Here is a 144,179-nt window from a genome sequence, read left to right on the forward strand (position 1 = left end):
AACACAAACGACTTCTTCAGCCAATGAAAATAACGGTATCTGTGAGCTGGAACATGAAATTGACAGCGAGGTGAAATAGTCCCACAAGCTGCTCATGTGTAACTTTCAATTTCCAAAACCCTCCACCCTATTCGCTGTTGGTCCAATGGAAGCGCCGATTCCTGGTCAGTTGTCATCAGGGAAACTAGCAATAAACTGAATATTTGGCTTTTTTTTCATTCCCGATCTCTTCACCAGAGAAAACTTTCTCCGTCTTGTTAAACTTGAACTCAAGTGACTTCTTCACTAATGAGAAGCACCATTGCTGTTAGCTGGAACATGAAGTCGATACTTTCCTACTTTAAGACAGTGCTTAAAGTCTCCCCTTTGACCGAGCTTTTAGTCATCTGACTGAATATGTGGCTCGGTGTCACACTTTGTTATATAATGCTCCTGGGGAGCGCCTTGTGACGTTTCATTTGGTTAAAGGCGCTTTATAAATATAAGTTGTTGTTGTAGGATATACATAGAAAGGGCCAATCTCTTATTATATCTTTCATGCTGATATTTTTCTTTGTTTTATCCATTCTCGGGATGTGGGCATCGCTGGCTAGGCCAGCATTTATTGCCCATCCCTAGTTGTCCTTGAGAAGGTGGTGGTGAACTGCCTTCTTAAACTGCTGCAGTCCGTGTAGTGTAGGTACACCCACAGTGCTGTTAGAAAAGGAGTTCCAGGATTTTGACCCAGCGACAGTGAAGGAACGGCAATATATTTGCAAGTCAGGATGGTAAGTGACTTGGCAGAGAACTTCCAGGTGGTGTCGTTCCCATCTAGCTGCTGCTCCTGTCCTTATGGATGGTTACGGTCGTGGGTTTGGAAGGTGCTGCCTAAGGAGCCTTGGTGAATTCCTGCAATGCATCTACAACGCTGCTACGGTGCGTCGGTGGAGGAGGGAGTGATTGTTTGTGGATGCGGTGCCAATCAATTGGGCTGCTTTGTCCTGGATGGTCTCAAGCTCCTTGAGTGTTGTGGGTGCTGCACTCAGCAAGGCAAGTGGAGAGTATTCCATCACACATCTGACTTATGCCTTGTAGATGGCTTTGCGAGAGTTAGGAGATGAGTTACACATCGCATGATTCCTAGCCTCTGACCTGTTCTTGTAGCTATAGTATTTATATGGCTAGTCCAGTTCAGTTTCTGGTCAATGGTAACAACGAGGATATTGACACTGGGGGATTCAGTGATGGTAATGCCTTGAACATCAAGGGGTGATGAATGAATTCTCTCTTGATGGAGATGGTCATTGCATGATACTTGTGTGGCACGAATGTTATCTGCCTCTCGTCATCCCAAGCCTGGATACTATCCAGGCCTTGCTGCATTTGGACATAGACTGCTTCAGTAACTGAGTAGTCGCGAATGGTGCTAAACATTGTGCAATCATCAGCGAACATCCCCACTTCTGACCTTATGATGGGCGGAAAGTCATTGATGGAGTAGCTGAAGATGGTTGGGCTGAGGACACTACCCTGAGGAACTCCTGCAGTGATGTCCTGGAGCTGAGATGACTGACCTCGAACAAGCACAACCATCTTCCTTTGTGCTCGGCATGACACCAACTAGTGGAGAGTATTCCCCCCAGATTCCCATTGACTCCAGTTTTGCTAGGGCTCGTTGATGCCACACTCGGCCAAATGTTGCATTGATGTGAAGGGCAGTCACTCTCACCTCACCTCTGGAGTTCAGCTCTTTTGTCCATGTTTGAACTAAGGCTATAATGAGATCAGGAGCTGAGTGGCCCTGGCGGAACCCAAACCGGGCATCAGTGAGCAGGTTATGGCTAAGTAAGTGCTGTTTGATAGCACTGTCACTGACCCCTTCCATTACTTTACTGATGGCAGAGAGTAGACTGATGGGGCGGCAATTGGCTGAGTTAGGTTTGTCTTGCTTTTTGTGTACAGGACATACCTGGGCAATTTTCCACATAGCCAGATAGATGCCAGTGTTATAGCTGTACTGGAAGAGCATGGCTAAGGGCGTGGTAAGTTCTGGAGAACAAGTTTTCAGTACTATTGCCAGAATATTGTCAGGGTCCATAGCCTTTGAAGTACCCAGTGCCTTCAGTCGCTTCTTTATATCACGTGGGGTGAATCGAATTGGCTGAAGACTGGCATCTGTGATGCTGGGGACCTCTGGGGGATGCCGATGGACCACCCACTCGGCACTTCTGGCTGAAGATTGTAGCAAATGCCTTATCTTTTCCACTGATGTACTAGGCTCCCCCATCATTGAGTTTGGGGATATTTGTGGAACCTCCATTTCCAGTGAGTCACTTAATTGTCCACCACCATTCTCGACTGATTGTCACAGGACTTCAGAGCTTAGATCCGATTCATTGGTTGTGGGATCACTTAGCCCTGTCCATCATTTGCTGCTTATGCTGTTTGGCATGCAAGTAGCCCTTTGTTGTATCTTCACCAGGTTGACACCTCATGTTTAGGTATGCCTGGTGCTGCTCCTGACATGGCCTCCTGCACTCTTCACTGAACCAGGGTTGATTCCCTGGCTTGCTGGCGATGGTACAGTGAGGGATATGCAGGGCCATAAGGTTACAGATTATGTTCAAGTCCAATGGCCCACAGTGTCTCCTGGATTCCGAGTCTAGATCTATTCGAAATCTATCCCATTTAGCATGGTGGTAGTGCCACACAACACGATGGAGGATATTGTTAATGTGAAGACGGGGACTTCGTCTCCGCAATGACTGTGCAGCAGTCACCCCTGTCAATACTGTTATGGACAGATGCATCTGAGGCAGGCAGGTTGGTGAGGATGAGGTCAAGTATGTTTTTCGCTCACCACTTGCTATAGACCCAGTCTAGCAGCTATGTTATTTAGGACTAAGCCAGCTCGGCCAGTAGTGGCACAACTGAGCCATGCTTGGCGATGGACATTGAAGTCTCCCACCCAGAATACATTGTGCGCCCTTGCCACCTTCAAATGCTGTTCAACATGGAGGAGCACTGATTCATCAGCTGAGGGAAGATGATACGTGCTAATCAACACGAGGCTTTCCTTGCCCACATTTGACCTGTTTCATGGAGACTTCATGGGGTCAGAATCAATATTGAGGACTCCTAGGGCAATTCCCTCCCGACTGTGCTGCCACCTCGGCTGGGCCTGTCCTCGGTGGGACAGGATATACCCAGAGATGGTGGTGTCTGAGGCATTATCTGTAAGGTACGCTTCCATATGTCAGGCTGTTTGCTTGACTAGTCTGTTAGGCAGATGTTGGTAAGGAGTACTTTGCAGGGTCGACAGGGCTGAGATTGCCATTGTCGCTTCCAGTGCCTTCGTCAAATACTGGGTAGTCAGTTCATTCCTTTTATGTATCTTTGTTACAATTGAGTGGTCATTTCAGGGGGTATTTTAAGAGTCAACCACAGTGCTGTGGGCCTGGAGTCACGTGTGGCCAGACGAGGTAAGATTTCCTTCCCTAAAGGGCATTAGTGAACCAGACAGGTATTTACAGCAATCCACACTCGTTTCACTAATTACAGTGGAAATATCACAGTCGAGAACAAACACAGAGGCAGAGTGTGGGAATGAAAGAGGCAGAGAAGGGCTGTTTGGGATTCGAACCCGGAGTGTTACCCTGGCTCCCTTGACTATTAGTCCAGCGACAATATAATTTTATTAGCTTTCCTAATTACTCGCTATGTTTGCATGCTAACCATTACATCTCAGAGCCCGGCAATCTTTCACCATTTAGATAATATGCTTTTTCATTCTTCCTGCCAAAATGGACAATTTCACATTTGCCCACATTATATTCCATCTACCAGATCTTTATCCATTCATTTAATCTATCTATGTCCCTTTTCAGGTCCTTATGTCAACTCCACAAATTACTTTTCCAACTATCTTTCTGTCGTCAGCATATTTACCAACCATTCCTTGGGCCATTCATCCAACTCATTTATACACATTGTAAAAAGCCGAGGCCCCAGCACCGATCCCTTTGACATACCACTGATCCTGCCAACAAGACAGTGAGCCATTTTTCTTAATCTCTGCTTCCTGTTAGCTAGCCAATCTTCTATCCATTCCAATCTATTACCCCCTCCACTATGAACTTTTACTTTCCGCAAAAAACACTTGATGTGTCACTTTATCAAATGCCTTCTGGAAACCTAAGTACAGCACATCCACCAGTTCTCCATTATCCATAATATATGCTAGTTCAAAGAACTCTAACAAATTGGTCAAAGACGATTTTCCTTTAACAAAACCATGTTGACTCTGCCTGATTACCTTGAATTTTTTAATGTGTCCTGCCATAACGTCACTAAAAATAGCATCGAACCTTTTCCTTCTGACAGATGTTAAACTGACTGCCCTGCAGTTTCCTGTTTCCTGTCTCTCTCACTTTTTGAGCCAACGTATTACATTTGTTGTTTTCCAATCTTATGGAATCTTGCCCAAATATATTGAATTTGGAAAATTAAAACGAATACATCAAATATCTTACTTGGCACTTCTTTTAAGATGCTACGATAAAGCCCATCAGGACCCGAGGGTTTGTGAACCCGCACCTCCAACAATTTACTCGGTAGCACTTCCCTGGCGATTGTAATTTTCTTGAGTTTCCCTCGCTTCAATTTTCTGAGTTACAGATAAACCTCGGATGTTACTTTTCTCCTCTGAACTGCGTAGGCACCTGGATGGAATGTTAAACGGTGACGTCATGCAGCAGCACTTTGGGTCTTTGTTTTGAAGAAATGGAATTCGGCTGTTCTCATTAGGAATGCTGGAGACAGACTGATCAACAATGTCATCATCAAATGGCACAGCGCAGTAAGAGATCCTCCCACTCATCCTTTCCATGCCTAAGCTTTTTACAAAGAGCCTCCTCATTCATCCGATTTTCCTTCCATCTCTGCATAATCCCGATTTCCCCCTCTCAACTCATTCTCCAATTTCACTTGGAAAATACTGATTTAATAAAAATGATATTGAAAGATGAGAAGGAGCTTCTACAGTGCCCAGTCTGCTAAATTCTGAAGCGTTACCAAAGTTTCCTTCACCCAATGACACTAAGAATTGCACTTAGGATTATTACATAGTTTTTGAACAAAAAAAGTACTTAAACTGTTGATTTGGATTTAATTTTTTTAACAAAATTTATTCCGATCAAGCATCTCCTCATTTTCTTAGTCGACATATATATTCCTATTACTCGTGATGTACAACCTGTTTCAGAGGCTCTTATAGAAAAGAGGGAAAGGTTTGCTACAGCTATACAAAGCCCTGGTTAGGTCACAACTGGAGGACTGTGTATAGTTCTGGGAATGGCACCTTATAAAGGATCAATATTTGCATTGAAAGTTTCAGAGGAGCCGCATTGATTAAGTTGGTGGGTTTTGGAAATAGCAAGTTGTACATCTGCAACTATTACATTGAGGAGACCAAACGCAGACTGGGTGACCACTTTGCAGAACACCTTCAGTCTGTCCACAAGCATGACCCAGGCCTTCCTGTCGGTTACCATTTCAACACCCCATCCTGCTTTCATGCCCACATGTCTGTCCTTGGCCTGCTACAATGTTCCAGTGAAGCTCAACACAAACTGGAGGAACAGCACCTCATCTTCCGCTTAGACACTTTGCAGCCTTCTGGACTTAACATTGAGTTGAACAACTTCAGACCATGAACTCTCTCCTCCATTTTCACACTTTTTAAAATCCCTTTATAAAAATGTATTTTATTTACTTATTTTTTATTCATTTATTCGTTATTTCATACCCCTTTTTATCCCCTTTTTAATCATTTTTTCCCAACTACTTCCCTCTCACTCCATCCAACCCCAACTCCAAAAGCACCATCTGTTACTTGTTCCATGTTGTTCTTTCACAGAGTGCTGACCCTTGTTCTGCTATTCACACATTCTGCTTTCGTTCTTTTATGCAACTATCAGCACCTTCTTCAGCCCTCACCACTGCCATTAACACTCCCTTTTTCTTGTGTCCATGATACGTTTGTCAGTCTCTCCTTAGCTCCCACCTCTCGCTGACCTTCTACCCAGCTTCACCTGCTCTACCCTCCCCTCCCCGTCCCCACCCTGCCCCACTTGAACAGTATAAACCCCATCACTTTTTACTTCTCTTCAGCTCTGAAGAGGGGTCACATGGAATCGAAAAGTTAACACTGTTTCCCTCTCCACAGATGCTGTCAGACCAGCTGAGTTTTCCCAGCATTTTCTGTTTTTATAATATATAAGAGGTGCTTGGCTAACAAGACGGCAGACGGAGAAAAATGTAGCAAAGACTGAAGTAACTCACTTGGTCGTAAAAGTAATTTTTAAAAAGCAACAAAGCAGGACATGTTTGAAAAGGTGAGAACGTGTGCAGTGATTTACAAAAAGATTTGGCTGTGCTTGTACAAGGAAGACAGGAAGTTGTATCAGTTCCTGCAGCAAAATTGATTAGCGTGTTCTTCCAACTGAAAGTTTGGTGGTTCAAAACCACTCGGGGACGAAACTTCCGATGTTTTTTTTTCCCCATCAACACTCATTGTCATACGGATCCGGGTTGTCAATGGCGGCAGGAAAGTTTTCCACAAATGTTGCCAGTTCTAATGTGAGTTTCCAACCAGAGAATCTTCCCCGTGTAAAGGAAATGTGATAACTACTAGGCTACGAAAGCAACATGCAGCTCCTTGCAGAATATCAAACTGTGCTATCTTATTGCACTGCAGGACCTTGTTTTGTGGAAGTATAATTCGGCGGAAAACCTTAGCCATGCGGCAGAGAAATTGATCTAACATTAGAATCATCAGGTGACAGAGCACATCAGCAGCTCATTCAACACCTCACACATGTGCGAACAAACTTACAGCAAATCCGCCCCCATCTTTCCCTCTAACTTCCGAGCGATGCATTGTTCAGAAGATCATTCAAAACCTGGAGAAGTATAAATGTCACTTTGTTTTGAGATGATGCTTCCAGTTACTATTCAACATCAAACGGGAATGATGCAACCTTTCCCTACATTTAATACTGTTAATGCTTCAAGCGGGGAATCTTTCTGTGTGTGAGAGACCGTGATCCCTATTACCCTACACAAACCCTGCAATGTAGCGGGGAAACTTTCCGTGTGTGAGAGACCGTGATCCCTATTACCCTACACAAACCCTGCAATGGAAAGAGCCCAATTTCACACACAGAAGGCAAAGAGTCAGGATCTTTTAGGTTGGAAAGACCTAACTAGCGGAGTGCCACAAGGACCAATCCGAGGGCTTCAATTATTTACTATCTATATTAATAACTTGGAGGAGGGGCAGAGTGTAATGTAACCAAATTTTCTGACGATACAAAAATAGGTAGGAGTGCATTTTGTGATGAGGACATAAGGAATCTGCAAGGGGGTATAGATTGGTTGAGTGAGTGGGCAAAAAACTTGGCAGATGGAGTTTAATGTAGGAAAGTGTGAGGTGATGCACTTTGGACGGAAGAATCAAAAGGCAGTCTATTATTTAAATGGAGAGAGACTCCAAAAACGTGCAGCACAGATGGATCTGGGCGTTCTTGTGCATTAAGCACAATAGGTTAGCATGCAGGTGCAGCAAGTAATTAAGAAGGTAAATGGAATGTTGGCCTGTTTTGCTCGTGGTTGGAGTTTAAAAATCTGGAAGTCTTGTTACAGCTGTGCAGGGTGTTGGTGAGGCCGCATCTGGAATGCTGTGTGTAATTTTGGCCCCTGTATTTAAGAAAGGATATACTGGCATTGGAGGCAGTTCAAAATAGATTCAACAGGCTACTTTTTGGGATGAAGAACAGCAAAACAGGTTAAGTCTTTATTCATTAGAGTTTAGAAGAATGAGGGGTGATCTTATTGAAACCTACAAGATTCTGAGGGGGCTTGACAGGTTCATGTAGAGAAGGCATTTCCACTCGATCTAGGGAACATAGTTACAGAATAAGGGGACACTCATTTAAAACTGAGATGCGAAGGAATTCCTTCTCTCAGAGGGTAGTAAATGTCTGGAATTCTCAACCCCAGAGAGTTGTGGAGGCTAGATCACTGAAAGTATTTAAAGAGGAGGTAGATAGATTTTTGAAATATCGGGGAGTTGGGGGCTATGAGGAGCTGGCACAAAAGAGGAGTTGAGGCCTGGGCAGATCATCCATCATCTTATTGAATGGCAGTGCAGGCTTGAGGGGCCGAATGGTCGACTCCTGCTCCTTTATCTCATGTTATTTTGTTCATTTGAAACATGTCTCTGGTGAAAGGCGTCGGAAATAAAAATAAAAGGCACAGGTGGCATCGATAAACCAGGTTGTAAAAATTCAGTGTAGTTTCCCTGGTGGTCTAGTGGTCAGGATTCGGCGCTTTCACCGCCGCGGCCCGGGTTCGATTCCCGGTCAGGGAATGATAATTTGCTGACCTCGTGCAAACTGTGGAAATGAAATTGGATAATTTCCTGAGAGAAATGCAGATCACATTTGCCGAAATCAGTGTAAGCTCGAGTTTTGCATCAGAGTTGGAAATGTCATCCGGTCACAACCGGAAAGGAACAAACACAGAGGTGAAGATAGGGAATGAGAGAAGGGCAGTGATCGGCTGCAAAGCGCTGACAATAGAGAGGATGGTGTAAGGGAAAATATAGCGGTAATAGGGAAGATTTTACTGTTTACATCGACACAAATATCTCCCAGATTTGGCCCCAAATCTCGTGTCAAGTGAGAAGAAAACTCCTCGCTTAATCTTCCACTTCTTAGCTGCACCTCCTTCCAAACATTGCAAACTCCTCCTGCATTTTCCATCCTGATATTTTTCTCTGTAACATTTTAATATGAAGCTGCACAACTAATGTGAATAAAGTTTGTGATGGTAAAAATGTGCTCACCCCCTCGGGAACTGAACGACATTGACACACATTGATGAACACATACAGACATATACACCGAGAGTGGCAGAGGACAAGGGTTAGTCTCTAAGGAGAGACAAACACCCAGAAAGCAAACATATCACCAATCTGGCTCCGTTTTTGTTCCTCTACGACTACAAGTTTTGTGAATGTTTTCGTGAATGAACGGAAATAGGAAAATCCCCTTGGATGCTTTGGTACTTGGATGGATTTGATTGAATCTAACCGATAACTAACCCTGTAGACACAGAGTTAAAACGAGGTATAATGAGCAGCGGGGAAACCCCAATGGATTTGAACTCCATCTCCTTCACCACTCGGCCACGACAACTGACCCTATGGACAGGTTCATGTTGTTGGTATCTCAGATGGCTACAGCAGAGAGGCGGGCTTTCGGCCATCTTCTCCGTGCTGGCTGTCTGGTAGAACAACTCAACTACTTCCACTTCTGTGCATTCTCACAAAGGCAATTGATATTTGTATTGCCTCTCCTCCTTCTCCCTGTTAAAATAAAACCCAATGCACGCCCGCATTCACTTTGAGCTGGCACTTTGTCGTCAGAGGAGAGCATTTATAGCACCTATAACTTTGGCAGCGGTTTCACAAATAATAGAATCTGAATCCAGCGCCTGAGGCCATTCGGCGAGGCTCCCTCTCTCAACCTGCTGTTTTCCGTCGCCTGAATGGTGTTTCCACTGAAACAGAACATTAAAAACATCGAAAAAGGAACAGGAATTGTCCGAAGCCCCCTCGAGCCTCCGCTACCACTTAATAAGTTCATGTCAGATCCCCAAACTCAGCACCAATTTTCCATCCGATCCCGATAGCCCTTCATTCACTTAAAGTCCAAACATTTATCAATCTCAGCCTTCAATATTCTCATCGACTGAGGATCCACAGAGCTCCAGGCTACAGAATTCCAAAGGTTCACAAGCCTTTGAGTGAAGAAATATCTCCTCACCTCAGTCCTAAATGGCTGACACATTATCCAGAGAATGTGAGCTCAGTTCTAGATGCTCCAGACAGGGGAAAACAGCCTCTCAGCATGTTCACTGTCACTCAGGAAACAATCCAGTGAATCTTGGTTGTGCACAGACAGCGAGTGAATGGAGGGAACAAAGAGCACAAAAGTGAACAGAGATAGAGACACAGACAGAGACTGAGAGAGCAAAAGAGGGCGAGACAGGTATACAGGGAAAAAGAGGGACAGGTAGAGACAGAGAGTGGATTAGACACTGAAAGGAACAGATACACTTCACCATTCCACATGATTGTTAACTTAGATTGACAGACAGAAAGAGAGAAATAAAGACTTACATTTAAACAGAGCCTTTCACCAACTCAGGACAACGGGAGGCCCTTTAGAGCTAATGAAATCTTTTTGAAATGTAGTCACTGTTGTAATCTAAAAGCAGAGAGAGTTTGATAAAATTGCTGATGTAGTAGATGAAAATATTCGATCTTAAGAAATCCATCTCTATGTCGAATCTTTCTTTCTATCTCCCTAAGAATTTCATGGTTTGTTTGATGCAGATTCAGCAGATGTAAATCTGCAGCTGAGTGAATAAATTTCAACTCGAATCCCTGACGAAACAGGGACAAAGCATCCCATTTCTATCAGGTCATCTCTCAGCCTTCTCTTTTCTAGAGAAAAGAGTTTCAGGCTGTTCAGCCTTTCCTGGTGATTATATCCTATCTGTTCCTGGAACATTTGTGAATCAACTTTTATTTTCCTGTTCCTTCCGACACCCGACAGCAGTAGAAACAGTTCCTAATGTCCGAGTGATTTCAGTTTGGACTATTTGTATTTAAAAGTTCATTCTCTCGATGTGTCCATTGCCTTAGCCATTCAACTATAAGGACTCTGTGTCTGTCTGTTTAAATGTTGCTCAGTGACAATTTCGATCATCCTCCACTTTGTACCAAACCGACCCCCAGAAGCTGAAAAGTCTTCATTCAAAAAAATGAAAGAAAACTCCTCTTGTATATTTTAAAACTGCTCTTTTTATTCTCTGTACCACCTTAATATGAAGCCATACAGCTAACGTGAATAATGTTTGGATGGTGAAATGGGGAACTGAACCGCATTGGCACACACACAGGAACACACACAGGCATATACACCGAGAGTGACAGAGGACAAGGATTTGTCTCTAAGGAGAGGCAAACATCTAGAAAGCAAGCCTGACACCAACCTGGCTCTGTTTTTGTTCCATTTCTAGCTGTAACTTTTGTGAACGCTTGGAGACGAATGGAAATTAGAGAACTTTGGGGTCTTTGGATGTTTTTTCTTCAACTTAATCGACATTTAATTGTGCAGGCACACTCTAAAATTCAGGAATGATAAGAAGAGTAGTTGTCAGGATTCCAGCCCACCTGTGGAGACCCCATTAGATTCAAAACCTGTCGCCTTAACAACTCAGTCGTGAATCCAAGCCCCAGATTTGCATGAATGTAGTTTGTATAAAATCATAGACGGCTACATCAGACGGTCATTCAGCATATTGTTCACATGCCGACTCTCTGGAAGAGCAACTCTCCGACTGCAATTCCACACCCCGCCTTTTTCAGACAGCAACTCATATTTATATTGTCTCTCCTCATTCTCCCGATTAAAGTAAAACACCGCACACTCCGCTGGGTTTAATGTGAGTTGCGATCTGTTGGTTCAAATGGGACAGCTGCAGATCCTAAAAGGAAGGTAACTTGAACGTTTGGCGACGGTGGGATTCGAACCTACGTTTCTGTAGAAACTGGAGCCCTAATCCAGCGCCTTAGATCACTAAATCACGCTATCACGTGACAAAGTGCTAGTCATAATTTCCTTCACTGGTATTGCAACGAAATGAACAGACGCAAAGGAGAAGGGGGAAGTCATTGGGAAACTTGAACCAGCTCCGCCAGTTAATCAGATCATCCTGCACTTTGTAACAAACAGAAATCATCTCCACTGCTAACTTGTTTTTTCAATGTTTCATTATTTCGATGTTTCAAATGATGTTTCTTTTTTCCTTTGTGACTCTGCGTGTTTACTCAATGAAATGTTGGTAATAGGTAATGAGATTGTATATATTGACTGAGAAAAATGAGGAGATGTTTGGTCAGGGTAAATATTTTTTGATAATTTGATTTGACATCAACGATTTCAAAAAATTTGAAAACTTGTCAAAGGTTTCAGAATCCAACTCTTCATGTCATTGGGTTACGAAAACTTTCTTAACTTTCATACATTGTGCATGGACACAGCAGAAGGCCCTGCGCCTCTTCCAATATTGTTTTTTCTTAACGCAGAGTTTTCAAAAGGGAATTGGGCAATGACTTGAAAGGGAGAAAAAGATCAGGGTTATGGAAAGAGACAAATAAATTGAGATGAACAAGAAAGCCCGTTGAACAAAACTGACATTGATTGATTGTCCGAAAGACCTCTTGTAGAGCTGTGCCATTTGATGATGACATTGTTGATCAGTCTGTCTCCAGCATTCCTAATGAGAACAGCCGAATTCCATTTTTTCAAAACAAAGACCCAAAGTGCTGCTGCAGGACGTCACCGCTTAACATTTTAGTGAAGCCCATTGAGCCTTTGTGCTGTTTCCTGTTTCCGTGGTGCAGTGATTTTCATGCTTGCCTAACACATGAAACGTTCTCCGGTTTAAAACTGGGCAGAGCCATAATCAGAATTTGTGGGTTCACGTTGAAGCCACGTGACCTGGTCAGTGTTTATCCTTCAACCAAGAACACATGGTCCGCTCATTGTGACGTGCCTGGTTTTGACTGTTTCCTGAGCGGTGATTGGCTGCCGTGTTCCCTGCATTACAACAATGACTGCACTTCAATTAAAGCAAAACTGCGGAAATCTGGAAAGGAAAACAGGAAATACAGGAAAAACTCAGCAGGCCTGACAGCATCTTCTGAGAGAGAAACCTGCTAAGTTTTTCCAACATTGTCTGTTTTTATTTCAAAAATTACTTAATTGGCTGGAAAGTGGTTTGAGACATCCACTGGTCTGGAATAGCGCTATTAAAATGCAAGTCTGTCCTTCTTTAATTATCTTAAATCCTAGTCCTCTGGTTACTGACCCCCGTCAGTGGAAACAGTTTCTCCCCATCTGCTCTATCAAACCGCACGTCCCCGTTGCCCCCACCCCCATCATTTTGAGCAGCTCCGAGAAATCTCCGTTTAACCTTCTTTGCTCCACAGAGGACAATCACGGTCTCCATAAAATATCCACAAAACAGAATTTCCTCATCCCTGGACATGATGCAAGGCGGAGGATTGAAGCTGCAGTCGCCGCTTTCTGCTGGCAGCGGGTGATTGGAGAGTGCGGGGCCGGAATATTGCTGCTTTGCTGCTTTTCCTTGTCTCACTCACTGTGGAGCGGAGGAAAAAAGAACAATTGATGGGTTTGTTTGAATCTAATAACTTCATAAATTTTGGAATATATTGTCAGTTGGCAGGTGGGAAAATGGAGAAGGAACCAAAATAGAAATCTCAGCCTCCAGCTTTGTGAATCTTCAGATATTCTTTGGGAACCGGAATCAGAGGAGAATGAAGAGTGAATTGTCCCACTGACCAGAGACAGTCAAAGCACCTTTCCCTTCTTTAAGACGTTGGAACATTGACTCTGTTGTTATCAGTGAAATTAACTGATCTGAGACATTGAAATGATTCTCATTAATGCACATCAGGAAGTCAAACCTAACATCGGCTTCAGGACAATCAGAATACTTGGTAACAGACAAGACAGCGAAAGACTCGAAGGGAGACGGCACCGGTTGTAGGAGAGCTGGTTCCCGGTGACATGGGTGTGTCTGCAGTGGGTGGGATCAGACTGTTTCCATGTATCCACAATGAATGTTCCGCCCTTTATTTTGGAAGAGTAAAACTGATAGAGAACAATTGTCATTCCTGTAGCAGCAATCTGAAACTTTAACTCGATGACACCATTGTTAGAGGTGGCATCGGTCTCTGTGGTTCAATTGGTTAGCGCGTTCTGCTGTTAACCGAAAAGTTGGTGGTTTGAGACCACCCAGGGACGAAATTTCCCTTTTTTTTCAGCATTAATTGTCACTCAGTTCCCTGTTGTCATTGGCTACTTGAGCTGAATGTCAAGACCCCGGAAATGTTGCCGGCTCCAATGTTATCCAGTGAGCTCCCAGCTAAGCGGCTTTTTTTCGAATATTCATTTCAAATATAATGAGAAAACATTTAGACCTACCATGCACTGATATCCAACACACTGGAAATTTATGAAGTTATTGGATTCAAACAAACCCATCAATTGTTCTTTCTTCCTCAGCTCCACAGTGAGTGAGACAGGGAAAAGCAGAAAAGCAGCAATATTCCGGCCCCGCACTCTCCAATCACCCGCTGCCAGCAGAAAGCGGCGACTGCAGCTTCAATCAGCGGGTTACTGCCCATCCCTGGGACACAAGATACTCCAACCCGGACCAAACCTCCCAATACACCGAGCACAGGCTCAGGAAAACGCAGGTAGATTATATCCCGGTCACAAAACCTCGGAACAGCATTTACAGAATTCCCGAGTGAGTGAGTCACAAATAAAAGTCACCCAAACTTTCTAAATCGTTTCACTGTCAAATTCCTTCATTTTATTGAAAAGCTGACTGTTGTGAATCTGAAAATGAGCACCATGGGATTTGTGTTACTGAGTGACTTGTTTTCCACTGATTGTCCTTCAGGTTTGCAATTCAATTTGTGTTAGATATTGAAGCGGATCTGATTTCAAAATGAGGTCGCAAAGCGGCTAAATATTGAATCCAGGAACAAATCCTGAGGAAAATGGATCACAATGTTTGGAAGGAGGTGCATCTGAGAAGCGGAAGCTGTGAATTATGTTATTGATGATTGAGTGGAAAGCATTGGGGCCTTGGTCAATCATTGTGTCCGGGTGGTGAAAGCGATGCTGTTAAAATCCACTGGGGCTTCCCCAGGAAAGTTCCAATCTTACCGACTGTGCTTCTTATTATTGCTGATTTCAACCAGGTGTCCACAGAACTCTCGGATCAATGGAAGAAAAAACATCCAAAAATTCTCCTGATTTTTGGACTCTAAGGGAATGAAGGGCGATCGGGATCGGGTGGGAAATTGGTGTTGAGGTTGGGGATCCGCCATGATCTCATAAAATGACGGAGGAGGCTTGTGGGGCCTTATGACGTATTGTTGCTGCTTTGATTCTGTTCTATGTGAGTAGCAATGCTAGGCAAGGCGATGGGCAGCAATAATGAAGTTTGGTTTAAAATACCACTTCCACTGCTGCTAAAATTGCCCGATTGGTCGAAAAAGTGGCAGCTCACAGTTAAAGCAGGTGTGTGCGGTCTTTCACTTTAACAGAAATACTGAGAGACAATAAAATATAAATGGCTGTGGAGAAAAGGCGGGGTTGTTGAATTAGCTGTGAAACTTGTGCAGGACAGATATTCGCCTCCACCTCTTTCTGCCCGTCCAGGTCAATTAGCTGCTTGATGCACACGCAGTCAGATGGTGCGCACGTAAAACAGAACGTGATCGGTTTACAGATAGCAGCGGACAGAGACACCAGGATCTTCCTGATTCGCCCAAGTACTGATTACAGGAATGTGCACAGTGCCGATTATCCACAATCACACTTCCCTTCCAGTCTTGTCTACGTTGTTCAGCTTTGAAAATGCTCATATTTTCACATTGGATTTCAATGTGAAGAAAGCAGAGCTGTCATAAGCTTATATAGTTCAGCAGATGTACTGCAAGAAGTTACATAACAGGCAGATGATAACAGTGCTCTTTGGACGCGGTGAGCTCCAGGAAAGGATTGGCACCATTAATGTGTCGTTCAATTAGTCTCGTGACAAATCTCGTGCTGGAAATGACAAGAAGACTCACTGAATTTGCTCCGTGCTTTGGTTTCAAATGAGCCGAATACAGGGTAAGAAAGTACATCTCGCTCGAGTGGGTTATAAAATGGAAGAATGACCCGTGCTGTTAGGAACATAAAATGATAGAAAGTTGCAGCACAGAAAGAGGCCATTCGGCCGGGCGTGCTGCTGTCAAAAAGCAGTAGTGATTGGATGATCCATCAGGAGTGATATTTATGTCAGTGCAAACAGTAGGCAGCAAAATTTGCCCTTCTCCCACCCATATTTTTCCTGGCGCCACCATCTCTGTGGTCAGTGCTTTGCACCCAGCCCTTCTCTTCTCCTTCTTTCACTCCGCTTCTGTCTTTGTTCTAGACTTGTCCAAATATGACATTTCCAACTCTGCGGTGAAACTTCAACTATCACCCCACTGGTTCTGGTGGAGCTGTTAAATCGTTTCCATCAATAAGGAATTAATACTCATTTTAACAAGATAAAAAAATCTACATTCCCTGATTGGGAATCGAACCCAGGCTAATGCTGATAAAGTGCCGAATCCTGACCACTAGACCATCGGGGAAGCTATCATCTCAATTTCTCTGTTCCTTTCACCCACTCTAACCTGTCTCTCTCTGAACTTGCTGCACTCCGTTCTCTCAGGTTCAACCCAGACATTGTCATCAAACCTGCTGACAAGGGTGGTGCTATTATTGTCTGGCGCACTGATCTCTACCTCGCAGAGGCTGAGGGTCAACTCGCAGACACTCCTGCTACCTGCCCTTGGACCATGACCCCACCACTGAACGTCAAGCCATTGTTTCCAGGACTGTTACTGACCTCATCTCCTCTGGAGATCTTCCTTCCACAGCTTCCAACCTCATACACTCCCAACGTCGGATGGCCCGCTTATACCTCCTGCCCAAAATCCACAAACCGGACTGTCCCGGCAGACCAATCGTGTCAGCCTGTTCCTGCCCCACGGAACTCATTTCTTGCTATCTTGACTCCATTCTCACTCCCCTTGTCCAGTCCCTTCCCACCTTCATCCGTGATTCCTCTGACACTCTACATCATATCATCAATTTCCAGTTCCCTGGCCCCAACCGCCGCCTCTTCACCAATCACGTCAATCCCTCTACACCTCCACCCCCCACCGGGATGCTCTGAGGGCTCTTCGCTTCTTCCTCGAACAGAGGCCCGAAAAATGCCCATCCACCACTATCTCCTCCGTCTGGCTGAACCTGTTCTCACACTGAACAATTTCTCCTTAAACTCCTCTCACTTCCTCCAAATAAAAGGTGTGGCTATGGGTACCCGCATGGGCCCCATCTATGCCTGTCTCTTTATGGGGTATGTGGAACATTCCTTCTTCCAGTCCTACTCCGGCCCCCTCCCACAACTCTTTCTCCAGTACATCGATGATTGCTTCGGCGCTGCTTCATGCTCTCGCCTGGACCTGGAAACATTTATTAATTTTGCTTCCAATTTCCAACCCTCCATCATTTTCACATGGTTCATCCCTGACACTTCCCTTCCCTTCCTTGACCTCTCTGTCTCAATTTCTGGTGATAGACTGTCCACCAATATTCATTACAAGCCTACCGACTCCCAGAGCTACCTTGACTACAGCTCCTCACACCCGGCTTACTGTAAGGACTCCATCCCATTCTCTCAGTTCCTTTGCCTCCGTCGCATCTGTTCTGATGATGCCACTTTCAAAAACAGTTCCTCTGACATGTCTTCATTCTTCCTCAATCGAGGTTTTCCACCCACAGTGGTTGACAGGGCCCTCAACCGTGTCCGGCCCATCTCCCGCGCATCCGCCCTCATGCCTTCTCCTCCTGCCCAGAAACATGATAGGGTCCCCCTTGTCCTCACTTATCACCCCACCAGCCTCCGCATTCAAAGGATCACCCTCCACCATTTCCACCAACTCCAGAATGATGCCACCACCAAACACATCTTCCCTTCACCACCCCCCACACCCCCGGCGGCATTCTGCAGGGATCGTTCCCTCCACTCCTCCATCACCCCCTACACCTCAACCCCCACCTTTGGCATCTTCCCATGCAACCGCAAAAGGTGCAAAACCTGCCATTTTACTTCCCCCCTCCTCACCGTCCAAGGGCCAAAATACTCCTTTCAAGTGGAGCAGCATTTCACTTGCACTTCCCTCAATTTAGTCTACTGCATTTGATGCTCCCAATGCGGTTTCCGCTACATTGGAGAGACCAAACGCAGACTGGGTGACCGCTTTGTGGAACACCTTCGGTCTGTCTGCGAGCATGACCCAGACCTCCCTGTCGCTTACTATTTCAACACACCACCCTGCTCTCATGTCCACATGTCCGTCCTTGGCCTGCTGCACTGTTCCAGTAAAGCTCAACGCAAACTGGAGGAACAGCACCTCATCTTCCGACTCGGCACTTTACAGCCTTCCGGACTGAATATTGAGTTCAAAAACTTTAGATCATGAACTCTCTCCTCCATTCCCACCCCCTTTCCGATCCCCCTTTTTTTCCAACAATGTATATATATTTTTTCTTTTCCCACCTATTTCCATTATTTGTAAATGTATTTCCATCCATTGTTTTATCTCTACCTTTTAGCCTATTTCGATCCCTTCCCCCCACCCCACCCCACTAGGGCTATCTCTACCTTGCTCGTCCTGATTTCTACCCTTAATGTCACCTATTAGCACATTTCTTAGCTAATATCACCACCGTCAACATCTCTTTGTCCTTTTGTCTACGACATCTATTCTTTGCCTCCGCCTATCACTGCCCCTCTCTCCAGCTCAACCTGCCCCACCCTCCACTACCAGCTTATATTTCACCGCATTTCTCCATTTACTTAGTTCTGAAGAAGAGTCACACGGACTCGAAACGTCAGCTGTGCTCCTCTCCGCAGATGCTGTCAGGCCTGCTGGGTTTTTCCAGGTATTTTTGTTTTTGTTTCAGATTTCCAGCATCCGCAGTATTTTGCTTTTATCTGAGAGAGAGAAATCAATACATTTCAGTGAGTGAGACGCTGTCTCAGATAGAGATATGACAGACATTAAGTGATTGTGGTGACAAACGTGCCCGTCTTAGCAAAGAAATGTTTGGTATGACATGAATTTCTAAACAAGAGCACACAACAGAATATACTATCAATGAATATTTACGTTATTTGACGATCTGTAGTTACAGTTTGAATAAGAGAAAATAAAATAAAATGAAACATTCTGGTGAATATACATCTTTTATCTTTGTGGAATGACGCAGCATGATTCCTTTTCACACCGACACACAGAACAGGTGATGTCTCATATGTAATACTGTTGGCTGTAATGAAACTGAATATTAGGAGCTGCGCAGAACAAACAGTCAAAACCTGTAGTTTTAGGCCAAAGTCAGAGGCCCATTTCTAACTCAACGTTCACCTTATAGAGACATAGAATAGTGTAGTAACAACAGAGACAGAGCCTGGTGTGGTAAGTACTGAGACAGGGCCTAGCGCAATTTAAGCAGAGGCATTACTAAAGAGGCCATCTAATGTTACTTAAGCAAAGACGTGACCTAGTGCACGAATAACAGGGGCAGGGACGAGTGCTATAGTAACATAGACAAGGTCTACTGCTGTAATAGCGGAGATGGGTCTAGTGCAATAGTTACCGATACAGGGCCTGGATCAACATCAAGTGAAATAGGGCAGTTATTACAGGCACAGGGCACAGAGTAATTGCTTCCCAGAGAGAGTCTAAGGCTGTAATATCGGAGAGTCCCACCAGTGTATGAGAGATAGACATGATCTCGTGGAGTAAAAACAGGGAAAGGGAGAGTGGAATAGAAGCAGAGACAGAGGTACAAAGACAAAGTCTCTGCAAAGACAGGATCCATTTTAATTAAAAAGACAGACCAGCTCGAGTGTGATACAGGCAGATACAGAGTCTAGTGTAAATTGTTCTGAAATACGATCTAGAGGAATATAAGTGCAGACATGATTGAGTGTGTTAGAAGCAGCGCCGCGACCTAGTGAAACATAAGTGAGACAGTGCCGAGTGCAGTAATAATTGAGACAGGCTCTTGTGTAATACGAACAAACCTGGTGTAGCAATAACACTGTCTGGATCCAGTTTAATAAAACTGATACACGGTCTAGTGCAGCTTCACATAATTCAGGGCTCTTTTTAATATCAACTGACGCAGTGTCTGGTGAATTAAATACCGGCAAAGGTACGAGATCAATAAAAACAGAAACATACACTAGTACAACAATAAGAGAGTAATGGTTTAGGACAATAACAACAGAAACAGGGAATTGTGTGATATGAATGGAGGCATGTATTGGTGCAGCATCACCTGAGACAGGGTCCAGTTTGATAGACACGTAGCAGGTTCTACTGGAGTAATAGCTGAGACAGAGTCTTGTGAAATGCAAATAAAAACATGTTCTAGTTTTCTATAACCAGAGACAAGCTCTAGTGCAGTGCCAACTGGGGCATGGCTTATTGTAACTTTGGTCGAGACCTGCTTCAGTGCAGTCATGACTGAGATAGTGCCAACTGTATTATGGCCCTAGTCCAGTACATTAACAACTGAGATTGAACCAATTACAGAAAGAACTGAGAGATGACCTTCTCAAATATGATCAGAGACATGTCCTCGTGTAATAGAAACAGAAACGGCCCCTAAGTTAATATGAACAAATGCAGTAATAATTGAGGCAGCGCCTGCTTCATGTGATGTGAGGTGTCAGCTGTGGCTCAGTTCATAGCACCCTCGCCTTTGAATCAGAGGGTTGTGGGTTCATGTCCCACTCCTGGAAATCAAGAACTGTGCTTGTACTCGAAAGAGTTGCAATCTGTGACTGTTGGTAACTCGAAAGAGTTTCATGTGATGTGAGCAATCACGGTTTCACTGCCATCCACTAGTCAAACTTTGCTACTGCAGATGTTGTGAAAATGTCGATTTCTGTTTCTGAGATCAATGGTTAAAATCAGAAATAATGGAAAACGTAGACAGCAGGATTTGAATCTGCGTGGGGTAACCCTAATGGATTTCAAGTGCATCGCCCTAACCATTCGGCCACGACTACAGATCTTGGCAGTAAGCCTGTATTATTTATATGAATTCATAGAATGGTTACAGCAGACAAAGAGGGCCTTCTGCCCGCCCTGCCTCTGTCACAGCCTAGCCGGGCATGCACGCGCGTTATTTCCTATGTGAAAATTCAGGGAGGTCAATGTTGTTTCAGCTTGTTCTGAATTTCAGACTGTGGAAGGTAATCGACCTACAAAATCCACAAGGTGATAATGCATTCCTCTCAATCATCATTCACATCTTCCACTTCTTTGCTGCATCTCTTTCCAAACATTGCAAACTCCACTTGCACCGTTCATCCTGATATTTTTCTCTTTGACATTTTAATATGAAGTGGCACAAACAATGTTAATCAAGGTTGTGTTGGTGAATATGTGTCCATCCCCTTGGGGAACTGAACCGCATTGACACACACAGAGGAACACACACCGACACAAAGAACGAGAGTGACAGAGGCCGAAGGAGAGACAAACACCCAGAAAGCAAGGATGTCACCAACTTGGCTAATTATTGTTCCATTTCAGACTGCAAATGTAGTGAATATTTGCAGATGAACTGAAGTCAGAAACACGGGGGTCTTTGGGTGGTATTCTTTTTCATTTGACCGATAATTTATTCTGCAGACAGTTTGTGTCAATCAGGAATGAGAAGAAGGGGAGTTGGAAGGATTGGAACCACGTGTAAAAACGCCTCAACCACTCGGCCAGGACAACTGGGTAAAGGCTGCATGTTGATTGTTTAAAAAAATAGAATGAATACAGGGAGTTCCAGTGAAAGAAGGTCTTCCAGTCCGTGCCATTGCCCCACCTTTTCCCAGTATCCCTGGGATTTACACTGTCTCTCCTCATTCTTCCAACTGAAATACAACACTGCACAGCTCAGCTGCTCCTTCACCGCACAGAGAATCTTTTGGAAGCGTCTCAAATAACAAAGCACCAGAAAGTTTGACAGCGGTGGGAGTAAAGCCCAAATCACCAGAGAGATCGGAACCTGAACCAGCGGCTGAGCCCACTCGGCCTCACTACCACATTCAGATTAGACACAAACATTGTCTTCACCAACATTGACACTGAATTACAATATAAAAAATAATGTTCAGGAATTAGCCATTCGGCCCCTCGAGCATTCTCAGTTACTTAATAAGATCATCTGAAAACTTCAATCATCCTCCGCTTTGTAACATCCAGAAGTTTAGTTGCTGAACAGTCTCCACTCAAAATAAAGAGAGAAATGTCCTGTTAACTGCTTTTTTTTTTTTTGCTGATATGAAGCCGGAAAACTAACATGGATAATGATTGGGTGGTGAAAATGACAAACTGAACCATATTGACACACACAGAAAATCACAAATATGCACCTTGTTAAGATTTGAAATTGTTAATATTTTCACACTGTCTTTCAATGTGCAGAAAGTGGAGCTGTGATCAGCTTATAGCTCAGAAGATGTACAGCAAGAATGTACATAACAGGCTGATGCTCACGGTGCCTGTTTGGACTCGGTGAGCTGCATCTAACGATTGACACCATTTAAATATCGTTCAATGAGTCCGGTTCCAAATTCTGTGCTAGAAATGATAAGGAAACTCGCTAGATTTGCCTATTGTCTTGAATTCGAAGCATCACGTGGAAGATAAGAAAGTTCATCTTAACCGTGGTGTTAGGAAACATAAAATGACAGAAAGTTACAGCAACGAAAGAGGCCATTCGGCCCTGTATGCTGCTTCCAAAGAGCAGTGTGATTGGTTGATCTGAATATTCAAAGATTTTCGTCATTTAGGAAGAATGGGCAAAAAGGAAAACGAGGCGGGGTCGCGCTGTTAATAAGGAACGAGATCGGTACATTAGTGAGAGGGGATCTCAGATTGAAGGATCAAGATGTGGAATTAGTTTGGGTGGAGCTAAGAAACAACAAGAGGCAGCAAATATTGGTGGGAGTTGTTTATAGGCCACCAAACTGTAGTGGTAATGTTGGGCATGGGATAAATCAGGAAATTAGAGCTGCATGTGACATGGGTGTAATACAGGAATAATATTCTGCCTCGCACCACCAGCTCTATAGTCAGTGCTTTGTAACCTACCACAGTCCTTCTCTTTTATTTTCACTCCCTCACTCCGACTCTGGGTTTATTCCCGAGTTTTGCCCTTGTGGCATTTCCAGCTCTGATGTGAAACTTACACTCTTACTCCATCATTTCTAGCAGAGCATTACAGTGTTATTTACAACCAGCAAATCAATCACATTGATTTGATCAGCTCGCCCAGGGGGAATAAGTTTCAAATCCCTAACCAGGAATCCAACGCAGGCTGTAGTGATAAAATTACCGCATTCTAACCACTAACCCAGCAGTTTGACACATTCAGGCTGCTTGTGGCATTTTCCCTTTCCAGATCCCTTTTTCCAGGGACAAGTTTCTTTGACCAAATGGTCTATGTCGTTTGAACACAAGTAACGTCTTCAGCCAGTGAGAAGAACCATTGCTGTGAGCTGGAACATGAAATCGATACTTTCCTCCTTTAAGACAGTTCTTAAAGCCTCCCCCTTTGACAGAGCTTTTAGTCATCTGACCGAATATGAGGCTTGATGTCACACTTTGTTATACAATGCTCCTGGGGAACGCCTTGTGACGTTTCATGAGGTAAAAGGAGCTTTATAAATATAAGTTGTTGTTGTACTCCATACATAGAAAAAGACAGACTCCTGTTGTCTCTTTCATCCTGATATTTTTCACTGTAACATTGTAATGTGAAGTTGCACCACGAATGTGAATACAGTTTGTGCTCGGAAAAATGCGTTCACCTCCTCTGGGAACTAAACCACATTGACCCACACACAAGAACAAACAGAGATATACACCGAGAGTGACAGGGGCTTAAGGAGAGGCAAATGCCAGGATGAAATCATGTCACCAAATTGGCTCTTTTTTTCCCCATTTCCGACTGGAGATTTGCAGAAGGCTGACAATGAATGGACATAAGAGATCACGGATGTGTTTGGATCTCTTTTCCTCGATTCAAACGATAATTAGTTCTGTCTGCGTGCAGTTAAAGTCAGAAATAACAGGAAACGTAGTCGGCAGGATTCGAACCTGCGCGGGGTAACCCCAATGGATTTCTAATCCATCGCCTTAACCACTCGGCCACGACTACAGAGATTGCTCCTATACCATTATTAGTTGTATGAAATCATAAAGGTTACAGCAGAGAAAGCGGTCTTTATGCCCGTCTTGTCATGGCCATTACCTGGCCTTTTTCCCGGAACCCTGAAATTTATCCTGTCTCTCCTCATTCTTCCCACCAAATTGGGAATGAAAGAGTGAGAATGATCACATAAGCTTAGAAAGCTCACAGCAACCGTTGTTTTCATTGGCTGACAAAGTCGTTTATCTTGAACCTAAACAGGCAGTTTTGTGGTGAAAGAGATCTGAACTGAAAAACAATAGGCAAAAGCAGCGTAGATAAGCCAAATCGAAAATTATTGGTGCAGCTTCCCTGGTGGTCTCATGGTTAGGATGCGGTGCTCTTAGCGCTGCGTCCAGCATTTGATTCCCGGTCAGGGAATGTCAATTTGTTGGAACGAGTGTTGGTTATTCATTGATTGGAAACGTTTAAAACTCCACCAGAATCAGGGGAGTGTGGTTTTAAGTTTTGCCTCAGAGCTGGAAAACATCACACTTAGTTCAAGTGAGGTAAGGGAATGAAGGAAGAGGAGAGGAGAAGGGCTGGGTGCAAAGCACTGACTGTAGAAATGTTGGTGTGAGGCAAAATATGGGTGGGAGAAGTACGAAATTTGCTGCCTACTGTTTGCACTGACACAAATATCATTCCTGAAGGATCAACCAATCACTACTGCGCTTTGAAACCAGCACGCCCGGCCTAATGGCCTCTTTCTGTGCCGTAACTTTTGTAATTTTATATTTCCCAACAGCACGGGTCATTCTGCCATTTTATAACCCACTCGAGCGAGATGCGCTTTCTTACCTTGTATTTGGCTCTTTTGAAACCTAAACAAGGAACAAATTCAGTGAGTTTTCTTGTCATTTCCAGCACGAGATTTGTCACGAGACTAATTGAGCGACATATTAATGGTGCCAATCCTTCACTGGAGCTCACCGCATCCAAAGAGTACTGTTATCATCAGCCTGTCATGTATCTTCTTGTAGTACATCTGCTGAACAATATAAAGCTTATCACAGCTCTGCTTTCTACACTTTGAAACCCAGTGTGAAAATCAATTACAAAGCTGAACAACTGGGAGGAGAGTGACTGTGGATAATCGGCACGAGGCACATTCCTGTAATCAGTATCTGGGAGAACCAGGAAGATGAGATCCAGGTGTCTCTTTACCAACGAGTTTTACCCATTCCCACGAACTGGCTGTGTCTGCATCAAGCAGCTAATTGACCTGGGAGCTGGACGGGTAGAGGAAGCTGGAGGCCAAACAGGGACAGAAGCAGAATGAGATGCGACATGAAAGTGTTTTGAATTAGATGTGTGTCAGTTGTTTTCAGTGATGAATGACAGACTTGTAAGTTTCACAGGAGCCGCAGAAATTAGTTGGTGTTTTTTTTTTATTTCAAGCAGCAAGATTTTAAAAGTAAAAAGATAAAAAACTGAAACTTTCTATATATAGCCAACAACAACAGCGCCTTTTACCGAATGAAACGTCATAAGACGTTCCCCAGGAGCATTATATATCAAAGTGTGACACTGAGACACATATTCGGTCAGATGTCTAAAAGCTCGGTCAAAGGGGGAGGCTTTAAGAACTGTCTTAAAGGAGGGAAGTACCGATTTCATGTTCCAGCCATCAGCAATGGTTCTTCTCATTGGGGAAAAGTCACTTGTGTTCAACCCAAACAGACCAATTAGTCGGAGAAAGTTGTCTCTGGTGAAGGAGATCGGGAATGAAAAAGAAAATGTCATAAATTGCCTCCATAATCCAAATGTCAAGCCTTGTTGGTAGTTTCCCTGATGTCCAGTGACTGGGAATCGGCGCTTCCATTGGACCAACAGCGAATAGGGTGGAGGGTTTTGGAAATTGAAAGTTATACATGAGCAGCTTGTGGGGCTATTTCACCTCACTGTTAATTTCATGTTCCAGCTCACAGCAACCGTTGTTTTCATTGGCTGAAGAAGTCGTTTATCTTGAACCTAAACAGGCAGTTTTGTGGTGAAGGAGATCTGAACTGAAAAACAATAGGCAAATGCAGCGCAGATAAGCCAAATCAAAAAGTGTTGTAGCAGCTTCCCTAGTGGTCTCATGGTCAGGATTCGGCGCTCTCATCGCCGCGGCCCGGGTTCAATACGCGGTCAGGGAACGTCGAGTTATTGAATTTGTTGGAATGAGTGTTGATTTTTCATTGATTGGAAACGTTTAAAAGCTCCACCAGGGTCAGAGAAGTGAGATTTTAAGTTTCGCCTCAGAGCTGGAAAACATCACACTTGGTTCAAGAGGAGTGAGGGAATGAAGGAAGAGGAAAAGTTGCAAAGCACTGATTATAGAAATGTTGGTGTGAGGCAAAATATGGGTGGGAGAAGAACGAATTTTGCTGCCTACTGTTTGCACCGGCACAAATATCACTCCTGATGGATCAAACAATCACTCCTGCTCTTTGAAACCAGCACACCCGGCCGAATGGCCTCTTTCTGTGCTGTAACTTTCTATAATTTTATAGCAACAACACGGGTCATTCTGCCATTTTATAACCCACTCGAGTGAGATGTACTTTCTTACCTTGTATTCGGCTCTTTTGAAACCAAAACACGGAACAAATTCAGCGAATTTTCTTGTCATTTCCAGCATGAGATTTGTCACGAGACTAATTGAGCGACATATTCATGGTGCCAATCCTTCACTGGAGCTCACCACGTCCAAAGAGCACTGTTATCATCGGCCTGTCATGTATCTTCTTGCAGTACATCTGCTGAACAATATAAGCTTATCACAGCTCTGCTTTCTTCACATTGAAACCCAGTGTGAAAATCAATTGAAAAGCTGAACAACTGGCAGGGGAGTGACTGTGGATAATCGGCACTGTGCACATTCCTGTAATCAGTATCTGGGAGAACCAGGAAGATGAGATCCCGGTGTCTCTTTACTCACGAGTTTTACCCATTCCCACGAATTCACTGTGTCTGCATGAAGCAGCTAATTGACCTGGGAGCTGGACGGGCAGAGGGAGCTGGGGGCGAGACAGAAGCAGAAAGAGATGCGACATAAAAGTACTATGAATTTGACGTGTGTCAGTTGCCTTCAGTGATGAATGTCTGCCATGTAAGTTTCACAGGAGCAGCAGTGATCAGTTGGTGTTTTATTTAAGCAGCAAGATTTCAAATCAAAAAAATATAAGCAAATTACTGTGAATGATAGAAATCTGAAACAAAAGCAGCATGTGCTAGAAAAACTGAACAGCTGGAGCAAGGGTCAACGTTTCCAGACTGTACGACTTTTATTCAGATTTTCAAAGTAATACAGCACCAGCATGGGGCTCGATCCCATGACCCAGAGATTAACATTCTCATGCTCTGCCGACAAAGCTAGCTAGGAGCGTGAAAAACTTTTGTATCCCAATATACATGGTTACACCTGCTGCTTTCTACCTGATACCTCAGCTTGACCAGAATTTGAAAGTGTGAAACGTAATCGGCCTACAAATGCCCCAAAGTTGCAATGCATTCCCCTCAATCATCAATAACATCATTCACATCTTCCACTTCTTAGCTGCACCTCCTTCCAAATACTGTGATCGATTTTCCTCGGGATTTTCTCCTGGATTTAATATTTAGCTGCTTTGTGTTCTCATTTTGAAATCAGAATCGCTTCAATATCCAACAAAATTTGAGTTGCAAACCTAGCGGGCAAACAATGGAAAACAAGTCACTCGGTAACACAAATCCCATGGTGCTCATTTTCAGATTCACAACAGTCAGCTTTTCAATAAAATGAAGGAATTTTACAGTGAAAAGTTTAGAAAGTTGGTGTGACTTTTACTTGTGACTCACTCACTCGGGAATTCTGTAAATGCTACTCAGAGGTTTAGTGACCGGGATATAATCTACCTGTGTTTTCCTGAGCCTGTGCTCGGTGTATTGGGAGGTTTGGTCCGGGTTGGAGTATCTTGTGTCCCAGGGATGGGCAGTAACCCACTGATTGAAGCTGCAGTCGCCGCTTTCTGCTGGCAGCGGGTGATTGGAGAGTGCCGGGACGGAATATTGCTGCTTTGCTGATTTTCCCTGTCTCACTCACTGTGGAGTTGAGGAAGAGAGAATAATTGAGGGGTTCGTGTGATTCCAATAATTTCATGAATTTCTGATGGGTTAGATGAAGGTACATAGTGGGTCCAAATCTTTTCTCATTTTGTTTGACAGAAAAAGTAATTTTAAAAAGAAGCTGTTTTTGTGGGAGCTCACTGGACAACAAAAGACGTGCCACCGTTTGGGGATATCTTGCAGCCCAAGTACCCAATGACAACCTGGAGAAGTGTTACAATGATTGGTGCTGAGGCGAAAAAACAGTAACAGTCTTCACCCGCTGGGTGGTCTTGAATCACCAACCTTTCAGTTAACAGGCAAACACGCTGACCAATTGCGCCACAGACACTTACACAAACCTAACTGACAAGGTATCCAAACCAGAGTGTCAGTGAGTCTAATCTTCAGACTGCCGCTACCCATATAGCTATCGCGCTCTATCAGTTTTACTCTTCCAAAATAAAGGGTGGGACATTCATTCCAGATACATGGAAACAGTCTGATCCCACCCACTGCAGACACATCCATGTCACTGGGAACCAGCTCTCTTACAACCAGTGCCATCTCCCTTCGAGCCTTTCATTGTCTTGTCTGATACCAAGTATTCTGATTGTCCCGAAGCCGATATTAGGTTTGAATTCCTGATGTGCAGTATCGAGAATCCTTTCAATGTCTCAAATCAGTTAATTTCACTGATAAAATTAGAGTCACTGTTCCAGCGTCTTAAAGAAGGGAAAGGTGCCTTGACTGTCTCTGGTCAGTCGGGCAGTTCACCCTTCATTTGCATTGGATTCCATTCCTCAAAGGGGATTTTCATTTCCTTCTAGAGTTCCCTTACTGCATCTGGCAGCATCTTTGGATTGAGAGGCATTATGAACATTTCAGATGCAGTGCAGTTCTGATGAAAGGTTACAGACCTGAAATAAAAACCATGTCTCTCTCTCCACAGTCACTACCAGATCTTCTGAGAATTCCAGCATTTTCTGTTTTTATTTCAGATAACCAGCATCTGCAGTATTTTGATTTACTTTACCTGATCAGTGAAACATATAAGGTCCTCAGGGTATTTGACAGGGCGGATTTGGAGAGGATGTTACCTCTTATGAGATAATCTAGTACTCGGAATCGCTGTTTAAAAACAAGGGGTCACCCATTTAAAATGGAGATGAGGCGATTTTTTTTCTCTCAGAGGGTCGTGAAACTTTGGAACTCTGTTCCTGAAAAGGCTGTGGAAGCAAAGTCTTTGAATATTTTTAAGGCAGAGATCGATATATCCTTGGGAAGCAAGGGGGTGATAGGTTATCAGTGATAGGTGGGATACAGATTTCAGGTGACTATCAGGTCAGCCATGATCGGATTAAATGGCGGAGTAGACTTGAGGGGCCGAATGGCCTACTCCTGTTCCTTTTTCTAATGTAGTGCTAAGAATGTGGAACCCATTACCAGTTGATTTTGAGATCCATGTCTGAGCTGAAAATGTGTAGGTAAACTCACACTGTAAACAGATTGTTCACCAGTTAAAATTGGAAAGGGATTCACTCTCATCCCATTCACTGACACAGTAACACAGTCTAGCTGGTGGGAGTCCATTCCAATACTTCATGTGTGCAAAGTGCTTTATTCAGTTTGCCCACACGTTAACACTCCAACTTTAAAAGTTCAAAAGATTTGATCCACAATCAGAGCAGAGATGCTGTCAAGACACAGTTTAAATGTTTCATGTATCGGCGGAAATGTTACTAGCTCACCCCATCTGCTGAGACTAAACTGAGCTCAGATCTAACTGTCGGGTTTTGTTCTGCATCCAGGCGAGAATTGCGGTGGACGCCGGAGCAATTTGGCTGCTGTATCATTGATTCAACAATTTTATGTCTTGCCCCTATGGCACCAATCATATTCTGATTACAGGACAGAGGTTTCTATTCTACAACGTGATCTTTCAATGGCGGATCGGCCACCCAGCATTCGCTGCGGGGCAGAATGTGCCCTATCTTCACAACAGCAGCGCCATACGCATGCGCAGTGCTGTGTAGCGGGGCATGCGCATTGCGGACGGATCCATGAGCATGCGCAGTGCTGGTCTGTGACTGAATCTGCTCAGAGCGATTGAGAGAATATCGAGTGGAGCAAACTAACAGAGTTAGTGGGTGTGTGAGGAGGAATGGAGCCAGTGGAGTGGGTAGGGAGGCTTCATAAAGACACAGTGGAGACCGCAGACCCGAAATAACAAGGTACCGGTCTTGTGTTTGCAGAGAACGGGCCGAGAAATTCTGGATTTCTCCCTTCGCCAGGACCGGGGTAACGGCCGCCATCTTTATAGGTGGCAATATGCAGCAGGGCGCATGCGCGGTCATCCTGGTCCAAGTAGCAGGAGAAGAGAATGTTGTGCATTTCTATCCTGGAATGACAGGGATGGATTTTGGAAACTCCTTTTACAGGGGGTTAGAAGGGGAGGATTTACACACAGCAAACTCAAACCAAGAGAAATGTTTGTACTTTCTGAATTTCAATCCTGGATTGACCGTGATGGATTTTTTGAATTCCATTTACAGGATGTTAGAAGAGGAGGAACTCAGGGGATACTTGAGGGAGATGAGAAAATGAAACCAAACATCATGACAAAATCTGAAAGTCTCTTGATTCACCAGGACCTGAATAGCACCAGCCTTTGAATGTAAGCATTGAGGTCATTTTCAGTTATTGGGTAAAAAATCTCTTCCGCACATTGTGGATCTTACCTAAAATCTTAAATCTCTGTCCCTTAATCCTTTCAAATCAGCTAATGGGAACAGCTTTTATTTAACTACCTTTCATAATCCTGTACACCTCTATCAAATCTCCCCTCAAGCTCCTTTACTCTGAGGGGAACAACCCCAGTTTCTCGAATTTAATCTTACAATTAAAATCCCTCATCCCTCGACCCATTCTGGTAAATCTCCTCTGCCCCCTCTCAAGGACCCTCACATCCTCCATAATGTGTGGTGATGACTGGTTTGCACAGACCCAGATGTTCTGTGTCTGTGATATCATCACACATCGACAGTTACACTGTGACATCATCACACATCGACAATTACACGGTGACATCATCCCGCTCCCGGGATATTTCCTCAACTGGAAGACTTTTCTCTGACTCCAATGCTTCTGATATCTTTTCAGCTGCAGGCTCCAGAAGGAGAGTTTAAATTTGAAAATGGTGAATTTGTTTCAGAGGTGAGTATTTTTCACCATCCATCTACAATTTAGTGCTTTTAGTGCTGTGCTCTGTTTTCCGTGAGAGGTTCCATGTCTCTGGAGCTGATGTGGCTCCTTTACTGAGGATCTGAATCCATGTCCATCCATTGCTCTGTTTCAGCTCTGCCCTCCCTGATCACCTTTCTGCCATTGTCTAACTTTCTCTGTCTCTAATGATGAGTGTACTTTAACTATGTTTAGTATTTTACTGTTCCTTCTGCCAACTGTGTCTCAATGAGGTTTCCACTGCTGCCCATCCCCTGATCATGTGCTGCTGTCTTCCCAGCTTTATCTTCCTACAGTATCTTTCATGGTCAGGAATTGTTTTTCCTGCACTATAGTCTATTTCTATTCCACTTCTGAGCTTATATTAATCATCAAATTCTGCAGCATTTTTACTCCCTGTAATTCATTCTGCACACCTTGAAATATTAATTCTGCTTCTCTCTCCACAGATACCAGCAAACATTGTGATCCTCAGTTGCCTGTGAAGAAGATGATGTTTGACCTTCTTGAACCGCTGCAGTCTGTGTGGTGAAGGTGCTCCCACAATGCTGTTAGGTAAGGAGTCACAGGTTATTCACCCAGTGATGATGAAGGACCAGTGATATATGTCCAGAATCAACAACAACAATTTCTATTTATATCGCACTTTTAATGTAAGACAATGTTCCAAGGTATTTCACAGAAATGTTACAAAGCAAGGTTTGACACTGAGCCACATGAGCAGATATTAGGGCAGGTGATCAAGCGTTTGGTCAAAGAAGTGGGTTTTATGGAGTGTCTTAAAGGAGGAAAATGAGGTAGAGAACGGGAGAGGTTTAGGGAGTGAATTCCAGAGCTTGGAGCCTTGGAAAGTGACAGAATGGGCACGAATGTGGAACAGTAGAAATCAGGAACGCTCAGTAGGCCAAATTAGAGGAGCGCAGATATCTCTGAGGGTTGTGATGCTGGAGGAGATTCCAGCAACAGGGAGCAGCCATACAGGAATTGGAAAATAAGGGGTGGAGTCGGGCGATGTTACTGAGGTGGAAATAGGCGGTCTTGGTGATGATGTGGATAGGTGGTTGGAAGCTCATCTTAGGGTGAAATATTTCACCATGGTTGTGAACAGTCTGGTTCAGTCTCAGACAGTTGTCAGGGAGAGGGATGGAGTCGGTGTCTAGGGAATGGCATTTGTAGCCAGGACTGAAGACAATGGCTTCAATCTTCCCAATATTTAAATGGAGGAAATTTCTGTTCATCTAGTACTGGATGTCAGACAAGTCAGGTGTGTGACTTGGAGGGGAACTTGGAGGTGATGGTGTTCACATACACCTGCTACCCTGGTCCTTCTCGGGGGTAGAGGTTGAAGGTTTGGGAGATTCTGTAGAAGTTCTGGTCTATTTGTAGGTCTCTGAAAAGCCCTCTCCTCACCCCCTGCCTCTCCCACTCCCCTCTCTGACTTTCTCTCTCCTTTACTCCTTCTGTCACATAGAATTCTCCAGCCCAGCGGGTTGTGGATGCTCCATTATTGAATATATTTCAGGCTGAGATGGAGATATTTTTGGTCTCTCAGGGAGTCGAGGGATATAGGGAATGGGCGGGAAAGTGGAGTTGAAGCCCAAGATCAACCACGGCAGAGCAGGCTCGATGGGTCATATGATCTCCTGCTGCCTCTAACGCTTGTTTTATTATTGACACCAGAGTCTTGTGTCGGCCCAGACCGGGTGGCAGGTTCCCTTCCCTGAAGGACATTAATGAACCAGTTGGGTTTTATGACAATCCAGCAGTTTTCATGGTCACTTTTTCCTCGTGCCGGCCCCACAAATTCCCAGATTCATTCAGCTCAATTTCACAACCTGCCTTTGTGTTTTTGTGGGTTCTCTCTCACTCCCCTTTTTCTGTTTTAAATCAATTCCACAGGGAATTAGAAGGGGAGGATTTTCAGTCGGGAAACTCAAACCAAACATCACATCAGGATCTGACAGAGTCGCCGAATTTATTGTAACCTGAATATCATTGGATTATGAACATGGAAGGAAAAAGCACCATTCACATTGGGGAGAAACCGTACACGTGTTCTGTGCATGGACGAGGCTTCAGCCGATCATGCGACCTGTCAAAACATAAATGCAGGGACAACAGGGAGAAACCATGGAAATGCGGGGACTGTGGTAAGGGATTCAATTACCCGTCTGAACTGGAAACTCATCAGCACAGTCACACCGGAGAGAGACCATTCACCTGCTCCATGTGTGGGAAAGGATTCACTTGTTCATCCCATCTGCTGACACACCAGCGAGTTCACACTGGGGAGAAAACATTTACCTGCTCCGTGTGTGGGAAGGGATTCACTCAGCCATTCAACTTGCTGAAACATGAGCGACTTCACACTGTGGAGAGACCGTTCACCTGCTCCACATGTGGGAAAGGATTCGCTCAGACATCTGACCTGCTGGCACACCAGCGAGTTCACACTGGGGAGAGACCATTCACCTGCTCAGTGTGTGGGAAGGGATTCACTCAGTCAGCTAACCTGCTGAAACACTAGCGAATTCACACTGGGGAGAGACCGTTCAAATGCTCAGACTGCGGGAAGTGCTATAAAAGCTCCGGGGAAATGATGTCCCATCAAAATGTTCACAGTGACGAGAAACCATTCAGGTGCTCTCAATGCGGGACTGGGTTCAGGTGGTCATCTCAACTCACAGTACACCAGCGAGTTCACAGCGGAGAGAGACCGTTCACCTACTCCGCGTGTGGGAAGGGATTTACTCAGTTACCCAACCTGTTGACACACCAGCGAGTTCGCACTGGAGAGAGACCGTTCTCCTGCTCCGAGTGTGAGAAGGGATTTACTCAGTTATCCCACCTGCTGAGACACCAGCGAATTCACAAGTGACAACAGTGAATGGATTTTGCTGTTAATCACATCCTGGACTGAACCATGTTGATTGGGGTCTGTTTCTACTCATGTTAATAAACTCCAACCCAGTTTTTGCTGTTAATATTCTGAATAAAGTCAAATAAATGAGCTCTGTGTTAAACATACAAATTAGTTCCTTTTGAAGTGCTCTCCCTCTCCCCTGTCTCATCCATCCTCACCTCCAACAACAAGTGTGTGGAGCTCATGGAGCTTCTTTGTCACTAAGATTGAGACAATCCGATCAGCTGCCTCTGCTGCTTCCCTCCCTTCCACTAGCCCACCGGAACAAACTGTCTCTCAAGATCCCCCTTGTCTGAACCCTGAACCCAGATCTTTCTTTAGTTTCGCTCCCATTTCCTCTCATGCCACCTTCATGCTCATCTTGTCCATGAGACCCACCTCATGCTCCATTGAGCCTATTCCCACTAAACTGCTGGTCACCCAACTTCCCCATGTTCGCTGAGATTGTCAATGGTTCTCTTCAGTTACTGTCCCTCTCTCCTTCAAATGTGACATCATCAAGCGCTCGTCAATAAACAAACCTTTGGCCTTGTCCTTGCAAACTGCTGTCCCATCTCCAACCTTCCTTTCCTCTCCAAACTCCTCAAACATGTTCACACCTCCCAAATCCGTGCCCATCTTTCCCAGAACTCCTTGTCTGAATCCCTCCAATCAGGTTTCTGCCTTGCCACTGTACTGAAACAGCTCTGATCAAAGCCAATAGTGATATCCTATGTGACTGAGACAAAGGTAAACAATCCATTCTCGATGTGTCTGCAGCCTTTGACAAGATTGACCACACCATTCTGCTCCAACACCTCTCCACTGTTGTCCAGCTGGGTGGGGCTGCTCTCTCCTGGTTCCATTCTTCTCTATCTAACCATCGTCAGTGAATCACTTGTAATGACTTCCCTTCCCACTCCCACAGTTGCTCTGGTGTCCCCAAAGGATCCAACCTTGGCCTCTTATTTCTCATCAACATTCTCCCCACAGCGACATCACCTGAAAACAGTGTCAGTTATCACATGTACACTGACAGTGCCCAGCTCTACCTCACCACCACCTCTCTCCACTTCTCCACTTTTATTAAATTATCATACTGTTTGTCTGTTATTTAATGGTGGATGTGCAGAAATTTCCTCCAATTCAATATTGGGAAGACCGAAGCCATTGTTTTCATTCCTGAACTACCAACTCCATTCCTCTCCCTGGCAACTGTCTGAGACTAAACCAGATTTTTTGCACAAGTGATGTCAGGTTTGACCCCGACGTATGTTCTGACTCGGGTGTATGTGTCTTGGTGAGTTTCCAGTCAAATTATGATGTGAATCTTCCCCACAGGCAGATAGACAAACATTTCTCCTTCCATAATCAAAGGCTGGTCATTTATGAATTCAGTGATTTTATAAGATCTTGTTGAGATTTTTGGTTTGAGTTTCCCATCTGAAAATCCTCTCCCTCTAATCCCCTGTAAACACAGTTTACAAAAGTCATCACTGTCAGTACAGGATAGAAATTCAGACAATTCTAGTTTCTATGGAATATTCTTTCTCCTTTCATTCCCCCAAATCTATAAATCCCTGTCCCACACACTCCTTCCCCTCTCTGCTCATTGTTCCAGATTCAGTGTTTGGCCTCCTACTAATTCTTTTCTACTCTCCAGATTCTCTCGTTTCCTGTCCTTAAAGTGGTGACTCAGGCTGTGGGTCAATCCCACTCCTTCACTCTAATTCTACCAAATAATTCAACTCAAAATAACAAATCATCTTTAATGATTTGGTTCGTTATTTGGATGTTTGGAAAGAATCACCTTTTTTCCCAACTGTGGAGAACAGAAAGTCCAGTGATTAATTCAGAGCTTCCTTCTCCCCAGGTCTGTTCCAACAAGCTGTGTCTATCCGAGTTACATTAATACAGTCTCACTTACTCATTAAGGGATCAGATCTCACTGAACTATGACACAAGCTGTGTCTATACGAGTTACATTGATACAGACTCACTCACTCAGTGAGTGATCAGGTCTCACTGAACTATGACACAAGATCTGTCTATCCGAGTTACATTCATACAGACTCAATAAGTGATCAGGTCTGACTGAATTACAATAACAAATGCAACAACTTATATTTATATCGAGCTTCTAATTGTCCCAAGAAGTTTCACAGGAGCATAAGGACATATTAGGCCAGATGACCAACTGCTTGGTCAAAGAGGTCGGTTATAAGGAGTGTCTGAAAGGGGAAAGGTGAATTAGAAAGGTGGAGAGGTTTAGGGTGGAAATTCCACAGCTTAGGGTCCAGGCAGCTGAAGGCCCGGCCACCAATGGTGGAGTGATTAAAATCGAGGATGAAGGACATCCGGTAAAGGTGCTCCATGTATGTGGGCCCCGTAGCCCAGGCTCAAAGCCCAAATCTGAACTTTGGGACATAGTTTGACCATCCTGGGTCTCAGAGAAAAACAATTCCCCAAATAAACATCTTGTAGGATTTTTGTTTATTGATACCATAAAAAGTTTGGACCAGTTGAGTCCTCCTGTGTACTCGATGGGGATTGACATTAACATAATTCAAATTCTCTGTATTTCAGTGTCAGAACAATATGTTATAGCAAAGATAAAAAAATATATAAATACTGAACAGAACAAACCTGGGGAAATACACAGCAGGTCAATCACCATTGGAAAGTGATAAGTTAGTGGTCATTGTTTCAGGTGGGACTCCTTCAGAATGAACACTTCCCACCACCAGCACCAACCCCCCTCCCCCATCCCACTCCCTGTGAACTGAACATTCCTTCAGCCACTCATCCACCCATTGCACATCCACCCAATGCTCCCAGCCTGGATTGACATTCAGCATGAACCCAGTGAGAGGGTGAGCTGGCCCACGGGATGTCAAAACGGACGAAAGTTGGAAATAGTTCCAATCAATGCGTTTTAAGTTTCATTGTTAAATACAGGAAACTTAATATTTTGTTAGACCCCCATGTGCACACCCTTTGTGGATTACAATTTCTCACCCAGTCCTTTCCTATGGTTTCAACTTAGTGCATCCTGTGTGGGTTCAGCAGAGGTAGAGACAGGCTGCTCGGGAGATGGGGGCAGAGTGTCGGGAGATGGGGCAGAGTGTCGGGAGATGGGGGCAGAGTGTCGGGAGATGGGGGCAGAGTGTCGGGAGATGGGGCAGAGTGTCGGGAGATGGGGGCAGAGTGTCGGGAGATGGGGGCAGCGTGTCAGGAGATGGGGGCCGAGGGTTGGGAGGTGGGGGCAGAGTGTCGGGAGATGGGGCAGAGTGTCGGGAGATGGGGGCAGAGTGTCAAGAGATGGGGGCAGCATGTCGGACGATGGGGGCAGAGTGTCGGGAGATGAGGGCAGAGTGTCGGGAGATGGGGGCAGAGTGTGGGGAGATGGGGGCAGAGTGTCGGGAGATGGGGGCAGAGTGTCGGGAGATGGGGGCAGAGTGTCGGGAGATGGGGGCAGAGTGTCGGGAGATGGGGGCAGAGTGTCGGGAGATGGAGGCAGTGTGTCGGGAGATGGGGGCAGAGTGTCGGGAGATGGGGGCAGAGTGTCGGGAGATGGGGGCAGAGTGTGGGGAGATGGGGGCAGAGTGTCGGGAGATGGGGCAGAGTGTCGGGAGATGGGGGCAGTGTGTCGGGAGATGGGGGCAGAGTGTCGGGAGATGGGGGCAGAGTGTCGGGAGATGGGGGCAGAGTGTCGGGAGATGGGGGCAGAGTGTCGGGAGATGGGGGCAGAGTGTCGGGAGATGGGGGCAGAGTGTCGGGAGATGGGGCAGAGTGTCAGGAGATGGGGGCAGTGTGTCGGGAGATGGGGGCAGAGTGTCGGGAGACGGGGGCAGCGTGTCGGGAGATGGGGCAGAGTGTCGGAAGATGGCGAAGAGTGTCGGGAGATGGGGCAGAGTGTCGGGAGATGGGGCAGAGTGTCGGAAGATGGGGCAGAGTGTCGGGAGATGGGGGCAGAGTGTCGGGAGATGGGGGCAGAGTGTCGGGAGATGGGGGCAGAGTGTCGGGAGATGGGGCAGAGTGTCGGGAGATGGGGCAGAGTGTCGGGAGATGGGGGCAGCATGTCGGAAGATGGGGGCAGAGTGTCAGGAGATGGGGGCAGCATGTCGGGAGATGGGGGCAGAGTGTCAAGAGATGGGGGCTGCATGTTGGACGATGGGGGCAGAGTGTCGGGAGATGGGGGCAGAGTGTCGGGAGATGGGGGCAGAGTTGCGGGAGATGGGGGCAGAGTGTCGGGAGATGGGGCAGAGTGTTGGGGGATGGGGCAGAGTGTCGGGAGATGTGGGCAGAGTGTCGGGAGATGGGGGCAGAGTGTCGGGAGATGGGGGCAGAGTGTCGGGAGATGAGGGCAGAATGTCGAGAGATGGGGGCAGAGTGTCAAGAGATGGGGGCAGCATGTCGGACGATGGGGGCAGAGTGTCGGGAGATGGGGGCAGAGTGTCGGGAGATGGGGCAGAGTGTTGGGGGATGGGGCAGAGTGTCCGGAGATGTGGGCAGAGTGTCGGGAGATGTGGGCAGAGTGTCGGGAGATGGGGCAGAGTGTCGGGAGATGGGGGCAGAGTGTCGGGAGATGTGGGAAAAGTGTCGGGAGATGGGGGCAGAGTGTCGGGAGATGGGGGCAGAGTGTCGGGAGATGGGGGCAGAGTGTCTGGAGATGGGGGCAGAGTGTCGGGAGATGGGGGCAGAGTGTCGGGAGATGGGGCAGAGTGTCGGGAGATGGGGCAGAGTGTCGGGAGATGGGGGCAGAGTGTCGGGAGATGGGGGCAGAGTGTCGGGAGATGGGGGCAGAGTGTCGGGAGATGGGGGCAGAGTGTCGGGAGATGGAGGCAGTGTGTCGGGAGATGGGGGCAGAGTGTCGGGAGATGGGGGCAGAGTGTCGGGAGATGGGGGCAGAGTGTGGGGAGATGGGGGCAGAGTGTCGGGAGATGGGGCAGAGTGTCGGGAGATGGGGGCAGTGTGTCGGGAGATGGGGGCAGAGTGTCGGGAGATGGGGGCAGAGTGTCGGGAGATGGGGGCAGAGTGTCGGGAGATGGGGGCAGTGTGTCGGGAGATGGGGGCAGCAAGTCGGGAGATGGGGGCAGAGTGTCAAGAGATGGGGGCAGCATGTCGGACGATGGGGGCAGAGTGTCAGGAGATGGGGGCAGCAAGTCGGGAGATGGGGGCAGAGTGTCAAGAGATGGGGGCAGCATGTCGGACGATGGGGGCAGAGTGTCGGGAGATGGGGGCAGAGTGTCGGGAGATGGGGCAGAGTGTTGGGGGATGGGGCAGAGTGTCGGGAGATGTGGGCAGAGTGTCGGGAGATGGGGCAGAGTGTCGGGAGATGGGGGCAGAGTGTTGGGAGATGGGGCAGAGTGTCGGGAGATGGGGCAGAGTGTCGGGAGATGGGGCAGAGTGTCAGGAGATGGGGGCAGTGTGTCGGGAGATGGGGCAGAGTGTCACGAGATGGGGCAGAGTGTCGCGAGATGGGACATATGCTTTTTTACTTTTATATTTTTTTTATACTTCTAAAATGTTACAAGAGTTTCTGACTCAACCACCCAAATCATTTACACCCTTTCAGGCAGTGAGTTCTGGACTCCCACCACCCTCTGGGTGAAAAAACAATTGTCCTGAACTCCCCTCTTAGCCTTCTACCTCTTACCTTAAATCTATGCCCCCCGGTTATTGACCCCTCTACTAATGGAAAAAGTGCCTTCCTAACCATCCAACTATGCCCCTCATAATCGTATATGCCACTATCAGGTCACCTTCGCTGCTCTAGGGAAAACAACCCCAGCCTATCCAATATTTCCTCATAGTTCAGACCCTCCAGCCCGGGCAGTATCCTGGTAAATCTCCTCTGCACCCTCTCCAGTGCTATCACATTCTTCCTATAAAGTAGTGACCAGAACTCGGCCGGTCGACAGCAGTGTTTTCCGAGGAGGGACGGTCTGCAATGCAGAAGTTTGTGAGGCTCTTTTTTAGGGTGTCCTTGTATCGGTTGTACTGACCACCTTGATGTTGTTTGCCCTCAGACAGATCCCCATGGAAGATCAGCTTGGGATTTCTGTGATTGTCCATGTGGGAAACATGGTCTGGCCATTGGAGCTGAATTTTCTGAAGGGTGGTCTCCAAGCTGTTGAACCCAGCGTGATGGAGAACCTCGTTATTTGTGATTTTTGTCCTGCCATCTAATTCTCAGGATGGACCTCGGGTGTCTTTGCTGGAAGTGTTCCAGAGCTTTAATGTGGCTCCAAGAGCAGACCCAGGATTCTGCTCCATACAGCAGGGTGCTCAGGACAATGGCCTGGTAAAGTTTGATTTTAGTTTTCAGTTTAATGCCATGCTGCTTCCAGACAGATAATACCATGGATTTAGACTAGATTGCACAGGAGTTCACGGGATATACAGCAGAGAACCAGGCCATTCAGCCCAATCAGTCCATGCTGGTGTTTACGCTCCACTCGAGCCTCCTCCCACTTTTTCTCAGCTAAATCTACCAATGTAATCATCTATTCCCTTTTTCTCATAGAGCTATCCATTTCCCCCTGAAATGCACCTATTTTATTCACTTCCTGAGGCAAATTCTATGCAATTCACCCCTGTCCCGAGAGGGTGGATCTTTGTCCCGGTGGGCTAGTGGGAGGGAGGGAAGCAGCAGAGGCAGCTGATCGGATTGTCTCAATCTTAGTGACAAAGAAGCTCCATGAGCTCCTCACACTTGTTGTTGGAGGTGAGGATGGAGGAGACAGGGGAGAGGCAGAGTCCTTCAAAAGGAACTAACTCGTGTTAAAGGTACTAAAAAGACTCAATACATTGTATTTAACACACAGCACTTCAAAAATACAAATGGCCCCCTATAACTGGGCTGGGGTTTATGAAGATCAACAGAAACTGACCCCAATGAACATAGTTTAGTCCTGGATATAATTATCAGCAAATCCCAATCACTGTAGTTACTTGTGAACGCGTTGGTGCCTCAGCAGGTTGGATGATCGAGTGAATCCCTTCCCACACTCCGTACAGGTGAACGGTCTCTCCCCAGTGTGAATTCTCTGGTGTACCGTAAGGTCAGATGACCATCTGAACCCAGTCTCACAGTGAGAGCACCTGAACGGTCTCTCGTCAGTGTGAACACGTTGATGGGACATCAGGTTCCCGAAACTTTTAAAGCACTTCCCGCAGTCTGGACATTTAAAAGTTTTCTCTCCAGTGTGAACCCGCTGGTGTTTCAGCAGGATGGATGGATCAATGAATCCCTTACCACACTCGGAGCAGCTGAATGGTCTCTCCCCAGTTTGTATTCGCTGGTGTCTCTGCAGGCTGGATAACTGAGTGAATCTCTTCCCACACTCTGAGCAGGTGAAGGGTATTTCCCCAGTGTGAGTTTGTTGGTGTCTCAGCAGGTTAGATACACTGATGAATCCCTTCCCACACTCAGAGCAGTTGAAAGGCCTCTCCCCAGTGTGAATTCGCTGATGTATCAGGAGGTGGTGTAACTGAGTGAAGCACTTCCCACACTCGGAGCAGGTGAACGGTCTCTCCCCATGGTGAATTCGTTGATGTGTCAGGAGGTGGTGTAACTGAGTGAATCCCTTCTCACACTCGGAGCAGGTGAACGGTCTCTCCCCGTTGTGAACTCGCTGCTGTCTCAGCAGGGTGGATAACTGAGTAAATCCCTTCCCGCACTCGGAGCAGGTGAACGGTCTCTCCCCAGTGTGACTGCGTCGATGAGTTTCCAGGTCACGCTCCCACTATCAAAGGTAAACTAACCATTGCCTTGGGTGGTAACTGCTCCAAATTAGAACATAACAAACAGGAGCAGGGATTGACCATTTTGCACCTCGAGCACCTCATCGTGTCAGAGAATCAGAGCTAAGGGGAGGCCATTCAGCCCGGGTCATAGGAACAAAGGACTCAGGGGCAGGAGTAGGCCATTCAGCTCCTTGACCCTGCTTCACCATTCATTGAGGTCATGGCTGATCTGGTTGTGGCCTCAACTCCACTTTCCTGTCTGCCCCCCATAACCTTCGACCCTCTTGTCTATAAAAAATCTGTCTAATTCAGCCTTTTGTAAATTCAATGACCAAACCTCTGATGAAAATAAGTCCACAGGCTAATGACCTGAGGAAAAAAAATCTCCTTAACTCCATCGGAAAAGGGAGATCTCTTACTCTTCTGGAAACTAACTAACCTGCATTTCCCCGCGTTTTCCCCGGAGACCTGCATTTTCTGTCCAATTCTCCTTTGAAATCCGTGATTGAATCTGCCTCCCCCACACTCTCAGGTAGTGCATTCCAGATCCTAACCACTCGCTGTGTAACAGAGAAACCCCTTTAGAATTATTGGCTTCGGGACAATCATAATACTTGGTAACAGAAAAACACCGAGAGGCTCGAAGGGAGACGGCAACAGTTGTAGGGGAGCTGGTTCCTGGGGACATGGATGTGTCTGCAGTGGGTGGGATCAGACTGTTTCCATGTATTCACAATGAATGTCCCACCCTTTATTTGGGAAGAGTAAAACTGATAGGGAATAATTGTCATTGCTTTTCAGCAATCTGAAGCTTTCACTCGCTGAGCCATTGGTTTAGGATACCTTACAGAGCGCAGGTACTTTTATTAAGTCTCTGTGGCGCAATTGGTCAGCGCGTTCGGCTGTTAACTAAAAGGTTGGTGGTTCGAGACCACCCAGGGACGAAACTGCCACTGTTTTCTCCCCATCATCACTCATTAACGCTCTGCTTTGTTCTGGGGCCCTGAAACCACAAAAAAATCCCCCACCCTCACGTTGAAAACTCGACTGTCGCCCATTGAGTTCCCACACCAAGCTCTGTTTATGAATATTCATTTCAGATATAACAAAGAATATGAACGATCATGTACCCCCATCTAAATCAATAGAGATCTATGAGGCTATTGGTTGAAACAAACACATCAATTAATTGCCTCTTCCTTAGCTCCACGGTGAGTGAGACAGGAAAAAGTAACACTATTCCAGCCCCACACTCTCCAATCACCCGCTGCCAGTGGAAACATCTTATTTTGCTGAATGTTATCTTCAGAAATGGTGAAGAGCGAATCTAATGTGGCTGCAAGATCCAACATTCAGTTCACATTCAACAACAAACAGGAATGGGAGCGATACAACTTCTCCACACAACTGGGAGATAATGTTTTTCCCTTGCATTGAGATAACCACTGCACTACAGAAACAATGGGCAGAACCACAGGGACTGACTTAGAATATCAAACCGTGCAGTCTTACTGCGCTTCCAAACCCTGTTTTGTGGAAGTACAATTCAGCTGAAAAACATAACCATGCGGCAGAAAAAATGACCTGACATTAGAATCATAAAATGACAGAGCACATCAGCAGGTCATTCAACACTTCACACATGTGTGAACTATCTCACTGCAATTCGTCTCATTTATTGTCTCTTTCTCATAAACGTGCCTTTTGGAGAAATTTATTCAAAGCCTGGGGAAGTGCCAATGTCACATGGCTGTGAGATAATGTATTTGGCTATTATTTGCCAACAAGCGGGAATTGTGCAGCTTCTCATAATTAGATGATCCAGTTTTGATAATATTTTCGCCAGTTTTCGAGCTGGCGACCTTGCACATGTGAAGCGAATGTGATAATCACTATTTGTTTCTTTATTCATTTATGGGATGTGGGCATTGCTGGCTAGGTCACTACACCACAGAAACAATTTGTGAGAAAAAGTCAAAGGGACTTGTATTGAATTTCAAACTGTGTAGGCCTGCTGCACTGCAAAATCCTGTTTTACAGGAATAGAACTGGGATGGGACATTTTGGAATGCTGCAGAGAAATTGATCTAATTGTAAACTGACACAGCTCATCAGGTGGCCATTCGACCCATCGGGTGTGTGCTTTCTTCAAAGAGCTATCCACTTAGTTCCAATATCATTCTCTTCCTTCTTAAAGCTGCAGGTTTTTTTTCCATTTCAAATAAGTACCCAATCCTCTTTTGAAAACTCTGAGTTAAGAAAACTAATGCTGAAGGAGGTGCAGGAGCTTCTGCAGTGTCCATGCTCAGTGTGTGAAAATTAACAAAGCTTCCCTGACTCAATGACACGGAGAGTTGGACTGGGGATTCATGTGTTGTCTTCGAAATAAAAATAAATATTTATTTGTGCAATTGACATCACATTGAATATTTGAAAGAAGTTCATTCTGACCAAGCATCTCCTCATTTTTCTCAGTCGATATATACAATCTAACTCCCCGTGCTAGACAACCTGTGACAGAGGCTGTTATAGAAAAGAGGGAAAGTTTTGCTGCAGCTATACAAAGCCCTGGTTAGATCACACCTGGAGGACTGTGTATCGTTCTGGGAACGGCACCTTTTAAAGGATCAATATTGGTCTTGGAAACAGGGCAGTGCTGATCCAGCAGAATGTCAGTTCTGGAATGTAAGTGGACATTCTCCCCTCCGTAAATTGAGGTCACCCAAAACTGCTGCCCGTGTCTACACTCACAGAAAGTCCCATTCCCCTATCACCCCTCTGCTCACTGATTGACATTGGCTCCAGGTCAGATAATGTATCTACTTCAAAATTTCTTATCCTTGTGTTCAATTCCCTCCTTCCTCTCGTCCCTCCCTATCTCTGTGATCTCCTCGAACCCCACAGCCTCTGAGATGCCTGTGCTCCTTTTATTCTGGCCTCTTGTACATTCCCAATCAGAATCGCTCCATCATTGGTGACCGTGGTTTCATTTAACGAGGCTCTGGAATTCCCTCTCTAAACCTCTCCGCCTCTACCTCACCTTCCTCCTTTAAGACTCTTCTTAAAACCTACCTCTTTGACCAAGCTTTTGGCCTTCTTGCCTAACATTTCCTTATGTGTGTCAGTGTTAGGCTCTGTTAGATAATGACCCTGTGAACCATCTTTGGAGGTTTCATTGAAGGTGCTATCTAAATATAAGCTGTTGTTGTAATGGGGCACACAGAGAACGAGAAAAGTTCCTCTTGTACCTTTCACCCTGATAGTTTTTGATCTGAAGTTGCACAACTAATGTGAATAAAGTTTGTTCTGTTAAAAATGTGTCCATTCCCTTGGGTACTGAACCACATTGACACACATAGACCAACGGAAAGAAGAAACCATGGGAGTGTTTGTCTGTTTTTGATGCCATTTATCCAATAATTAATTCCACGGGCATCTTATCAAAATCAGGAATGATGAGAACTGGAGCCGGTAGGATTTGTACCTCTGTGAGGAGACCCCACAGGATTCCAGCCCCATCCCCTTATCCACTCCACCGTGAACACAGGACCGATAATGACGTCACTGCTGTTTGTGTGAAGTCACAGACGGATGCATCAGACGGTCATTCACTTGCTGACCCTCTGGAAGAGCAACTCAGCATCTATAATTCCACATCCCGCCTTTCCCCATATTTCTTTCATCTCCTCGTTCTTCCTGTCAGAATACAACAACGCACACTCAATTTAAGGTGATATCTGCTTGTTCATCTGGGGCCGCTAAATAGTTGGCAGCGATGGGATTCGAATCCACACCCCCATTGAGACTAGAGCCTTAATCCAGCGCTTTAGACCACTCGGCCACGGTACCGCATCACTGAAGTTTGTTAATCATTTCCTTAACTGGTGTTGAAATAGAACAAAAGCAACAGAGCAGGAATTGACATTCGGAATCTGGAGCCAACTCCGTCAGTTAATCAGATCATGCTGCACTTTGTAACAAATAGAAATCATCTCCACTCAAAAGCACAATGAGCTGCAGTGAAGGGCTGGCACTATTTAAACCGTCATTCAACTGTTCTGGTTCCAAATCTCCTGCTGCAAATGACAATAAAACTTCTCACTGAATTCATTCCGGGTCTTGACTTCAGAAGGACAGGACACAAGGTAATAAAGTACATGTCGATAGATGGGTTATAATATGGTAGAATAACCGGGAAAGAGCATCCGTGGCATTGGGGAACATAAAGTTATATAAAGTTACAGGAAAGAAAGAGGCCATTCGGCCTGGCGTGTTGCTGTCAAAGAGCAGTTGTGATTGGTTGATCAGGAGTGGTCAATTACTCTTCCATTTCCAATTGCGAATTTAGTGAATGTTTGCTGATAACATAAATAAGAAACACGGGGGTATTTGGATAGTTTTTATTCCAACTAACCGATAATTAATTCTGCAGACCGTCAGTTAAAATCAGTTGGCAACAACTGCTTAGTGAAATTGATATGTTGTTTGTATAAAATAATAGAATGGATACAGGGAGTAACAGAGAAAAAAGACTTTCAGTCTGTGCCATTAACCCAACTTAGACTGACTCTCCCCATTCTCCAAACCAAAATGCAACACAGATCAGCCGTTCCTTGGCCGCACAGAGGATTTTTTAGAAGCGTCTCAAAAACAAACCACCGGAAAGTTTAACAACCGCGGGAGTAGAGCCCAAATCACAGGAACCTCGACCAGCACCTCAGTCCATTCGGCCACTCAACCACAGTCAGAGCAGAAACAACCATCACCTTGACAGGCATTGGCACTGAATTAGAATATACAAACCTATGATCAGCAATAGGCCATTCGGCCCCTCGAACATTCTCAGCTACTTAATAAGATCATGTGAAATCTTCAATCATCCTCCGCTTTGTAACATGCAGCATTTAGTAGCTGAACATTCTCCACTCAAAAATAAACAGAAAGAAATATCCTCTTGCATCTTTGAAAACAGCTCTGTTATTTTTCCATCTGGACCATTTTAATATGAAGCCGCAGAACTAAGGTGAATAATGTTTCGATGGTAAAAATGAGGTGATGAAACACATTGACACACACAGAGGAACACACACAGACATATACACAGAGAGTGACAGAGGACAAGGGTTTGTCTCTATGGAGAGACAAACACCCAGAAAGCAAGCATCACACCAACCTGGCTCCGTTTTTGTTCCATTTCCAACTGCAAATTTCGTGAATGAACAGAAATTGGAAAACTCCCGAGCGTTTGGATCAATTTGATTCAATGTAACCGATAATTAACTCTGTAGACACAGAGATAAAACCAGGAATAATGAGAAGTGGGAAACCCCAATGGATTTGGGCTCCATCGCCTTAACCACTCGGCCATGATCACTGGCCCTATGCACAGGATGATGTTGTTAGTATAAAATCATAGATGCCTACAGCAGAGAAGGAGTACATTGGGCCCATCTTGTCCGTGCCGGCTCTGTGGGAGGGCAACTTAACGAATTCCATTATCCCACCTTTTTCCTCACAGCAATTTATATTGATTCTGTCAATCTGAGCTGGCACTTGTTCGACCTGCTATTCAAGCTGCTCATGTACAACTTTCAATTTCCAAAACCCACCAACCTCATCACTGCATCTCCTGTGAAACTGACAAGGGGACACACGGCAGAAATTCATCACTGATGAGAGAAGATCCAGTTGAGGTATATAAGATGCTATAGGGGATAGACAAAGTAGACGTGGAGTGGATGTTTCTCCTTTTGGGGCATTCTAGAACGAGAGGCCATAGTTTTAGGCAAAGGGATGGTAGATTTAAATCAGAGATGAGGAGGAATTACTTTTCTCAAAGGGTCGTGAATCTGTGGAATTCACTACCTCAGAGTGCAATAGATGCCGGGACGCTGAATAAATTTGAGGAGGTAGACAGATTTTTAATTAGCAACAGGTTGAAAGGTTATTGGGAGAGGGCGGGAAATTGGAGTTGAGGCCGAAATGAGATCAGGCATGATCGTATTTAATGGCGGGGCAGGCTCGAGGGGCTGAATTGCCTACTCCTGCTCCTAGTTCTTATTTTCGTATGTAAGGTACATAACAGGCTGATGATAACAGTGTCTGTTTAAACAGTGAGAGACAGTGAAGGACTGGCACCGATAAAAGTGTCCTTCAACTAGCCTGGTTCCAAAATCTCATTCGAGAAATGACAAGAAAGCACACTGAATTTACTCTATGTCTTGACTTCAAATGAACAGGATACAAGGTAAGAAAATATATATCGCTGGATTGGATTATAAAATGGCAGAATGAGCGTGGAAAAAACAACCATGCTGTTGGGAAATATAAATTTATAGGAAGTTGCACTTCTCGGTTTGGCATGCTGCTTTGAAATAGCGGCTGTGATTGTTTGATCAGGAGTGATATTTCTGCCGGTTTGAACATCAAGCAGAAAAACTTATCCTTTTACCACCCACATTTAGCCTCGCAGCATCATCCCGTTAGTCAGTTTATTCCTTGTGCCTTGAATCTTATCGCTGTCCATCAGTAACAGAAACGGAATGAGGAAAACTGCAATTATTGTGGCAACAATCTGAATCTTCAACTTGTTGATACCAGCTTTAGGGTATCTTGCAACTCACCTTGGCACATGTTCCTGTGGCGTAATTAGTTACTACGTGTAACAATTGTATGAGAGGTCGGTAGATCGAGAACAGCCAAATATTTCTCTTTTTACACCCTTGGTTATTGGCTGCCACAAAGTTCCAGGCTTTTTTATGCGTTCTTTCACTACCAGAAAATATTCCCTAAAATTTACCAATGCTGCTGTTATCCATTAACTCTTCAGCTAACAAATATCTTGTTTTTTTTCTCAAATGGGATATGAAGAAAATGTGGTTGTGATGATACAAACCCACGTTCAAATTCAGAAATGAGGAAGTACAGTTTTGTACATCGACCGAAGAATCTAAGGTTGTTCTTCTTAAAGCTGAGAAGGAAAAACAGGCATTGTGATTGCGCTGATTAAAATCATGAAAGGTTCAAACAGAGAAATTAAAGAGAAACTGCTTCAAATGGATGAAGGGTCAATAACCAGATGGCACCGATTTAAGATGAGTATCAGAAGGACCAGAGGCAATAAGGTGTTTTATTTAAAACTGAAATTGATTTATTGGAAATCACTGCCTAATAGGATGATGCAAACAGAATGAATTTCAGCCTTGAAAAGGGAAGACGAGAAGGAGGAAAATATGCAGCATTGTGTGGAAAGGGTGCGGATGTGGGACTGGTTGCACTGCCCTTGCAGACACAGTGGGTCAAGCAGCCTTCTGTGTGGGGAAAGGGTGCAGATGTGGGACTGGTTGCACAGCTCTTGCAGACACAGTGGGTCAAACCGCCTTCTGTGTGGGGAAAGGGTGGGGAAGTGGGACTGGTTGCACTGCCCTTGTAGGCACAGTGGGTCAATCCATCTCCTCCTTTGCTGTACTTTCCTGTGACTCCGCAATTTGACTCAGTTCTGAAAAATGGATCAAACCATTTCAGAAAGTTAGAGTCAATTCACTATTAAGCTCTCGGCATAAAATTCATCTCACTTTCATCTTTCATTCACTTTCAGCTGCCAAGGCTCCAAGTGACAGAATTCACTCCCTCAAACTCTCCACCTCTGTCCACTCTCTCTCCACTGCTTTAAGATGCTCCTTAAAACTTACCCTTTTTACCACGTTCCTGTCCACCCATCCTAATATCTCCTTCTGGGTGGGTCACGATCAAACTTTGGGAATGCTCCTGTGAAGTGCTTTGCGGTGTTTTATTGGATTAAATGTCAATCAGTGAAAATTGTTGTTGTTCAGCTCCACACGGTGGGATTGGAGCTGAGTGGACAGAAAGGATCCAGCTCAGTCAGTGGCATTCTGCCTCGTGTGTGGAAGTACAGCCAGGAAGAGATACTTGAACATTTGGGCTCTATTCCTGAGCTGGATGAGTTGTTTTCTCCATGGAGGCTATGAAATGTATTAGCAGAGTCAATGATTGAAGCAGAGACCAGGGCAACATAGAAGAACATGTTAAAGAAGTGATAGGATGACAAGGGGAGAAGGAGTCTGGCGGAAGAGCGGGTCTGTGAGATTAGGACTAATTCTGTTGGGGAATCTAAACATCGACTTGTTGGAGGTTACAGTCTGTTTCTGTTTGGTAATATTTCTGAAACTTTTGGATGTCAAAAACGCATCAATGGATAAATGGCAGCATGAAATATTGGGTACAGTAGATGAAGCTTCACTAATAAATTAACCTCCCACTATTGTGAGAACCCATTTATCATTCACATGGATTGGGACAGGCATTGGTAAACTGAGATGTCATGGGAATGTGTTAATCATTAATATCACCCATGGTGATTCCAGGTTAAATTACCACCAGGAAATCAGTTACTTAGCGCATTTTTTCTTATTCTTATTTTATTTATTTTGCTTATCTTATTTATTGTTATTTATCAGTCACATGTAGGCCAGATCAGGTGAGGATGGCAAATTTCCTTCCCTAAAGGACATGAATAATCAGATGTGTTTTTACGAAAACTAATGATAGTCTCATTGCTTGTGATTGCAGATTTATTAATTGAATTTAAATTCCACCAGCTGCCGTGATGGGATTTGAATCTGTGTCCTCAGAGCATGAGCCACCCTCTGGATTACTCGTACGGATGTCCCGGCTTTAGAAAGACAGCTCATCCTGAAAACACCCCCAACTTTGCATTCAAAATAAGAAATCGAACACTAGAAGGTTAGTGCACCAATCATTATAAAACAGACCATCATTTACCTTTACAAATATGCATAAAGTATTGGAGCCAGTGTCCATAAATTACACATCAAACGTCACACAACAAATGTCACAATGTGTTACTCAAACAAAATCTTAAAAAAAACAATTCCAGCTACTGACCTGGAGCCTGATATTTACAAACAGTTACAACTATCATCTTAGTTGGATTTCTCCATTTAGAGCAGTGATATTAAACTCAGAAGCCATCTTAACAGTTAAATGTTACAAATGTGCCGCAGCCTTCAGAGGACACGTGCGCAATAATTAAGATTATCCAGTTAAGATGGGATGGAAGTCACTTCCATTTAATAAAATGTCTTCCTTTGGATTGTATGAAGTCTGCTTAGCACAAAAAAATCACCTGATTCTGAAAGGGGGTGAATATAAAGTTCGAGGTTGCTGATTTAAATTTGATTGCTTTCTTTGCTCGACTGGAGTCTTCAAAATATGGGTTGGAAAACACAGGTGGAGCAGCACACACAGGTTAAGAAATCAATTAAATAGATGCGTATTATATCAGCACATGAATAAATATCATGTTTCAGTACCTTTGAAGTAACATTTTGCTTTCATTTCTCCTCTTAATATATTTGAGCCAAGTTTAATTATTGGCTCTGAAAGGTTCTATCCTAATTACAACACTGGGTGTACCTACACCACAAGGACTGCAGCCTTTCAAGAAGGCAGCTCACTACCACCTTCTCAAGGCCAAGTAGGGATTGGCAATAAATGCTGTCTCACATTCTGTGCATGGATACACAAAACAGAAAAAATACTAATCACAAATTGAAAACAAGCCTGGGATCAATTGAAATACAGATCTGTAAAAATAATAATTGCAGAAGATGAATCTTGAAATTTAAAAGTGAAAAAACAAAGCTGGAAGCACTCAGCAGCATCAGCAGCTGAGGCTGCATGATTCATCAGAACTGTTCTGTCCAGTTCCCAACAATGTATCAACATGAAGCAGAAAACTCTCTTCTCCCTGCTCCCACTGCCCCTCACTGAGTCTGAACTGGGTACAATGTATCAACATGAAGCAGAAAACTCTCTTCTCCCTGCTCCCACTGACCCTCACTGAGTCTGAACTGGGTACAATGTATCAACATGAAGTGAAAACTCTCTTCTCTCTGCTCCCATTCCTCCTCACTGAGTCTGAACTGGGTACAATGTGTCAACATGAAGCAGGAAACTCTCTCCTCGCTGCTTCCACTGCCCCTCACTGAGTCTGAACTGGGTACAATGCGTCAACATGAATTAGAAAACTCTCTTCTCTCTGCTCCCACTGCCCCTCACTGAGTCTGAACTGGGTACAATGTGTCAACATGAATTAGAAAACTCTCTTCTCTCTGCTCCCACTGCCCCTCACTGAGTCTGAACTGGGTACAATGCACAAGGAGCCATTACTGTGTCCAAAGTTTCCTAAAATTATTATTTATAAATAACGTTCAAAGTAGTGTTACTATTAGTTATGTTAGAGTGGGTTAACACAACCGTTTAAACTACCCTCTGGGAAGCTTGGACACGTGCTCCCTGCAGACGGCATCATTTCACTTCACAAGGTATTAGAGGGAGGATTAGCATACTCCCATCCCATCAGCCTTTCCTTCTCATTTCAACATTCCAGCAGAAAAATAATGTTTCAATCTGCTAATATAATTGTAGAAAATAAGTTATAACTGATAAACTCAATCCCAGGCGAGAGTGTGCAATGCACTGAAATCAATTCATTTTGCTCACCACAAGTGTGAACAGTTTGCGTTTGCTAGACCACCGCTTGTCTGGGGAAACTCCATTAGCTTTGTGCAGTGGCATTATTGTAATCAATGAGGTTCAACATTGGTTTGGTCTGCCCGAAACTTGTTGGTCTTCCAGCACAAAGAGTTGTCCCCGACCGATTGTTGCGGACTGGCACAATCCAAAGTCCAGGACTACGTGCTGAGGGACGCACTAAAGCTTGGGGCAGCTGCCGCAAAGGCGCAATGGGGAAGGGTCGCTGTCTAAGACCTTTCTACCACAGCGCACCGAGAGACTGGGAACTGTTTAGAGCCCCTCGGGCTGTACAGATCAAAATGAAAGGCTGTAAATGATTGTAATATTGTTTGTACTGATGCACCTGGTGATACATTTTGTAAAAGTTTAACCTGGATTGTACCCTTGTAATGTTGTTTTTGAAATGGTTTTGAATGTGATTGAAGATTTTTTATGAATAAAGTGTCAACTGAGGTGTCACTTTAATAGTTGACACAGCAGCAGTCACATCTGATGGAGAAAACTCTGCAAAGGGATTTTCTCAGTTTGGCCACCTGTTAACAATCCAGCTTTAAAAGTTCAAAGGATTTAATTCGCAACAGTCACGTTCTGAATGACAAAGCAGAGTTTAAATGCTCGGCGTATGGAAGGAAAAATCACTTCTTCACCCGGACTGCTGAGAATCCAGTGAATTCACCTTGGACTGTTGGGGTTTGTTCCGTTGTTAATTACACCCAGGACAGAAATATGGAACTTTGTACTATGGCCCGTGTACTTTGACTGTTCTATTAATCCAATTAATAATTTTAAATTTTCTCTCCAAGCGTCCGATCATCATCGCAGCATGAAACATAATTTTACATGCAAGAATATCGCTCTCGAATGGCGGACCATTCACCCAGCATTCAGAGCGGGACAGAAGGTGTTCTACCCAGAACGCCAAGGCCTTGCGCATGCGCACAGCGAAGCGTAATTGGCACCCGCGCATTGCAGTCTCCTATCTGAGCATGCGCAATGCTGTCCCGTGACCGGAGCCGGCGACGTGATGAGAAAATGGCGACTGCAGCAGAATAACAGAGTTAGTAGGTGGGCGGGAGGAATGGAGCTAGTGGAGTAGGCAGGGATGTTTCATAAACACTTGGTACAGGCCGCAGAGCCTTAATATAAAACTACCGGTCCCGCATTTGCGCTGAACAGACCGGAAATGTCTGGGTCTCTCCCTCTGCTCGGCCCGGGGGCAGCGGCTGTGCAGCAGGGCGCATGCGCGGTCATCCTGGTCCAGGTAGCAGGAGGAGAGAATATTGTGCATCCTGGACTGACAGGGATGGATTTTGGAAACTCCTGTTACAGTTAGAAGGGGAGGATTTACACAAAGCAAACGCAAACAAAGAGAAATATTTGTCTCTTCGCAATTTATATCCTAGACTGACAGTGACAGAGTTTTTTAATAATCTCCTTTTTACAGGATGTTCAATGGGAAGGATTTGTAGACGGGAAACTCAAACCAAACATCACATCAAGAGCTGACAGAGTCACTTGATTCATCAGGACCTGAATATTATCGACCTCTGAGTGTAAGCACTGAGTTCCGGATCACTCAATCACTCACTGTGTAAAGTTTTTTCCTCACATCCCCCTTATAGATCTTGCCTCAAATCTTAAGTCTGTATCCGTAAACCGTTTATGATCAACTAATGTGAACATCTTCATGTTTCTTATCTCAACCTATCATAAACTTATACATCTCCATCAAATCTCCCCTCAATCCACTTTACTCCAAGGAGAACAACCCCAGTTTCTCCAAACTAACCTTACAACTAAAATCCCTCATCCCTTACCCACTCTGGTAAATCTCCTCTGCACTTTCTCAAGGACCCTCACATCTTTCACAATGTGTGGTGATCACTGGTTTGCACAGACCCGGATGTTCTGTGTTCGTGTCTATGACATCATCACACATCGACAATTATTCTGTGACATCATCACACACCGACAATTACACGGTGACATCACCCCGCTCCCCGGGTATTTCCTCAACTGGGAGATTTTTCTCTGACTCCAGTGCTTCTGATATCTTTCCAGCTGCGGGATCCAGCAGGAGATTTTAAATTTAAAAACTGTAATTATTTCAGAGTTGAGTATTTTTGACTATTCATCAACAGTTTAGGGCTTTTAGTGCTGTTCTCTGTTATCTATGAGAGATTTCATGGCTCTGGGGCTGGCGTGACTCCTTTACTATGGATCTGAATCCATGTCCATCTATTGCTCTGTTTCATCCTCTGCCCTCCCTGATCACCTCTCTGCCATTGTCTAACTTTCTCTGTCCCTAATAATGGATGTATTTTAACTATGTTTAGGATTTTAATGTTCCTTCTGCCAAATGTGTCTAAATGAGGTTTCCACTGCTGCCCATCCCCTGACCATGTGCTGCTGGCTCCCCAGCTTTATCTTCCCACAGTATCTTTCAGGAGTTGTTTATCCTGCGCTATAGTCCATCTCTCTTCCACTTTAGTGCCTATGTTGACCATCAGATTCTGCCCACCCTAAAATGGTAATGAATTAATTCTGTTGTGTAATGGAACGTACCAAGGTGTTTCACAGGAGTGTTAGAAAGCAACATTTGACACTGAGCCACCTGAAGAGATATCAGGGCAGATGCACAAAAATTCACTGAAAGAGGTAGGTTTTATGGATTATCTTAAAGGAGGAAAGTGAGGTAGAGAGGTTTAGGGGGGAAATTCCAGAGCTTGTGGCCTTGGCAGCTGCTGGGGGAGACAAAAAGGGTGGAGCAGTTAAAATCAGGAACTCTGAGCAGGTCGGAATTAGAGAAGTGCAGTTATCTCGGAGGGCTGTGAGGCTGGAGGATATTACAGAGGTAGGGAGGGAGAGACCATGGAGGGATTTGAAAACTAGGATGTGAAATTTAAAATTGAGGTGCTCCTTAACCCAGAGGCTTTGTAAGTCGGTTAATACAGGGGTGATGGGTGAACAAGGCTTGGTGTGAGTAAGCAGAGTTTTGGATTACAGGGAGGCTGAATGTGGGAGGCCGGCCGGAAGTGTGTTCGGATAGTTAAGTCTAGACGGAACAAAGGAATGGATGACAGGTTGAGCAATTACATACAGGGATATATGGAGAGTGTGGGAAAGGACTTTGATCAGATTGAATGTTGGAGCAGACTCAACGGTCTGAATGGCCTATTCCTGCTCCTATGTCCCTATGAATATCTGATTCAGCCTCAGACAATTGTCAGGGAGAGGGATGGAGCCAGTGGTCAGGGAGTGGAGTTTGTAGTGGGGACTGAAGACAATGGCTTCAGTCTTCCCAATATTGAAATGGAGGAAATTTCTGTTCATCCAGACAAGTCAGGACAGTGTGTGACTTGGAGGGGGTCTTGGAGGTGATGGTGTTCGCAAACACCTGCTACCCTGGTCCTTTCGGTGGTGGAGGTTGAGGTTTCTGGAGACTTTGTCAAAGTTCTTGTTGTGTTGTAGGTATTCCTTCACCCGCTGCCTCTCCCACCTCTCTCTCCCTCTCCTCCCTTGTGGGCCAGAGTCTTGTGTAGGCCCAGACTGGGTGGCAGGTTCCCTTCCCTGAAGGACATTAGTGAACCAGTTGGGTTTTTATGACAATCCAGCAGTTTTCATGGTCACTTTTTCCTAGTGCCGGCCCCACAAATTCCCAGACTCATTCAGCTCAATTTCACAACCTGCCTTTGTGTTTTTGTGGGTTCTCTCTCACTCCCTTTTTTCTGTTTTAAATCAGTTTCACAGGTTTTTGGAAGAGGAGGATTTGCAGTCGGGAAACTGAAACTTAACATCACATCAGCATTTGACGGTGTCGCCCAATTTACCGTAACATGAATATCATCGGATTTTGAACATGGAAGGAAAAGGCACCGCTCAGAGTGGGGAGAAACTGTGGAAATGTGGGGATTGTGGAATGGGATTCAGATTCCCGTCTGAGCTGGAAACTCATCGCCGCAGTCACACTGGGGAGAGGCCGTTCACCTGCTCCGAGTGTGGGAAAGGATTCAGTCAGTCATCCAGCCTGAAGACGCACCAGCGAGTTCACACTGATAAGAGGTCTTTTAAATGCTCAGACTGTGGGAAGTGCTGTAAAAGTTCTGAGGAACTAACGTGCCATCAACGTGTTCACAGTTATGAGAGACCGTTCAGGTGCTCTCACTGTGGGACTGGGTTCAGACGTTCATCTCATCTCACTGTACAACAGCGAATTCACACTGGGGAGAGACCGTTCACCTGCTCCCAGTGTGGGAAAGGCTTCATTACCTCATCCAATCTACTGATACACCAGCGAGTTCACACTGGGGAGAGGCCTTTTCAATGTCCAGAGTGTGGAAAATGCTATAAAAGTTCCAGGGAACTGATGTCCCATCAACATGTTCACACTGACGAGAGACCGTTCAGGTGCTCTCACTGTGGGGCTGGGTTCAGGCGATCATCTCAACGCACTAAACACCAGCGAATTCACACTGGGGAGAGACCGTTCATCTGCTCTGAGTGTGGGAAGGGATTCACCACCTCATTCAACCTGCTGAGACACCAGCGAGTTCACACTGACAAGCAACCCTTTAAATGCCCAGACTGCGGGAAATGCTATAAAAGTTCCAGGGAGCTGATGTCCCATCAACACGTTCACACTGATGAGAGACCGTTCAGGTGCTCTCAGTGCGGGACTGGGTTCAGGCGATCATCTCAACTCACTGTATACCAGCGAGTTCACACTGGGGAGAGACCTTACACCTGCTCCGAGTGTGGGAAGGGATTCACTCAGTCATCCTGCCTGCTGACACACCAGCAAGTTCACACTGGGGAGAGACCGTTCACCTGCTCTGAGTGTGGGAAGGGATTCACTCGCTTATACCATTTACAGAGACCCCAGCAAGTTCACAAGTAACTGCAGTGATTGGATGTTGTTGTGAAATCACATCCAGGACTGAACCATGTTCATTGGGGTCTCTTTCTGCTGATGTTACTAAACTCCAGGTCAGTTATAGGCAGTAATATCCTGGATAAAAGTCCAATAAATCAGCTTTGTGTTAAACTCACCCTGTGTCAAGTGTTTTCAATCTCTCAAACACAAGTTAGTTCCTTTTGAAGGGCTCTTCCTCACCCCGTCTCCTTCATTCTCACCTCCAACAACAAGTGTGAGGAGCTCATGGGGCAGAAAATTACGCTTGGTAGGCGAGCGTCCCGACGTCATCGCGCAGTCCCGCAATATTTCACCAACAATTAAGAAGCCTGTAAGGCCACTAAGAAGTTAATTAAATTCAAATTTACGCTGCCCATTGAACCTAATGGTTGGCGGGCGGGCGAAAAGGCCAAGCGGCCTTTACCTTTTTCAGGAAACCTCATCCACGGGCGGGACGAGGTCGCCTGAAGCAAATCAAATTTTACACTTGAATTAAAAACATGAAACAAAAATGGAAAATGCTGGAAAAATTTAGCAGGTCTGATAGCATTTCTGGAGAGACAAACAGAGTTTTGCTTTTTTGCAAAAGTATTTTGCAGTATTTTGCTTTTATCTTATTTAATTCACTGCCACTTCTCTTCCAGGAATGCATGTCTTGAAGAAGTACGGCCCTGCAGTATTTTGCTTTTACCTTATTAATTAAAAACATCTCCCTGATCATGTGACAGAGTGACATGAGGGGACATGTTTCATAACCTGTATGAAATCTTTAATTTCTTTTTCAAATCAATCCATCTCTCGGAGACAGCTCTCTGCCTCAGGGAGATTATATCGCTCACTCTCGCGTGCATGCACAAAGGTCACACTCACCCAGCTCGCACTCCTCCCCCCGCCCGCACAGGCAGCGCTGAGCACTGCTGCTCACGTTTCACACAGCACAGGCCTTAATTGGCCCCCAGTATGAAATTGCCTTCCGGGCCTGATTGCAGGCAGCGGGCGGCTTCCTGACTGCCCCACTCGCCCCCGCCGAGCCTGCACGCCAAGGGCAAAATTCTGCCCATGGAGCTTCTTTGTCACTAAGATTGAGAAAATCCAATCAGCTGCCTCTGCTGCTTCCCTCCCTTCCACTAGCCCACTGGGACAAACTGTCTGAACCCTGAACCCACATTTTCTCCAGTTTCTCTCCCATCTCCCCTCATGTTCTCTCACTGCTCATCTTGTCCACGAGACTCACTTTCTGCTATACTGACCCCACTCTCACTGATCTACTGATCACCCAACTTCTCCATGTTAGCTGATATTATTCACAGTTTTGTCTCACTCTCTTCTGGTACTGTCCCTCTCACCTTTTAATCCACCATCCTGACCCATCCTAAAAACAGGATCTGTCTTTGGTCCCTCCTATTTCTCATCTACATGCTGCCACTCGGTGACATCATCCAAAAGCACCGTGTTACTTTCCACATTTACACTGACAACGCCCAGCTCTACCTCACCACCATCCCTCGCCATTCCTCCACTGTCCCTAAATGATCAAATTGCTTATCCCACATCCAGTACTGGATGAGCAGAAATTTCCTCCAATTAAAAATTGAAGACAAAAGCCATTGTCTTCAATCACTACTACAAATTCCATCCCATAACTACTGAGACCATCCCGATGAGTTATCATAAGGGTACGTTGTCCTATGTTTATCAACCCAGGAACCTTTCTTCCTAAACAAGGAAGAGAGAGAGAGAACTATTTCTGTAATGTTTATTAAATTTCTGAAGATTTTATAAGGTTAATTAGACAGTTATTTCTCACAGATCTCCCCACCTAGAGAAGGGAATATCCTTTCTGACTTCTCACAACTGATTTCTGACTAACCTCACTATTTCTAAGCTACGAGCTTGTTTTCCTAATTTCTTGATGACAAACTGTAGATAACATACTAAAGCTACTAGAATGATCAGAATCAGCAACACAAACACTTGAGCTGGCACCAAGAATAAATGTCAAAACTTCCACTAAAATGTGATAACTATCGACTTAGATTCATCCTCCCCATCTGCTGATCATCCCACACAATTCTAAATTATTGACATGTTGTAATTACATCTGGTTCAAACAAAAGTTTATGCACAGACTTTAAAGATTCTTCAGCTCTCTGTTAACCTGCATCCTCTTTGTGGATATTTTCCATATCCAGATTCTATTTCCTTCTTCAAATTAATTTGACTCACTTTGACATGTTCAATGTGTTTAATTCTTTCCTGAATGTTTGAGAGACAATTTTTATCTGGAATAGGTCTTACTGTATTGATAATTTAAAACGTTGTTTCATTCTACTGGCCACAATAATCACTCATACCCTGTTTTTTCTTCTTCATTCATGGGATATGGGCTTTGCTGGCTGGGCCAGGATTTATTGCCCACCGCTAGTTCCACTTGAGAAGGTGGTGATGAGCTGCCTTCTTGAACCACTGCAGTCCATGTGGTGTAGCTACACCCACAATGCTGTTAGGAAGGGACTTCTAGGATTTTGAACCAACGACAGTGAAGGAATGGCAATATATTTCCCTTTCAGGATGATGAGTGACTTGGAGGGGAATTTCCAGGTGGTTCTGTTCAAATCTATCTGCTGCCCTTATCCTTCTAGATGGTAGTGATCATGGGTTTGGATGGTGCTGTCGAAGGAGCCTTGGTGAATTCCTGCAGTGGTCATCATCAATGCCCATCTACTCTCATCCATCTTCCACCACTTGGCCCGTAGCCCTGTAAGCTGTGGTGTTTCAAGTGTTCATCTAAATACTTCTTAACTGTTGTGAGGGTTCCTGCCTCTACCACTCCCTCAGGCACTGAGTTCCACATTTCACCTGGGCCTGGGGATTTATCCACTTTTAATGCCGCCATTAGCGACTGAGTCTCAGTTAATCATTGTCTGAATCTGGGGAAGGGAGGGGCAGATTCTGTTAGCAAATGGATTGAAAAATAAAAAAGACCAAGTTCCAGCTCATACCATTCGCACCTTATGATAACATAGTTATGGATAATCTTGAGGATGGATAGAGTTGTATTAGAAGCATTTCAGGGAAGGTTCACTCAGTTGATTTCTGGGATGAAAGCGTTGTCTTTCTTTTAAAATTCATTCACGGGATGTAGGCTTCACCGGTAGGTTCCAGATAGCCCCCACCCTCTGGGTGAAAAGAAAATCCTCAAATCCCCTCTAAACCTTCTGCCCCTTACCTTTAATCTATGCCCCCCTGAGTATTGACCCCTCCACTAAAGATAAAAATGTCTTCCTATCCGCCCTATCTATGCCCCTCATAATTTTGTACACCTCTACCAGGTACACCCTCAGCCTTCTCTGCTCCAAGGAAAACAACCCCAGCCTATCTAATCTCTCTTCATAGCTGAAACTCTCCAGCACAGGCAACATCCTGAGTGAATCTCCTCTGCACCCTCTCCAGTGCAATCACATCCTTCCTATAGTGCGGCAAACAGCACTGCACAGAGTACATCAAATGTGGCCTAACTAATGCTTTATACTGCTCCATCATAACGTCCCTGCTCTTGCATTCAATGCCTAGACTAATATGTCAACAATGTTTGACACAAAGCTGATTGATTTAACCTTTATCCAGGATATTAAACTCCAGCCCAGTGACAGGGATTATTAACATCAGCAGAAACAAACCTCAACTGTCGGAAAGAGCATGGTTCAGTCCTGGATGTGATTTGCAGCTACAATAACAGCAGAATCCAACCCCGGGAGTCACTTGTGAATACATTGGTCTGTCTGCAGGGTGGATGAATGACTGAATCCCTTCCCACACACGGAGCAGGTGAATGGCCTTTCTCCAGGGTGAACTCGCTGGTGTGTCAGCCGGAGGGATGGGTAAATGAATCCCTTCCCACACATGGAGCAAGTGAAAGGCCTCTCTCCAGTGTGAACTCGCTGGTGTGTCAGCAGACCCATTTTGCTTTTATAGCTTTTCACACAGTCGGCACGTTTAAAAGGTTTCTTTTCAGAGTGAACACGTTGATGTGATGTGAACCGGGTTAGTTGAGTGAATCTCTTCCCACACTTGGAGCAGTTGAATGGTTTCTGCCCAGTGTGAACTTGCTGGTGTGTCAGCAGAATCTTTCTGCTTTTAAAGCACTTTTCACAGTCAAAACATTTAAAAGGCCTCTTGTCAGAGTGTAAAAGTTGATGTGAAGTGAGGGTACTTATCTGAGTGAATCCCTTCCCACAGTTAGAGCAGGTTAATGGCCTCTCCCCAGTGTGAACTCGCTGGTGTATCAGCAGATTCCTTTTGCTTTTAAAGCTCTTCTCATAGCCACAACATTCAAAAGGTTTCATGTCTGAGCGAACAGGTTGATGTGAAGTGAGGTGGGTTAGTAGAGTGAACCCCTTCCCACACTCGGAGCAGATGAAAGGCCTCTCCCCAGTGAGTGCGCGCTGATGAGTTTCCAGCACAGATGGGGATCTGAATCCTAACCCACAGTCCCCACATTTCCACGGTCTCTCCAAGGTGTCTGTGTCCTCGTGTCTCTCCATGTTGAACGATCAGTTGAATCCTTGTCCACACACACAACACTTGCACAGTTTCTCCCCGCTGTGAATCGTGAGATGTTTTTTTCAGATGGTGTAACAGGTTAAAGCTCTTTCCACAGTCAGTTCACTGGAGCACTCTCACTTGGGCGTGTCTGTGTCTCGGTGCTTTCCCAGTCACACTGACGTTTGAAATCTTTTCACGCAGACAGAAAACACAAATATTTCTCCTTCGACAGTCAAAGATCAATGATATTCAGGTCCAACGTCGGGAATTATAGACCAGTCAGCCTGACGTCAGTCATGCGGAAAATTCTAGAGTCCATTATAAAAGATTTAATAGCTGAGCACTTGGAAAAATAAAGTGGCAGAATGGGACAGAGTCAGCGTGGATTTATGAAAGGGAAATCATGCTTGACAAATCTACTGGAATATTTCGAGGATGAAACTACTGGAGTTGATGAGGGGGAACCAGTGGATGTGGTTTATTTGGAATTTCAGAAGGCTTTCGAAAAACTGCCACATAAGAGATCAGCGTGTAAAATTAGAGCACATAGGATTGGAGGTAGTGTATTGAGAGGTATAGAAAACTGGTTGGCAGACAGGAAACAAAGAGTAGGAATAAATGGATCTTTTTCCAAATGGCAGGCAGGCAGTGACTAGTGGGGTAGCGCAGGGATAGGTACTGGGACCCCAGTTTTTCACAATATATATCAATGATTTAGATGAGGGAATTAAATTTAATATCTCCAAATTTGCAGATGACACAAAGCTAGGTGGGAGGGTGAGCAGTGAGGAGGATGCAGAGATGCTTCAGTGTGATTTGGACAATCTGAGTGAGTAGGCAAATGCATGGCAGATGCAGTATAATTTGGATAAATGTGAGGTTATCCACTTTGGTAGCAAAAACAAGAAGGAATATTATTATCTGAATGGCTATAAATTGAGAGAGGGAAATGTGCAACGAGACGTGGGTGATCTCGTACACCTGTTGCTGAAGGTAAGCATGCAGGTGCAGCAGGCGGTAAAGAAGGCAAATGGTATGTTGGCCTTCATAGCGACAGCATTCAAGCACAGGAGCAGGGATGTCTTGCTGCAATTATACGGGGCCTTGGTGAGACCACACCTGGAATATTGTGTGCAGTTTTAGTCTCCTTATCCTAGGTAGGATGTTCTTGCTATAGAGAGAGTGCAGCGAAGGTTTACCAGACTGATTCCTGGGATGGCAGGATTGACATATGAGGAGAGATGGAGTTACTTGGGATTAAATTCGCTGGAGTGCAGGAGAATGAGGCGGGATCTCATAGAAATCTATAAAATTCTCACAGGACCAGGCAGGGGAGATGCAGGAAGGATGTTCCCGATGGTGGGGGAGTCCAGAACCAGGGGTCACAGTCTGAGGATATGGGGTAGATCATTTAGGACTGAGATGAGGAGAAGTTTCTTCACCCAGAGAGTGGTGAGCCTGTGGAATTCGCTATCACAGGAAGTAGTTGAGGCCAAAACCTTGAATGTTTTCAAGAAGGAGTTACAAATAGCTCTTGGAGCGAAAGGGAACAAAGGATATGGGGAGAAAGCGGGAGCAGGTTATTGAGTTGGATGATCAGCCATGATCATAATGAATGGTGGAGCAGGCTCGAAGGGCCGAATGGCCTGCTCCTGCTCCTATTTTCTATGTTTCCTGCTGAATCGAGTGACACTGTCAGATCTTGATGTGATGTTTGGTTTGAGTTTCCGATCTGCAAATTATCTCCCTCTTGTACCCTGTAAAAGCAGTTTACAAAAATATTCACTGTATGTACAGGATAGAAATTCAAAGCAGAAAATTCGAGTTTCTTTGGTACATTATTCACCCAAACATGTGGTTCAATCAAACTGAAAGAACCTCAAATCAGCAACAAAGTCCCAACAAAAGCAAAGGGAACCTTCCTAACTAAATCAGGATGTTGTTTCCAGTGTCTATGAGACACACTGTACCCTGAGGTGCCCACCGGTTGTGGGAGGTATCAAGCGTACCAGTGCACACCACATGTTCCCTCACCAGGGACCCGCGGGCACGGACAAGACCATGGAAGAGAGGTCGGCAGCCAGTGTGACCAGACCCATCCTGGATCTAGAAATCCCTGTGTTAAACAGGCCCATGAACAGTTACAGGAGAAGATTCTCTGATTTAACAAACCCACCACCCCGCCCCCTGCCCTTTACACTGGGGAGCCAGAGATTAGGATTGTGGGGCTGAAGTATCGCCAGAGGTTGAGGATCAGCACCTCTTACCCTGAATATGTAAATGCCCCATGGACTCACTCACTGTTACATCCACAAGAAGGCCGCGCATGCGCCCTGCTCCCTGCTGAAACAGGATGGCGGCCGTTACCCTGGGTCTGGGTCTTGGGGAAAATAAATATATAAAAACTCAATAAAATTAGCGATCAAATTATAGAGAAACCTAAATGTAACAGAGCATCCATTATCCACCAGAAAGATGGGGAGCGGGAATTGTCCATCTCAGTATCGTCAATAGATACTTAATGAGGGGACATTATTCTCTGTGTCTTTCCCGGACCTGGAGATGGAAAAGGGGCAAATGAATGAATTTTAAACACCTCGTCCACTTGGCACAGAAACTGTCTGAAACTCAGAATAGAAACCACATGGAACGAAATACTGACAAATACTCAACTGTTGGCTACAAATAAATAAAAATATATATTGGGGGAGACGGTGCCACAATGGGAATGTTACTGGACTAATAATCCAGAAAACCAGCTTGATGCTCTGGGGACAGGGGTTCAAATCCCACCACAGCAGCTGGTGGAATTTAAAATCAATTATTAAATCTAGAATTGAAAGCGAGTCTCAATAAGGGCGACAATTCAGCCATTGTCGATTGTCATAAAAACCCACCTGGTTCACTAATGCCCTTTCGAGAAGGAAATCTGCCGTCCTTACCTGGTCTTACATGTGACTCCAGATCCACATTGAAATGTGGTTACTCTTAATAATCCTCTGAAATGGTGTGGCAAGCACTTGCTTCAAGGGCAACAAATGCTGGCCCACATTCCATGAAAGAAAGTTTTTAACATCACCGCCACTGAATGGCTACAATTTCGGAAGGAAGTGAAGACAGAGGGTCCAGAAAAGATGTAAGAGAACGGTTCCCCTTCCAAGGATAACAAACCAACTTCACCTCGCCTAATTGAAGTTCCAATCTCTCGTGAATCTTTCCTCCACACTCTCACATTCTTCCTAAAGCTCAGAATTGGACACATTACTGCAGTTGGGTCCAAAGCAGTGTTTTATTCGGGTTTATTCTAACTTGGTTGATTTTGTACTTTATTCCCGTATTCATAAAGCCCAGGATTCCACATGCTTTATTCACTGCTTTCTCAGCCTGCCCCGCCATCTTCAATGATTTGTGCACATAAAGCCCCAGATTACGCTGCTCCTGCACCCTTTTACACTTGTATCCTTTATTTTATATTGCCTCTCCTTGTTCTTCCTACCGAAATGAATCACTTCACACCTCTCTGAATGAAATTTTATCTGCCACCTGTCTGCCCATTCCACCATCGTGTCTATGTCCTCCTGAGGTTTATCACCATCCTCCCCACTGTAAACACAACTTGAAAAATTGGTGTCGTTTGCAAATTTTGAAATGCAGCCCTGCACACACAAGTCTAGATCATTAATATATATCAAGAAATCAGTAGTCTGACTACCGACCCCTTGTGATCCCACTTTATACTTTTCCTCAATTTGAAAAAGCAGCCGTTCACCATGCATGTTGTTGCCTGTCACACAGCCAGTGCTGCCTCTGCCCCATGGATTTTAACTCTGCTGACAAACCTGTTACTTGGCACTGTATCAAATGCCATTTAGCAGTTCATGTGCACATCAACCGTGTTACCCTCATCAACATTCTCTGTTTCCTTATCAAAAACTCAAGAAATTTAGTTCAACACGATTGTCCTGAACAAATTGTACAAGTGACCTAATTTTGACCTGAATTGCCGCTTCTAAATGCTTTCCCACACAAGAGGTTAAACTGACTGGTCTGTCAATGCTGGGCTGACCCTTCCATTTAAGATTACTAAGGATTTAATATTAGTGCCAGGAAGTGTGGGGAAATCGTGAAGAGTTGTGAAATTGTAACATCTAAAGACTGATAATTGATAAATAGCTCAATAAATAATCAGTTTTCAAGACATAAAGTACAGATAAATTAATTTATGAATAACTGAATTGAATTATTAATAATGTCAGGTAGAATGCTTGGAATGGAGAAACGAAAATTACTGCAATGCTTAAAACATGAAATGAAAAGATTAAAAACTGGAAACACTCAGCAGGTCTGGAAGAATCTGTAGAGAGAGAAACAGAATTAACGTTTCAGGTCTGTGAGCCATTGGACGGTGGAAGAGGAACAGAAGGAAAGGTCTGTGAAAGGCTGCAGGGGGAGAGAGATTAACTGACAAAAGGCTTCATAATGCAAGGTCAAAGGGAATGGTAATGGGACTATTAAAAACACAAAAGCTGTTTCTAGATTAGGTGTGAATGACACGATGACAACAGTCTGAATGCAATGTGAAGAAAATGAGAGAAATAAGAAAGGAAAACTAGGACTTAAAGAAATAAGGAACAAATGAGGGCAGAGATAATTATTTGGTTAAACAGGGATCCAGGGACAAAAGCAGAAGGTGGGATTCACTTTGAATGGAGCAGCGGGATAGAGACAAGTCAGCGAATCAAAGAATGGTTGCAGCAAAAGAAGGAGGCCGTTCAGCCAGTCGTGTCTGTATTAGGCCCCTGAAGGGACAATTTACCTAATGCCACGTCCCTGCCTTTGCCCCATAGCACTGCAATTAAACAAGATTGAACAATTCTTAAACAAAACTTGTATGAAACAAGATGTTTACGCGAAGGGACAGCAGAAAAAAAAGAAAAGCAACTTGCTTACAGAGTGTATCGGGGGTGGGGAGCAGCATAATGTACCTGTGCAGGTCAGTGAGGATCCCCAAGGTCCATCAGCTGTCTGCATGCAGTGTTTAGTGGGCCCTGGGGGAGGGGAGGATGGAACCATTTGGGACACAGCACAGGGCAGGAGGTCACCCCTCCCCCACTGTCCTGGTAACACGAAGGACTCACCTTGGACTGTCCCACACCTGGGCCGGGCGGGGTCAAGATGCAGGAAGCTGCAAGCTGGTGGGTTGAGCTGTGAACTGGGCGGAGTTGGGGGTTTGAGTGACAGGTCTGGGGCTATATCAGAGCAGGCACAGTCACTGTTCCCCCTTTCCTCGTGGAAGTTTCACTGGAGTCGTGTTGGTGGTCGCTGTCTAAGACCTTTCTACCACAGCGCACCGAGAGACTGGGAACTGTTTAGAGCCCCTCGGGCTGTACAGATCAAAATGAAAGGCTGTAAATGATTGTAATATTGTTTGTACGGATGCACCTGGTGATACATTTTGTAAAAGTTTAACCTGGATTGTACCCTTGTAATGTTGTTTTTGAAATGGTTTGGAATGTGATTGAAGATATTTTATGAATAAAGTATATTTTTACAAAAAAAAAGAGTGTTTCTAAACTCTGTCTCACTATCCCGGGAATGGAGGTGGATTGGAGGTTGCAGTGAGTGTTGGATTATATTGTTTCTCCTCATTCTTCCCGCTTCTCCCACTCCCAGTTCCAGGCTGCAGGTCCCGGTGATTCTGGATGCGGGACAGTTGTTAGTCCCGGCCCTGGTGTGGGTGCGCAAGCGCAGATGCGCGGCTTATTGTTCTGTAATAATGGCGGGTGATCGTCCTCCTGTATTTTGCTGCAGTTCTTCACCTCCTTGACTCTCCCGGCGCCATAGTTGCCACCTGCCGATTGCGGTAACCGACCTTCTGTCAGGAAATTAACAACTTTTAGATAGACCGGTTTCTGGGGCGCATTGCATTGTGGGAACATTGCCCGCCATTAGTCGGCGGCCATCGCCGAGAGTTATCGTGCAGTCTGAAGGCAGGTCAGCGACCTGAGCCCCTACTTCTGTTTCTTAATCTGTTCATGCTGCCTGACCTGCTGGATATTTAAAATATTTTATGTCTTAACTTCAGTTCCAGTCTGGCAGAGCTTTGCTTTCATTTTATTGTTTCATGTAGCCGAGTCTGGAAACACAGGCAGACCAATTAGGAGCCGGTTTGAATTAGGGTGCGTGTTGAATGGGGGTCTTTTTTGTTGCATCAATTTTGAGCTGGAGTGGAATTGGAGGAGAAGCTGCTGGGGTTAACCCCGAGCACTTTGCAACCCAGTCTGGCCCAGCAATTTCCAGTGTTTAAGGCTGTTAAAGGAGGTAGATCCTGTGGGAGAACAGAGTGACAAACGTCCGTTCAATTTAAGAGTGTTGCTTTAGTAACAAGTATTTCTACAGTGCCTTTTTTTCCGAGATTTTTTGTTAATTCGTTTCTTGGTATTTGGTGTCACTAACAAGACCAGCAGGTATTGTCAATCCCCAGTTGTCTGTTGGTCAGGTGTTGGTGGGCCTTCTTCCTGAATCGCTGCAGTCACTGTGGTGAAGGTGTTCCAACAATGCTGTTTGGTAAGGAGTTACAGGATTTTCACTCAGCGATGATAAATGTCCAAATCAACAACAACAATTGCATTTATGTAGCACACTGATTAGAATAGAACGTTCCAAAGTATTTCACGGGAATATTATACCGGAATATTTAACACTGAAGCACATGAGGAGATATTGGGGCACATGATCAACAGCTTGGTCAAAGAGGTAAGTTTTAATGAGAGAACACATCTTTTACCAGTTTCTCTCCCATCTCCTCTCATGCCTTCTGTGTGCACCAACTGCTCCATCGACCCTCTTCCCACTAAACTACTGACCATCCAACTTCCCCATGTTTGCCATCATTGTCAATGGTTCTTTCTTTTCAGATACTGTTCCGGTCTCCTTTAAACCTTCCATCATTATAACATCCTTAAATAAAAACAAGCCCTTCACTCTTCCATCTTTGCATGCTGCCGCCACATCTCCAGCCTCTCTTTCCTTTCAAAAATCCTTAAACATTTTGTAATCTCCCAAAACTGTGTCCATTTTTCCGAGAACTCCCTGTTTGAATCCCTCTGCCCTGCCTCAGTTCGAAAACAGTTCTTATCAAAGCCACAAGTGAGATCCTATGTGGCTGCGACACAGGTAAACTTTCTCTTCTGGTCCTTCCCGACGTGTCTCACCTTCTTGGAGAGGAGACAGCCAGACCTGTGAGGAACACCTCCGATCGGGCAGCGGGCTGAGTTTGAAAATAAACCCAAGGGCGACATCACAGGAAAACTTGGTTGGTGAGAAGTTGCTGTCAGGGATTGTGTTTAAATAGCTTAAAACTAGAAAAAAAAACATAACATTTATAAAGAAGTAGCTGCCTGTATTTCAGTAAGGAACACCAACAATAGGGCAGTAACATTAAATCAAGTCAAAGTGAAATAGAGTCATAAAGTAAACCAAAGTAAGGTAAAGTTAGGAGAAGTGTCGCAAAGTGAAGTTACTGTTAATTTATTCTACTAGTCCTCCTTAATTTAAGTGTAAAATTAGAAGGAAGTAAAATGGGTAACAGGAAGTAGTAGTGAGGCTACAAGGCAGGAGAAACAAAGCAGAGCATTGAGTCTGCTTCGAATGCAGAATTATGTTAAAAAGGGAAAATTAAAGGCACTCTCTCTGACTGCGCACAGCATTCGCAATCGATGATCAAAAGGCACAAATAGTAAGATATTATGGGGTAAGATATTATTGCCATTATGGAAACATGGCTGCATGGTGACAAAAACTGGGAACTGAATATTCATGGATACTGGAAGTTTAGTAAAGGCAGACAAGGAGGTGGAGTTGTGCTGATAATAAGGGATGAGATCAGTGCATTAGTAAAGGAGATCTCAGTTTGGAAGAACAATGTGGAATCTGTTTGGGTGGAGCTAAGCATTAGCAAAAGGCAGCAGACATTTGTTGGAGTTATTCGTAGCCTGCCAGATAGTAATGGTAATAGTAATGTATTAATCAGGAGATGATAGAAGCATATAGCATAGGGTATACATTGATCATGGATGACTTCAATCTACATGTACACTGGATAAACCAATTGAGCACTGATGCAGTGGAAGATGAATTTCTGGAGTATGTTGGGGATGGTTTTCTAGAGCAGTATGTTGAGGAGCCGACTCGAGGACAGGCTATTTTAGATCTAGCATTATGTAATGAAAAAGGACTAATTAATAATCTTGTTGTAAAAGAACCTTGAGGGGCGAGTGAACACAATATTATAGTGTTTTATACTATGTTTGAAAATGAGGTAGTTCACTCTGAAGCAAGGGTGTTAAAGTTGAATAAAGGAAATTATGAAGGCGTGTGGGAGAAATTGGCTGAGATAGAATGTGAAAATACATTAAAATGTACAGAGGCAATGGATAGTCTTCAAAGAATTATTAAATAGCTTACAGCAGATACACCTTCCTTCAAGGTGCAGAACCCCCAAAAAGTCAGTCAACCGTGGCTGACAAAGGAAGTTAAGGATGGTATAAGATTTAAAGATAAGGCTCATAAAGTTGCCAGAAGTGGGAGTAAACCTAAGGATTGGGAGGCTTTTAAGATACAACAAAAGAAGACCAGGAAACTGGTAAAGAGAGGGAGAATAGCATATGAATGCAATCTAGAGAAAAGATAAAAACAGACTCTAAGAGCTGTTTTAGGCAAATGAGGGTCCATTCATGCAGAGTCGGGGAATAGAGAAAGGGCAGAGAAGCTAAATGATAATTCTGAGTCTGCCTTCACCGGGGAAGATACAAGAAATCTCCCAGGTTTAGAGATCCAAGGGAGTAGGGAGAATAAGGAGTTGAAGGTAATTAATATCAGTAAGAATTGGATTGAAAGTTGATAAGTCACCGGGACCTGACATATTAATTAGCAAAATAAACCCACATGGGATAGGAGCCAATACAATGGCATGGATTAAGGATTGGTGAACAGGCAGAAAACAGAGAGTAGGAATAAACGGGTAATTCTCGTGTTGGTAGGCTGTGATTAGTGGGTTTCCACAAGGATCAGTAAATGGGTCCCAGTTCATCACAATATATATTAATGATATGGATGTGGGGACCAAATGTAATCCTTCCAAGTTCGCAAATGATACAAAGCGAGGTGGGAATGTGTTGTGAGGTAGATGTAAAGCAGCTATGGGAGGATTTGACTTAGTGAGTGGGCAAGAACATGGCAGATGGAACATATTGTGGAAAAATGGCAGAAGGAACTGACGTTCAGAGTATTTCCTAAATGATAAGAAATGAGAAAATGTGGATGTACAAAGGGACCTGGGTGTCCTTGTCCATAAGTCGCTGAAGGCTAACATGCAGATGCAGCAAGCTATTCGGAAGGCTCGTGGAATGTTAGCTTTTGCCACAAGAGGATTTGAGTACAGGAGTGAAGACTTGCTTTAATTGTTTAGAATCTTGTTTAGACCACACCTGGAGTAGTGTGTGCAGTTTTGGTCACCTTGCCTCAGAAGGATATTATTGCCATAGAGGGAGTTCAGCGAAAGTTCACAGGCCTGTTCCGGGGATGGTGGGACTGTCTTATGAAGAGAGATTGGGCAAATTCACCCCCCTTAATCAGTACATATTTCACCACATCTCTACCTCCTTTTAGATCGGAAGAAGTGTTTTACGGAATCGAAACATTATCTCCATCTCTGTCTCCACAGATGCTTTCAGACCTGCTGTGTTTTTCCGGCATTTTTTGTTTTCGTTCCCCTGTTCGTATGCCTGTGGTGGATCCCCCTCTCCCAGGCCTGGGCTTCCATGTGATGTTCTGAATGATGACAGGATTAACCTTCTCCCTAACCTGTCCTAACCCTTCTGCCCGTTCATTTATTGAAACCAGGGATTCTACTTGTTCTAATGGTGATTTTCCCTGCCTGGCTAGTCATTTCTTGAAGTGAGCCCTTGAATTATTTGTATGTTGTTTTATCATGTTCCCACGTTTCAGTAACAAATGTTGAAATGTCTGCTCCACACCCACAGGGATTCATCTGTTTAAAGTCACAAACAGAAAGGTCCAGTTTTCTCCTGGAATTTGAGACAAATCAGCTTTCAGAATGATGCAGAGTTTCAGCCAATGAGGGAGAACCGAAATCAGCCCCGCCCCTCATTCAGTCTGATTGGCTGGAGGAGCAGCTGCTCCCATTCGGTCATCCAGCCCCGCCCCCTCCTCCGTCACTGCTGGAAAATCTCAGCAGATCTGACATCATCTGTGGAATGAAAATAAACAATTAATGTTTCGAGTCCGTATGATTCACTGTTTTGTTCTCTCTCCACAGATGCTGTTAGACCTACTGAGTTTTTCCAGCATTTTCTGCTTTTGTTTCAGAATTCCACCATCCACAATTTGCTTTTACTTTAAAGTTGTGAAGTCACCTGAGCCAAATGAGATGCACCCAAGGATCCTGGGAGAACTGGATTAACAGAAATTTCCTCCATTTAAATATTGAGAAGACTAAAGCCATTGTCTTCAGTCCCCGCTACAAACTCCACTCCATAATCACTGGCTCCATCCCTCCATCTTGCTGGGAGTTGGAGCGGAGCGGACCTGTGGGAGGTAGTGGGGAGCTGAGGAGCCCCTATAAATACAGATCGGGGATTTGAATGAGGAGCGTCTATAAATACAGCCGGGGGATTTGAGAGAGGAGTGTCTATAAAAACAGACGGGGGATTTGAGTAAGGAACGTCTATAAATACAGACGGGGGATTTGAGTGAAGAACGTTTATAAATACAGACGGGGTATTTGAGTGAGGAACGTCTATAAATACAGACGGGGGATTTGAGTGAGGAACGCCTATAAATACAGATGGGGGATTTGAGTGAGGAACGCCTATAAATACAGACGGGGTATTTGAGTGAGGAGCGTCTATAAATACAGACCGGGGATTTGAGTGAGGAATGTGTATAAATACAGACGGGATATTTGAGTGAGGAACGCCTATAAATACAGACTGGGGATTTGAGTGAGGAGCGTCTATAAACACAGACGGGTATTTGAGTGAGGAATGGGCTGTTTCACTGTTGCAGCTGCTGTGAGGCAGCAGGAGTGGGGGGGGAAGTGGCAACTGTGATGTCACAGGAAGCTGGTAAGTTGAGTGGTTGGTAAGTGTTCAGTCTAAGGGACAATATGTGAGAAACCAGCTTAGGACAGGCGAATTCAGGTAGATCTATAAATAAAAATAACTTTACAATAATAAACCAAAATTTGAACACTTTAAAATTCAAATAAAACAACAAATATTTTAAACAAGCAATAGAGTTACTTAAATAAACATCTAATACACATCCCTTGTAGTTAAGAAGCATATCATCTTTAGTTGTCAGGGGTACTAGCATTCAGTAAATACAGTAAATTGTAGCATACATCGGAAGAAAGTAATTAAAGTAAATTAACTAAATAACATAAGTTAGAATGGTAGGACAGGGGTTATGTTGCAGCTGTGAGATGTGGGAGCTTTTGGACATCAAGGCGATCCATGACAAACACGTCTGCAGGAAGTGTCAGCAGCTTGAGGAATTCCGGATCAGGATTATTGATCTGGAAACCGAAATGCAGACACTGTACAACATAAGGGATGGGGAGGAACACCTGGATAATTTGTTCCAGAAGACAGTCACACCTCTTAGAAGAAGGTCATCTGTTTGATCAGCAGTGAGGGACAGGAGGATGTGACTGTCAGTGAGGCAGGTAATGGGACTGAGCAGGCAGGAGCGGAGGAGCCTCAGACTTTGCAAGTGTCAAACAGGTTTGAGGTGCTCACAACCTGTGTGGATGAAAGCGAAATGTGCAAGGTGGATGAGCTGGCTGGCCATGACACTGTGGTACAGGAAGCCATTCACGCAGGGGGAACAAAAAGGAATGTAGTGGTAGTAAGGGATAGTATAGTGAGGGCATTGACACTGTTCTCTGCAGCAAAGAGTGAGAGTCCAGACGGCTATGTTGCCTGCCCGGTGCCAGGGTTCAGGACATCTGCTCAGGGCTGGAGAGGGACTTGCAATGGGAGGGGGAAAATCCAGTTGTCCTGGTCCATGTACGTACCAATGACATAGGTAGAACTAGGAAAGAGGTTCTGTAAAGTCAGTATAAGGAGCTAGGTACCAAATTATGTAGGAGAAACTCAAAGGTAATAATCTCTGGATTATTACCTGAGCCATATGCAAATTGGCATCGGGCAAATAAGATTAGCGAGACCAATGCGTGGCTCAAAGATTGGTGTGGGAGAAGTGGGTTCCGGTTTGTGGGGCACTGGTATCAGTGCTGGGGGCAGTGGGGGCCGTACCGTTGGGACGGTTTACACCTGAACCATGCTGGGATGAGTGTCCTCACAAATTGCATAGCTAGGGAAGTAGAGAGGGCTTTAAACTAAACAAGAGCGGTGAGGGATCAAGCTTAGGTAGAGGTAGCAATTCAAGGTGTAGAGTCAAGAAAGGAGAGCAAAATAATAATATGAGAAACAAGGTCAGAGAATGGCAGGAAAGGACTGAGAGAAAAAAACCTGAGAATAAATCAACAGTCAAGACTAGATGTTACAACGGTAACAAAAAGACAAGACTGAAGGCTCTCTATCTGAATGCACATAGCATTCAAAACAAAGTAAATGAATTGATGACTCACACAGAAGTAAATAAATATGATCTGTTAGTAATTATGGAAACGTGGCTGCAGGACAACTAAGATTGGGTCCTTAATATTGAGGGGTACATGACATTCAAGGAGAATAGGAAGCTAGGTAAAGGTGGAGGTGTAGCATTGTTAATCAAAGAGAGCATTGGTGCAATAGTTAGAGATGACCTTGGATCAGGAGATCAGGATGGAGAATCAGTTTGGATGGAGATGAGGAATAGTAGGGGAAAAATAGCCTTTAGTCGGAGTGGTTGATGGGCCCCTAACAGCAGCCATAGTGTAGGACAAAGTATTCAAGAGAAAATATTGTGTGCTTGTAATAAAGGGACGGCAATAATCATGGGTGATTTTAATCTACACATTAACTGGAAAAATCAAATTGGCAGTAATGGCCTGCATGAAGAGTTCTTAGAATACTTTTAAGATAGTTTATTAGAGCAGCATGTTCAGGAGCCAATCAGAGAGCAGGTTATATTTGACTTGGTATTGTGTAATGTAACAGGATTAATTAATGACCTCAGAGTAAGGGCACTGCTAGGTAGCAGTGAGCACAATATGGTTGAATTTTACATCCAGTTTGAAAGGGAGAAGAGTGGGTCAAAGACTAGTATCTTAAACTTAAATAAGGGCAACTATGTGGGGATGAAAGCTGAGCTAGCTGAAGTGAACTGGGAAACTAGGCTAGAGGATAGATGAATAGAGAAGCAGTGGCAGACATTTAAGGGGATATTTCAAAGTATTCAGAATGAGTACATCCCGACCATAAAGAAAAATTATAAGGGGAGGACCCACCATCTGTGGTTAACTAAAGAAGTTAAAGAAAGCATCAGCTTAAGGAAAAAGCATACACAGAGATCCACAAAGATGAGCAGCAGGACAGATGATTGGACAGAATATAAAGAACAGTCGAAAATGGCTAAAAGGTTAATTAAGAGAAAGAAATTGGAGTGTGAGAGGAAGTTTGCTAGAAATGTAAAAATGGATAGCAAGTGTTTCTACCGGTGCTTAAAAATGAAAAGAGTGAGCAAAGTGAGTGTTGGTCCTCTAGAGGGTGACAGTGGGGAGTTAATAGTAGATAAGGAAATGGTGGAAGAAATGAATAATATTTTGCTTCTGTGTTCAATATAGAGAATACAAAAAACATTCCAGTAATAGCTGCAAATCAGAAGGTGACAGGAGAAAGGAACTTGGTGAAATTGAAATCACCGGGGAAATGATACTGAGCAAATTGATGGAGCTGCAGGCTGGCAAGTCTCTGGGACCCAATGAACTACATCATGGGGTCTTAAAAGAGGCGGCTAATGAGGTAGCTGGTAATTGAGGTAATTGACTGGTGTTACTTTTCCAAAATTCGCTAGATTCTGGAAAGGTTCCATCAGATTGGAAAGTAGCAAATATATCCCCTCTGTTCAAGAAGGGAGGGAGGCAGAAAACAGGAAACTATAGGCCAGTTAGCTTGACATCTGTCGTGGGGAAGTTATCAGAATCAATCGTTAAGAAGGTCACTGGACACTTAGAAAAGCTCAAGGAAATCGGGAAGAGACAGCATGGTTTTATGAAAGGAAAATCATGTTTAACCAATTTATTGGAGTTTTTTTGAAGGAGTAACATGCACAATGGATAAAGGGGAGCCTGTAGACGTGCTGTACTTGGATTTCCAGAAGGCATTTGAGAAGGTGCCACATCAAAGATTATTACGAAAAATAAAAGCGCATGGTGTAGGGGGTAACTTATTAGCATGGATAGGAGATTGGCTGGCTAGCAGAAAGCAGAGAGTATGTGTAAATGGGTCTTTTTCTGATTGGCAGGATGTGACAAATGGAGTCCCACAGGGATCTGTGTTGGGGCCTCAACTTTTTATGATTTATATCAATGACTTAGATGAGGGGAGTGAAGACGTGGTCGCTAAATTGGCAGATGGCACAAAGATAGGTAGAAAAGTATGTTGTGAAGAGGACATGAGGAGGTTGCAGATGGATATAGATAGGTTGAACGAGTGGCCAAAGATCTGGCAAATGGAGTGAAATGTGGGAAAATGTGAAGTTGGTCACTTTGGCAGGAAGAACAAAAAAGCAGAGTATTGCTTAAATGGAGAATGGCTGCTTAATTCTGAGGTGCAGAGGGACCTAGGTGTTCTAGTAAATAAGTCACAAAAAGTTTGTATGCAGGTACAGCAAGTAATTAATAAGGCTAATGGAATGCTATCCTTTGTTACGAGAGGGGTTGAACATAAAAGTAAGGATGTTATACTTCAGTTATACAGGACCGCACCTTGAATACTGTGTACAGTTTTGGTCTCCTTATTTAAGGAAGGATATAAATGCATTGGAGGCAGTTCAAAGTATGTTCACTAGATTGATACCTGGAATGAGCTTATGAGGAAAGGTTGGACAGACTGGGCTTGATTCCACTGGAGTTTAGAAGAGTGAGGGGTGATTTGATTGAAGTATACAAGATCCTGAATGGCCTTGACAAGGTGGACATGGAAAGGATGTTTCCTCGTGTGGGTGAGTCCAGAACTAGGGGGCACCATTTCAAAATTAGGGGTTCACCCTTTTAGGACAGAGACGAGGAGAATTTTTTTCTCTCAGAGGGATGTGCGGCTTTGGAATTCGCTGCCTCAGAAGGCGGTGGAGGCGCGATCATTGAATATTTTTAAGACACAGGTAGATAGATTCTTGTTCGGCAAGGGGATCAAAGGTTATCGAGGTTAGATGGGAATGTGGAAATTCAGACACAAGAAGATCAGCCATGATCTTATTGAATGGCACAGCAAGCTTTAGAGCCAAATGGTCCGCTTCCGTTCCTATTCCATATGTTCTTATGGTCTCTCTCCAGTGTGAATTCGCTGGTGTGTTTGCAGGTGGGATGACTGAGTGAAACCCTTCCCACACTCGGAGCAGGTGAATGGCCTTTCCCCATTGTGAAACCGCTGGTGTATCAGCAGTTGGGATGACTAAGTGAAACCCTTCCCATACTCGGAGCAGGTGAACGGCCTCTCTCCAGTCTGTAGCTCCTGGTGTCTCAGCAGGCTGGATAACTGAGTGAATCCCTTCCCACACTCAGAGCAGGTGAACGGCCTCTCCCCACTGTGAACCGGCTGGTGTCTCAGCAGGTCAGATGACTGAGTGAATCCTTTCCAACACTTAGAGCAGACGAACGGTCTCTCCCCATTGTGAATTCGCTGATGCGCTCGCAGATTGGTTGAGTAAGTGAATCCCTTCCCACACTCAGAGCAGGTGAATGGCTTCTTCCCACTGTGAACTCGCTGGTATCTCAGCAGCTCAGATGACTGAGTGAATCCCTTCCCACATTCAGAGCAAGTGAATGGTCTCCTCAGTGTGAATTCGCTGGTGTGTTCGCAGGTTGGCTGACAGAGTGAATCCCTTCCCACACTCGGAGCAGGTGAACGGCCTCTCCCCAGTGTGACTGCGTCGATGGATTTCCAGCAGGGATGGGTAATTGAATCCTTTCCCTCAGTCCTCACATTTCCACGGTTTCTCCATGGTGCGGGTGTCCATGTGTCTCTTCAGGTTTGATGATCAATTGAATCCTTGTCCAAACAGGGAACACGTGTACAGTTTCTCCCCCACTGTGAATGGTGTGATGCTATTTCAGGCTGTGTAACTGGTTAAAGCTCTTTCCACAGTCAGTTCACTGGAACACTCTCATTCGGGTGTGTGTGTGTCTCGGTGCTTTTCCAGTCACACTGATGTTTGAAATCTTTTCCCACAGACAGAATAGACAAACATTTCTCCTTCCACATTCAAAGACGATAATATTCAGGTCCTGATGAATCGAGTGACTTTGTCAGATCTTGATGTGATGTTTGGTTTGAGTTCCCCCTCTGTAAATCCTCCCCTCCGATACCCTGTAAAAGGAGTTTACAAAAGTCATCACTGTAAGAACAGGATAGAAATTCAGAGCAGACAATTCTCATTTCTATGGAACATTATTTCCTGTCTTCTTCTCCCAAAGCTGCAAATCCCTGTCCCACACACTCTCCCTCCTCCCTGTGCTGAAGCCAAACAGAGTTTTGGATAATTCTTCCTGTATCTTTTTTACAAATTTGTCCAACTGAAGATAACAAAATGTTTGATCATTCACTCCAGTACTCGTGACAAAACATTAATCTGAAACACCCTGACCGACCAGACAGAATAGCAGATCTTAACCTTGTGTCCAAACCTTAGTGTGTGGAGATTTAATGAGTGACTGTTAAGGTGGTTTCTCCAAACCTCCAAGGGTTTCCTTCCTTCCTTCTCTCCCTCTCTAACTAAGTTAAACCATGGGATCAGTCTCATGGCCCATTCTGGTTACTGCTTCTCTTCCTGATGACTAATTAACTCCAGTTAAATACCGAGAAGACTGAAGACACTGTTTTAAATCCCTGCTTCAATCTCCATTTCCCAGGTACAAACTCCATCTCTCTCGCTGGGAACAGTCTGAGATTAAACCAGTCTTTTCACAACCACGCTGATACATTTGATCTCGAGATGAGCTTCTGACCTCATATCTGTGCCATCACTAGGATGGCCAGTTTCCACTCGACCTCACCGTGTCTCTATGCTTCTGCTGCTGAAACACTCACCCCTGCCGTTGTTACCTCCAGAACTGAACGACTATCCCAACACACTCCTGGCTGGTCTCCCACATTCTACGCTCCGTAAACATGAAGCCATCCAAAGATCTGCTGTCCATGTCTTCACTCGTAGCAAGTCCTGTTTCACTATCACCCCTCTGCTTCCTGACCTGCCTTGGCTCCCAGTCAAGCAACAACTTGATTTTAAAATTCTCATCCTTGTTTTCACATCCCTCCATGGCCATGCCCCTCCCTTTCTATGTAATCTCCTCCATGCCCACAACCCTCTGAGATATCTGCACTGCTCGAATTCTGGCCTTGTACATTCCCTATTTTAATCGCTCCAGCATTAATGACCACGCCTGAAGTTCCAGCGTTCACAAACTCTGAAATTCTCTCCCTAAACAGTGCAGTAGATGCCGGGATGCTGAATAAATTTGAGGAGATAGCCAGATTTTTAATTAGTAATGGGTTGAAAGGTTATGGGGAGAGGGCGGGAAATTGGATTTGAGGCCGAAATGAGATCAGCCATGATCGTATTGAATGGTGGGGCAGCCTCGAGGGGCTGAATTGCCTATTTCTGCTCCTAGTTCTTATGTACACCTCTCCCTCTGTCTGCCACATTTCCCCGCCTTTAAGTCACTTGAGTATTGCTTAAAAAAAAGACATTCTGTCAAAACTTTTATCTTGTACTCATCAGGACAGACGCAAGGACACTGAATTTCAAAGATTATCAGTCGGGCTCAAAATGTGGTTCACTTTTGCTTGTTAGAAGCTACATCTATTCATACACAGGGACCTGTCCACTGCAGGCAGAAGGTGCATGTCCAGGGATGGGGCCGTTTGTTGAATTAAACAAAAGCATGGAGGATGATAGCTCTTTGGTGCATTCTCCATGCTAATGCCTTGACCAATCAGAGCTGACTTGCCAAACCAAGTCAACACCCTTTCCTTGTGCAGCATAAATTGCTGTTCGCTGAGAAATTTGGTTTTTTTGCATCTGTCCAGAGGAGTGCAACATGAAATATCAGCAATATGTCTCCCTTTTTCAGCAATACTTAAATTCTGTACTGCTGAGTGACTGTGGGTTTATAATTCTATTGCTGCTGATCTAAAACTCCTGGTGAACACACATTTTATTAATGTTTCCCTCGGGCTGTTGTTCATTGTCCCCGTGAGGTTGGCAGCCGCGCATGCGCCAGTGCCGTCTTTGCCCCTATAAAGATGGCGGCCGCGCATGCGCCCGCCCCGACATTACCCTATAAAGATGGCGGCCGTTAATTCGGGCCTACCTCTCGCAGCGCCGAGCAAACCCGAGACCGGTGGTTTCTTATTGAGGGTTTGGGGCCGGTACCGTAAGTTTATGAAGTTTCCAAACTCACCCGCCGGCCCTATCTCTGTTCACAGGTTTATTTTCGGCCCTGGATCCTAACTCGGTATTTGTCAAACCCGGATTTTAAATCCGTTCGTTCCAGCTCTCTTCCCGTCTGTCTCCACGGACTGCGCATGCTCCGACTCCCAATGATAGGTGGCAGCCCCGGACCAATAGGGACAGGGGGCGGAATTGGAGGACCGAGCGGGAGCAGCTGGTCCTCCAGCCAATCGGAATGAATGAGGGACGGAGCCTGTTGGGCTTGAATTGGAGCATGCGCAGCGCGGGTGGGGATCGGGATGAAGGCGGTCCGGTTGAAAGTCCAGCGGGTGAGAAAGGGCCGAGTGCAGGAGAGGAATGGAGCCGGAGGGTGGACTGGGAGGATTCACAAACACCCGGTGTAGGACTCCAAACCCGGATTAGAAACTCCCGGAGCCCAGTTTACACCGAGTGTTTGGAAACTCCTTTTACAGGGGGTTAGAAGGGGAGGATTTACACACAGAAAACTCCAACCCAGAGAAATGTTTGTCTCTTTGGACTGACCTGCTGAAACACATTGAATTCACACTGGCGAGAGGCTGTTCAGTTGCTCGCAGTGTGGTAAGAGGTTCAGGACATCATCCCACCTGCTGAGACACTAGCGCATTCACACTGACAAGAGACCTTTTAAATGACCAGAGTGTGAGAAGTGCTTTAAAAGGTGTGGGAAACCTTGCGGGGAGATTTGCTCGTGCTGTCGGTGGGCTCTTAAACTAATTTGGCATGGGGGTGGGATACTGAGTGGAGGTATAGTAGGGGGTGATGTACATACAAGTATATAAGAAAAAACAAGTCAGTCTGGAAGGCAGGGTGTACATAGTCAAGTTAAGGCACAAGGCAACATGGCAAGGCTGGATGACATTTATTTTAATGTAAGGAGGGTTGTGAGTAAGGCAGATGAGTTGCAGATGCTGATTAACATATGGGGATATGATATCATTGCTATCACGGCGACATGGCTGAGGGAGGGGCAGGACTGACAGCTCAATATTCCAAGGTATAGAATCTTCAGGTGAGACAGGAAGGGGGCGGAGGTTGTAAAAGAGATGGTGGTGTCACAATATTGATCAAGGAGTCAATTACTGCAGTAAGGAGGGATGGTATCTTAGAAGGTTCCTTAAATCAGGCCGTATAGGTCGAACTTAAAAACAAAAAGGGGGCAATCACATTGTTGGGAGCATACTATAGATGCCCAAACAGTCAGGGAGAGGTAGAAGGGCAGATATGTAGGCAAATCTCAGAAGTGTTAAAATAATAGGGTAATAATAGTCGGGTATTTCAACCTCCACAATATTAACTAGGATAGACAAAGTGTGAAAGACTTTGAGGGGGCTGAATTCTTCAAATGTATCCAGGAGAGATTTTCAAGCAAGCACATAAAAAGTCCTACAAGAGAGGTGCTGGACCTTCTTTTAGAGAACAAAGCTGGGCAAGTTGTAGAAGTGTCAGTGGGGGAGCAGTTCAGTGATAATGACCATAACTCAGTAAGATTTAAGTAGTTAAGGAAAAGGACGAAAATGGATCGAAAATAAGGGTTTTGAATTGGGGGAAGGCCAATTTCAATATGATAAGACAGGACCTGGCCAAAGTGGACTGGGAGCAGCTACTTGTAGGAAAATCAACATCAGAGCAGTGGGAGTCATTCAAAAAGGAAATAGTGAGAGTGCAGGGCCAACATTTTCCCACAAAGGACCAACAAGTCCAGAGAAACTGGAATGTTGAGGACTTGACAGGATTAGATATGGGGGGAAAAATGGGAAGCTTATGGTACATACCGAGGGCTCAAAACAGCAGGAGACCTTGATGGGTAGAGAAAGTGCAGGGGGTTACTTAAAAAAGAAATTAGGAAGGCGAAGAGGGGGCATGAAAAACACAGTTGGGTGAAATAAGTTAAAATCCAAAGGCATTTTATAAGTATATTCAGGGCAAGAGGATAACAAGGGAAAGATTAGGGCCCATCAGGGACCAAAATGGCAATCTGTGTGAGGAGCTGGAAGATGTAGATGAGGTTTTAAATGAGTACTTTGCATTTGTATTAACTATACAGAAGGACGATGTAGGTATAGAAATCAGGGAGAGGGATTGTAATATACTTGAACAAATGAGTATTGAGAGGGAGGAGGTATTAGCGGTTTTATTGGGCCTTAAAAGTGTATTTATCCCCAGGCCCAGATGAGATGTATCCCAGGTGTTGTGGGAGGCAAGGGAGGAGATTGCAGGGGCCCTGACATTAATTTTCAAATCCTCTCTGGCCACAGGAGGGGTGCCAGAGGACTGGAGGACAGCTAATGTGGTACCGTTATTAAAGAAGAATGTTAGGGATAAACCAGGGAGCAAACAGGCCAGTGAGTCCAACATCAGTGGTAGGGAAACTTTTGGAAACATTCTGAGGGACAGAATTAATCCCCACGTTGAGAGGCAAGAATTAATCAAGGATAGTCAGCATGGCTTTCAGTGAGAGATCATGTCTAACAAATTTGATTGAATTTTTCGAGGAGGTGACGAGGTGTGTAGATGAGGGTAGTTCAATTGATGTAGTCCACATGGAATTCTCTAAGGCTTTTGACAAGGTCTGACATGGGAGACAGGTCCAGAAGGTAAGAGCCCATGTGATCCAGGGCAATTTGGCAAATTGGATCCAGAATTAGCTCAGTGTCAGGAGGCAGAGGGTGATGGCCAAAGGTTGTTTTTGTGACTGGAAGCCTGTGTCCAGTGGCGTACTGCAGGGTTTGGTGCTGGGTCCCTTGTTTTTAGTGGACATTAATGATGTAGACATAAATGTAGGAGGTATGATCAGTAAGTTCACAGGTAACACAAAAAAATCACTATTGTGGTAACTAGCGAGGAGGAAACCCTTAGACAACAGGACAATATAGACGGACTGGTCAGATGGGCAGAACACTGGAAAATGGAATTTAATCCCAAAAAAGTGTGAGGTGATGCATTTCGGGAGGACTAACTAGGCAAGGGAGTACATGATGAATGGTAGGACCCGGGAAGTACAAACCCTTGGTGTGCATGTCCATAGATCCTTGAACATAAGAACTAGGAGCAGGAGTGGGCAATTCAGCCCCTCAACCCTGCCCCGCCATTCATTACAATCATGGCTGATCTCATTTTGGCCTCAACTCCAATTTCTCTCCCTCTCCACATAACCTTTCAACCCATTACTAATTAAGTCCATGTGGTGAAGATGCTCGCACAATGCTGGTCGGTATGGAGTTACAGGTTATTCACCCAGCGATGAGGAAGGGACATTGATATATCTCCAAATCAACAACAACAATTTGTGTTTATATCACACATTTATTGTTATTTAGTTTACCAAGACATTTCACAGAAATGTTAGAAACCATGGAGATACTCGTGCAGGTGGCCAATAATTTGGTCAAAGAGGTCGGTCTGAAGGAATATCTTAAAGGATGCAAATGAGGTAGAGAGGCGGAGAGGTTTAGGGAGGGAATTCTAGAGTCTTGGAAACTGACAGAATGGCAACCAGTGATGGAATTATTAAAATCAGTAATTCTCGAATTCGAGAAGAGCAGATATCTCGGGGGGATTGTGAGGCTGGAGGAGGTTACAGAGATAGGAATGATCACAACCATGGAGGAAAACAAGGATGAGAATGTGAAAATTTAGGTGCTGCTTAAATGAGTGCCTTCAAATCATTTGTATAGTTTGTGAATGGCTGTGGGCCAAGCACTGATCCTTGCAGTATCCCACAAATAACAGCCTGTCATCCTGAGAATGAGACATTTATTCCGACTCTCTGTTTTCTCTCTGTTCATCAATTCTCAATCTATAACAGGATATTACCCCAATCCCATGCACTTGAATTCTGTTTATTGACATCCTGTGCTTTGTTTAGTAACCTTCTCTCTCTGTCTCTCCCACTCCTCTCTCTCTTACTCTCTCTGTCACATTGAATTCTCCAGCCCAGTGAGTTGTGGATGCTCCATCATTGAATATATTTCCGGCTGATGTGGAGAGATTTTTGGTCTCTCAGGGAGTTGAGGGATATGGGGAGTGGGCGGGAAAGTGGAGTTGAAGCCCAAGATCAGCCACGATCGTATTGAATGATGGAGCAGGCTCGACGGGGTGTTAGGACTTCTCTTGTTCCTATTTCGTATGTTCTTATAGAGGCCAGAGTCTTGTGTTGGCCCAGACCGGGTGGCAGGTTCCCTTCCCTGTTGGACATTAGTGAACCAGTTAGGTTTTTATCACGATCCAGCAATTTTCATGGTCACTTTTTCCCAGTGCCGGCCCCACAAATTCCCAGATTGATTCAGCTCAATTTCACAACCTGCCTTTGTGTTTTTGTAGGTTCTCTCTCACTCCCTTTTTTCTGTTTTAAATCAATTTCACAGGGTATTAGAAGGGGAGGATTTGCAGTCGGGAAACTGAAACCAAACATCACATCAGGATCTGACGGAGTCGCCCAATTTATCTTAAACTGAGTATCTTCAGATTTTGAACATGGAAGGAAAAAGCACCGTTCACAGTGGGGAGACACCGTACACGTGTTCTGTGTGTGGACGAGGCTTCAGCCAATCATCTGACCTGACGGAGCATAAATGCAGTCACAATGGAGAGAAACCGTGGAAATGTGGGGACTGTGGGAAGAGATTCAAATCCCCATTGGAACTGGGAACTCATTGGTGTACTCACACTGGGGAGAGACCATTCACTTGCTCTGAGCGTGGGAAGGGATTCACTCAATTAGCCAACCTCATGGGACATCAACGTGTTCACACTGATGAGAGACCATTCAGGTGCTCTCACTGTGGGACTGAGTTCAGACGATCATCTGAACTCATTGCACACCAGCGAGTTCACACTGGAGATAGACCGTTCACATGCTCCGAATGTGGGAAGGGATTCAGTCAGTCATCCCACCGTCTAAGACACCAGAGAGTTCACACTGGAGAGAGGCCATTTACCTGCTCTGAATGTGGGAAGGGATTCACTCAGTCATCCAACCTGCTGCTGCACCAGAGAGTTCACACTGGAGAGAGGCCATTTACCTGCTCCGAATGTGGGAAGGGATTCAGTCAGTCATCCGGCCTGCTGAGACACCAGAGAGTTCACACTGGAGAGAGGCCATTTACCTGCTCTGAATGTGGGAAGGGATTCACTCAGTCATCCAACCTGCTGCTGCACCAGAGAGTTCACACTGGAGAGAGGCCATTTACCTGCTCCGAATGTGGGAAGGGATTCACTCAGTCGCCCATCCTGCTGAGACACCAGAGAGTTCACACTGGAGAGAGGCCATTTACCTGCTCCGAATGTGGGAAGGGATTCACTCAGTCATCCAGCCTGCTGCTGCACCAGAGAGTTCACACTGGAGAGAGGCCATTTACCTGCTCCGAATGTGGGAAGGGATTCAGTCAGTCATCCAACCTGCTGCTGCACCAGAGAGTTCACACTGGAGAGAGGCCATTTACCTGCTCCGAATGTGGGAAGGGATTCAGTCAGTCATCCAACCTGCTGATACACCAGAGAGTTCACACTGGAGAGAGGCCATTTACCTGCTCTGAATGTGGGAAGGGATTCAGTCAGTCATCCAGCCTGCTGAGACACCAGAGAGTTCACAAGTAACTGTCGTGATGGGATTTTGCTCTTAATAACATTCAGGACTGAAGTATGTTCATTATAGTGTGTTTCTGTAGACACTAATAAACTCCAGCCCACTTAGATAAAAGTCAAATTAATCAGCATTGTGTTATACACAATGTGTTGAACCTTTTTACTATTTTTAACACGTTAGTTCCTTTTTGACGTTAATAAACTCCAGCTCTGTATAAAATTGGAATAAATCAGCTTTGCGATGAACAGTTGAGTCGTTTTGATATTTCTAGCACCAGTTAGTTCCTTTTGAAGGGCTCTCCCTCTCCCCTGTCTCCTCCATCCTCACCTCTAGCAACAAGTGTGAGGAGCTCACGGAGCTTCTTTGTCACTAAGATTGAGACAATCTGATCAGCTGCCTCTGCTGTTTCCCTCCCTTTCACTAGCCCACCGGGATAAACTATCTCTAAAGATCCCCCTTGTCCGAGCCTGAACTCGTGATTAAATGACAAAGGGGATGATGGTGCAAGGCAGCATTGCGTGATAATGAGACAAGGAAATCAACTAATGGGACAAGTGGAGAAACAACACAGGCCCAGAGGAGGGATAAATGGTAAAAGAAGAACCATTACCAGCATCTACTGTCAGAAAAAATGGGAGCAGTGGTTATGATCTGAAATTGTCAAAAGGAATGTTGAGCTCAGAAGGATGTAAAGTGTCCAATGAAAGATGGGCTGCTGTTCCTCGAGCTTCCATTGAGCTTCATTGGAACAGTGCAGGAGGCCGAGGTCAAAATGGGAGTGGGTGGAGATTAAACTGGTAAATGACCAGAACCTCAAGGTCACACTTGAAGACTGCAAGGCGATGTTCCACACAGCAGTTACCCAATTGGGATTTAATCTCCTCAATGTAGAGAAAACCGCACTGTGAATAGACAATACTGAATAGCAAGAAGTACAAGTAAATCACTGTGCCCCTTGGAAAGTGTTTGGGGCCTTGGAATGTGGGAAGGGAGGAGGTGGACGGGTGCTGCTGCATCTGCTGTGCATGAATGGAAATAATTCACAGTGATGTTCATAAGAACACAAGAAATAGGAGCAGGGTTGGACCAAAAGGCCCCTTGAGCCTGCTTCACCATTAAATTTTCTTCCAGCTCAACTCCACTTTCCCATCCTATTACCATATCCCTTAGTGCCCAAATATTTATGGATTTCCATCTTGAACATATCAAGATGGAGAACAACAGACTCAGTGCAACTATTAATCTGGGAAATGCACAGACAAGGTGCATGTGTATTACAAATTCACCTCTTCACTGCTTGGTAATCATGTTAAATGAGCTTTACACTGACCCCATGCTGAAATCTAGTCATTCTCTGACAGGTATTCTTAATGGCATAATTAGCAAATTTAGAATGAAAAATACCCTCTGCTTCACTGTGAGAATGAGAGACAACTTTGTAATTGATTCATAATGTCACAGACTGGCTCATTAGATCTGCTCATTTCATCTAATCTTACTTTCAGCTAATGGGAGAATGGCTGAAACAGGGGGTGGTGAATAACAGCTCGAAACCACAGTCCCCTCTCCCACTGCCATAATGATCCTTACAACATACAGGAATTTGGGACAATGTGACTTTGATGCTCAGATTAGCTCTGCCTCCATATTATAGGAAGGAGCGAAGCACTGGGGATGGTGCAAAAAAGATTTACTGGAATGATGCCAGAATTGGAAAATATGTCAAATTCAGAAAGATTTAACGGATTGAAAAGTTTTTCTCTGGAAAAGAAAGTGAGGGATGACTTGACTAAGGCCTTTAAGATAATGAAAGTGGTTGACAGGGTAGACAAGTGGAAGAGTTTTCCACTTGTAGATGGTTGAGAATAAATATACGTTAGTCATCAATAAATCTAATGCACAATTCATTTGCAACTTCTTCAATCAGAGATAAAAGCAGAAAATCATGGAAATACTCAGCACATCCAGGAGAATCTGTGAATTGAGAAATAGAGTTAAGTTTTCACGTCTACTCACTGATGCAGTGCAGTTCTGATGGAAAGTCACAGCCCTGAAATTTAAATACATCTTTCACTCTCCACAGACACTGCCACATCTGCTGAAAATTCCAATATTTTGTTTTTTTATTTCAGATTTGCAGCACCACCTTTCTCTAACTGTGGTTGAGAATGTAGAGCTCATTCTCAGAAGGGTTTGAGATCCCAGTGTGAGCTGAAACTCATGTTGCAAAATCACACCATGAAATCACACCAGCTGAATGTGGAAATGGATTCACCTCGTTATTCCATTTTCTGACACAGCAGCACAGTCATACCTGTGGGAGACCATTCAGATACTTCATGTGTGCAACCCTTTGCTCACTGCCCACCTGCTAACACTCCAGTTTTAGAAGGTCAAAGGATTAGATCCACAATTGCTACATTCCATTTGACAAGACAGAGTTTCAGTAGTCAGAGTATGGGAAGAAAAATCACTTGTCTGCGCCACTGCTGAGACTCCAGTGAGTTCAGATCTAACTGTCAAGGTTTGCTCTGTTGTTAATTACACCCAGGACATAACTATGGTGGAGGGGCCGTGCACTATGGTTGCCTTATCAATATTCATAATTTTATATATTCAGGCTTCATGAAGACCCTGTAAATGTCTGAAATCTTGAATAAGAAGCTACCGGTCCTGCGGTTACACCGAATGGAAAGGAGACAACTCTGACCCGCGTCTCCTCTCGGAGACAGGGCCGAGTTAACAACCGCCATCTTCACAGGGGGCAATGTGCAGCAGGGCGCATGCGCGGCCATCTGGTCCAGGTAGCAGGAGGAGAGAATGTTGTTCATTTCTATCCTGGACTGACAGGGATGGATTTTGGAAACTCCTTTTACAGGGGTTTAGAAGGGAAGGATTTACACACAGCAAACTCAAACCAAGAGAAATGTTTGTCTCTTCTCAATTTCTATCTAGGACTGACGGTTAGTGTTTTTGTAAATTTCTGATACTGGATCTTAGAAGTGGAGGGTTGACAGACGGGAAACTCAAATCATACATCAATTCAGATCTGGCAGAGTCACTCGATTCGTGAGGACCTGAATATCATCGGCCTTTAAATCTGGAAGGTAAACAGTTGGCCTGTCTGTCTGTGGGCAAAGGTTAATTGTAGAAGAAAGAATAATTAACTGGGGAAAGCCAACTTCAGTAAGGTGAGAATGGATCTGACCCAGTAAAGTGGAATCAAAGGTCGGCAGGAGAAACTGTAATTGAGGAATGGGCTGCCTTAAAGAGGAAATAGATCAGACACAGTAATGACATATTCTTACAAATGAGGAAGGTGTGGCTAACATATCCACAGCTCACTAAATAAGAGAAGAGATTGAGATGAAGATGAATAAGTCTGCTAACAGAGATATCAGGTGGCTAATACAACTGAGAGACAGGATAAAGAAAGAATATTCAGAGAGAAATTGGAAAAAGAAAGTAAGAGAAGCAAAGAGAGAGTATGAGAAGAGACTGGCAGCTAACATGGAAGGAAATCAAAACGCTTTCTCCGTCTTATACCTAGTAACAGGCCGGTAAAAGGAGAAAGGGGCTGATTAGGGATTTAAGCAAAGGTGATTTACACATTGGGACAGGGAGTATGGATGAGGTATAAATGAATATTTGGCATCTGTCTTTACCAAAGAAGATGATGCTGCACAGGTCATGGTTAAAGAGGAGGTAGTTCAAACACTTGTGATGTTTAATATTGATAAGGAGAAGGTATTATATAGGCTGTCTGATAAAGTTGACAAGGCACCAGGATTAGATGAGTTGTATCCAAGGATACTGAGGGAATTCAGAATGGAAATTGTGGAGGCACTGACCATATTATTCCAATCTCCTTCAGACCCATGAGTGGTGACAGAGGACAGGAGAATTGCAAATCATACACCTTTGTTCAAAAAGGGTGTAATGATAAGCCCAGCAACTTCCAGACCAGTCAGTTTAACCTTGGGAGTGATAATTCTGGACAAAATTAATAGTCACTTAAGCAAATGTGGGCTAATTCAGGGAAGCCAGCTCAAGTTTGTTAAGGGAAAATCATGTTAAACTAACTTGCTTCAGGTTTTTCAAGAGTTAACAGTGTGGCTGATGAGGGTAATGCTGTTAATGTGGTGTACATGGTCTTCCAAATGGCATTCGATAAAGTGCCACATAACAGACTTGTGAGCAAAGTTATAGCTTATAGAACAAAATGGGCAGCAGCAACATGGATACAAAATTAACTGAGTGACAGGAAACAGAGAGTAATGATTTTTCAGAATGGAGGAAGGTTGAAAGTGGATTTCCCCAGGAGTCAGTGTTAGGACTCCTGCTCCTATGACCTAGACCTTAGTGTTCAGGCACAATTTTGAAATTTATGGGCACAGACTGTGTAGAAGGTCCTTTCTCTGGTGGACCTTAGTGAACCAGTTGAGTTTTTGTGACAATCCAGCATCTTTCATGGTCACTTTTTCCTAGTGCCGGCCCCACAAATTCCCAGATCCATTCAGCTCAGTTTCACAACCTGCCTTTGTGTTTTTGTGGGTTCTCTCTCACTCCCTCTTTCTGTTTTAAATCAATTCCACAGGATATTAGAAGGAGAGGATTTGCAGTCAAGAAACTGAAACCAAACATCACATCAGGATCTGATGGATTGCACAGTTTATCGTAGCCTGAATATCATCGGATTTTGAACATGGAAGGAAAAAGCACTGTTCAAAGTGGGGAGAAACTGTACACGTGTTGTGTTTGTGGACAAGGCTTCAGCTAATCATCTAATGTGGCAGGACATAAATGCAGTCCCAACAGGGAGAAACCGTGGAAATGTGGGGACTGTGGGAAGGGATTCAATTACGTGGAAAGACATCGGTGCAGTCAAACAGCAGAGAGATCGTTCATCTGCTCCGAGTGTGGGAAGGGATTCAATCGTTCATCCTACCTACTGAAACACCAGCGAGTTCACACTGACGAAAGACCTTTTAAATGCTTGGACTGTTGGAAGTGCTACAAAAGTTCCTGGGAACTGATGACCCATCATCGTGTTCACACTGACGCGAGACCGTTCAGCTGCTCTCACTGTGGGACTGGGTTCAGGTGATCATCTCATCTGACTGTGCACCAATGAATTCACACTGGGGAGAAGCCATTTATCTGTTCCAAGTGTGGGAAGGGATTCACTCAGTCATCCAACCTGCTGAGACACCAGCATGGTCACACTGGAGAGAGGCATTTCACCTGTTCAGAATGTGGGAAGGGATTCACTGATTCATCCCATCTGTTGACTCACCAGCGAGTTCACAGTGAGGAGAGACCTTTTCGATGTCCAGACTGCGGGAAGTGCTATAAAAGTTCCGGGGACCTGGTGTCCCATCAACGTGTTCACACTGACGAGAGACCGTTCAGGTGCTCTCACTGTGGGACTGGATTCAGGCGATCAGCTAATCTTATTTCACACCAGCGAGTTCACACTGGGGAGAGGCCTTTCACCTGCTCCGTGTTTGGGAAGGGATTTACTCAGTCATCCAACCTCCTGAAACACCAACGAGTTCACACTGTGGAGAGACCGTTCACCTGCTCCGAGTGTGGGAAAGGATTCACTCAGTCATCCAACCTGCTGAGACACCAGCAGGTTCACGAGTAACTACAGTGATTGAGTTTTGCAACTGAACCATGTTTCACTGGGGTCTGTTTCTGCTGTTGTTAGTAAACTCCAGCCCAGTTATAGGTGTTAATATTCTGGATAAAAATAAAATCATTAAGCTTTCAATTAAATAGATGATGTTGAATCTTTTTACTATCCCTAAGACATTAGTTCCTTTCGAAGGGCTCTCCCTCTCCCCTGTCTCCTCCATCCTCACCTTCAGCAGCAAGTATGAGGAGCTCATGGAGCTTCTTTGCCACTAAGATTGAGACAATCCGATCAGCTGCCTCTGCTGCTTTCTTCCCTTCCACTAGCCCATCGGGACAAACTTTCTCTAAAGATCCCCCATGTCCGAGTTCTGAACCCACATCTTTCTCCAGTTTCTCTCCCATCTCCCCTTCCTGCCCTCTCAGAGCTCACTTTGTCCATGAGACCCACCTCCTGCTCCATCGACCCTGTTCCCGCTAAACTGCTGATCACCCATTTTCCCCATGTTCACTGATATTAACGGTTCTCTCTCTCCTGGTACTGCCCATCTCTCCTTCAAATCTGCCATCATCACCTGTCCTCAATAAAACCAACACTTGACCCCACGATCCTATTAAACTCCCGCTCCAGCTCCAACCTCCTTTTGCTCTCCAAAGTCCTGATCACCTCCCAAATCCATGTCTACATTTCCCAGAACTCCATGTTTAAATCCCTCCAATAAGATCACTGTCCCTGTCACGGTATCGAAATAGCTCTTCCCAAAGTCACCAATGACACCCCATGTGAATGTGACAAAGGAAAACTCCCTCGTTGTCCTTCTCAGCCTGTCCACAGCCTCTAACAACGTGGACCAAACCGTCCTCCTCCAATGCCTCTGCACTGGCGGCCAGCTGGGTGGGACATGATGAAACAATGTACAAACAATTCAAGGGCTGACTGACTTCAAGAAATAACCGGGCAGACAGGGAATGTCACCGTTACAACAAGGAGAGTCCGTGGTTTCAGTGAATGAACCGACAGAAGGGTGTTGTGGAGAATCTAAAACACTCAACATGAGTCAGCTGTGAGATGGAAAAGCAACATTAACGACAAATATGGGGATACAGGAGAGCTCCAAAGACATCTCATCGATACAAGTTTCTCCTGTACGCTTGGAGTATTTTGTGGACATTACAGCATTGATCATGATTACAGAATGAACCGTGTGCCCTTGTTTATAATTTCGATCCTGTACGTTCATGCCTATGTAGAAATGGTCTGCACCCATACCTGGTTCCTCTGTTATTCCCCTCCCACCCCACACCACAAGTGCACTTCCTCTGACCTTCTCGACTTTCTAGCTCCTTCTCACTGTCTCCCTTTCCATCAAAAATCAGCAAATTGTTAAAAAAATCAATGTAAAAATAATGTCTAACTTTGTTATCCCGACATTAGCAAGAAGTCCCCTTATGTCCCCATTGGACATATGTCCATTCGACCATACCCTAATCCTTCTGTAAATTAACCATGTCAGTCAGACAAAGCAGAATTATTAACTTGAAGCATATATTTGTTAATGGCGCATTCCCACCTTTCAAGGGTTAGGACAGGTTAGGAAGAAGGTTCATATTGTTATCATTCAGAACAACCCAGATTACAAAGGAACAACTGATCTCAAAGACAACCTCTTGTAGTGTGTGTGGAGGGGGCGTGCTGAATCAGTTTTTAATGGGTTAAATGATATATGTTTTCTACATTAGACGATCACATTAAAATCTGGAACTCAAATGGGTCTATGGATTTGTGTTAGGTGGGAAGATCGGGATCAGTGTATTACTCCAGGGAGCCTAATGATCAGAGGGACAGTATTTCAGAACTGATTCCTGTGATAGCAGCAATCCCATTGCTCTCTGTGAAAAAGACTGATGGAAATATTTAAAGTGGAAACCATAGGTGTGTTGGAGGATGATGGACACAAGGATTTTGTGAACTATTTGAGGATAATGGTGAGGGGAAAGGAATGGATCTGGAAAGCAGCAGACACTTCATGTTGCTCCAGGAGAAGTTGGGCCTGGTTGTGCAGGTGTCAGGTTTTACACAGCACACAGTCAGCCTGTGGTTTCACCCTGGATGTAGGATCTCCGAATCGTACCAATCACATCACTGGATGGGATTCTCAGGAGCCATGTTGTCTGCTTGGAGAGGAAGGTTTGTGTTATAGCTAATGAGAAGCAGCACAGACAACCACACACAGAGACCCACACAGACATTCTCTCTCTGTCTCACACACTCAGACATCTTCTCCACACCCACACACATTTACACACACTTCCACACTCAGGGACACACCCGCATTCATACAAACAGACACATGAGGACACATCCTGTCCTATCAGGTGGACAACACCGACCAAAGTGACCAATATTGGGGATAAAGTATTGGTGCCTATGAAGAACACTGTTTTTGGTACATTCAAGTCAACATCACCCTCCATAGCCTGTGAGCAGTTTTGACCATCCAATCTCACCCCTTTCTCTGAACATTAAATCTATATTGAACAACATCTGGGACAGAGGCTACAACACAATTAGAACAATGAGCTGTCTATTGCCAGCTTTGGTGACAGTGGGAGGTAGTGTAAATTTCAGAACAACTTCCTGGATAATTACAGCCTCTAATTTCCTCTTGGAATGACTTAAAATGTCAATTCCTCTCATGTTGATGGTCTGTTTGATGAGAGAATTCTGAGACAGGTCACATGGAGAAAGAATATCACGTTGTTTTGACTCTGTATCCAATATTACCCTGAGTTTGTTCATTGCTGTCCCAATGTCCTGAGACATGTTCCTATGTTCAAAAGGAACTATTTTGTGTTAGCAATATTAAAAAAGACTCAATAAATCATGTGTTTAACACAAATCTGATTGTTATCCAGAATATAAACCCCTATAACTGGGCTGGAGTTTATTACCATCAGCAGAAACAGACCCCAATGAACATGGTTCAGACCTGGATGTGATTCACAGCAAAATCCAATCACTTGTTAATTGTGAACTCACTGGTGTCTCAGCAGGTTAGCTACTGAGTGAATCCCTTCCCACACTCGGAAAAGCTGAACGGCCTCTCTCCAGAGTGAATTCATTGGTGTCCAGTGAGTTGAGATGACCACCTGAACCCAGTCCCACAGTGAGAGCACCTGAACGGTCTCTCGTCAGTGTGAACACGTTGATGGGACATCAGTTCACTGGAATTTTAAAGCACTTCTCACAGTCTGGGCATTTAAAAGGCCACTCGGCAGTGTGAATTTGTTGATGTGTCTGTAGGTGGGATGACTGAGTAAATCTCTTGCCACACTCGGAGCAGCTGAACAACTTCTCTCCAGTGTGAACTCGTTGGTGTCTCACAAGGTTGTTTGAAGGGGTGAATATTTTCCCACACATGGAGCAGCTGAATGGCCTCCCCTCAGTGTGAGTTTGTTCGTGTCTCAGCAGGCTGGATAACTGAGTGAATCCCTTCCCACACTCCGTACAGGTGAATGGCCTCTCCCCGATGTGAGTTTTCTGGTGTATGGTGAGTTCTGATAAATATATGCTTTCTTTACCACCTGATCCACCTGTCCTGCCACCTTCAGGGACCTGTGGACATGGACTCCGAGGTCTCTCACTTCCTCTACCCCTCCCAATATTCTCCTGTTTATTGTGTATTCTCCAGCTTTGTTTGCCCTCTCCAAATGCATTAGCATGAATTTGCTTTCTCTTTTACAGCTGATTTAAAGTTGCAGATTTTGCTCCAAAGGTTAAATTGCGATTGATATTCAAAGTCAACTATTTAACTGCAGAAACTACTTCAGCTGGGAGCCAGTGAATTAAGAGGAAAGATCCCAGACAGCGGTTCTTCAAGGTACACTGCAGGCCCGGCAGCTCAATCAGCTCCACTCTCAGCTCAGGAGAGCTGAACAACTCCACATCCTGTCCACAGGAGAGTTCTCCTGGTGCAGTGGGACCAACATTCGTGTAACTTTCAATTTCCAAAACCCTCCACCCTATTCGCTGTTGGTCCAATGGAAGCGTCGATTCCTGGTCAGTTGTCATCAGGGAAACTACCAATAAACTGGACATTTGGCTTTTGTTTCATTCCCGATCTCTTCACCAGAGAAAACTTTCTCCGACTAAATGTCTTGTTAAACTTGAACACAAGTGACTTCTTCACGAATGAGAAGCACCATTGCTGTTAGCTGGAACATGAAGTCGATACTTTCCTACATTAAGACAGTTCTTAAAGTCTCCCCCTTTGACCGAGCTTTTAGTCATCTGACTGAATATGTGGCTCGGTGTCACACTTTGTTATATAATGCTCCTGGGGAACGCCTTGTGACGTTTCATTTGGTTAAAGGCGCTTTATAAATATAAGTTGTTGTTGTAGGATACACATAGAAAGGGCCAATCTCTTATTATATCTCTCATGCTGATATTTTTCTTTGTTTTATCCATTCTCGGGGTGTGGGCATCGCTGGCTAGGCCAGCATTTATTGCCCGTCCCTAGTTGTCCTTGAGAAGGTAGTGGTGAACTGCCTTCTTAAACCGCTGCAGTCTGTGTAGTGTAGGTATACCCACAGTGCTGTTAGAAAAGGAGTTCCAGGATTTTGACCCAGCGACAGTGAAGGAATGGCAATATATTTGCAAGTCAGGATGGTGAGTGAATTGGAGGAGAACTTCCAGGCGGTAGCGTTCCCATCTACGTGCTGCCCCTGTCCTTATAGATGGTTACGGTCGTGGGTTTGGAAGGTGCTGCCTGAGGATCCTTGGTGAATTCCTGCAGTGCATCTACAATGCTGCTACGGTGCATCGGTGGTGGAGGGAGTGAATGTTTGTGGATGTGGTGCCAATCAATTGGGCTGCTTTGTCCTGGATGGTGTCAAGCTCCTTGAGTGTTGTGGGTGCTGCATTCAGCAAGGCAAGTAGAGAGTATTCCATCACACTCTGACTTGTGCCTTGTAGAAGGCTTTGGGAGAGTCAGGAGATGAGTTACGCATCACATGACTCCTAGCCTCTGACCTGTTCTTGCAGCCACAGTATTTATATGGCTAGTCCAGTTCAGTTTCTGGTCAATGGTAACAACAAGGATATTGACACTGGGGGATTCAGTGATGGTGATGCCTTGAACATCAAGGGGCGATGAATGGATTCTCTCTTGATGGAGATGGTCATTGCCTGATACTTGTGTGGCAGGAATGTTATCTGCCACTTGTCATCCCAAGCCTGGATACTATCCAGGCCTTGCTGTATTTGGACATAGACTGCTTCAGTATCTGAGGAGTCGCGAATGGTGCTAAACATTGTGCAATCATCAGCGAACATCCCCACTTCTGACCTTATGATGGGCGGAAAATCATTGATGGAGTAGCTGAAGATGGTTGGACTGAGGACACTACCCTGAGGAACTCCTGCAGTGATGTCCTGGAGCTGAGATGACTGACCTCGAACAAGCACAACCATCTTCCTTTGTGCTTGGCATGACTCCAACTAATGGAGAGTATTCCCCCCTGATTCCCATTGACTCCAGTTTTGCTAGGGCTCCTTGATGCCACACTCGGCCAAATGTTGCATTGATGTCAAGGGCAGTCACACTCACCTCACCTCTGGAGTTCAGCTCTTTTGTCCATGTTTGAACTAAGGCTATAATGAGATCAGCAGCTGAGTGGCCCTGGCGGAACCCAAACCGGGCATCAGTGAGCAGGTAATGGCTAAGTAAGTGCTGCTTGATAGCACTGTCAGTGACCCCTTCCATTACTTTACTGATGGCAGAAAGTAGACTGATGGGGCGGTAATTGGCTGAGTTAGATTTGTCTTGCTTTTTGTGTACAGGACATTCCTGGGCAATTTTCCACATAGCCAGATAGATTCCAGTGTTATAGCTCTACTGGAACAGCTTGGCCATCGGCGCGGTAAGTTCTGGAGAACAAGTTTTCAATACTATTGCCAGAATATTGTCAGGGTCCATAGCCTTTGAAGTACCCAGTGCCTTCAGTCGCTTCTTTATATCATGTGGGGTGAATCGAATTGGCTGAAGACTGGCATCTGTGATCCTGGGGACATCTGGGGGATGCCGAGATGGACCATCCACTCGGCACTTCTGGATTAAGATTGTAGCAAATGCCTTATCTTTTTCACTGATGTACTGGGCTCCCCCATCATTGAGTTTGGGGATATTTGTGGAACCTCCATCTCCAATGAGTCATTTAATTGTCCACCACCATTCTCGACTGATTGTCACAGGACTTCAGAGCTTAGATCCGATTCATTGGTTGTGGGATTACTTAGCCCTGTCCATCATTTGCTGCTTATGCTGTTTGGCATGCAAGTGGCCCTTTGTTGTATCTTCACCAGGTTGACACCTCATGTTTAGGTATGCCTGGTGCTGCTCCTGACATGGCCTCCTGCACTCTTCACTGAATCAGGGTTGATCCCCTGGCTTGCTGGGGATGGTAAAATGGGGGATATGCAGGGCCATGAGGTTACAGATTATGTTCAAGTACAATGCTGCTGTTACTAATGGCCCACAGCGTCTCATGGATGCCCAGTCGAGACCTATTCGAAATCTGTCCCATTTAGCATGGTGGTAGTGCCACACAACACGATGGAGGACATTGTTAATGTGAAGACGGGACTTCGTCTCCACAATGACTGTGCAGCAGTCACCCCTGTCAATACTGTTATGGACAGATGCATCTGAGGCAGGCAGGTTGATGAGGATGAGGTCAAGTATGTTTTTCCCTCACCACTTGCTGTAGACCCAGTCTAGCAGCTATGTTATTTAGGCCTAAGCCAGCTAGGTCAGTAGTGGCTCTACCGAACCATGCTTGGCGATGGACATTGAAGTGTCACACCCAGAATACATTGTGCGCCCTTGCCACCTCCAAGTGGTGTTCAACATGGAGGAGCACTGATTCATCAGCTGAGAGAAGATGATACGTGGTAGTCAACAGGAGACTTTCCTTGCCCACATTTGGCCTGTTTCCAGGAGACTTCATGGGGTCCAGAATCAATATTGAGGACTCCCAATTCCCTCCCGACTGTGCCGCCACCTCTGCTTGGCCTGTCCTCGGTGGGACAGGATATACCCAGAGATGGTGGTGTCTGAGGCATTATCTGTAAGGTACGATTCCATATGTCAGGCTGTTTGCTTGACTAGTCTGTTAGGCAGATGTTGGTAAGGAGTACTTTGCAGGCTCGACAGGGCTGAGATTGCCATTGTCGCTTCCAGTGCCTTGGTCAAATACTGGGTAGTCCGTTCATTCCTTTTATGTGTCTTTTTTACAATTGAGTGGTCATTTCAGGGGGTATTTTAAGAGTCAACCACAGTGCTGTGGGCCTGGAGTCACGTGTGGCCAGACGAGGAAAGATTTCCTTCCCTAAAGGTCATTAGTGAACCAGACGGGTTTTTACAGCAATCCACACTCGTTTCACCAATTACAGTGGAAATATCACAGTCGAGGACAAACACAGAGGCAGAGTGTGGGAATGAAAGAGGAAGAGAAGGGCTGTTTGGGATTCGAACCCGGAGTGTTACCCTGGCTCCTTTGACTATTAGTCCAGCGACAATACCATTCTATTAGCTTTCCTAATTACTTGCTATGTTTGCATGCTAACCATTACATCTCAGAGCCCGGCAATCTTTCACCATTTAGATAATATGCTTTTTCATTCTTCCTGCCAAAATGGACAATTTCACATTTGCCCACATTATATTCCATTTACCAGATCTTTATCCATTCACTTAATCTATCGATATCCCTTTTCATGTCCTTATGTCAACTCCACAAATTACTTTTCCAACTATCTTTCTGTCGTCAGCATATTTAGCATCCATTCCTTGGGCCATTCATCCAACTGATTTATACTCATTGTAAAAAGCCGAGGCCCCAGCACTGATCCCTGTGACATACCACTGGTCCTGCCAACAAGAAAGTGAGCCATTTTTCTTAATCTCTGCTTCCTGTTAGCTAGCCAATCTTCTATCCATTCCAATCTGTTACCCCCTCCACTATGAACTTTTACTTTCCGCAAAAAACACTTGATGTGTCACTTTATCAAATGCCTTCTGGAAGCCTAAATACAGCACATCCACCAGTTCTCCATTATCCATAATATATGCTAGTTCAAAGAACTCTAACAAATTGGTCAAAGACGATTTTCCTTTAACAGAACCATGTTGACTCTGCCTGATTACCTTGGATTTTTTAATGTGTCCTGCCATAACGTCACTAAAAATAGCATCGAACCTTTTGTTTCCTGTCTCACTCACCTTTTGAGCCAACGTATTACATTTGTTGTTTTCCAATCTCATGGAATCTTGCCCAAATATAGGGAATTTGGAAAATTAAAACGAATACATCAAATATCTCACTCGTCACTTCTTTTAAGATGCTACAATAAAGCCCATCAGGACCCGAGGGTTTGTGAACCCGCACCTCCAACAATTTATTCGGTATCACTTCCCTGGAGATTGTAATTTTCTTGAGTTTCCCTCGCTTCAATTTCCTGAGTTACAGATAAATCTGGGATGTTACTTGTCTCCTCTGAACTGCGCAGGCACCTGGCTGGAAGGTAAAACTGTGACGTCATGCAGCAGCACTTTGGGTCTTTGTTTTGAAGAAATGGAATTCGGCTGTTCTCATTAGGAATGCTGGAGACAGACTGATCAACAATGTCATCATCAAATGGCACAGCTCAGTAAGAGAGCCTCCCACTCATCCTTTCTATGCCTAAGCTTTTTACAAAGAGCCTCCTCATTCATCCGATTTTCCTTCCTTCTCTGCATTACCCCGATTTCTCCCTCTCAACTTATTCTCCAATTTCACTTGGAAAATACTGATTTAATAAAAATATTGAAAGATGAGAAGGAGCTTCTACGGTGCCCAGTCTGCTAAATTCTGCAGCGTTACCAAAGTTTCCTTGACTCAATGACACCAAGAATTGCACTTATGATTATTACATTGCTTTTGAACAAAAAAAGTACTTAAACTGTTGATTTGGATTTAACGAAATTTATTCTGATCAAGCATCTCCTCATTTTCTCAGTCGATATATACAATCTTATTCCTCTTGCTGTACAACCTGTTGCAGAGGCTGTTATAGAAAAGAGGGAAAGGTTTTCTACAGCTATACAAAGCCCTGGTTAGGTCACAACTGGAGGACTGTGTATAGTTCTGGGAACGGCACCTTATAAAGAATCAATATTTGCATTGAAAGTTTCAGAGGAGCCGCATTGATTAAGTTGGTGGGTTTTGGAAATAGGAAGCTGTAAATCTGCAACTATTACATTGAGGAGACCAAATGCAGACTGGGTGACCACTTTGCAGAACACCTTCAATCTGTCCACAAGCATGACCCAGGCCTTCCTGTCGGTTACCATTTCGACACCCCATCCTGCTCTCATGCCCACATGTCTGTCCTTGGCCTGCTGCAATGTTCCAGTGAAGCTCAACACAAACTGGAGGAACAGCACCTCATCTTCCGATTAGGCACTTTGCAGCCTTCTGGACTTAACATTGAGTTGAACAACTTCAGACCATGAACTCTCTCCTCCATTTTCACCCTTTTTAAAATCCCTTTATAAAAATGTATTTTATTTACTTATTTTTTATTCATTTATTCGTTATTTCATCCCCCTTATTATCCCCTTTTTAATCCTTTTTTCCCAACTACCTCCCTCTCCTCCCACCCCACCCCAACTCCAAAAGTGCCATCTGTTACTTGTTCCATGTTGTTCTTTCACAGAGTGCTGACTCTTGTTCTGCTATTCACACATTCTGCTTTCGTACTTTTATGCAACTACCAGCACCTTCTTCAGCCCTCACCACTGCCATTAACACTCCCTTTTTCTTGTGTCCATGATACGTTTGTCAGTCTCTACTTAGCTCCCACCTCTCGCTGACCTTCTACCCAGCTTCACCTGCTCTACCCTCCCCTCCCCTCCCCACTCTGCCCTGCTTGAACAGTATAAACCCCATCACTTTTTCCTTCTCTTCAGCTCTGAAGTGGGGTCACATGGAATCGAAAAGTTAACACTATTTCCCTCTCCGCAGATGCTGTCAGACCAGCTGAGCTTTCCCAGCATTTTCTGTTTTTATAACATATAAGAGGTGCTTGGATAACAAGACGGCAGGCGGAGAAAAATGTAGCAAAGACTGAAGTAACTCACTTGGTCGTAAAAGTAATTTTTAAAAAGCAACAAAGCAGAACCTGTTTCAAAACGTGAGAAAGTTGTGCGTTGATGTGCAAAGAGACTTGGCTGTGCTTGTACCAGGAAGACAGGAAGTTGTATCAGTTCCTGCAGCAAAATAGATTAGCGTGTTCTTCCAACTGAAAAACCATTCAGTGACGAAACTTCCGATGTTTTTTTTCCCCCCCATCAACACTCATTGTCATACGGATTCGGGTTGTCAATGGCGGCAGGAAAGTTTTCCACAAATGTTGCCAGTTCTAATGTGAGTTTCCAACCAGAGAATCTTACGTATGTAAAGGAAATGTGATAACTACTAGGCTACGACAGCAACATGCAGCTCCTTGCAGAATATCAAACTGTGCTGTCTTATTGCACTGCAAGACCTTGTTTTGTGGAAGTGCAATTCGGCGGAAAACCTTAGCCATGCGGCAGAGAAATTGATCTAACATTAGAATCATCAGGTGACAGAGCACATCAGCAGCTCATTCAACACCTCACACATGTGCGAACAACCTTACAGCAAATCCGCCCCCATCTTTCCCTCTAATTTCCGAGCGATGCATTTTTCAGAAGATCATTCAAAAGCTGGAGAAGTATAAATGTCACTTTGTTTTGAGATGATGCATCCGGTTACTATTTAACAACAAACGGGAATGATGAAACCTTTCCCTACATTTAATACTGTTAATGCTTCAAGCGGGGAAACTTTCCGTGTGTGAGAGACCGTGATCCCTATTACCCTACACAAACCCTGCAATGTAGCGGGGAAACTTTCCGTGTGTGAGAGACCGTGATCCCTATTACACTACACAAACCCTGCAATGTAGCGGGGAAACTTTCCGTGTGTGAGAGACCGTGATCCCTATTACCCTACACAAACCTTGCAATGTAGCGAGGAAACTTTCCGTGTGTGAGAGACCGTGATCCCTATTACCCTACACAGACCCTGCAATGTAAAGAGCCCAATTTCACACACAGAAGACAGAGAGCCGGGAATTTTCAGGTTGGAAAGACATAACTAGCGGAGTGCCACAAGGATCAATCCTAGGGCTTCAATTATTTACTATCTATATTAATAACTTGGAGGAGGGGCAGAGTGTAATGTATCCAAATTTTCTGAGGATACAAAAATAGGTGGGAGTGCATTTTGTGATGAGGACATAAGGAATCTGCAAGGGGGTATAGATAGGTTGAGTGAGTGGGCAAAAAACTTGGCAGATGGAGTTTAACGTAGGAAAGTGTGAGGTGATGCGCTTTGGATGGAAGAATCAAAAGGCAGACTATTATTTAAATGGAGAGAGACTCCAAAAAAGTGCAGCACAGAGGGATCTGGGTGTTCTTGTGCATTAAACACAATAGGTTAGTATGCAGGTGCAGCAAGTAATTAAGAAGGTAAATGGAATTTTGGCCTGTTTTGCTCGTGGTTGGAGTTTAAAAATCTGGAAGTCCTGTTACAGCTGTGCAGGGTGTTCGTGAGGCCGCATCTGGAGTACTGTGTACAATTTTGGCCCTGGTATTTAAGAAAGGATATACTGGCACTGGAGGCAGTTCAAAATAGATTCAGCAGGCTCATTTTTGGGATGAAAAACAGCGAAACAGGTTAAGCCTTTATTCATTAGAGTTTAGAAGAATGAGGGGTGATCTTATTGAAACCTACAAGATTCTGAGGAGGCTTGACAGGTTCATGTAGAGAAGGTGTTTCCACTCGATCTAGGGAACATAGTTACAGAATAAGGGAGCACTCATTTAAAACTGAGATGCAAAGGAATTTCTTCTCTCAGAGGGTAGTAAATGTCTGGAATTCTCTACTCCAGAGAGTTGTAGAGGCTAGATCACTGAAAGTATTTAAAGAGGAGGTAGATAGATTTTTGAAATATCGGGGAATTGGGGGCTATGAGGAGCTGGCACAAAAGAGGAGTTGAGGCCTGGGGCAGATCATCCGTCATCTTATTGAATGGCAGTGCAGGCTTGAGGGGCCGAGTGGTCGACTCCTGCTCCTTTAACTCATGTTCTTATGTTCGTTTGAAACGTGTCTCTGGTGAAAGGGGTCGGAAATAAAAATAAAAGGCACAGGTAACATAGATAAGCCAGGTTGTAAACAAAATCAGCGCAGCTTCCCTGGTGGTCTAGTGGTCAGGATTCGGCGCTTTCACCGCCGCGGCCCCGGTTCGATTCCCGTTCAGGGAATGATAATTTGCTGACCTCGTGCAAACCATGGAAATGAGTTTGGATAATTCCCTGAGAGAAATGCCGATCACCTTTGCCGGAATCAGTCTGAGCTCGAGTTTTGCATCAGAGTTGGAAATGTCATCTGGTCACAACCGGTAAGGAACAAACACAGAGGTGAAGATAGGGAATGAGAGAAGGGCTGTGATCGGCTGCAAAGAGAGGATGGTGCACGGCAAAATTAGCGGTAATAGGGAAGATTTTACTGTTTACATCGACACAAATATCTCCCAGATCTGGTCCCAAATGTCGTGTTAAGTGAGAAGAAAACTCCTCGCTGAATCTTCCACTTCTTAGCTGCACCTCCTTCCAAACATTGCAAACTCCTCCTACATCTTCCATCCTGATATTTTTCTCTGTGACATTTTAATATGAAGCTGCACAACTAATGTGAATAAAGTTTGTGATGGTAAAAATGTGTTCACCCCCTCGGGGAACCGAGTCACATTGACACACAGAGGAACACACACAGACATATACACCGAGAGTGACAGAGGGCAAGGGTTTGTCTCTAAGGAGAGACAAACACACAGAAAGCAAGCATGACACCAACCTGGCTCTGTTTTTGTTCCTCTACGACTACAAGTTTTGTGAATGTTTTCGTGAATGAAATGAAATAGGAAAATCCCCCTGGATACTTTGGTACTTGGATGGATTTGATTGAATCTAACCGATAATTAACTCTGTAGACACAGAGTTAAAACCAGGTATAATGAGCAGCGGGGAAACTCCAATGGATTTGAACTCCATCTCCGTAACCACTCGGCCACGGCAACTGGCCCTATGGACAGGTTAATGTTGTTGGTATATAAGATGGCTACAGCAGAAAGGCGGGCTTTCGGCCCATCTTCTCCGTGCTGGCTGGCTGGAAGAACAACTCAACTACTTCCACTGCCGTGCATTCTCATAAAAGCAATTAATATTTGTATTGCCTCTCCTCCTTCTCCCAGTTAAAATGAAACCCAATACACGCCCGCATTCACTTTGAGCTGGCACTTTGTCGTCAGAGGAGAGCATTCAAAGTCACCAACAGGCGAACCACCTATAGCTTTGGCAGCGGATCCACAAATAATGGAACCTGAATCCAGCGCCTGAGGCCATTCGGCCAGTCTACCTCTCACAACCTGCTGTTTCCCGTCGCCTTGATGGTGTTTCCACTGAAACAGAACATTAAAAACATCGAAAAAGGAACAGGAATTGGCCATAAGCCCCCTCGAACCTCCTCTCCCACTTAATAAGATCATGTCAGATCCCTAAGCTCAGCAACAATTTCCCATCTGATCTCGATAGCCCTTCATTCACTTAAAGTCCAAACATTTATCAGCCTTCAATATACTCATCGACTGAGGATCCACAGAGCTCCAGGCTACAGAATGCCCAAAGATTCATAAGCCTTTGAGTGAAGAAATGTCTCCTCACTTCAGTCCTAAATGGCTGACACATTATCCGGAGAATGTGGGCCCAGTTCTAGACGCTCCAGCCAGGGGGAAACAGCCTCTCAGCATGTTCACTGTCACTCTGGAATCAATCCAGTGAATCTTGGTTGCACACAGACAGCGAGTGAATGGAGGGAACAAAGAGCACAAAAGTGAACAGAGATAGAGACACAGGCAGAGAGACTGAGAGAGTGAAAGAGAGCGAGGCAGATATACAGGGACAAAAAGCCGCAGACAGAGGGAGAGAGAGTGGTAGACACTGAAAAGAACAGATACACTTCACCATTCCACATGATTGTTAACTTAGATTGACAGACAGAAAGAGAGAAATAAAGACTTACTTTTAAACAGAGCCTTTCACAAACCCAGGACAGCGGGAGGCCCTTTAGAGCCAATTAAATCTTTTTGAAATGTAGTCACTGTTGCAATCTAAAAGCAGAGAGAGTTTGACAAAAATGCTGATTCAGAAAATGAGAATATTCGATCTTAAGAAATCCATCTGAATGTCGAATCTTTCTTTCTATCTCCCTAAGCATTTCATGGTTTGTTTGATGCCGATTCAGCAGATGTAAATCTGCAGCTGAGTGAATAAATTTCACCTCGAATCTCTGATGAAACAGGGACAAAGCATCTCATTTCTATCAGGTCATCTCTCAGCCTTCTCTTTTCTAGAGAAAAGAGCTTTAGGCTGTTCAGCCTTTCCTGGTGATTATAACCTATCCGTTCCTGGAACATTTGTGAATCAACTTTTATTTTCCTGTTCCTTCCGACACCCGGCAGCAGTAGAAACAGTTCCTAACGTCCGAGTGATTTCAGTTTGGATTATTTGTATTTAAAAATTTATTCTCTCGATGTGTCCATTGCCTTAGCCACTCAACCACAAGGACTCGGTGTCTGTCTGTTTAAATGTTGCTCAGTGACAATTTCGATCATCCTCCACTTTGTACCAAACCGACCCTCAGAAGCTGAAAAGTCTTCATTCAAAAAAAAGAAAGAAAACTCCTCTTGTATATTTTAAAACTGCTCTTTTTATTCTCTGTACCATCTTAATATGAAGCCGCACAACTAACGTGAATAATGTTTGGATGGTGAAATGGGGAACTGAACCGCATTGACACACACACAGGAATATACACCGAGAGTGACAGAGGGCAAGGGTTTGTCTCTAAGGAGAGGCAAATATCCAGAAAGCAAGCATGTCACCAACCTGGCTCTGTTTTTGTTCCATTTCTAGCTGTAACTTTTGTGAACGCTTGCAGACGAATGGAAATTAGAGAACGCTTGGGGTTTTGGATGTTTTTTATTCAAATTAATCGATCATTAATTGTGCAGGCACACTCTAAAATTCAGGAATGATAAGAAGAGTAGTTGTCAGGATTCCAACCCACCTGTGGAGACCCCATTAGATTCAAAACATGTCGCCTTAACAACTCAGTCGTGAATCCAAGCCCCAGATTTGCATGAATATAGTTTGTATAAAATCATAGACGGCTACATCAGACAGTCATTCAGCATATTGTTCACATGCCGTCTCTCTGGAAGAGAAACTCACCGACTGCAATTCCACACCCCGCCTTTTTCCTGCAGCAATTCATATTTATATTGTCTCTCCTCATTCTCCCGATCAAAGTAAAACACCGCACACTCCGCTGGGTTTAATGTGAGTTGCGATTTGTTTGGTTCAAATGGGACAGCTGCAGATCCTAAAAGGAAGGTAACTTGAACGTTTGGCGACGGTGGGATTCGAACCTACGTTTCTGTAGAAACTGGAGCCTTAATCCAGCGCCTTAGACCACTAAATCACGCTATCACGTGACAAAGTGCTAGTCATAATTTCCTTCACTGGTATTGCAACGAAATGAACAGACGCAAAGGAGAAGGGGGAAGTCATTGGGAAACTTGAACCAGCTCCGCCAGTTAATCAGATCATCCTGCACTTTGTAACAAACAGAAATCATCTCCACTGCTAACTTGTTTTTTCAATGTTTCATTATTTCGATGTTTCAAATGATGTTTCTTTTTTCCTTTGTGACTCTGCGTGTTTACTCAATGAAATGTTGGTAATAGCTAATGAGATTGTATATATTGACTGAGAAAAATGAGGAGATGTTTGGTCAGGGTAAATATTTTTTGATAATTTGATTTGACATCAACGATTTCAAAAAATTTGAAAACTTTTCAAAGGTTTCAGAATCCAACTCTTCATGTCATTGGGTCAGGAAAACTTTGTTAACTTTCATACATTGTGCATGGACACAGCAGAAGGCCCTGCATCTCTTTCAATATTGTTTTTTCTTAACGCAGAGATTTCAAAAGGGAATTGGACAATGACTTGAAAGGGAGAAAAAGATCAGGGTTATGGAAAGAGACAAATAAATTGAGATTAACTAGAAAGCTCGTTGAACAAAACTGACATAGACTGATTGTCCGAAAGACCTCTTGTAGAGCTGTGCCATTTGATGATGACATTGTTGATCAGTCTGTCTCCAGCATTCCTAATGAGAACAGCCGAATTCGATTTCTTCAAAACAAAGACCCAAAGTGCTGCTGCATGACGTCACCGTTTAACATTTTAGTGAAGCCCATTGAGCCTTTGTGCTGTTTCCTGTTTCTGTGGTGCGGTGATTTTCATGCTTGCCTAACACATGAAACGTTCTCCGGTTTAAAACTGGGCAGAGCCATAATCAGAATTTGTGGGTTCACGTTGAAGCCACGTGACCTGGTCAGTGTTTATCCCTCAACCAAGAGCACATGGTCTGCTCATTGTGACGTGCCTGGTTTTGACTGTTTCCTGAGCGGTGATTGGCTGCCGTGTTCCCTACATTACAACAATGACTGCACTTCAATTAAAGCAAAACTGCGGAAATCTGGAAAGGAAAACAGAAAATACAGGAAAAACTCAGCAGGCCTGACAGCATCTTTTGAGAAAGAAACCTGCTGAGTTTTCCAACATTGTCTGTTTTTATTTCTTAATTGGCTGGAAAGTGGTTTGAGACATCCACTGGTCTGGAATAGCGCTATTAAAATGCAAGTCTGTCCTTCTTTAATTATCTTAAATCCCATTCCTCTGGTTGCTGACCCCCGTCAGTGGAAACAGTTTCTCCCCATCTGCTCCATCAAACCGCCCCGTCCCCGTTGCCCCCACCCCCATCACTTTGAGCAGCTCCGTGAAATCTCCGTTTAACCTTCTTTGCTCCATAGAGGACAATCCCGGTCTCCATAAACTCTCCAGAAAACTGAATTTCCTCATCTCTGGACATGATGCAATGCGGAGGATTGAGACGAGATTTTGGAATATATTGTCAGTTGGCAGGTCGGAAAATGGAGAAAGAACCAAAACAGAACTCTCAGTCTCCAGCTTTGTGAATCTTCAGATATTCTTTGGGAACCGGAATCAGAGGAGAATGAAGGGTGAACTGTCCGACTGACCAGAGACAGTCAAGGCACCTTTCCCTTCTTTAAGACGTTGGAACATTGACCCCATGTTATCAGTGAAATTAGCTGATCTGAGACATTGAAAGGATTCTCGTTACTGCACCTCAGGAATTCAAACTTAATATCGGCTTTGGGACAATCAGAATACTTGGTAACAGACAAGACAGAGAAAGACTCGAAGGAAGACGGCACCGGTTGTAGGAGAGCTGGTTCCCGGTGACAGGGATGTGTTTGCAGTGGGTGGGATCAGACTGTTTCCATGTATCCACAATGAATGTCCCACCCTTTATTTTGGAAGAGTAAAACTGATAGAGAATAATTGTCATTCCTGGAGCAGCAATCTGAAACTTTAACTTGATGACACCATTTTAAGCAGTTGCGTCGGTCTCTGTGGCGCAATTGGTCAGCGCGTTCGGCTGTTAACCGAAAGGTTGGTGGTTCGAGACCACCCAGGGACGAAACTTCCCCTTTTTTTCAGCATTAATTGTCACTCAGTTCCCGGTTGTCATTGACTACTGGAGCTGAATGTCAAGACCCCGGAAAAGTTGCCGGCTCCACTATTATCCAGTGAGCTCCCAGGTAAGCAGCTTTTTTTCGAATATTAATTTCAAATATAATGAGAAAACATTTAGACCGACCATGCACTGATATCCAACACACTGGAAATTTATGAAGTTATTGGATTCAAACAAACCCATCAATTGTTCTTTCTTCCTCAGCTGCACAGTGAGTGAGACAGGGAAAAGCAGAAAAGCAGCAATATTCCGGCTCCGCACTCTCCAATCACCCGCTGCCAGCAGAAAGCGGCGACTGCAGCTTCAATCAGCGGGTTACTGCCCATCCCTGAGACGCAAGATACCCCAACCAGGGCCAAACCTCACAACACACCGAGCACAGGCTCAGGAAAACTCAGGTAGATTATATCACGGTCACAAAACCTCGGAGCAGCATTTACAGAATACCCGAGTGAGTGAGTCACAAATAAAAGTCACACCAACTTTCTAAATCTTTTCACTGTCAAATTCCTTCATTTTATTCAAAAACTGACTGATGTGAATCTGAAAATGAGCACCATGGGATTTGAGTTACCGAGTGACTTGTTTTACAATGATTGTCCTTCAGATTTGCAATTCAATTTGTGCTGGATATTGAAGCGAATCTGTTTTCAAAATGAGGACACAAGCAGTTAAATGTTGAATCCAGAAACAGATCCAGAGGAAAATGGATCATAATGTTTGGAAGGAGTTGCAGCTGAGAAGCGGAAGCTATGAATTATGTTATTGATGATTGAGTGCAAAGCACTGGGGCCTTGGTCAATCGTCGTGTCCGGGTGGTGAAAACGATGCTTTTAAAATCCACTGGGGTTTCCCCAGGAAAGTTCCAATCTTACCGACTGTGCTTCTTATTATTGCTGATTTCAACCTGGTGTCCACAGAACTCTCGGATCAATGGAAGAAAAAATATCCAAACATTCTCCTGATTTTTGGACTCTAAGGGAATGAAGGGCGATCGGGATCGGGTGGGAATTTGGTGTTGAGGCTGGAGATCCGCCATGATCTTATAAAGTGACGGAGGAGGCTTGTGGGGCCTTATGACGTATTGTTGCTGCTTTGATTCTGTTCTATTTGAGTAGCAATGCTAGGAAAGGCGATGAGCAGTAATAATGAAGCTCGGTTTCAAATACCACTTCCACTGCTGCTGAAATTGTCCTTTTGGTCGAAAAAGTGGCAGCTCACAGTTAAAGCAGGTGTGTGTGGTGTTTCACTTTAACAGAAATACTGAGAGACAATAAAATATAAATGGCTGTGGAGAAAAGGCGGGGTTGTTGAATTAGCTGTGAAACTTGTGCAGGACAGATATTCGCCTCCAGCTCTTTCTGCCCATCCAGGTCAATTAGCTGCTTGATGCAAACACAGTCAGATGGTGTGAACGTAAAACAGAACGTGATCGGTTTACAGATAGCAGCGGACAGAGACACCAGGATCTTCCTGATTCGCCCGAGTACTGATTACAGGAATGTGCACAGTGCCGATTATCCACAATCTCACTTCCCTTCCAGTCTTGTCTACGTTGTTCAGCTTTGAAAATGCTCATATTTTCACATTGGATTTCAATGTGAAGAAAGCAGAGCTGTGAAAAGCTTATATAGTTCAGCAGATGTACTGCAAGAAGTTACATAACAGGCAGACGATAACAATGCTCTTTGGACGCGGTGAGCTCCAGGGAAGGATTGACACCATTAATGTGTCGCTCAATTAGTCTTGTGACAAATCTCGTGCTGGAAATGACAATAAATCTCGCTGAATTTGCTCTGTGCTTTGATTTCAAACAAGCCGAATACAAGGTAAGAAAGTACATCTCGCTCGAGTGGGTTATAAAATGGAAGAATGACTCGTGCTGTTGGGAAACATAAAATTATAGAAAGTTGCAGCACAGAAAGAGGCCGTTCGGCCTGGCGTGCAGCTGTCAATGTGCAGTAATGATTGGTTGATCCATCAGGAGTGATATTTATGTCAGTGCAAACAGTAGGCAGCCAAATTTGACCTTTTCCCACACATATTTTTTCTGGCGCCACCAGCTCTGTGGTCAGTGCTTTGCACCCAGCCCCTCTCTTGTCCTCTTTTCATTCCCTCACTCCGCTTCTGTCTTTGTTCTCGACTTGTCCAAATATGACATTTCCAACTCTGCGGCGGAAGTTCAACTATCACCCCACTGGTTCTGGTGGAGCTGTTAAATTTTTTCAATCCATAAGTAATTAATACTCATTTTAACAAGATAACAAATTTACATTCCCTGATCGGGAATCGAACCCGGGCTGCTACTGAGAAAGTGCTGAATCCTGACCACTAGACCATCAGGGAAGCTGTCATCTCAATTTCCGTGCTCCTCTCCCCCACTCTAACCTGTATCTCTCTGAACTTGCTGCACTCCGTTCTCTCAGGTCCAACCCTGACATTGTCATCAAACCCGCTGACAATGGTAGTGCTGTTGTTGTCTGGCGCACTGACCTCTACTTCGCAGAGGCTGAGCGTCAACTCGCAGACACTTCCTCGTACCTGCCCCTGGACCATGACCCCACCACAGAACATCAAGCCATTGTTTCCAGGACTGTTACTGACCTCATCTCCTCTGGAGATCTTCCTTCCACAGCTTCCAATTTCATAGTCTCCCAGCCTCGGATGGCCCGCTTCTACCTCCTACCCAAAATCAACAAACAGAACTGTCCCGGCAGACCGATCGTGTCAGCCTGTTCCTGCCCCACGGAACTCATTTCTTGCTATCTTGACTCCCTTCTCTCTCCCCTTGTCCAGTCCCTTCCCACCTACATCCGTGATTCCTCTGACACACCGACATCTTATCAACAATTTACAGTTCCCTGGCCCCAACTGCCTCTTCTTCACCATGGACGTCCAATCCCTCTACACCTCCATCCCCCACCGGGATGGTTTGAGGGCCCTTAGCTTCTTCCTCGAACAGAGGCCAGAAAAATGCCCATCCACCACTACTCCCCTCCGTCTGGCTGAACTTGTTCTCTCACTGAACAATTTCTCCTTAAACTCCTCTCACTTCCTCCAAATAAAAGGTGTGGCTATGGGTACCCGCATGGGCCCCAGTTATGCCTGTCTCTTTATGGGGTATGTGGAACATTCCCTGTTCCAGTCCTATTCCGGCCCCCTCCCACAACTCTTTCTCCGATACATCGATGATCACTTCGGTGCTGCTTCATGCTCTCGTCGGGACCTGGAAAAATTTATTAATTTTGCTTCCAATTTCCACCCCTCCATAATTTTCACATGGTTCATTGCTGACAATGCCCTTCCCTTCCTTGACCTGCCTGTCTCAATTTCTGGTGATAGACTGTCCACCAATATTCATTACAAGCCTACCGAATCCCACGGCTACCTTGACTACAACTCCTCACACCCCGCTTCCTGTAAGGACTCCATCCCATTCTCTCAGTTCCTTCTCCTCCGTCGCATCTGTTCTGATGATGCCAATTTCAAAAACAGTTCCTCTGACATGTCTTCCTTCTTCCTTAATCGAGGTTTTCCACCCACAGTGGTTGACAGGGCCCTCAACCGTGTCCAGCCCATCTCCCGCGCATCTGCCCCCACACCTTCCTCTCCCTCCCAGAACCATGATAGGGTCCGCCTTGTCCTCACTTATCACCTCACCAGCCTCTGCATTCAAAGGATCATCCTCCGCCATTTCCACCAACTCCAGAATGATGCCACCACCAAACACATCTTCCCTTCACCCCTACCCCCGGCAGCATTCCGCAGGTATCGTTCCCTCCGGGACACCTTGGTCCTCTCCTCCATCACCCCCTACACCTCAAACCCTCCCACGGCACCTTCCCATGCAACCGCAGAAGGAGCAACACCTGCCGCTTTACTTCCCTCCTCCTCACCGTCCAAGGATCCAAATACTCCTTTCAAGTGAAGTAGCATTTCACTTGCACTTACCTCAATTTAGTCTACTGCATTCGTTGCTCCCAATGCAGTTTCCTCTACATTGGAGAGACCAAACGCAGACTGGGTGACCACTTTGGGGAACACCTTCGGTCTGTCTGCAAGCATGATCCAGGCCTCCCTATCGCTTGCCATTTCAACACACCACCCTGCCCTCATGTCCGCATGTCCATCTTTGGCCTGCTGCAATGTTCCAATGAAGCTCAACGCAAACTGAAGGAACAGCACCTCATCTTCCTATTAGGCACTTTACAGCATTCCAGACTGAATATTGAGTTCAACAACTTTAGATCATGAACTCTCTCCTCTATCCCCACCCCCTTTCCGATCCCCCTTTTTTACCAACAATTTATGTATTTTTTTCTTTTCCCACCTATTTCCATTATTTTTAAATGAATTTCCATCCATTGTTTTATCTCTACCTTTTAGCCTATTTCGATCCCTTCCCCCCACCCCACCCCCATTAGGGCTAACTGTACCTTGCTCGTCCTGATTTCTACCCTTAATGTCACCTATTAGCACATTTCTTAGCTAATATCACCACCGTCAACATCTCTTTGTCCTTTTGTCTATGACATCTTTTGGCAATCTCCACCTATCACTGGCCCTCTAGCCAGCTCTACCTGTCTCCCCCCAACCCCCCCACCCCCCCCGCCCCCCACCCACCCCCCCACACCCCCCCACACCCCACCCCCCACCCACTCCCTCCCCCGCCATAAAACAGCTTATATTTCAGCTCTCTTCTTTTTTTCCTTAGTTCTGTTGAAGAGTCAGACGGACTCGAAAGGTTAACTGTATTCCTTTCCGCAGATGCTGTCAGACCTGCTGAGTTTTTCCAGATATTTTTTTTTCTGTTTTTGTTAGGGAAGCTGTCAAGTTGCTTTCAGTTTGGTTTATCGACGTTGCTTTTATCCATTTTTCCATTTTAGATGGAACCAATTCTTCAGTCAATGACGACAACGGTTTCCGTGAGCTGGAACAAGAAATTGACAGTGAGATGAAATAGCCCCACAAGCTGCTCAATTTCCTAAACCCATCACTGCGGCTCCTGTGAAACTGACAAGGGAACACACGGCAGACATTCATCACTGAAAGTAACTGAGACACATCAAATTCTAAACTCTTTCATGTCTCATCTCTTTCTGCTTCTGTCCCTGCCTCGCCTCCAGCTCCTTCTACCTGTCCAGCTCCCAGGTTAATTAGCTGCTTGATGCAGGTACAGTAAGTTCATGACATGGAAAGCAGGGACTGGGAATGTGGGACCCACGGATTTTAGAAATAGTGAGTTTGCAGGTGACATGGAAAAGATAAACTAGAATCTCATCTTCCTGATTCTCCCAGATACGGATTACAGGAATGTGCACAGTGCCGATTATCCACAGTCGCAGACTCCTCCCAGCCTTGTGCACGTTGTTAAGCTTTGAACCCACTCGCAAGAGTGGATTATAAAATGGCAGAATGAGTGTGAAAGAAGTAACCGTGATGTTAGGAAATATCAAATTGTAGGAAGTTATGGTAAAGAAAGAGGCAATTCGGCCCTGTGTGCTGCTTTCAAAGAACTTTAAAGAAGGGTCATACGGAAATACATTAACTCTGTTTCTCTTTCCAGACATGCTGAATTTTTCCAGCATTTTCTTTTTTTATTTAAATCCACTGTATTTTGTTTTTATCTCTGGATTTCTAGACCATGACAATGCCACTACGCCACTTCCTGAATGCCAACAAATTAATAAGAAAATACGGATGTGTTTGGATAGGTTTTTTCCTATTTAAATGATAAATCCTCAGGCGGCAGGATTCGAACTCATGTGTTCATTTTTAACAACAAATGTAAATTATTGAACATTCACTCACACTTAAATGAGCAAGTTTGGATAATGTTTTTGCCCGGCTTCAAACCGCTGCTCTGCCACATGTGAAATGACCGTGACCCCCACTGCCCTGCACAAACCCTGCGCTGTAAAGATCCCAATGGAGCTGTCTGGAATGTTAAACGGTGACGTCATGCAGCAGCACTTTGGGTCTTTGTTTTGAAGAAATGGAATTCGGCTGTTCTCATTAGGAATGCTGGAGACAGACTGATCAACAATGTCAGCATCAAATGGCACAGCGCAGTAAGAGGACCTAAGATGGAAGCAAAATACTGTAGATGCTGGAAATATGAAATAAAAACTGAAAGTGCTGGGAAAAACTCATCAGGTCTGGCAACATCTGTGGAGAGAGAAGCTGAGTTAACATTCCGAGTCTGTATGTCTCTTCTTCAGATTCAGGCCGACTCGAAGCATTAACTCTGCTTCTCTCTCCACAGGTGTTGTCAGACCTGTTGAGTTTTTCCAGCATTTCCTGTTTTTACTACAACGTGAAGCCCTTCATCCCATCGTATCTGTGCCAGCTATTTTTAAAGAGCTAACCAATTCGTCTCAAATTCCTTCTCTCTTTCCTTAAACCTGAGTTTCCCGCCTTTCAATCATTGTCTATTTCTCGCTTGAAGAAGGAGTTTCTGCAGAATCCATGCAGAGTTTTCCTTAGTTAACAAAGTTTCCCTGGCCCAATGACGTGGAGAGTTGGACTGGGATTCCTTATACAGTTTTTGATACAATCATTATTTATTTATGCAATTAATTTCATATCGAATTACAAAAGAACTTTGCCCTGATCAAGCAGGTCATTATTATTTCTGAGCTGATATCTACAATCTAATTCCATTTGCTCGATAAACTGGAGAGCTGGATGCGGGTTCCAGTCTCTGGAGGAGCGGGTCTGAATCCCACCGCTCCCAAATTTTCAGTTGCTTCCCACTTTTGGGCACGTTAGGAATTCAATTTGGGTGAGCAAAAGACAACTCCAGTTTAATACGGGGTTTGGGGTGGGTTGTGGTCCTTTATTTTGACAGGGTGAACGAGGAGAGACAATGTAAATAGAAATTGCTGTGGGAGAAAGGCGTGTGAGTGGAATTGGTTTAGTTGCTCTTCCTGAGAGCCAGCACAGACACGACGGGCCGAAAGACTTACTTGATAGTCATCTCTGATTTGATATGAACATGTTTTCCCTCAGGAAGTGCTGTTAGTCGCGGACGAATGTTGAGGGCGATGGTACTGACATCCATCGGGGTTTCCCCAATGTTGGTTTGCTGACTGCGGTTCTCGTTATTCCCGATTTTAACCAGGTGCCAACAGAATTAGTTATCGGATAAATGGAATCAAACAAAAACTCCCGCGCTTTCATCTGCAATGATTTGCAAAATCTGCATTTGGAAATGGAACAAAACTGAGCCGGTTTGGTGACATACTTTCTTTCTGGCTGTTTGTCTCTCCTTAGCCCTCTGTCTCTCTCGGTTTATATGTGTGTGTGTGTGTTCCTGTGTGTGTCAATGTGCTTCAGTTCCTCATTTTTACCGATCCACACTTTATTCACCTTAGTTGTGTGGCTTCATATTAAAATCGTAGAGAGAAAAGAAAAACAGGTTTAAAAGGTTCAGGAGGAATTTTATTTCTGTATTTCTGAGTGGAGACTGTTCAGTTATTAAGTGTCCGTATGTTACAAAGCGGAGGGCTATTGAAATTTTCACTGAGCAACTGGGAACAGGCAGACACCGAGCCCATGTGGTCGCGTGGTTAAGGCAATTAACACATCGAGAGAATGAATTTGTAAATACACATATTCCAAACTGATACCCCTCGGACATGAGGAACTGTATTTTTTCTCGAAGCTGTTCCACGTGTGACATTTGCAGCTCTGATGTGAAACTTCAACTCTCACTCCACTGATTCGGGCGGAGCTGTTGTGCGTTTCGGTTTTCAATCAATAAGTAAATCAGGCCTGTTTTAACAGTTTGTACCAGATCAATAAAACTTCATTGCCTGGCCGGGAATCGAGTCCGGGCCACGGCGGTGAAAGGGCCGAATCCTCACCTCGAAATCACGAGGAAAGCTGTCTATAACTCTTGCAACGTGCTTTATCTCCGCCGCATTTGCCCTTTTTCGGATACTTTCACCAGAGATAAGTTTCTGCTACAGAATTTTAACATAAATGACATCTTGAGGCAATGACAGCCACTGTTTTTAAGGGGTGAGCTGCAGTGAAGGGTTGGCACCAATAAAGTGTCGTTCAACTGGTCTGGTTCCAAACCCTGTGCTGGAATTAAAGAAAAAATTTGAAATTGCTCAGTGTCTTGACTTCAAAAGCGAGGATGTAAGAAAGCACATTCTCCCAAGCGTGTAATAAAATGTCGGAATGACTGGGAAATGATGCTGGGAAAAATAACATTATAGACAGTTCCAGCAAAGAAAGAGGCCATTCGGCCTGGCGCGCTGCTTTCAAAGAGATTGATTGGTCAGGAGTGATATTTGTGTCAGTGTGAACAGGCAGCAGTAAAATATCTCACATAACCACGGCAGACATTCATCACTGAAAGCACATCAAATTCTGCCGTTTTCATGTCGCATCTTTTAATTGTCTGTTCTCCATCTCAGACATTTCCAGGTCTATCATCTATCATCAATGCGGAGTTGTCCTGTTCCTCATTCCACCAGGAGACTTACTGTGAATAAGACATGGCAAGTGGCTCCATAGCTCAGTGGTTAGAGCACTGGTCTAGTAAACCAGGGGTTGTGAGTTCAATTCTCACTGGTCCCTGCATGAGCAGTATGAAATTTGGTGGCAAGGTCACTTTTGAGGAGAGCACTATAAAAGGGTATCAGAAGGTTATGTGAGTGGCCAACAAGATGGCAGATGGAATATAATATAGGCAGGTGTGTGAATATGTTCACATGGTCGTAAAAATTAGAACAGTAGAATGCTTTTGAAATTTGTAAGTGCTGATGTTCAAAGAGACTTGTGCAAGCAACGGAGAAAGCGAGCATGCAGGTACAGCAAGCAATTAGGTAGGCCGATGGCAAGGGGATTGTAATAAAGCAAGGATAAAGAAGTCTGTTTTGGTGAGACGGCATCTAGAATCCCGTGTGCTGTCTTCGTCTCCACATTTACAAAATAATATACTGGCAGTGGAGACGGTACAGAGAATGTTCACTAAATTGGTCTCTGGAATGAGCTGGTTGTCCTACGATGAGAGGCTGAATAAATTGGGCTTTTATTCTCTGGAGTTTAGAAGAATGAAAGGCAAACTCATTGAAACCTATAAAATTCTGAGAGGGCTTGATAGGGTGGACACAGGGATTGTTTCCGCTGGCCAGGGAGTCTAAAACACTGGGGCACTGTTGCGGGGTAAAGGGCCAATAATTTGGGGCTGAAATGAGGAAAAATTACTTCACCCAAACGGTTGTGAATCTTTGAATTGTCTACCCAGAGGGTTGTGGATGCTCCATCATTGAATACATTTAAGGCTGGGATGGACAGATGTTTGGTCTCTCGGGGAATTAAGGGATATGGGGAACGGGCAGGATAATGGAGTTGAAGCCCAAGATCAACCATGATTGAATTGAATGATGGAACAAGCTCGATGGGCCGTGTGGTCTACTCCTGCTCCTATTTCTTGTGATCATGTGTATGATAAAGACAATAATTCATGTTATAATAAAAACAGAAAGTGCTGGAAGTTCTCAGCAGGTCTGACAGCAAATGTGAAGGGAGAAACAGAGTGAAGGTTTCAAGTTTAATATGACTCTTTTCCAAACCATAAATTGGGTGCGAGTTACGACATTTTGCACAACATCGAGACAGTGAATGGATCCCAGGCGGTGAAAGCACAGAATCTGAACCACTAGGGTCTTTCTATAGCATACATTTTGAACGAAATTAGCTTCCAACTGAAGATTTAATGGTTTAAGACAACTTAGACTCCCTCTCTTCCTGCGTCTACTTATATCACTGACATGGTTCTGCTGTGTGCCCTTTGGCTACAAGGAAATCTTGCCCAACCTTTGCCATTTCTGCTGTTATTCAGTAAGTTCCCACACAAATGGATTTATAAATATTCATTTAAAATAAAGCGAGAAAATGGAGGAAGCATGTGAAGGAATGGCAATATATTTCCAAGTCAGGATGGTGAGTGACTTGGAGGGGTACTTCCAGGTGGTGTTGTTCCCATGTGTCTGCTGCCCTTGTCCTTCTAGGTGGCAGTGGTCATGGGTTTGGAAGGTGCTGTCGAAGGAGACTTGGTGAATTCCTGCAGTGCATCTTGTAGATGGTACACACTGCTGCTACTGTGTGTCAGTGGTGGAGGGAGTGAATGTTTGTGGATGGGGTGCCAATCAAGTGGGATGCTTTGGTGTCAAGCTTCTTGAGTTTGTGTTTAGGAGCTGCACAAATCCAGGCAAGAGGAGAGTACTCCATCACAATCCTGACTTGTGCCTTTAGATGGTGGACAGGCTTTGGGGAGTTAGGAGGTGAGTTACTCATCGCACAATTCCCAGCCTCTCTGACCTGCACTTGTGGCCACAGTATTTATATGGCTAGACCAGTTTAGTTTCTGGTCAATGGTGACCTCCAGGATGCTGACAATGCATTTATGATACATGATGCAAGTATTCCAGCTGAAGAATTTTAGATAAATGAATTTATTCAGTGGCAAAGAGTACCGCATGAATGAATTAAAAGGGTCAAAGCCTCGACTCAAACCCGTTTCATTGTCTTGTGAATAAAGTGATACAACCCCACCCTCTGCTGGCACCTCACCGCCACTACAGGCGGTGCTGTTTGCTAGTCTCAGAGAAGTTCAGTTACTGCATGGTTGCATTTGAAAACATATTGATGAATTGTGAAAATGGAACAATACTGTGTGGGTTTGAAGTTTGCAGCAGGGTTCGCTCTTTTACCACCTGACCCTGTACATGAACTCTCTCATCATTCCCCATTGGAGGTATTGGCTGGAGCTGGTTGTTGGGAGTTATTTCAGACCGAAATGTGCACATTTGGTGCAGTTATCAGACTCTAATCTCATTCAGAATGGAAGTAGTTAAACTTTGCTGTGCTCTGTAATTCCTCTGCAATACATTGTCAATATTCAACCCGACACATTGGATCTTGTTAAAGCTTTTTTTACCACTTATGTCTCCAAGATAATGTTCTCAATTTCTCACGTTCTTGGTCCTAGTGGGGAAATTATACATATCAAACACAAACAATATATGCGAGAGAATTTGTTTTCACATCTTTACAGCCTGGTCAGAGAATCTAAAACACGGGGAACTGTCTCAGGATAAGGGGCCGAACATTTTTGTCTGAGATGAGGAGAAATTACTTCACTCAAAGGGTTGTGAACCTTTGGAATTCTCTACCCCAGAGAGCTCTGGATTCTCCATCCACTTAATGTCTGGATAGGCAGAGTTACAGTGTCTCGGGGATTTAAGGGATATGGGCAAAAGGCGGGAACATGGAGTTGAAGCCCAAGTTCAGAATGACAGAGCAGATCGACAGCCATTCCGCCTTCTCCTGCTCCTATTCTTATGTTCCTGTAAGAATCAATGTTAACGGCTTCCCTGCTTTCGAGAATCTGCTCCATAGATCGAACACCCAGTGGAATATTAACCTGAACTTTCCAGGTCCATTAGAGGCAGGCTGGAAGGTGGCAAGGCTGGCGCTATGCCGGGGAAGGCGACAGGAAACGTGGAGAGAGGGAATATCTGTCCGTCCCAGGGCCTCATTTGCTTTTCTCATTGTTGAAAGATAATCAACTCTTGTCAGTCAGAAACCACAGTTTTTTTTTTATTTTTCCACACAGGTTATTTTTTTCCATATGTGATATTTTCTTCCTTAATTCCTTACCTCCATGTGACAAATTTTGGATTCCTCTCCGAGGAATGCTATCCATTGCCTTTCTGCTTATTTTTCAAGTATTTAAATCCGCCCATAGCTTCCCCTGATCAGATGTGCACCTATGATCTTTATTAGCCTTTCCCTCCCACTGCAGCTGTAAGCATTGATCTTCTGGCTTCATTTATTATCATCTTAAACCAATGAGGAATGAAACAGAACAATGTGGGATCTCACCGTTAATATTCTTCCTGTCCGAATACAATCCGTGTATCATTACAATCTGGAATCTATCAATCAACTAATTCCGATTCCCTTACATTTCACCCTCTTATTGTGGCTATATCTCTTCCAGGATCCCATCCTTTCCAGAGGAACTGTTTAGAAAGCCTGCAGGAATCCAAATGCATCACATCCACTATCTATCTTGCCCCTATGAAGCTGTTTTGCTCACGTTCAAAGTGACCAGTCAGCTAGATAAGCAAGTCCTTTCCTCCATGGACACTTACTGGCTACAATGAAAGGTTCTCCTTCTCTCCACATGCCCCATAATCTTTCTGTTCATATGGGTTTATGTTGGGTAACTCATGGTCTGTATTTTCCTGACTCACTTTTGCGAACATTTTACCATAGGACAATAAACGCTGCATTTTATTTTATCCGCTCGCCAGGCGTATTTGCGGAATTCAATCATTTTTCCTAGCTTTATAACTGAGAACCTGCTGAATTCTAGCTTTTTTCCATAAAAATCCTCGGATGCATCGTATCTGGGCCGTGGATTGATTCAACAGAATTTCCACAGCTCTTCATCAAACATGCTGGTGCTAATGTGATAAATGTAGCAATTTACCACCGAAAGTCCTATGGTCTCATCTGCGATCAAATGTATATGTTAACTGTTCTCTCTTTCATAGAAGATGAAAGAAAAGTACATACTTACCGCAATTACAGACCGCCTAGCATCAGTTGTGTTGCCCTCACTGGATCTCATTTTCACACACCATATATATTATTTTTTTGTATCCACAACACAAATATATTAGCGTTCTCTTCTCTTGCCATTCCCTATTTGATAGGAGATTTGTTAAAGATATCCTGAATCATGGCGGTCCGGACAGAGTAGGCAGCGAGAAGGTGTTCCCAATGGTGGAAGGTTCGAGAACAAATGGGCACAGATTTAAGATAATCAGGAAAAGAAGCAACGGCGACATTTAAAAATAAACTTTTTTTCGCGCAGTGAGTGGTTAGGATTTGGAGTGGACAGGCTGAGTGTGTGGTGGAGGCAGATTCAATTGATGCTTTCAAAAATAAATGGCATCATTTTCGGAAAAGGGGAAAATGCTGGACTAGGGGGAAAAGAGTGGAACTAGGTCAATTGCTCCTTTAGAGGGTTAGCACGGGCCAGACAAGTGGCCTCCTTCTTTTCTGTAAGAATTCTTCAATTCTATGATTGATGTCTGAAACAGTAAATTAAATCAGCATTTCCACAGCATCTGCAATAGCAAGGTTTGTCCAGCAGATGGAACCGAAACCGTGATTGTTCAAATTGCGTGAGGCAGGCATTTCTCAATGGTTGCTGCATTGGCCCTGTCTCCACTCATATCAAACTAGACCCCGTGCCTGTTTAAATAACACTAGGTCATGTCATTGATTATATTAGAGGAGGCTATGTCTCACTTATTTCTGTTTTCGGCCCAATTTCTGCTGTTAGTATACTCAACCAAGGCCCTCTTTCTGTTCTGTGAGACGCTCTCAGTTATGACTGCACGGAACCATGCCTCAGCTAATCACAAAACGTCATGTCCCAATTGTTAATGCCTTGTAAAATGTACCCCTTTGTACTAAACTGGGACATGTGCCTGTTTGCATTACACGAGGCTTTCCCTCAGTTATTACTTGAGTTGACCCTGCCATGTTCATATTAAGCCAGAGGAAGTAACAGTTAATGCTGCACAAGTCCATGTTCTGTTTATATAACACGATGCCCTGTCTCTGTTGTTAGTGCTGACAGGCTGGTTAATAAAGCGTATGGTATCTGAGGCTTTATAAATTGGGGCACAGAGTTCAAAAGCAAAGAGTTTTTCCAACAATGTTAAAGTCTCAACATAAGCATTTGCGTCCAGTTCTGGGCACCACACTTTAGGAAAAGTGCGAACGTATCAGTGAGAGAGTAGGAAAGATTCACGAGAATGGTTCCAGGAATGGGGACCTTCAGTTAAACTGGTTGTTTAGAGGAATTGGGAGTGCTTTCCATAGAGAAGAAAAGGCTGAGGCAGAATTTATAGATGTATTCAAAATCTAGATGGGTCTGGACAGATTAGAAAGTAGAAAACGGTCCAATTGATGGAAGGATGGAGAACCAAGAGGCACAGATTTTAAGTTAATTGGGAAAATAAGCGTTAGCGACACGAGGAAACGTTTTTGTTCATGCAGCGAGTGGATAGGACCTTCAATGGACTGCGTGAGGATGTGGGTGAGGCCGTGACAATCGAAACATTCAAAATGGAATTGGATAATTATATGAAAAGGAGGAAAACATCTGGCCTACGGGGAGCAGACAGAGGGTGGCAGGAGATGAACTAATCCTTCACAGGACAAGAACAGGAAGAACGAACGGAATGGTCTTTAAGTTGTGATAATACTACGAATATTATAGGGTTTTATGTTGATATGAAATAATATTTATGTTATCTTTACAGCTCAGTTTGAGTTTCTGCTACTGAGGCTATATAGATTTTAGGCTGGGAGCAGGAACTGGTGTTATTGCCTTAATTACTTTAAGGTACAGAGAAGCCTAGGTTCAATGAATTATATTTGTTTTATCTGAATTGTGCAAATGAAGGATTCTTTGTCAGTTTCAAAGGGATAAACAAAAAAGGTGAATTCAGCAGCTTTATCTTAACATGACACCTCATGTTAAAACTAAACGATTTATGACTTGGTTCAGTTGATGAACCATATCCGTAGAGCAGAAGATCTGCATTGGAGGGCAGCCTTCCTCTTGGCATAACTGTAGGAAGTGTTATTAACATTTACCAATAATGTATCGTATCTCTGGTATGGTGCTAAAACAAATGTTAACGTGGCTATATTCGATAAGTTGTATTGTTGATAAGAGATGTAACATTGTTTGCAATAGCTCTGTATTTACAATGGTGTGTTATTTGCTCACAATTGAATATACATCCGGAGGCCCAGGGAATAAGAGATGCAGATTTGTCTTCAGTGTTCATGGCTTTAGATACAGAGATGAAGTGACACCAAATGAGCCTCACCCCAAGCCAATGAAAGAGGTTAATTTTGATTCTTCCACAAATAAAGAAGTACTATTTGATAGCCATTGCAGACATGGCTGCAGGAGGACATGGATTGGGACTTGAATATGAAATGGCATTTTGGAAGGACATGAACAGAAGAAATGGTAGAGGGGTGGATCTGCTTGTTAATGATGATTTAGCAGAATAGAGAGGGATGACCCAAGCTCTTGAAAGCAGGATGTGGAAACGGTTTGGATAGAGATGAAAAATGAGAATTTAAAGAAATCGCTGGTAGGAGTCGTGTGCAGGCCTCCTAATAGTAACCACACGATAGCATGAAGGAAGAAATAATGGGTACTTGTCAGAAAGGCACGACCATAATCATGGGACATTTTAAACTACGTATAGACAGGAAAAGTCAGATGGGCAAAGGTAGCCCAGATGAGGAGCTGATAGAATGCTTCCGGGATTGTTTCTTAGTTTTCGAGAGAGCGGGCTATACCAGACCTGGTATTGTGCAATGAGATGGGATTAGTTAATGGCCTCATGGTGAAGACCCGCCTCGGTAGCAGTGACCATCGTATGATTGAATTTTACATTCTGTTTGAGGGAGAGAGGAGTGGGTCCGAGACTGTGTTTTTAAGACTGAATGAGGGCAATTATGAGGGCATGAAAGCAGAACTGACTAAAGTGAATTGGCAAATTAAGTTAAGGGATAGGTTCATTGAGAATAATGGTAAACATTTTAGGGGATATATCAAGATACACAGGATAGATATATTCCAGCGAGTAAAAAAAAAGGTCCAGGGGACAATACACCATCCGTGGTTAACTGGAAAGGTGAACGAGAGTACCAAACTTAAAGAAAACAAATATATGATTGTGCGATGACAGGTGGAATGCCAGTAGATTGGGAAGAAGAGAAGGAACAGCTTCAGATGACTAAAAGTTTAATAAAGAGGGGAATAAAATAGAATACGAAAGAAAGTTAGCCACAAATATAAAAACAGGTGGTAAGAGCTTCCATGAATATTTTTTTGTAAAGAAACGAGTTATCAAAGTGAGCGTTCGCACCAGAGAAAGTGAGTCTGAAGAATTGATAATGGAAACCACGGAAATGGCAGATGAATCGAACAGGTACTTTGCATCAATAGTTACCATAGAGGATACAATTAACATTCCAGAGGCAGCTGTAAGTCAAGAAATGGAAGGTAGGGAGTAAGTCAGGGAAATTACAATAACCAGAGAAGTGGTACTGAGTAAATAGTTGGAGCTGCGGGCTGACAACTGCCCGGGTCCTGATGGACTTCATCCTGGGGTCTGAAAATAAGTGGCTAGTGAGATAGCTGATGCATTGGTTTAATGTTTTTCCAAGCTCTCTAGATTCAGCGGAGGTCCCTTTAGTTTGGGATAGAAAAGGGAAGGAGACAGGAAGTGGGAAACTGCAGGCCAGTTAGCTTGACATCTCTTATGGGGAAAATATTAGAAGCTACTATGAAAAAAAGCTGTAGCAGATAACTTTGATAAGTTCAAGGTAATCAGGGAGAGCCAGCATGATTTTGAGCAAGTAACATGGCCTGTGGATAAATGGGAACCGATGGATATACTGTAGTAAGGTTAGCAGAAGGCATTGGATAAAGTGCCACATCAAAGATTATTACGGAAGACAAAAGCCCATGGTATATAGGGTAACATATTAGTATGGATAGAAGATTGGCTGGCTAACAGGAATAAATTGAATTTTCAGGTTGGCAAGGTGTAACAAGTAGTGTGCCAAAGGACTCAGTGCTAGGACCTCAACTGTTTACAATTTGTATAAGTGAGTTGCATGAAGGGATGGAAGGGATGGTTGCCAAATTTGCTGATGACACAAAGATAGGTAGGAAAGTAAGTTGTGAAGAGGACATAAGGAGGCTACAAAAAGACATAGATAGGTAAAGTGAGTGGGCAAAGGTCTGGCTAACGGAGTATAATATTAGAAATTTGAAATTGTCCATTTTGGCAGGAAGAATAAAAGAGAAGCATATTATCTAAATGGTGAGAGATTGCAGTGCTCTGAGATTCAGTGATCTGGATGTCTTAGTGTCTGAATCACAAAAGGCTAGTATGCAGGTACAGCAAGTAATTAGTAAATAGAAAGTTATCATTTATTGAAAGGGGAATTGAATTAAAAAGTAGGGATGCTACGCTTCGGTTACACAAAGCACTAGTGAGACCACATCTGGAGTACTGTGAACAGTTTTGGTCGCCTTATTTGTGGAAGGATGTAAATGCGTTAGAATCAGTTCAGAGAAAGTTTACCAGACTCATGCCTGGAGTGGGCAGTTTGTTTTATGAGGAAAGATTAGACAGGCTAGGCTGGAGTTTAGAAGAGTAACAGGCGACTTGGTTGAAACATGTAAGATTCTGGGGGTCCTTGACAGCGAGGGTGTGCAGAGGATGTTTTGTCTTATGGGAGAATCTGGAACCAAGGATCACTGGTTAAACATAAGGCGCTGCTCCTTTAAAACGTAGATGAGGCGATTTTTCTTTCTCGCTCTGGGTCGTGAATCTTTGGAACTCTCTTCCTGAAAATATTGCTTCATAAATTTTACTTGATCCACAAATACCACTTATTGGGAAGTTGTTAGGTCAGGCACAATTGAATACTCCATTTATATAAATAAAGAATTCGGAACGTAGATATATTAACTAAAATGGTTTTATATCTCAAAATCTCCTAAGCTTTACAGGTCTCCTTCTGTGCTGCAAGCATTCCATGATTCAATGATTTGTATCACTAGCATTAACTGAAATTGGCATTTACACGGCATTGACTATAGCAGCGTTTGTCCAGCAGATGGCAGTGAAGCCGAGGTTGCTTTACATTAGACAGTCATTGTGTCAATTGTTACCGCAATGGGCTTTATCTCTGTTCAAATTAAACAAGGCTCCGTCTCTGATCATATCACAGGGTCATATTTCTGATCATTTTACAGCAGATCGTGCCTATTTGTTTCCTTACTCAGCCCAATCCCTGTTGTTGATATACCTGAACCGGGCCCGCTTTATATTATATCAAACCTTCTCTCAGTTATGACTGCACTGAATCATCTCTTGGCTAACATGACATTAGGTCATGTCTCAATTGTTACTGAACTTGGCCCTGTCTCTTTTAATACTAAAACAGAACATGCTCATGTTTGCATCACACGAGGCTGTGTCTCACTTTTTACTCTGCCACGTTCATACTAAACTTGACAATGGCACAGTTAATGCTGCGCATATCAATTTCTCTGTTTATATCACACAATGTCCTTTCACTGTTACTATTGTACTATTCCAAGTCTCTCTCATTGCTGCACTTGTCCATGTTTCTATTGATATTAATCTAGGTACTTGGTTAGGACTGATTGCACTAGGCCTTATTTTAATTTATATTGCACAAGGCCCTTTATTAAGTTAAACTGCACTAGACCCTGTGTCAGTTTCCTTGCACTAGATCCTGTCTCCTTTATTACTCCGTCAGTCCATGTCTCTGTTCAAATTACACACGCTACTGTCTCATCTATTCCTGCATCCAGCACTGCACGAGATCACATTTCTGTTTACGTCACACTAGATCATCTCTCTGTTCATGTCAAACTAGGTCATGTCTCTGCTTACATTCCGCTGGACGTTTCCTTGCATATGTTTATATTGAAATAGACCCTGGCTTTTTGTATGCAGCGCAGACCATGCCTGTGATTATATTACACAAGGCCACGTCTATTACTAATTCTCTGGACCTTGTCTCAGTAATTATTGAACTTGACCCAGTTTCCTTTTATATTATTGAAGATGTTGTAGCAATAATTTGTGCACTCGGCCCTGTCTCAGTATTACTGCACCTGACCCTGTCTCGGTTTATATCCAAATGGATCCTATCATAATATTACACCAGTTCCTGCCTCAGTTATATCAGTGTTTGGCCCCATCTCAGTTGTTCTGGAACTATACCATGTCTCTTTTTGTATTATATACGGCAAAGTCCCAGTTCTTACTGCGCTGAACAATGGTCGCTATATACAGCACTAAGCTTTGTTTTAGTTGTTGTTGCACTGCTACATGTCTCTGCTTATATTACATTAGCCCTATCTCTGTTTGTACTCTACCAGACCATGTCTCACAGGCTACAGAAGATGCAGTCGCAGTTATTACTGCACTAGATCCTGCCTTTTAAATGCTAAACTAGACCCCTTTTCCGTTTATATTGCACAAGTCCCGATCTCTATTACTACTTCAGAAGACCATGCCTTAGCTTAAATTAAACTAGATCCAATCTCAGTTATTACTGCGCTAGGCTGTGTCTATGTGAAATAGAGAGATAATATAAATAAAGGTAATGAGCTAGAAAATGGCCCCTGAGCTTGGCCAAAAATGAGCGGCATGAGATCGGCGGCCAATTCATCACGGATCATATGCTCATCTGTATGTTTTCATGAAGAGAATCATTCTTCACACTTGCACTGTAATTCCTCAAAGATAAATAATTTACCTTCACCATTTTTTTGGCATTTCATGTTCTCTTATTCAAATTGTGGCTGCCGATCTTTTAGTACAGAAAAAAAAATAATTGGTTGCATTTTCTATTCTGTACCATTGTGTAGAAATTCATGGCATACTGGCCATTTCGTTACTAAGATGAAGGTGCCAATCCCCAATCTCTCGCTCGCCCCTCTATCTGAAGCAGCGCATAACTCACTGTCCGCCTGTTGGTCTATCTGTCCTTTTCTCTCTCTCTCTCTCTCTCACACACACCTCACGGACTTTCGGCAACTTCAGTGAATGTGTTAAAACCCCAAAAATAACAATTCATGTATTTCAACTGAAGATCGTTTAATATTGTAACTATTTATTAATAACCATTCTGCTGTGTTCTCTTGTTTATAAAGTGATTTCAGACTGCCTATGTTATTTCCCAGCTAGGGTTATCTGTCTCAGGTGATCAGGGGGAATGTGGCTTACATCACGTCGAGAATAAGGGCAGTTTATTGGCAAATGATCACATCAGCATCTTACAGAAACTCCTGTCTATACCATGAGTCTGTGATCATTTGTGGAAGCAACATGGACAAATTGAAACTGTACCTGTTGTGAGGTTAATACAACTGTAATTCTATGATTTATTACTCCGAGGGATGGAAAGGGTTGAAACATTCCTTGATCTCCAGGGAATTTTCACTCTTTTGTTTCTGCAACCTTTGAGTGTTACTTCCACTCTTTCCACTACAACTGCACTAATCCTTTTTGCACTGAACACTCTGCTGCTGTGCTGTAGGTTCCATGTAATGACTCAGGCCCTTTGTAGCATAAACAGATGCAGGGTCGATGTATTACAAACAGACATATAGGCTAGTGCAGTATTAACAAAGGTAGGGCCTGTTTTAATAGAACCAGAGATAATCTAGTGCGGTAATAACAGAGACAGGACCCGGTGTAATATAAACAAAGATGTGTACTTCTGCATTAATAGCAGATACAGGTCCTAGTGTAAAGGTAGAAGAAACAAGTCTTTGTTTAATGATAATGGATACAACAGTTTGCACAATGATTTCCGAAATAGGCACCAGTGTATCACTAAGTGAGGACTGTCAAATTCATGAATGTTAGGAACATGTTACTGTTGAAAATAGACGGGAACAATATTCCCATAATAATAGGCGTATATTAAATTGGATCGAGAAGCAGGTTATTTTCTGGCTGGAACAGTGGCGGGAGTGGAGTGTAATAATTACCGAAGTAGGAGGCAATGCAGTAAGAATGGACTCAGAGCCCAGTGTGATTACAGCAAAGGCATTGTTTAATTTTAGTGTAACGAGGACAGTGTTCGACCCAATACTATCAGCCGCAGGTTGCAGTGTATTACTGAACACATCACTGAATCCAGCGTGCTGAGAGCACCATCGGTCTCTAGTGCGCCAAAACCGAAGTTAGGGTGTCATACATGAGTGCGTGCGATTCCGAAAACATTGCAAATGGTTTGCCGAATAACAGAATCAAGGACCATTGAACTCTGAATGGAATAAGGTTTGCGATGTGAACTGTGAATAGATCATGTCCGTGTTGAATATTTGGCTGCACTCTCACTCCTGGTCAGAATATTTGGCTTCAAGTCTCCCTCCAGTTAAAATCCTACAACTCTCTCCCTAACAACACTGCGGGTGTACCGACACCATATGGACTGCAGTGGTTCAAGAAGGCAGCTCACCACCACCTTCTCAAGGGAAATATGGGATGGGCAATAAATGCTGGCCCAGCCAGCGAAGCCCGCATGCCGTGAACGAATGAAAGAAAGAGACTGGCCCCTATGACCTGGATGGATTCTGCAGGTGTCAGTGTAAATTCAAGTTTAATTGCCTTTACGTCCTTTTGCCCAATATTTTCTTATACTCAGAATCTGTGAGGTAATATAGCAGACAGAAGAATCCTGCACAGTGTCCCTATCCAGCCAGGCAGGGGTTCCTGCGACACAATCACACGTTTGACGTGCGCGTTCACTAAAACAAAACTCTTCCATTTCGATTGATGAAACAAGTGGCGATTACATGGCTCGGGCAGATTGGAGCCTGGTATAATAATGATCACAGAGGCCGCCTGCAATGTATGAATGACAGAGGCCGTTTTTACCCTTGTACTCTTGCATTGAGCGAGGTAGATGAGCAAAGAACATCCGAACGTAATTGTAAAGCAAACTGGAAGGAAACAATGGTGTTTTGGGCATAGTGCAGGCTCCTGTGCAGTGATCAGTGGGGGAGGGAATTGTGTGACACGAAAGTCATGGAGATATCATGACAAAGGCCCGTGTGACTGACTCCTGCTGACTAAGAATGGTTATACCCAAGGGGGAGGCAATGAGGACATAGAGACTGCAAAGGTTTCTGATATCTGAGGTGACAGTGACGCACCTGTCAGAGGAACAGAAACGGATCTGTTCCTTCACAGCTTTTCTTGCAGTTTTGGAGTTGCACAGAGGCACACGGGCCGAATCTGACAGCTCAAAGAAACCGACATTTTCAATCTTCTTCTTGATACACATCGTGACTGAAAAGGTCAAATAGCAAAATTTCCCCGGGAAAAATTCAGCGCTACAGAGATTCAGGAGTTGGAGATTTTATGATCAGAGTTCGATCGAGTGACATTCACTTGAAGTTTATAAAAAAAAAACTCTTGAAAGATACCTGACAATAATCAGCATTACACGTGCAGACACTTTCAGACGGCAGGATTAGCCCACCAGGTAAACTGTGTAATTATCACATTTTATTTGGGCCCAATAAAGGACAGAGGAGGTACCGAAATGATAATGCAACAAGAAGATACATAAAAACAGAAACATAAACTGTAAGAAAGACAGAAAATCATTGAAAAAGGCCTTAAACCCATCTTTTAAAGGTCTGTCCAATTAGTTACATTCCCCAAATGTCAGGAAAGTGAGATCTTAGGATATACAGGGGAAGGTGGCATGTTGGATCCAAACTTGTCTCACGACAGGAAAGAAAGGGTGATGGTCAATGGTGTTTCTGCGAAAGGGAAACAGTTCCCAGTGCTTTTCCAAAGCGCTCAGTGCTGGGCCCTTGCTGTTTATTATATATATTAATAACTTAGACTTAAACGTGGGAGGCATGATTGGGAAATTTGCAGATGACGCAAAAATTGGCCGTGTACTTGATATTGGAGAGAACAGCTGTCGACTCCAAAATGACATCAATGGTTTGGTTGAGTAGGTGAAGTGGCAAATGGAATTCAATCTGGTAAAGTGTGAGCGAGTGCTTTTGAGAGGGGGGAGGGAAAAAGCACAGGAATTCTCAATAACGAGGAAGATATTGAGAGGTTGAGGAAGTGCGAGACCTTGGAGTGTATGCACACAGGTCCCCAAAAGTTGGCGGAACAGGTGGACAGGGTGGTCAAGAAAACATATGGAATGTTTTCCTTTATTGGGCGAGGTGTTGAACAGAAAAGCAAGGATGTAATAATGGAACTGTATAAAACGCTGGTTAAGCTACAGCTGGAACTTTGCATACAATCCTGGTCACCACGTTACAGGAAAACATAGTCACTTGCAGAGAGCTTAGAGGAGATTTACAAGAATGTTGCCAGGGCTTGAAAATAGCAGCTATGAGGAGAGATTATATAGGCTAGGTGTGTTTTCCTTAGAACAGAGAAGGCTAAGGGGTGACCTAATTCAGGTGTACAAAATTATGAAGGGCCTAGATAAGGCAGACAGGGAAGAGTTGTTTCTCGTAACTGAGCCGTCAATTACCAGGGGGAACAGATTTAAGGTGATTGGTGAACGGATTAGAGGGGACATGAGGAAAAACATTTTCACGCAGAGGGTGGTGGAAATCTGGAATTCACTGCATAAGTTGTTGGTTGAAGTTGAAACGGTCAACCCACTTAAAAGGCACCTGGATCTGCACCTGAACTGCTGTAACCTGCAAGGCTCTGGACCAGATACTGGGAAGTGGGATTAAAATGAGCGGCGAGTTTCTTTTATTTTTGGTCATTGCAATCACAATGGGCTGAATGGCCTCTTTCTGCACCATAACTTTTCTATGGTTCTATGTTTCTATTATCCGGCAGTTTTTCAGCTGTAAAGTATGAATCTTCTTTCCAAAATTGAATTCGCTTCTGCTATTATTTCAGGTTGTTCATTCCAGCTCATGACAACTCACTGTGTTAAAAAAAATCAGTTGTCATCTCACCATCCAGTTGAATTATTCTGAATCTGTCTACTCTGATCACTGATTGTTGTGCCAGCTGATCGGGCTCTCTTTATTTACGCCATAAAACCCTTAATGATTTTGAACATGTGTATGACAGAGTTGCAGAGATGGAGAGAGATGCCGGAACTGACACAGAGCATAAAACTGAGTGAGGGAAAATAGAAAGAAGGAAGAGGCGGTGAGAGATGTAAGTTGAGAAATAAAGCCAACAAGTAACACAGAGGAAATGGCACAAAATATAAGGGAGCAAGTGGTCATTTCCCGGCTTTAGAGAACAGGGGATGTTCAGTGAATGATCCGCAGACACGTCCAGTTATGTCCTGGAATGGCAACTCTAAATAGAAATAGATCACAGCAGCCCCATTTGTAAATCTCACCGCAACGTGATCTGTGTGACTCTGCACTGACTCTGTGGCCAGATATAGGTCGCCTTGACAGACGTTTCCACCAGATTGTGGCCCCTAGATTTATTTTCTGCTCAGAAGTATGATGTGCGGTTAGAAACCAACAGCAAAGAAACAGGAAGTGGTGTTACCTGAGAATGAAACAGCAGCCGTCAGTTTCATGTTATCACCATGAACAAACTTCCTGCCTGTGAGGGTGAGCTCACTCTGACAGCATCAAGAAGCACAGCATAGATTGTTCCTAGTTTTAACATTGCATTCACATCCATTCCCATATAAAAGGACAAAACATATGAGTTTCTATTGGTTATAGTATGTTTATTGAAGGTGGATGTGGGTTAAGGATTATCACTGGGAGAAAAAAATAAAAACTAAAAAAATCCCTCACGGATGACTCTTCGGATAAAGAATGTTTTAAATGGATCATGTGTTGTCTGAGAAAGGGACTAGAGAGTTTAAGAGAGTTAAATGGCCTCTGTGTGCGAGCGGGGTTAAACAATTTTGGTTGTGTCTGAGAGAGTTTAAGTGAGTGAGTTGCTTTTTGAAAAGAAAAGAGGTTAAGTGGCTGAGCTGTTGAGAGAGAGAGAGAGACAGACAGACAGAGAGAGAGATTAAATGTGTTTCGCGAAGCCTGCCTATCTATCTATCTGTCTGTCTGTCTGTCTGTCTGTCTGTTTATGAGATGGTGTTTAGTGTAGTCTTAAATGAGCTGAGGCCTAGTGTGGTGTTAACATAAACAGTGTTTGGATCAGTCTAACCGAGGAACAACCTTGTGTAATTTAAAAGCACTCCGGCTTGAAGGTGATAACCGAGATTAACATAATTTAATAGAAGTAGAGATATGGACTATTTTAATATTAGATGAAGTATGTTCAGCTGTAACAGTAACAGTGACATTGTCTAGAGCAGTACAACTGAGGCAGAATCCACTGCAGCCATTACATACAAAGTATCTGGAGGAAAATAATTTCATACTGCACCTAGAGGCAGTGATTGATGATACAGGGTTTGATCAATATAAACGGAGACAAGGTCAAGTGCACTGGCTGATGATATAGGGTTTGATCAATAACAACTGAGGCAGGGCCTGGTGCAGTGATTGACGATAAAGGGCCTAGATTAACATCAATTGAAACAGGGCTGAGTGAAGGAATTACTGGTTAAGCCCCTGGATGAATATAAACTGAGATGAGGTCTAGTTGCAGTGATTAGTGTAACAGGGTCTAAGTTTAAATGAATTGAGGCATGGTCATGTGTAGTGATTATACCGATAAAGGACCTGCATTGATATAAACTGGGACAGTGACTAGTGCAGCGATGACTGTTACTGTGCAGAGATTAATATAAACTGAGACAGTGCCTCGTGAAGGAATTATTGATTAAGAGCCTTTGTGAATATAAACTGGGGCAGGGGCAAGTGAGTGATTGTTGATGCAAGACTTAGGTTGACATAAAGTGAGGGAAGTTTAAGTTCTGTGATTACTGATACTGGGCCTGGGTTAAAATGAACAGAGCAGAATCTGGCGCAGTCATTACCGATACATCACCTGACATAGGTTTACATCCTCATAACCCTCACGTGGGAAAGGGACTGCATGCCGAGGGACCTCAAGGATGCTCTTATCATGAGCCTGCTCAAGAAGAGAGACAAGCCCGATTGTAGTAACCAGAAAGGAGCCCCTTTGCTGTCTTCCAGAAGGAAGATTATTGCAAGCATCCAGCTTCGTCACACCCTTACCATGACCACAGAGCTCTTTGGAGAGGCGCAGTGACATTTTCGCCCATCGAAAGGTTTTCACTGTGTGGCAAATCCACCAGAAATGCCAGGAGCAGCACACGGACTTGCTCCGCATCAGAAATGTCTTTTCCCCTGCCGACGATTAAGACTTATGGAGTATCCCCTCAAATTTGGTGCCATCAGAAATGTTTCACATCTTCCATCTGTTCCACGATGGATTGCAAGCCCTGACCCTCACCAAAGGAACCAATACAGACCCTACCTCAATGAAAACTGGGGTCTGACAGGATTGTGTCATCGCACCAACCCTCTTCTCATTGTTTTCTCTCTGTAATAATTCACCTCCCCTCCAGCAGATTACCCGCCGGTGTGTAGATAAGCTACAGAACAGACGGGAAACTGTGGAACCTACACCAACTTGAATACAAAACCAAACTCACCCAGCATCATTCATTGAGCTTCAGTAAGCAGATGACTCTTGTGTGCGCACTAACTGAAAACTAAGCTCCAGGTCATTGCTGACACCTTCTTTGAAGGATATGAAAAAAATGGCTTTTCATTAAACACCAAGAAAGGTAAGACTCACTTCCAAACAGCCCCCAGACCACTAAACCTCCCCCATTGGCAAGATCCTAAAAAAATGGATCTTCATCAATATCTTCGGAGACTCCTCTCTAGGAAGGCAGAAATAGGCAACAAAATTAATCATCGAGTCTAATGCGCCAGGTCAGCCGTCGTCCGAAAGACAATCAGGGTTTTTGAGGACTAGACTTCCAAACCCAAGTCCCTGGCCATGGTATACTGGGCAGCAGTGATCTCCGTGCACCTAAATGCTTCGGAGAGTTGGATAAAGTAGAGTAGGCACCTCTAAGCTCTGAAAAATTAACACCAGCGGTTCCGTTAGAATATTCTACAAATCGAGTGTGAGGAAAGGCAGTCAAACAGCAGTGTCCTCTCTCAAACCAACATGCCCAACAGAGAGGCCCTCATCAGTCAATACCGGCTCTGCTGGGTGGAACATATGGTTCATATGCCTAACACAAAACTCCCAAAGTCATTTTTCCACTTGGAATTCTGTCGAGGCAGGAGGCAACTAGAGTGCTTGAGGGATGTGCTCAAAGCATCCCTGAAAAGGTCAAACAGATCTGCCAACTCATGGGGTCCATAGTTTGCGGCCGACCAAAATCAATGAAGCTTATTCAGGAAGGCTGTAGTCCACTAATGCCCTTCAGGGAAGTCAGGCCAGGGCCACTGAGCTCCTGGCCTTATTACAGCCTTGGTCCAAACATGGACAAATGAGCTAAAATCTAAAGGTGACATGAGAGCAACTGCCTTTGATATCAAGGCAGCATCTGTCAGAGTGTGGCATCAAGGAGTCTCTGCAAAACTGGAGTCCATGGGAATCAAGGGGGAAACTCTCTTTTGGTCGCTATCATATGTTACACAGAGGAAGATGGTTGTGGTTGTTGGAGATCAATTATCTCAGTTCCAGAACATCACTGCAGGAGTTCATTAAAGCAATGTCCTCGGTCCTTCCATCTTTAGCAGAGTCTGCAGAAGACGCATTGGGCTTAACAGCCAAATCAGAACATATCGAAGTTGCATGACAGCATGTCATCCTCGACCCTGAAGGAATGACGAAGAAGAAGGAAACAGTCGCTAGATGAATTTATACCGAGACAGAACATAGTGCAGTGATTACTGATTTAGGGCCTAGATTAATCTGAATGAAGGCAGTGCCTCATGCTATGATTACAGAAACAGGGACGAGATTGTTATTAACTAAAATAGAGTCTAGTGCAGTAATAACTTACCAGACCCTAAGTATCATAAGCTGAGAAGGGGCCTTATGCAGTAATTATAGATACAGTGCCTTGGTTACTGTAAACTGAGACAGGGTCAATTACAGTGAATGCTGACACAGGGCTTAGAATAAAATAACCTGAGACAGCATCTACTACAGTGATTACTGATACAGGACCTTGGTTAATATAAACTAAGAAAGGGTTTGTTACAATAATTGCTGATACAGGGCCTCGGTTAATATAAACTGAGACAGGGCCTATTCCATTGATTACTGATACAGGGCCGATATTAATATAAATGGAGACAGGGCCTATTACATTGAATACTAATACAGGGCCGAGATTAATTTAAACTGTGACTGCATCTATTACAGGGAGTACTCATGCAAGGTAAAGATTCATAGAAACTGAGGCAGGGTCTAGTACAGTGATTACCGATACAGGGTCTAGATTAATATAAAAGGAGACAGGGTCAATCACAATGATTATTGAGACAGGATCTATATTAATATAGACAGAGGAAAGGGTATTTTACAGTAATTACCAATACAATGTCTGTATTAATATAAACTGAGACATGGTCTATCACAGTAATTACTGATACAGGATCTGTATTAATGTAAACTGAGACAGAGTCTATTACACTGATTACTGATACAAGGTATGGATTGATATCATCTGAGGCTGTGCTTATCACTGTGATGACTGATACAAGTTTTGGATTAACGTAAACTGAGTTAGGGTCTATTATAGTAATGAACAATACAATATGTGTATTAATATAAAGTGAGACAGTGTCTATTACAGAGATAACTGATACAAGGTATTAATACATATCAACTGAGTCAGGATCTATTACAGTGGTTACTGATACAAGCAATGGATTCAAAGCAACTGAGACTGCGTATGTTACGGTCGTCACTGATGTCTGGGTTAATATAAACAGAAACAGGGTCTATTAGAGTGATTAATGATACATAGTATGGATTGAAATAAACTGAGACAGGGCCTGTCACAGTTATTAATGATAAATGATCCAGATTAATATAAAATGAGACAGAGTATATTACAGTGATTACTGATACAAATTATGGATTAAGATAAACTGAGACAGGGTATATCACAGTAATTATCAATACAATGTCTGTATTAATACAGACTGAGACAGGGTCTATTACAATGATCACTGATACAAGTATGGATTCATATTAACTGAGGCTGAGGCAGGGCCGATTACAGTGATTGTTGATACAGGGTCTGGATTAATATAAACTGAGACAAGGCCTATTACAGAAATTACTGATATATGGTATGGATTAAAATAACCTGACAGGGCCTGTTAAAATGATTACTATTACAGGGTCTAGATTAATATGAACAGAGACAGGGTCTATTACAGCGATTACCGATACAAGATATGGATTGATATAAACTAAGTCAGGGTCAGGTTCAGTGATTACTGATGCAAGGTATTGATTAATAGCAACTGAGACAGGGTCTGTAACAGTGATTACTGTTACAATGTATGGATTGATATAAACTGAGACAGGGTCTTTTACAGTGATTACTGAAACAAGGTCAGCATTCATATAAACTGAGGCAGAGTCTATTACTGTGATTACTGATACAAGGTATGGATTAATATCAACTGAGTCAGCGTCCATTTCAGTGATTGCTGATACAGGGTCAAGATCAAATTAAACTGAGGCAGAGACTATTACAGTGATTACCAATGCAAGGTATGGATTAATATAATCTGAGACAGGGTCTATTACAGTGATCACTGATGCAGTGTCTGGGTTAATATAAACTGGGACAGGGTCTATTAGAGTGATTACTGATACATGGCATGCATTAACATAAACTGAGACAGGGTCTGTTACAGTTATTAATGATAAATGGTCTAGATTAATTAAAACTGAGGCAGGGCATATTACAGTGATTACTGATACAAATTATGGATTAATATAAACTGAGACAGGGTCTGTTACAGTAATTACCAATACAAGGCTTGGGTTAATACAAACTGAGTCAGTGTCGACTTCAGTGATTACTGATACAAGATATTGATAAATATCAACTGAGACAGGGTCTTTTACTGTGATTACTGACACAAGGTCTGCTTTAATATAAACTGAGACAGTTTCTATTACAGTGGTTACTGATACAAGGTGTCGATTAATATCAACTGAGCCTGGGTCCATTTCAGTGATGACGGATGCAGTGTCTAGATGAACATAAACTGAGACAGAGTCTATTACAGTGATTATTAATACAGGGTCTAGGTTAATATAACTGAGTCAGAGTCTGTTACAGTAATTACTGATACATGGACTAGAATAATATGAACTGAGGCAGGGTCTATTGCAGTGATTACTGATAAAGGGTCTAGATAAATTAAACTGAGTCAGGGTCTATTGGATTAATTACTGATACAAGTAATGGATTAACATAAACTGAGACAGGGTGTATTACATTAATTACAAAATACTATGTATGTATTAATATAAACTGAGACAGGATATCTAACAGTTGTTATTGATACAAGGTATGGATTAATATCAACTGAGGAAGGGTCTATTACAGTGCTTACTGATACACCATCTAGATTAGTATAAATGGAGACAGGGTCAATCACAATGATTATTGATGCGGAATCTAGATGAATACAGACTAAGGACAGGGGCTATTGCAGAAATTACCAATACAATGTCTGTCTCAATATCAACTGGGACAAGGCCAATTACAGTGATTACTGATACAAAGTAATGATTAATATAAACTGAGACAGTGCTTATTATAGTGACTACAGATAAAAGTCTTCAGATTAACATAAACTGAGGCAGGGTCTATTACAGTAATTACCAATACAATGCCTGTATTAATATAAACTGAGACAGGGTCTATTACAGTGTTTACTCTTGCAAGGTATGGATTCATATCGATTGATACAGCGTCTGTTACAGTGATCACTGATGCAGGGTCTGGATTAATATAAACTGAGAGAGGGTCAGTTACAGTTATTGCTGAAAAATGGTTTAGATTAATGTAAACAGGGACAGTGTCTATTAATGTGATTACCAATACAAGGTCTGGATTGATATGCACTGAGACACGGTCTATTACAGTGCTTACTGATGCAAGGTATGGATTCATATCAATTGATACAGCATCTGTTACAGTGATCACTGATGCAGGGTCCGGATTAATATAAACTGAGACAGGGTCAGTTACAGTTATTGTTGAAAAATGGTCTAGATTAATGTAAACAGGGACAGGATCTATTAAAGTGTTTACCAGTACAAGGTCTGGATGGATATACACTGAGGCAGGGTCTATTCCAGTGAGTACCGAAACAAGTTGTGTAATAATATGCACTGAGTCAGGGTCTACTGAAGTGATTGCTGATACAATGTTTTGACTAATATCAACTGAGATTGGGTCAATTACATTGATTACTGATGCAGGGTCTAGATTAATATAAACTGTGACAGGGTCTATTACAGTAATTACTGATACAACTTATGGATTAATATAAATTGAGGCAGGGCCTATTACAGTGATCACTGATACAATGTCTTGATTAATATAAACTGAGGCAGGGTCTATTGCAGTGATTACTGATATATGGTATGGATTAAAAAAAACTCAGACAGGGCCTGTTATATTGATTTCTGATACAGGGTCTAGATCAATATAAACGGAGGCAGGGTCTATTAGAGTAATTACCAATACAAGATCTCTATTAATATCAACTGAGACAGGGTATATTACTGTGATTACTGATTCAAGGTTTTGATTAATATCAACTGAGACAGGGTCTGTTGCAATGATTACTATTAAAATGTATGGATTGATATAAACCAAGACAGGGTCTTTTACAATGATTACTGAAATAAGGTCTGTATTAATGTAAACAGAGACAGTGCCTCTAACAATGGTTACTGATACAAGGCATGGATTTATATCAACTGAGACAGGGCCTGTTACAATGATTACTGATACAGGATCAAGATTAATATAAACTGAGAGAAGACCTAATACAATGATTACCGATGATAGACATGGATTAATATTAACAGAGATAGGGTCTATTACAGTGATTACTGATACAGGGTCTAGGTTAATATAAACTGAGGCAGGGTCTACTACAATGATTATTGATACAGGGTCTAGATTAATATAAACTGAGACAGTGTCTATTACAATGATTAATGATACAGAGTCTACATTAATATAAACTGAGTCAGGGTCTATTAGACTAATTACCAATACACAGTCTGTATCAATATAAACTGAGACAGGGTCTAGTACAGTGATTACTGATACAGGGTCAAGATTAATATAAATGGAGACAGTGTCAATCAGAATGATTATTGATACAGGATCTAGGTTAATATGGACTCAGGACAGCATCTGTTTCAGTGGTTACTAATACTAGTCATCGATTAATATAAACTGAGACAGGTTCTATTACAGTAATTACCAATACAATATCCGTATTGATATGAACTGAGACAGGGTCTATTACACTGATTACTGATACAAGGTCTGAATTACTATATACTGAGACAGAGTCTATTAAATTGATTACTGATACAAGTTTTGGTTTAACATAATCTGAGATCGGGTCAATTACAGTAAATATCAATACAATGTCTGTATTAATATCAACTGAGTCAGGGTCTACGTCAGTGATTACTGATACAAGGTTTTGATTAATATCAACTGAGACAGAGCTTGTTGCAATGATTACTGTTACTATGTATGGATTGATATAAATGGAGACAGGGTCTTTTACAATGATTACTGACATAAGGTCTGTATTAATGTAAACGGAGACAGGTTACTGATACAAGGCGTGGATTAATATCAACTGAGACAGGGTCCATTATGATGAATATTGATAAAAAGCATGGATTTATATCAACTGAGACAGGGCCTATTACAATGATTACTGATACAGGGTCAAGATTAATATAAACTGAGAGAAGGCCTAATACAGTAATTCCTGATGCAAGGCATGGATTCATATTAACTGAGGTAGGGTCTATTACAGCGATTACTGATACAGGGCCTAGATTAATATGAACTGAGACAGAGTATATTAGACTAATTACCAGTACACAGTCTATATCAATATAAACTGAGACAGGGTCTATTACAGTGATTATTAATATAGGGTCTAGATTAATATAAATGGAAACAGGGTCAATCAGAATGATTATTGATACAGGATCTAGGTTAATATGGACTCAGGACAGCGTCTATTTCAGTGATTACTGATACAAGTTATCGACTAATATAAACTGAGACAGGTTCTATTAGAGTAATTACCAATACAATGTCCGTATTGATATAAACTGAGACAGAGTCTATTAAATTGATTACTGATGCAAGTTTTGGTTTAACATAACCTGAGATAGGGTCAATTACAGTAATTACCAATACAATGTCTGTATTAATATGAACTGAGTCAGGGGCTATTACAGTGATTGCTGATACAAAATATGGATTCATATCAACTGATACAGGGCTTATTAGAGTGATTCCTGATACAGGGTCTGTATTAATATAAACTGAGACAAGGTCCAGTACAGTGATTACTGTTATATGGTATGGATTAAAATAAACCGAGACAGCGTCTGTTACAGTGATTGCTGATACAGAGTCTGAATTAATATAAACAGAGGCAGGTTCTATTACAGTGATTACCACTAGTAGGCTTTGATTGATCTATACTGAGTCAGGGTCTACTTCAGTGATTACTGATACAAGGTATTGATTAATTTCAACGGAGACAGGGTCTGTTACAGTGATTACTGAAACAGCGTCTAGATTTATATAAACTGAGACAGGGTCTATTAAAACAACTACCAATACAAGGTCTGTTTTAATATACACTGAGACAGGGTCTCTAACAGTGTTTGCTGAATGCAAGCTATGGATTAATATAAACTGAGGAAGGGTCTATTGCAATGATTACTGATACAGGATCTAGATTAATATAAACTGAGAGAAGGTCTATTACAGTGATTGCTGATACAAGAGATGGATTCATATCAACTGAGGCAGGGACTATTACCGTGATTACTGATATAGGGTCTAGGTTGATATAAACTGAGACAGGGTTTATTATAGTGATTACTGATACAACTTATGGATCAATATAAACTGAGGCAGGGTCTATTACAGTGATTATCGATACAATGTACCAATTAACATTAAATGACACAGGGTTTATTACAGTGATTACTGATACAACGTATGGATTAATATAAACTGAAGCAGGGTCTATTACAGTAATTCCAGTACATTGTCTGCATTAACATAAAGTGAGCAGGTCCTTTTATTGTGATTACTGATGCAAGGTATGGATTGATAAAAAAACGACACGGTTTATCACAGTGATTACTGATACAGAATCTGGATTAATATAAACTGAGACAGGTTTTATTGCAGTGATTTCTGATACATAGCATGGATGAATAAAAAATGAGACAGGGTTTATTACAGTGATTACTGATACAAAATATGAATTAATATAAACTGAGACAGGATTTATTACAGTAATTACCAATACAATGTCCGTTTTGATATTAACTGAGATTGGGTCTATTACAGTGATCACTGATACATGGTATGATTTTAAATAAACTGAGACAGGGTCTGTTACATTTATTACTGATACATGGTCTAGATTAAGGTAAACAGAGACAGGGTCTCTTTCAGTGATTACCAATGCAATGCCTGGATTGACATCAACTGAGACAGGGTCTTTTCCAGTCACTATCGAGAAAAGATCTGCATTAATATAAT

The 144,179-nt window shown here is 43.9% G+C and overlaps 1 protein-coding gene and 5 non-coding genes across 6 annotated transcripts; 4 read left to right on the forward strand and 2 right to left on the reverse strand.

Annotated features, from left to right (window-relative positions):
* The first annotated feature begins 8,338 nt into the window (after positions 1-8,338).
* On the forward strand, positions 8,339-8,410 carry trnae-uuc (transfer RNA glutamic acid (anticodon UUC)). The gene has a single exon. It is a non-coding gene; the product is annotated as a tRNA-Glu (tRNA).
* A 15,498-nt stretch (positions 8,411-23,908) lies between these two features.
* trnas-aga (transfer RNA serine (anticodon AGA)) lies at positions 23,909-23,990 on the reverse strand. Its single transcript has one exon. It is a non-coding gene; the product is annotated as a tRNA-Ser (tRNA).
* A 17,199-nt stretch (positions 23,991-41,189) lies between these two features.
* On the reverse strand, positions 41,190-95,346 carry LOC144698061 (uncharacterized). The gene is made up of 3 exons (XM_078569990.1): positions 95,198-95,346; positions 77,705-78,043; positions 41,190-41,772 (listed from the first exon to the last, which is right to left on the reverse strand). The coding sequence occupies exons 1-3, from the start codon at positions 95,344-95,346 to the stop codon at positions 41,190-41,192; spliced, it is 1,071 nt and encodes a 356-aa protein (XP_078426116.1).
* trnan-guu (transfer RNA asparagine (anticodon GUU)) lies at positions 42,859-42,932 on the forward strand. Its single transcript has one exon. It is a non-coding gene; the product is annotated as a tRNA-Asn (tRNA).
* A 14,268-nt stretch (positions 95,347-109,614) lies between the features above and the next one.
* Positions 109,615-109,688, forward strand: trnan-guu (transfer RNA asparagine (anticodon GUU)). The gene has a single exon. It is a non-coding gene; the product is annotated as a tRNA-Asn (tRNA).
* An 8,576-nt stretch (positions 109,689-118,264) lies between these two features.
* On the forward strand, positions 118,265-118,337 carry trnat-agu (transfer RNA threonine (anticodon AGU)). The gene has a single exon. It is a non-coding gene; the product is annotated as a tRNA-Thr (tRNA).
* Positions 118,338-144,179: the final 25,842 nt, after the last annotated feature.

Source organism: Cetorhinus maximus, chromosome 23 (genome assembly GCF_964194155.1).
Source record: "Cetorhinus maximus chromosome 23, sCetMax3.hap1.1, whole genome shotgun sequence".
Classification (NCBI taxonomy): domain Eukaryota; kingdom Metazoa; phylum Chordata; class Chondrichthyes; order Lamniformes; family Cetorhinidae; genus Cetorhinus; species Cetorhinus maximus.

Excerpts from the sequence above, each read along its gene's own strand:
- LOC144698061 (XM_078569990.1), bottom strand. The coding sequence starts at position 95,346 with ATGTGTGGGAAAATATTCACCCCTTCAAACAACCTTGTGAGACACCAA. Across the intron at positions 78,044-95,197 it reads CAACAAATTCACACTGCCGA|GAGACCATTCACTTGCTCTG; the intron begins GTGGCCTTTTAA and ends ATTCACACTGAG. Across the intron at positions 41,773-77,704 it reads GAGCTACAGACTGGAGAGAG|ACCGTTCACCTGCTCCGAGT; the intron begins GCCGTTCACCTG and ends CCATGGGGAGAG.